This window comes from Alosa sapidissima, chromosome 1 (genome assembly GCF_018492685.1).
Source record: "Alosa sapidissima isolate fAloSap1 chromosome 1, fAloSap1.pri, whole genome shotgun sequence".
NCBI lineage: Eukaryota > Metazoa > Chordata > Actinopteri > Clupeiformes > Clupeidae > Alosa > Alosa sapidissima.
Window position 1 is genome coordinate 13739113 of NC_055957.1, and position 144179 is coordinate 13883291.

Genomic DNA, 144179 nt, shown 5'->3' on the forward strand with positions numbered 1-144179 from the left:
CATCTGAAAATCTGATAAGAGTTGGAGTTTGTGGATGGCTCATGGGTTGGGCAGCTTGTGTCTGATATCTGACTGGGGACATCAGTGCAATTTGCAGCTGTGGATTGACCTCGCATAGATCTTTCTGTCCAACTTCCTTGCCAGCTGGTGCTGTCTGTGTTGTTAAATTGACATATAGAAATATGTGCCCTTGGATGGTCTGTACTGGATTGTTTGGATTTGTCTAATGTTAAAGTGCTGCTGTACTGGTGACTTTCATGAACAGTTTCACATATTGGTAATTAACTAGACCCTACTTGTTAGAAAAGAGAAAAAGACCGCTTCAACCAGGGTTTTCTGCTCCCACTTGTTTTTATTTTTATTTTTCCGTGACGTTTCGGGTAATCACCCGAGCAGAAAACCCTGGTTGAAGTGGTCTTTTTCTCTTTTCTATCTGGTCGTTTGTTTGTCCTGCTCCCAGGTCAGACATTTGGATGTGCAGACTTTACAACTTACTCCTAGACCCTACTTGTGGCATTGGAAACATATTTTTTGTTGTTATTTAAAGGGATATTCCACCATTTGGGGAATTACACCCATTTTCCACCTCTCCTTGAGTTAAACAATTGATTTTTACCTTTCTCCAGTTCATCCAGCCATGCTCTGAGTCTGACGATACCACTTTTAGCTCCAGCCTAGCATAGATCATTGAATCAGATTAGACCATTAGTATCTCGCCTGCTAGCATCACGCTTAAAAGGGACAAAGATTTCCCCTAATTTTCCCATTTCTAACTTTTCTCAAGTTAGAAAGTATAATAAGACTAACGGAAAATGAAACGTGGTGATTTTCTAGGCTGATTTGACATGGAACTATAGTCAAATTACGGCGTAATAATCTGCTGCAGCTCAACCTTGTTGCTGGATGGCCTACGGGGACTATTTTCAGGTCCTGTGTGATATCATTGTGCTGCTGTGCCCATGGTATTTTCGCAACGTTCCTTGATTATTATGCCGGAATCGCCAGAATTAGAGAACGGCTGGATGAACTGGCGAAAGGTAAAAATCAATTGGTTAAGTCAAGGGGAGGTGTAAAATGAGTGTAATTCCCCAGGTGCTCTAAGCGATCTTGGGTAACGTCACTTCTGTTGATGTTCAAAAAAAAAACAGAGAGCTACTCCCTCCCTCTCCCTGCCATGCAATGGAAACTCTCCTAAACGTGCATCTCGTCGGTGATTGGCTGGAACAGTTTGTTATGTTTTTATGGCCCAGGCTGGACCAAGTTGTGTTTGGGGCCTGAACTGTCCACAGAGACTGCATTTTTTTTTACAATGTCAGGGCACAGGCAGCTAGCGGATGTTGAGGTGATGTTTGCTGTATGTGACAAAAAATGTTTTAGCTTAGAGACCATGTAACATCGCTTAGAGCACCTTTAAGCAGTAAAACATTGATAATATTTCTCTCTAATGATGTCATTGCAATCCACTGTCGTGGACTCTTGTGTCTTTTTGATGTGAAATGTCAGCTCAAAGCCACAAGCTTCTTTATCACTGAAAAAGGCCTTTTCTGGTTTTGATGATGGGTACAGTAAGTTGTATATGAGTTTAATCACAACAGGTGCAATACACGTTACCAGGGTGCGATTTGTGTAAAAACCAGAGGGGGGGGATGATTTTGAATAAGTTTGTAACCCGCCCCCCCCCCCAAAAAAAAAACCCTATATTATTTTTGCCACCTTTGTAACATTTTAGTTTTAGTTTACCGTGGTGTATGACTTTAAACAGCGAGTGTGCTTGGTATGATGATCAGCTCCTCTAATGCAGGGTAGGACTACGTTTTGGTAAGCATACAAATTCACCTTGTTCTTGCCCCATCTGAAATGACTTCTCTACTTTTGCTGCCTCCATCCTTTCTGTATTTGTTGTGTAAAAAAACGTTATACAATTGGCCAACTGTTGCAGGAAAATCCGCGTATTGTGTGACCATGACAATTAAAGGCCAATCGGATTAGGAGTATCAGTTACACCCATGACAACACCAGACTCAGTCCCCATTGTAAACATCTTGGACTAACAGACATCATGTGCAACTCATTGGCAAGTTTTTTTTCTTCAAGCCAGATTGCTTGTCAGACATAACACTGGCATCAGAGTGCCGACCAACATTTTGTTTTTGCAATCACTAGATTGCATCACTGATGCAAGGGTCTAGAGTACAGATACTGATGGTACGATAAGGCTAGACTCTGCCATGGACACTAGAGGGTGTGAGACTGGGTCAATCAGTCATCAATCTGAAATCAGTCTGATCTCACAGTGAAATAGATTAGGAGCATTGGAATTCAATTTAGCTCTGCAAGAATTCAGCACTTTCTATGAAAGTACTTGTAAAGTGTCATGATGATTGACATACTGTAAGTCTGCATAACCATTATAGTCATGACCGCACTCATAAAGTGTTATGTTTTAGCATGAACTCTCCAAGCCTTAAGTAGGACCATGCATTGTAAAGGTTCTTTTACATCTTGATAATGGCAATTAATACTGATATCAATAATGACATTAGTGATATAAGCTTTATAATGCATTATGATGCTTCAACATCATAGTGCTTTATGAGTGCAATCATACAGTAGGCCTAGATAGATAAAGTATACAGACTTATTATGACCGCCGACCAGCGAAGCAGCGGTCATATAGGTTTAGTCAGATTTTTTTTTTTGTCCAAATTTCCGTCAAGGATTCCTGGGACACTGTAAGACCGGGGTACACAAAACTTGGTGGGCATGTAACCCCACATGGATAGCATGGAACCATCATTTTTCGTTTTGATCTGTAGCCCCCCCGCTGGACTGGAACCCCCGAAAGGAGGGTAGGGCAGACACAGTTTTCTGTGAATATCTCGAGAACCGTAGGGTTTAGGAGGACCATTTTTTTTGTATGTTGATCTCAAGGGGCCATGTCAACCCATTCCATAACCACTCATTTCATGTATAGTGGCACCTAGCTAAACACAAAAAAGTAAAAATGAGGTGTTGTAATCACAGGTATCTGTGACCTAACATAGTCAAAACTGCACGAAATTGGAAGTGTAGGATCATTATGACACTCTCTGAATGCACGCCAAGTTTCGTGGAATTCCGTTCATGGGGGGCCACACAATAAATTAATTTATGTTACTATACACCAACTGGCCTGTAGGTGGCCGGAGACAGTTTTCTGTGAATATCTCGAGAACCGTAGGGCCTATGGGGGCCACCTTTTTTTTTGTATGTTGGTCTTAAGGGGGCATGTCAACCCATCCCATTACCACTTATTTCATGTATAGCGCCACCTAGTTAAAAATTAAAAAGCAAAAAATTAGGTGTTTTCATCACAATATATCTGGCTGACATGGTCAAAACTGCACGAAATTGAAAGTGTAGGATCATTATGACACCCTCCGAATGCATGCCAAGGTTTGTGAACTTTCGTTCATGGGGGGCCTTACAATAAAATCATTTATGTGTACATTTAGTGACCGTACACCAGTGGTTCTCAACCTTTTTTGAGCAAACGCCCCCCTGACCTTACTTTGATCCTCTGGTGCCCCCCCCCCCCCCCCCCCCCACACACACACACAATAAAAAAAAAAAAAAAAAAAACAATCACCCCTGGGTGGGCTATTAGGCCACTCACACTCGTGCTATATTGCTTAAATAAAAAAACGAGCCCATTTCTGTGCTGTTTTGGTTTCTTCTGGAATTATAAGAAAATGTCCCTAAGCAATAGGAGACTGGTTGGGTAAAAAAAAAACACTACCACATCAGCATTGGTTGTAATGATTTTCTTTTTCACATTAAATGTAGGCAACAAGACGTGTCATTTTATCATGGACAAAAATCAAGTGCACATCACGTGAACAACATATGCACCGTAACAATCCAACGGATTAGCAACGGTCTTTTCGTGGAGACTACGCTCAGAGCAGCTGCAGAACAACAGCGAGCGGAAAACGGGCTATAGAGATGACGATAGCTGGGGCTGGGGAACGTGAGTCCGGGCGTGTGCAGGCCTGAACTGCACTGTATGACCACTGAGCATAGATAAACAGTAAAATGTAGCTGGGACGGTAGAGGGGTTAGAAACCCATGAATGAAAATAGCCTATTTATTTCAGGTAGCCTATTTTTGCACCAAAAATATGTGAAAACCATGAAAGTTTAAAATGTAAAAGAAAAAAAAAACGCCCCCGTTGAGAAACCAACATATGTATACCAACAAGGATTCCCGGGACACTGAAAGACCGGGGTACAGCAAACTTGGTGGGCATGTAACCCCACATGGATAGCATGGAACCATAATTTTTCGTTTTGATCTGTAGCCCTCCCGCTGGACTGTACCCCCGAAAGGAGGGTAGGGCAGACACAGTTTTCTGTGAATATCTTGAGAACCGTAGGGCCTAGGATGACCAATTTTTTCTGTATGTTTGCCTCCAGGGGTCATCTTAACCCATTCCATGTGTACACATGTGCATAAACAGATACACACGCACACACATACATTCACAATAATCATTCGTATGACACATACTCACACAGTAGACATATGTACGCATGCATGCACATGCACAAACACAGGCACATACGCAGGCACACACACACACACACCCACACACATAAACATAAACATGTACACGCACAGATGCACACAAGAATTTCTCAGAATTATTAACTAGCAAGATGGGGGTGGGGTTGTATAAAATGAATTTTACATGTGAAATCTATGAACTAATCATGTTTTGGTACTTGTTGTCTAGCAGATACCAGTGAGAATTGAGTGTAGATAATGCAATTTAGTGAGACAGTTAGAATCATATAGGCCTTTCCGTGTGATTTATTTTTGTGGAAAAAATGTGCTGGACTGGGCGGCGGTCATATTTTGTACCGCTCTGCGGTACATCTAGTTTGAATCATTATTCAGTCGTTTAATTCACCATCATCATTCATCATTCAATTATTTTAGAAAATGCAATGCGCTTTCATTAACTGCAGCAGGAGAGTAAGCGTTTTAACCATTCATGCTATCAAGATAGACCACAGAGACCAGAAACGTTCTTCCTCATCAGATTGAGAGTGCAGTCTGTAGAATTATGTCGTAGGAATTATTCAAGGAACAATCCACTGTATTTGGCTTTATTAGAGAACTGTCCAGTTAGACATCAGGAACAATACTAATCAACCTGTCGGTTACTCACGCATTGATACTCTGGCCTAGGACTCATCCCCAAACACTTAACACACCCACGATGTAACAATCCACCAACAAACTAGTAGTACCATTACAATACATCTCCCTTTCTTTGAGTCTGTTAAGACGTGCAGCGCATTTCTAACAATTCTAGTAAAAGTTAAAACCATTGAACTTTTAACAACAAACTTTTATCAACGAACTTTTACGTTAAAAATAAACATATTTGTCCATTTCAGTAACACATTGTGAATTTCAAAACATTTTCCCCTTGATACATTTCACAAATTAACACTCTTGTTTTTTTTTTTCTTCTTCTCATTGGAACGCAACATGTCAACATAACAGGATTTCTCTTTTTTTTTCACACACAAACCAATTTACACATATTCTCCATATCGGTCTGGCGGTTTTACCGTTCTACCACTGTATCTTTAAGTCTCTGGAGACACGGGTGCGGTGGCAGTGTTAGCGACTGAAGCTTGATCATCTTTGGAATGTAAGTCAGGTAAGTCAGTCGGTGTGTTGTGACCCACTGGTACCTGTTCTTGTGGAGAGGCCATTGGAGGATGGGTCTAAGGTGGTGCCTGTTCCTTCGAAGCTTTCATTTCTCCGTCTGTACGATGTACGACCGTGGTGTGCCGCACTTCTGCACCACTGAAGCTGATTTAGTCCAGCCCTTCTCATTGTCAAGCTTTACTGCAACACTTGTCCCAGGCTGTAACTCGGGTAGAGGTCTGACCTTGTGCCTGGCGTTGTAGACTCTATTGTAGCGTAGCTTGGCACAGTCGTCGGTTTGTTGCACCTTTTGAAGATCTGGCCATGCAGGCTGTAGGTTAACCTCCAGGGTAGGAAGTGTAGAGCGAATTTGTCTGCCCAACGTCAGCTGTGCGGGGCTTGCTCCTGTTGCCTGTAAGGGTGTTGCTCTATAGGACAACAATGCTAAAGCAGGGTCAGATTGTCTGAGGATCTGTTTAGCTGTTTGCACCACTCTCTCTGCTTCCCCATTGGCTTGTGCATAATAAGGACTTGTAGTTGTATGTCTGAAATCAAACGCTTCCGCGAACTTCGCAAACATTGTCCCTGAGAATTGGGGTCCATTGTCAGTAATCAGTTCATTAATTTGGACAACCCCATCTGGCAAAGAAGCTTTTCAGACAACCTACGGTTGTATCAGCAGACATGTTAGTGAGGTGAGTGATTTCAATATATCTTGAAAAATAATCTACCACTACTAAAAAGCTGTCCTTTAACTGGCAAATGTCTGCTGCGACCTTCTCCCATGGGCGGCTCGGGAGTGGTGTACAGATCAGAGGTTCTCTCCTTTGAGTTGGCTTGATCCCTTGGCATACGCTGCAGGTGCTGACTATCTCTTGAATGTTTTTGCTTATTCCTGGCCACCACACACTGCATTTAGCTCGCTCACGGCACTTCACAATGCCTTGGTGGCCATCGTGTATGCGTTCTAGTATCTCAGTTCTCATGCTCTGGGGAATGACCATCCTGTTGTTGTACAACACAAGCCCTTGTGATACGGTGAGGTGGTCACGGTGTGTGTAGAAGGCTTTTACCTTTAGTGGCACATTGGCTGTGTGCTTGGGCCACCCACCAGTCACATAGTGTTTGAGCAGCTGCAGTTCTTCATCCTGGAGTGTCTGCTGTTTAACCATGTCGAGCTTGCTGGATGAGATGGGCCACGCCTCAGAAATGGCCTCCACATACGCCTCTAGCTCACTGGTCAGCTCAGCAACATCCTGTGTTGTCTCCGGTTGAGGGTGTCTGACCAACTGCTTCCCTGGAACATACTTAGCTGTAGGGTTATAGCGCATCATGCGCAGCAACAGTCTCTGACATCTAATCGGCACTGTATCTATGTCTTTACTGTTGATAAGTGGAATGAGTTGTTTGTGATCACTCTGTAACATGAATGTGTCAAGACCATACAAGTATCGTGTACATTTTTCACATGCCCAGACTGCAGCGAGGCATTCTTTTTCTATCTGCGCATAGCGCTTTTCCGCATCAGTCATAGTCCAGGAGCAGTAAGCTACTGGTCTTGATTGTCCATCATGTGACTGCAATAGGACCCCACCCAGCCCATACAGTAGCTGCTTGCATCAGCACTAACTACAGTATCTCTTTTAATATCAAAGAAGGCTAACACAGGGGCCTCTGTAACAAGCTGTTTCACCCTCTTAAAGGCCTCCTCTTGGGCCGGACCCCAAACCCACATTACCTCAGTCTTGAGCAGGTCAGTCATTGGCTTGGTGACATGTGACAGGTGTGGGAGATAGCTGCCAAGGTAGTGAATCATACCCAGGATTCTTCTGAACTCGTGCACATTGTTGGGTGGTTGCAGCTGTGTGATGGCTTGGATTTTGGTCTCATCTGGGTGGATTCCATGCTCATCGATGCAGTGGCCCAAGTAGTTGAGTCGCCGCTGACGTAGCAGGCACTTTTCGTGGTTCGTGCCAGCCCCACGAATCACATGCACTTTGAATTTGAACTGCTTCTGATTTCTTTGTGTTTTAGCTACGAAATAGCCTAAGCAGCTCAGCCTACCCCCTGGGCTATCGAGGGCTGTGTCGACTTTCTTCAGTCTTGGCTTATTTTCCATTAAGCTATAAGTCTTTTCTGCTATTACACTCGTGTCTGCCCCAGTATCAATTTTAAAGTTCACAAAAATGCCCTGTATTGGTAACTTTACCGTCCATGCATCAATGCTGTCCTTCACCTGTGTGATTTCCCCGAGGAATGGAGCCTGGATCTGCTCATCACCGTCTTGTGCACTGACCTCATTGGCAATGTACGAACGGCATACTTTAGCAAAGTGTCCCATCTTTTTGCATGTGTGGCATTCAGCATTCCTCGCTGGACATCTGTCTTCTTTTGCATGTAGGTTTCCGCACCTGTAGCAGTTCTTTCTCCGCTCCGCCGGCTTCACGTTGCTCCCCTTTTGCTGAAAATGGCGGCGCTCTGGCTTTGCTAGCACACGTTGCCCTCTCTTAGCAACTTCACTGAGGTGTGCACTACTGTTAGCACTAGCGCCCTGCTCACTAATGTGTCCTTTAACTTGCTCCGACTGTCGCACTAACTCGACCGCTTTGTCAAGAGTTAAGTCGGGAGTAAGCTGTAGCTTCTCAGAGAGTTCTTTATCAATTATGCCGACCACTAACCGTTCGTGAATATTTTCATTCTTTGCTTCAGCAAATGAGCACGTATCTGCCATATCACGCAAGCTTCTAATGTACTCCTCCGCGCTCTCACCCTGCTTCTGAACTCGCTGATAGAAGCGAGCTCTTTCGTGGATAACGTTGACTTTAGGCACAAAGTAATTGTCCAATTTGTCTAACACAGTCTCAAATTTATTCTCATCTCCTCTTTCGTCAAAACGAAAGGTCTTGAAAACTTGTTCCGACTCTTTCCCCAGCGAATAGAGCAGCGTACAGACCTGTACCTTGGCTTCTTTATGCAGCTTCGTTGCTATCCTGAAGCGGTGAAATCGCTGGCGCCATTCCGGCCACAATTGTGGACGAGTGAAGTCAAAGTTTTCAGGAGGTGGAAATTTCGCCATCTTCGCTTAACTTCTGACACCATGTAGAATTATGTCGTAGGAATAATTCAAGGAACAATCCACTGTATTTGGCTTTATTAGAGAACTGTCCAGTTAGACATCAGGAACACTACTAATCAACCTGTCGGTTACTCGCGCATTGATACTCTGCCCTAGGACTCATCCCCAGACACTTAACACACCCACGATGTAACAATCCACCAACAAACTAGTACCATTACAATACACAGTCATTGGTCATTTTCTCCTGCATTCTGTAGAAACAGGGAGCCGCATATCACTGAAAATAAAAAATAATGCTTGAATTTATTCAGTTGTAATGTGGACATCAGTTGTACATTATTGAATTGTGTTTAATCACTATAACATTTCTCTTTCCACTTACAAAATTCATGTAAAACCGACACAATTTGACCGGCTATTTCCAATAAAACAGTTTAAATTATGTTTGCCTGAATCATGTAAGAAGTGAAGCACCTAAGTAACTTTTGAACCAGGAGGGGAAATGACCACATTGTGTTCCTATAAGCCTTTGCAAGACCACTGATAGCCTGGGTGTTCCCATGCTGCCTTGCGCGCGATTTGATTCACGCTGCTAAGGCAGCCTGGAGACCATGGAGCAAATTTTCGCCTGAGATAGGGGACCAATCACAGAACAAGGGGGAAAGCAAGACAATGATGAGCTATGCACAGACGCATTTGATAGACATCCGTGGCACCCAATAAACGGATCTGGGCATTTTTTTCAAATACGAGAAAATTAACGTTTGGTTCCCAGACCACGTCTCATTGAGAAGTGGTGGCGCTAGCCAGGCTAGACCACTGAGATAACCAAGCAGTGATCAGCTTTGACAAAAGTTGTTCTAAACTAAACCCAAACAACACAACATTCCAAGAGCACAACAGCAATTATACTGCAGAAGAGTGGGAATCAAGTAAACACTTCATATGAAAAGTGTCATAAATAATTACAGCAGAAGCGCAGATAGAAAAAGAACCAAAATCACCATTAAAGTTGATTTATTGTGCAGTACTCAGCTGGGTAAAGTGAATCATTCTGACTAGTGTTTTGGCTAGTTTGCATCTGTATGACGTTTGTTAATAATCGGCTTGGAGCGTGGCCTCAGTCTGTTTTTGACTGCATCCATCTTTTATCTGGAGCTACCAGGCTGCCTTGGCAGGTCTGCTACCGCTAGATAGCTTCTGTTGGTCACCATTCACCACCAGGCCCGCATCGAATGACATAAATCTTTTCCCCGTAAGCAGCACACATCACGGTCACGAGCGTTACGCATGGAAGAAAAAAATACATCCGAACTCACTATGAGGACGTATTCAGTCCTTCTAAATATCCCCCAACTGTGATAGTGGCCATATGGGCACCATCCAGAGAGTGCCTCCTCCTCAGAGAGATCCCACACTCACAACTGACCTTTCACAAGTTGTAGATGGCAGCCAAATGACACAGCAAACCCCATTTGGTTTTGACTTACTTATTTATTTGTTTGAACATGAATAACAGCTAACAGTCACAGACTTCATTTTTGAGTCAGTGAAAGCATTCAAAGACAGATACATATTGCATCTATTGTGATACTGACTCAGGTATTATCAAGAAATAGAAATTATAGGGGAAAAAGTTTAAAGGGCAGTGATTTTCAATAATTTGATGTGGAAGGAACATTGCATTTGCAGAATGAATTATTACAGAGTAATATGCTCCATATACTGTAGTGGAGTCATGCAAAATGTGCAAAATGCAGCTCATAATGAAAACTAGACTTAGAACAAAATATGACCAACGCTCAGTCCTGCACATTCTCTCAGCAAAGTTAAATCACGCTTGTAAATTTGTCTCCATCTACTACTCCATCCCCTAGTCTTGCAACTTTTGTGTATGTAAATGGTGTATGTAAATGGTGTGTGTGTGTGTGTTCGCTTGTGAGTGTGTGTGTGTGGGCGTAATGATGTGTGTGTGTGTGTGTGTGTGGGGGGGGGGGGGGGGGGGGGTTAATGATGTGTGTGTGTGTGTGTGTGTGCATCCGTGTGTGTGTGCGTCTGCATGTTCATGCTTGTGTGTGTGTATGCAGGCTCGGACTGGTAATCTGTACAACCATGGGCCGGTCCACATGTGGGCCGGTGAAAGTGAAACTTGGAAAGTAGAAGTCTCTCCACCGAGTGTTACCGAGAGTATCTTCACCGAGAGTATCAACTGGTAGGTTAGTAACGAAGGTAGCCTAATTTTGCAAAATGTGATGACGGCACATAACCAAAGTAAAGGAGAAGATTTGCACCAAATAGGCCTGTGGTTGTGTTTCTACAACATGTTGGCACAAATCGTAATTTCTGTCAACTATGACGATCTCCGTGCACGTTTAGTAGCCTATATTTTTCATTTAGAGCAGTGACATATGGTTTAATGCATGGGGTAACATGACGTGAGCATACCTGTCAACATTTAGCTTTCCAAAAACGGGAGATTTTTTTTGCGGGGGGTGGGTTGTTCAGTGTTTATACCGGTGTTATACGGTAACTGGCTTTCATGTTAACTGGCTGGACTGTTTACTTTGCCTCTGGAGGTAACCGCCCCCTTCTCTTGCAGGTGTGTTCAGCTGATGATTTAGCCTAAGCACCTAGCTTAAGCACCTAAGAACCTTAGCGCAAGCAGGTTGGTGTCAGGTTATCATGCAAGCAATTTAATTTAGTAGTGGTTCGAGACCCACGTGGAGTTTATTTGGTTTTATTTATTTGGTGGCATATTCATGGTCCAGCGCATGAAGCCTAGCCTACTACAGACAACCTGACACTTCCAACGCCGACACATCGTGTTGTAAAGCTTTATTAAACAACAAAGTGGAGCATCACAAACATGTCTATTTGAACTTCAGTTAAACAGACGAATCTGCGGCCAGGTATCGGAGGCTAAATCATCAGCTGAACACATCTGCAAAAGAAGGGGGCGGTTACGTTAACTCCAGAGGCAAAGTGAACAGTCCAGCCAGTTAACATGAAAGCCAGTTACCGTATAACACCGGATCTGTGTTTGCATAATAATACTTTTCATACACGTATTTCAACACGGCATTTCGGTCATTGCTTTTACCATTACCTTACGCATGAGCTGCCTGCTGCAGCCTACTTACAAAACTCCAAAGCTGCTTGCTGTCAGATTTGGTTCCAAGGGCACAAGTTCAGTGTATCAACAACACTCAATAATAGTTTATGTTATGTGCAAGCAGCTTTACTAAAAACAAAAATACTCAAAAACGTTGTATTATACTGTAGTGTGCTGATATCCCTTGTGATTTTTTTACAGTCACTAAATGTACACATAAATTAATTTATTATATGGCCCCCAAGAAGGGAATTCCACGAAACTTGGCATGCATTCAGAGGGTGCTATAATGATCATTCACAAAACTGCAGTTTTGAACATGTCAGCCAAACATACATGCGATTACAACAAATTTTTACACCTAATTTTTTTTTCTTGGCAAACACCGCGCTCTCCGATTATTCTCTTGTTTCTTTGTGGGTGCGTACTCCAGGGAACTCATAGAAAATAACAAATGGTCGCACTGCAAAAATATTTTCTTGCTTTTAATCCATTTAAGCACAGGGGTTAATTGACAAACGTTTCGGCCTGATGGCCTTCGTCAGTGTGTTTCGTCCCTATGGCTACTTCCTAGTTTTAAATAGACAAGTTTATTCAATTAGTGACACCTGTCCTCATTAGCTCCGTATGAATTCAACAGGCGCTCCGACACATCAGGCCTCACCAGCCGTTCATCAGTCGGAGCGCTTGGTGTGTCTTGGTGTGTCTTCACTCATAAAAGGTCGAGTAACTTAAATAATCTATTGGTAAGGTCGGACGTCATTCGCACAGGGAAGCCCTCCTTCATCAAGGGGTGCTTCTCTTGCAGAAATTGTGCTGCTTGTCCACACATGCTAAAAACCAATACGTTCAGCTGCTTTCACACGGGAGAATTGTACAAAATAGATTCATTAATAAATTGTTCTACGAAAAACGTAATTTATCTTTTGCAATGCCCTTGCCAGTTATTATATGTTGGGAAAACATCGCGACAATTAAGAACAAGACTGAGTGAACATAAATCAGCCATTCGAATGATATAACTTCACCTATAGCAAGACACTTCATAGAAAAAAATTAGAACTTTAGAAGATCTGAAATGCACTGGTATAGAACATGTACAAAGACCTCGCAGAGGAGGAGATACAGACAAAAAGCTCCTTCAGAGGGAGTCCCAGTTCTATGTCACCAGAGGGAATGAATGAAGACTTTGACCTGTCGTCATTTCTGTGATTGTGTCATTCTGAGTGTAACTTACATGTTATTGTCTTATGTATTTATCATTGTCTGACTATACGATATGTGGTGGTGCGTTGTTTAAATGTAAATGATTGTGTTGCATTTTGGAGACACCAAGGGCTCCGACTGATGAACGGCCGGTGAGGCCTGATGTGTCGGAGCGCCTGTTGAATTCATACGGAGCTAATGAGGACAGGCGTCACTAATTGAATAAACTTGTCTATTTAAAACTAGGAAGTAGCCATAGGGACGAAACACACTGACGAAGGCCATCAGGCCGAAACGTTTGTCAATTAACCCCTGTGCTTAAATGGATTAAAAGCAAGAAAAGATTTTTGGAGTGCGACCATTTGTTATTTTCTACACCTATTTTTTTTCCTTTTTCATTTTTAACTAGGTGGTGCTATACCACAAATGAGTGGTTATTGAATGAGTTGAGATGGTCCCTTGAGACTAAAAAACAAAAAAAATAATCTTCGTAGTCCCTCTGGTTCCCGAGATATTCAGAGAAAACTGTGCCCGCCCTACCATCCTTTTGGGGGGTCCGGTGCAGTGGGTGGGTGACAGATCAAAACGAAAATCAATGGTTCTGTGTCATCCTTGTGGGGCTACATGCCCACCAAGTTTCATGAAGCCCGGTCTTTCAGTGCCACGGGCATCGTTGACACAAAATTACTGAAGAAAGAAATAAATTAAAACAATAGAAACAAATCCAGATGAAAAAACTCTAACTAAACCACTTCGCTAGAGCAGCAGTCATAATAAGTGGCACAGACACATAATTAACCTTTTCCAACTTTAATTAGGTCCACAGTAGCTCTTATACTCGTTAGAGTCTCTACCCTTCTAAACATTGACAAGACAATATTCAGATACTGACGATACTCACAACAACTTGTGCTGCATGTTGAGCGGGTTCTATCAAACGTTCATGGTAGAGTTTTCCCAGCCTGACACTCACTTATTTAGACTTAATTTAAAATTCAGCCTTGCTGGAGTCTTTTTCTTCACACACTTGACACGCAAAAAGTGTGAACACCTCCAATTAGCAAAAAGATGAGATGGAGCAGACCTTGGATTTTGCTGAGCATGCAGACCAAAAGAGAGTCTTGGACATGACTGGATAGCTATCGCAAAATGTGATTTTATAATGAAGTAAAAACTACATTTTAATGAATTAGTGTTTGCCATGAGTAAACCACCTGGTATAGATGCAGCAGATTCATACTGTGGCTAGACACTCCCTGTTTCCATTGTTACATACAATTCAGAAATTGATTTATGTAAGAGCTTTCTCATTGGTCCTTGTAATGTGGTAATTGTTTTGTTTAAGTCACAGTTGGTATCAAATGAAGATGCTGTTGATAGGTTAAATAGCTCATTATCTAATAAATTATCTTGATGTATTTGTAATTATGTTGATGTATTTATCCTGATGTACTCAATATGAACATTTGTTATCCTCAATACTGTTTAATTTACTCAAGCAATTAAGGTGTAGAGGGAGCTGTCTCTCCTGTAAAATGATAGCAGAAGGAGAGTGTGTGCTTCAAACGATGCCAGCACCCAAAAGCAGCCCAACTCCTTTGTCAGCTTCCTACCTACCACTAAAGAAGAAACCTGTTAGGGAGACTCATATCCACACTGACCATGGAAGTATGCCAATTTTCCCTCGTGAGATTGCATCCTTGGAGTATTTTTTATGCGTCAACTCCACAAGACAGATAGCAGCGGGATACATCTGTCACATGCCTTCCCGAGATGAATCGCCAGGTCGCCCGGCTGCCCACAACCACAGTGTCCAGGGTGTTATGATCTCACTCGGAAAAAAAAAAAAGCTTAACCTTCTACTTAGGGTATGATCACCCCCTTGAGCCGAGAGCATCTGGCTGGGTAATGTATTGTTGGCACACAAAAAAGTGTAGCCAGGAGTAGTGTGAGGGAAAGAGGAGCCTTGTGTACCCTGGAGTTTGGCCATCTGCACCTTATTGGTTGTCATTAAGGTTTCTAATTCAGGGGCAACCTGGGGATTAGCCAAACGGCGGCCGAAAATGTCATTACCCACCTCCTGGTGAGATGTCCTCTGCTTATTTACATATTTATACACCTTAATTGTCTTTGCTTTTTAGTATTGACATTGAGATGGGCAGAAACCAAGGAGAGTGGCACTTAAGGAGAGAGAGAGAGAGAGTGAGTGTGTGTGTGTGTGCATGTCAATAAGCACATTATTACTGTATATTGAGCCTGCAGGTGAAACGGTTCATTGTCTTCTCTGTCAGAGTTGTGTCACGCTGCTAGTATACGTAAATTGCATTATGACTGCAGTACCATGGTCATTGACTTTACTGAGCTGTTAGCCACCATCTTTATTATAGTGAAATTAGTTCTCTTCAGGGATTGCAAAAATGTTTTACAAATATTTCTGAAAAAGTCTTTAGTTTTAAAATATGACTGTATTATGCAGTTGTGGTATAACAAAAACACACAAGTTTAGTGATGGTTTTAACATTTTGAATTGCTTGGTGACTGCCAATACATTCAGTGTAATTGTCATTTTTGTATACCAAAGACTATTGGGTAGATGAATAATTGAAACAACCAGTGTGGAAAAGCAATTCAATTTCTTGTTTGTACACATTTGCTTGTTTTTTTTTTAATTTATTAAAAGCCTAAGTAAGCAGAAGACATTCTAAGAATGTGCTATAGCTTGAATACAAATGAGGTTCACAGACCTGCATCAGACTAAATATGAAATGTGAATGCTATGCTAAAGACTGTAGCTAAATTTCAGCTCTCGTATGGCAACTGCTGCCAGAAATGATAAAGGACATGCTTAAAATGTTCCAGAGTGAGCCTCTGAAGATGACACAGGAATGATGATGATGGGTTCTTTTCAGACAGCCACAGACCCAGAAATACAAAGACGGAGGACTCACATGTTAGAGGCACAAAGCCTAACTCCACTACTGAAATTATAAGGTGAGAGACACATGATGGCATATGCTCCATACCGCCATTATTCAGTGTGGTGTAATAGTGTTGTGTCACCATATTTGCTGTGACAGATCTTATGTGTGACACTACCTGACACTCCCCAACCCAACAAAACACAGCACAATTCAGCATAACGCAGGTTTTGTTTTTCGACACAATACCATAGAGAGAGCTAGGTTGAAATAGCACAAGCTGAAAAAACACTCTCCATTTGTCACAGAAAACAAATGATAACAGGCATAGAATAGGCTAAAAGACTAATGAAAGGTCAGCTTGTGCAAGTGTAACTTGATGGTTAAATTGGAATGGAAAAATGACTGACCGTGATTTTAATGTGGTTTACTGTTCATGCACTGTGTGTGTGCCCTTAAGTGAAGAGACTTTTATTTTGCTGCTTAGAAGATCTTCTAGAAAACTCTATGGCAAATCCACCCCTGCCTCTTCCCCTGATTCACCTTTTGCAGTGGTTGAAAATGTTCCATTTCAAAGGGAGTATGAATGTCTAATGAGTATATTGGGCAGATAACACTGTATGAGCTCGCTGGCCTGGACCTGCAATTAGGAACTTTTACTTTAAAGTAGCTAATGCAATGCTAAGTTAAATGTGGGGAAATATATGTGCTATCAGCATTACATCGAGACCATTAATGCAGCTTTGATATCACTTAACACCAAAACACCAAAACATATGCCTACACAGAGAGAGTGCTTAATGTTCCCCCACTTTCACAGAGTGCTTTGCAATTAGAACCAAATCAAAATACAAATATGGCAAGTGCAACTATTTTCATGAAACAACACAGGCTTTTAGTGAAGATATGATTAATGCATAGGTTTTTAGTAACATGACATGTTCTCCTCACACTACTTCAGGGAGCTGGTTAGCAAGATTACTATGAGGTACCGTGCAATCATACCATTAATATGCATAGTTAAGCTAACAGAGTTGTTGGCGCAAGTCTGTTATTTTCATTCAGTTAAGTAGAGGATTCTTCATACATTTATATTCATTCATTAAGCTGATGCTTTTATCCAAAGCAACTTACAGTGAGGAACAACATTTAAGCTACAGGGCAATAGTAGACCTTAATACCACATGTACGTAGAAATAGAGGGGAACCAGAGGATGAGAGTGCAGAAGTTTAAGTAAAGCCAGAAGATGTATTCAAGAGAGATAGTAAATAGAAAAAAATGAGTGCATAGTAGGTGCAAATTAGATACATTAGGAGTTATTAAGAGATTAGGTACTCTTGGTACCTGTGTGATTGGTGAGACTGAACCTTCTTCTCTTGAAGATATAATGTTACCGCACTTCACCTTCATTTGTTTGCTGGTTTATTTCAGTAGTGAATTTACGAAAGTGAATATTGGAATCTGACATTTCACATTGTTGTATTTCTAATATTTAGACAGTGAAGAGCAAATCACACTTGTCCTTATAGGTTACAGTGTTGTGGTATTATCATCAGTTATCATAAATACCTGAAAAGTCATAAACTGTTCTTTATAACCTAAGGTAAATTAGCCTGGATAAATCCAGACAAACTTATTTGCCAATTTAAATTTGCTTTGCTGGTCCGCCTGAAAGGAGCCCATTGATGCCTGTTTCCAAATCACCAAAAACCTATGATCCAATCACAATCACTTATCCAGCATGGGGTAGACTTTATATGTTGAAGGATAGAGCAGTGCATTCAACACAACCAATGGCTGTGCTGATGGCGACAGGGTTAAACAGATATGGACGTGTAAACCTTCTGCACTAGACCTCTGAAGTTTGAGGTCCGGTATCTGGTGATTTTTCCTATGGGAAAATAACATGGGGATTTTGAATTATCGCACCTGTTAAACTCCACATCTTTAATTTCATTGCTAATTACACCCCTGGAAGTCTTAAGTTAATAGATATATTCGGCAACTCATAATCGTGGGTACCATCCACAAATTGGTGGATAAAACCCAATGTTTGATTTGATTAAGGTAACCTAATGGAGGTGCTCCTGCGTGAATACAGGAAACACTAGCCTAGAAATCTAGACGCACCCTGTCGGCAGCAAATTTAATTTGCTGCCCGGGCTAGCCTAGCAACTCTCCGTTGGCTTGCGAGCTGGAAAAATTCAACTTCGATAGGGCCAATCACATTGTGCCATTGTGATTTTCACATTGTGAAAAGTGTCATTATACAGACAGTATCTTCACGAAGTTTAGCGTTTGCAGCCATCTTGAATTTAGTCACGATAAGTCGAGCGACGAGTAAGAATGAACAGGTATGATAAGGGATCAGATTCCAAAAATAATTCAGTGGAAATGCATGGATTCCTATACTTATGTCTGTATAAATCGTCTTGTAAGTAAACTACCAGTGCTTTTTCAAAGTTCTCAATGTCTCGTTTTAAATGTCAGGGCCCTTGGAAGTCTACCAATGAAGTGTGGAGATACATTGAGCCTCGTAAATGGGTGTAAAACAGTGATTTATTTGCATGGCTAGCCCGATGCCGAAGCACCACTATTGAAAAAGCTGTTGGTAGCATCGGCTAACTAGCGCCAGATTTTGGAGTGCAGGGGACAAGCCGAGATGGGCTATGAGACATACGTTCACACTCGGTATCATGTTTCAATACACTTTAGGTCAATATCACACCGGAATTCTCCTTTAATCCAAGTAGTTAGTCGTTTATTTGTCGTCTTCCAGAAATGCAAACCAACGTGGACGTGCGAGGACGCTCGTGCCCAACACTAAACTCGTGTATGAGCTGTCATCTACCAATCAGCATGTAAAAACTGGTGCCGGAAGTTGCAACCATGTAACGCCATATTTTCAAAAATGTCGGCGGCCAAATGCCATGCTAAGTGGCTGAAGCTAACCCTTCAAATCCTGACCCCTTGCATGGGACTCATGAGTTGTAGCGCTATCCTATTGCATGCAGAGGGAATTTGAAAGACAACCGATTATCCCGCCCCTCGGACTGAGCACTGCGAATGGTGAGTCCCCAGACCCTACATTTTAATGTGGGTCTGGCTCGTCAGGCTAAGGAAAGAGCAGAGCTAAATTAAATATTTTAGCAAAAATCAATACAAGACTGAGAGTCATCTGTGTGTCAACAAGACTAAGGGTAATTTCCCAAGTTTTGGTAATTTCAGTTAAACAGCTAGAACTATCTCGAGTGGACTCAATCTAGAACTGTTTTCAATGGCCAAACTGTTTAGCTCGGTTTAGTAAGCTAAGCCTTTTGCCATAACATCACATACTCATAGGCTGCACCTTAATTTATTCTCACATGAATGTACATTCCCTAGAATGTCCATAAGAATAGTTTTAAGAAGTAATGTGTTCTAGCTGGCTATGTTGCACTGACAAGATAAAGTTAACTAGTTGGCAAGGTAATGATGCTAACATTGAATGTTAGCTACCAGACACATTTGTCGTGAAAATCAGGAAATTGAGGGTGAATTGGGTCAATAGTTAAGTAAGTGTAATTCCTTGAAACCATTGTGTTCAGAAACAAGCTGAATCCCATCTGAATTGAAATGAATGTATAAAATATAACTGCTAGCGATTTCCCCTATTGATTGTGTGCTGTTAGCATGCCTTTCCCCTCGTGAGGGCCGTAACATACTGTAAGGATCCTGTCTTGTATTGTTTTCTCGGTCTAGTGTTTTTCCCATCATGTCTGCTCCTCTTGTGTTTCTGTTTGCTTTGTTTACTTCCTGTTTCTTGTTCCATGTGCTCCTTTGTTTGTTTGCCATGTGTCTCTGTTCCATGCATAGACAGTAAAAGATATGGACAGAGTAATCACGTAGACGTCAATCGAGGCGGGTGAAGCAAATTTCAACCGTTTCCTGTTGGTCGACGAGGCTTTCTGCGCAGTAAATGTAACGTAGGCACGTAGTCTGACTAGTGTAACTCCTGTGATAGCTGCACCGAGAGATTGGGTATGTAGCCACTTACTTCTTTACCACCATGTCTACATTACTGTTCTAAATGTCTTAGTTGTTCGTAGATAAATGTGATTTCATATAAACTTGCCACATTCATAGCCTAGGCTACTGTCAATCCATCAAAACTTCGCAGAAATGTGCTCCGATGCTTTCGTTCTTATCCAGAGAATACGGTTATTTTGCTCCTGTGCGACGCTTTCACCTGCTCTGGTTGTATGCTCATTACGTCACTTTAGCATTGATTTCGGAAAAAAGTTTATTACTCAGCCGTTAAGTCAGTTACGAGGTTATGACGCCAATTACACAATGTTGTATTACTCCGAAAATAGAAAAAGTTAATATAAAGGCTTAAAACGCTTCAGCTGTAACGTTATTTGATGTCAAAGTGGCGCCAAAATTGAATGGGCTTCAATGGGATGGCTAGGTGAACTGGTCTACTATTTAGCCTCTAGTGTCATATCAGCCATAGTGTCTACGAACGTTCGCCTGCCCCTTGGTTCCATGTGCCTGTGTCTCCGCCCCTCACCTGATCCTTGTTAGTTTAATTATGGTTTCCACCTGTGTCTTGTTCCTTGTTCACCTGTGCCCTGTTAACCCCTGTGTATTTAAACCCTCTGTCTCCCTTCAGTCCCCTGTTGGTCATTGATGTTGTTTCGTGGTTTGCTGTTCCTTCGTGGTCTATTAAAGATTCCTGTTTGCCTCAACTTGTCCTGCGCCTTGGTCCAGCTCTCTACAGCCAACCGTTACACCTACATGCCGAACGAATATATGAAGCATTTCCAGACCCAAGCGGTCTGATGTTAACCAGGCCAAAGGAAAATACCACACCTGTTAAAATGTGCCTCATTGTATTGAGCAGGAAATATGAAATTTGAATTATTAAAAAAAAAACACAAGGGTAAGTACAAAGTCCGAATGTAATTGTAATTGTATTTTGTATTGTAATGTTGTGATGTACCTGTGTTGAGGAGCTAAGGAACTTTCAATTACCTTAATAGTGCTTTAGCTTAAAGTCTTGTGATATATTGCACAAAAACACACTTCCTGCACATCTTGAAAAAAATACCACACACTGTGAAGTATGTAAACGAAACCCACAGACCTAAAAATATGAATGCTGTGTGGGTGTACAAACAGTTCCTTTGAAATCTGTGCACTGTCAAACCACTCACTGCTTCCTCACAGATCTGCGCTTTAATCCCTCATTTGTTCGAGGGAAAACCTCTCCTCTCAAAGACACCGCTCATCCCCACATCGTCTTTTGGCAGAGCAAGAGGCTGTGAGGGAGAGAATCCATCAGCTGTCTGTGTGTACACGAGCTGTATTATGATCTAAACACACAATCACACACACACTCTGACCCACACACACACACACTCTCACACACACAAACAAAAGAATGCAAATACAATTTCCCCCCCCCATTCATTTGTGGGAAAACAAGAGGCGTAGTAATGTGCCTGGCGCATCCCCCATTAGTGAACTTCACAGTGTGGAGTGTGTGGGTTAGAGAGTGGGGGCTTGACTGCTGCCTTCAATCAGACGGGTAAAGGGGGGCTCCAGGCTGATGAGAATCGACTGCTGAATTCATTGCATAAAGAGGAGAGAGATGCATCTCCCTCAAGAAATGAGAGACTTTGTCAGTACGAATCCAGTTTGCCAGGAGTCACAACAAATTTGAGGGAAACAAATTTGGCTAAAGCACTGGGAGAGAAGAACTTTCGCTTTCATTAGCCAGCTTGTCCCTGTAGGGCTCACACAGCCTTGTCTATCCTCCTCTTCCTCCTCCTCCTCCTCTCTCTTTCTGTCTTTCTCTCTCGCTCGCTCTCCCTCTCCCCCTGAATGCCCCTCCCTTCCTGCTCCTCCTCCCACCCATTCTCGGCCACATGCTCGTCCAATCGTTGCAGAGGAGGCGTGTCCGTGGGTCTCAGTCGGACGGAGCTTGTTGAAAAGAAAGAGATGCATTCCTGAAAGACTTGGAGTAGCTCTCCTCTGAAGGCGGCTCGCCGTGCTGGGACTTTGACAGTGAGTGATGGCTGGAGCACAGGCAGTTCCAGCCTAGTGCCTCAGTGCTCCAACATACATAGTGAGAAAGAGAGAGAGAGAAAGAAAGAGAAAGGGAGAGAGAGAGAAGAAAGAGTGGATGTCATCGCGTCACTGTGGCAGGTGCACGCTCTGCGTGGAGAGAGCAGTGGATTTTGAGGACGGGCTGCTGCTCTTTGGTGGATGTTAACGGCACCTCTTGCCTCTCAGCCTTCATGTGGAGCGCCTTCTCCCATCCACAGCACCTGCACAGGCACAGAGGACACCGGAGCACCTCCTTCTGAATGCTTCCTGACATTTTTTGTGTGTGTGTCTCTTCACCACGGTACTTTGAATCCTCACAATGAAAAACCCCCACTGGCTTTTGAAAGTTTAAGTCATCTCAGGTGCCTTGAGCAGTTGTTAGGCAGCTGGGTTCTCTAATCCCTCTTTTCTGTGTTTTTTTTTTTTTTTTTTTCTATTTTTCTTGTATCTGGAGCAAGGAGAAGGGAGTGCAGGTTGGCTCATTAGAAGACTCCCTTTCCTATACTGTTGTGTGCGACGTGTCACGACTCGGGTTACAGGCAGCAGCAGGACAATGTATGGATTACCCCTCTCGCGGCCGACCAGCTCGCCCCGGGGAAGTGGCCAGTGAGCTGGCAGGACGAGGAGGAGTCATCAGCGCTGGCGGCGTTCCATCACTCCGGGGAAGGACTCTGTAACAAGCTCCCTGACAACACTTACAAGCTGGTCGGATACGAGCACGACAGGAGCAGGAGTGGAAGCACCCTTCGCAGGCTGGGTAAGGTTGCACGGCATGCCTCCTCCCTTCATTGAACCCTGGAGCGGGAAGGATCCTTGGTTAGTGCTTAAGTGTGTGTGTGTGGGGGCGGGGGGGGGGGGTCCTCTGTGAGTGAGGGGACTGGTGATGTGGTTCGGCAGAGAGTGATCTGGTTGCCATCAGAGCATGCCAATGCTGCAATCTTATCTTGCTCACTCTAGGTGAAAGCATCCTGCTTAGATAAGGCATTCATATTCTTGCCTGACTTTACAGTCTCCTGAAGGAGACAGAAATGGGAAGTGATAAAAGCTTTTTATAGCTGGTGGCATTTTATACATTTTAATCATCTGTAATTTGAGATTGGCTCTGCATGCAAACACATTCAGGCATACAGGCACACACATGCCGAGCTGATGTCTGTGCTATCGTGGGTGAACCAATCAATGATAGCCCATATTGATTCCAGAGCACCATGCTGTTGCAAGCTCATTAAGCAATATTAAATGTGCACGTAGTGAAAGAGTCATCATTAACTATGTGCAGCCTGTAGCCTGGAGAGGTCCAAATCTCAAAAGAGGCTTTAGATCATTAAATAATTCTCACACAAAATCTGGGGCTCGCCTCTGGAGTTTTAGTTTAGTCAAAAAGAAGTACAGTTTCATACAGTATATGACGGCAAACAGCAAATCACTGCAAAGTGCTGAAAAAAATGAGAGGGGGAATAGTGGTGGCAATCATTTGATTCTGACCAAACTTTACCTGTGGTGCAGGCCAAATGCGAGTGATTCAAGCCTCCTACTAAAAGAAAAAAACAAAAAAGCACCATGACAGAAAAGCAGCCTCCAGCTTCTGCTGTTCACTGGATAGCCTCCTGACTGTGAGGCTTGGATGTCTGCCTGGACAAATCCAAAGAAAAAGAAGAAAAAGAGAAAAGAGGGAACAAGCAGTGTGTAGGATGCTCTCTGTTTCCCCCCGTCCCGGCTCTCTTGTACGGGGGCTGCACATGCCTAAGTGTCTGGGATAGTCAAAGGCCACCGAAAGCTCAGCACAGTTAGAGTGGGCAAACTGGGCAGCGTGAATACGCTCTTGTTCATACATGTATATTAATCCTCTTTGCTCTCTCTCTCTCCCGCGGGCCGACCAAAAGACAGCATGACATTTCAATCTCACAAGGAGGCAGTTAATGCCATTTTTCAGCAAATTTAAAGCAGCTTTGTTTCAAATTGAATTTGTTGTCAGAATGTGTAAGCTGTGTACAAGAAGTTCTTTTTACTGTTGTTTTTATTGTGGATAAAATGATGGCTCTCCTTTTTATCATTTCTGCCAGGTAGATTTTTACAATTGTGTCCGTACATTACACAGAATATTACAGTACATGCCTACATCAAGTACATTATCGAGTCAGACCTTCCTAGCATCTCAATCTAGATTAGATTACCGTAGATTATATTCAACTTTATTGTCATTGTGCAGAGTACAAGTACAAAGACAACAAAATGCAGTATCTAGACAATCACAAATATAGACAAACACAAACGAAATAAATCACATTTTGCTATTGTAATTAAATACAGCATTCCATGCAGCCAAAAAAATATGATTTGGTCTGACTGGCAGACAGCAGAGGGAAATCAAAAAAACAAATGTTCCTTTCTTCTTCCATTACCAATCAGAGCAAAGACTTCACTTACATCCTCTGGCTCCAGCAAACCCTGAAAAGAGACGGCTTGCTCACAAGCTCTTCACTGCTCATTTTCACCTACAGAGGGTGCAGGATGCCACGCGCCGATCGCCTGCCGCTCCCACACACTCGCACATACACACACACATCACACAGCTTAGCAGTGTGTTGTTTACCAGTGCCTGATGAACATGCTGAGTTGTTTGGTCCAGGCCATCTTGTGAGAAAATGATAAGAATAGCTTCCAGGGAGTAGACAGTGTCACAGTTATCAGTTTAGGCATCGATCTGGTCATTGAACAGTTTCACCGAGGTTCATCCATTTGACCCGGCATCCAAACAGTTGATAGATTTTTCACAGTTACTGTCAGGGGAGATTTAATTCCTGTAGAAAAAGATACTGGTGGGCATAATCTTTTTTTTATTTATCTATTTATTTGTTTTTCATTTATTTATTTGCTCTCCTCTGGTGCCATGCCAACGTGACCCAGCTAGTTGAGAGGCAGGGTGGTCATGCGTTCATGAGCCCAGAGGCCCTCACCTGCAGCCGGTGCTTGCTACCAGCCCAGAGCTATTTTGAAGTATCTGAGTGGAAAGAGATACAGCAAATTCCATTTCTCCTGCAGGAGAGGAGAAGAGAGGAAAGAGGAGAGGAGTGGTGGTAGGCTGATGGGAGGGGAGGAGGTTTCAGTGGAAATGGAGGAGAAACGTGAATGTGCTCACCCGTGTGCTGTGTGTGTGTGTGTATGTGTGTTTGTTATATGTGTGTGTGTGTGTGTGTGTGTTTCTGTGATTATGAGACACACACATTTATAAGTCCCAGGTCAGAATGAGTTATTGAGTGGCATCTTCAGCACAAAAGTATGAATGAAATATTGATCAAGTGGCGCTCTGGCATAGAAAATAGGGTGTGTGCATCAGATACTTAAAAAAAAAAAAAAAACAGTCTGTGCTAACAGGAGAAGAAGCACGGCGGCACAGCAAGCTGAGGCTGCAAAGATCTGATATGCCCGACTCAAGCTGCTCCTGAGAACGAGGGAACGGAACCAGAAAAAACACTCAAAAATGATATCAGCGACGCACATCAGCAAAACCACAGAGCAAGGCCATCTGGGCCGACATGATAATGCTCTCCCCATCTTCTACACATATCATTTGCGCTCAGTGAAAGCAGAGGTCATTGATCATCTTTGTATGCAGTGAATGAATGATCGAGGTGGAGTGTGAAGCAGCACTGAATGAAATGGCCAGGGGTTTGTGCTCCAAGGTGAATCGGGAACAATGGAGGGGTGACTAAAGGGGGCCCTCGATACGAAAAGAGAAATCTATGTAATCTATGTAAGTCAAGATGGCGTCGTCTACAGTGACTAATACTGTATGTGACATAAATACATGTGAGAGCAGGGCTGGAAGCACTCTAATATAAGATGTTAATTTATGCAGGGCTGAGGCATTGGTTGTTTTTTTTTTTGTTCCTGTCTCCATTTTTTTTCTGTCCAAATTCAGCATCAGTCTGCACTCATCAAGTTAAAAAGCATGATTTGTTTCCCTCATTTGAATGGTTAATTAGATGTAAAATTCATGAAGGAAATTACCGGGGAAATAGCCTAATAACCTCTCTCCTACCACTGTCTGGCCTGTCAACGTGTGCTCCTTTGAACTTACTCGAGCGTGTCATGTAGTGAGCACACAGGTGTCAGATGTGGTTCAACGAAGAGTATGCTGAGGTGGAATATCTTTGCATTTCTTTAACGTTTCTTTCCAAGTGGAAAAAAAGTGCATCAATAAGCATTGATGTTCGTTGCGGTTCTCTCCTATACTTTTACATTTGTGAGGAACATAAATGTTTTTTTGTTTTGTCATGTGTTTTTTTTTTTATTTTGTTTTGTTTTGTTATGTTTTGTTTTGTTTCATTAGAATGAAAAGGGGTGTTTAATTTATTGGAACAGGAGAACATAGATGTTTTTGCATGCAAGAAATACATCCACACTGTGACTAATATAAAAACGGGGGGTTCACAACTAGACTTCGTGTGACAGTCAAAATAATCGTGAGAGTAATCAACTGAAATGATTTAACAGGAGCAATTTCTCATCCAGCCATAATACCGAGCAAAGTGACACAATTAAGGCTTTATGTTGGTTATCATTTAGTATATTAAGTTGTACATTAGATAAGCTCTACTAGTCCACAATCTAATTTAAAATGTGCGTCAGGGTGGGTGGGGGTGGTAGTCCTGTACCTGTAACAGAGGGGAAATCTATTACAAATGAACAGCATAAATCCCTTTCCCAGCAAAGATGAATGCCCTGCAATGAAGTGGCAGATCATTAAGGAGATATCTCACTGCATGGGATTGCTTTAATAAAGTGGCTGGGTGTTTACGATCAAGCAGAACAACGTGACCCTTTTAGTGGAGGACTTACAGAAGATGAATGACAAGTTAAACTAAATGTATAGCTCAAAGTGTGCTGTATGTATGTGAACTTCTCAATCATGCAAAATAAAAACAAATAGTCTTTATTTAAAAAAAGAAGAATTTACCGTCAGGCAAAACAAAACTAGTCCACCTGAGTCTCACCTTGTGCATAATGCATACTGTAGCAGATGACCACATGTCATGTCGAATAAAGTCATGATGTTGTACAACTGGAGAGTAAACATCCTCCCCAAAAACACTTCTGTCTCCGAGGGCCCTGCAAAGGAAAGGAGAAACAAATGATTTATTTGACAGAAAGTCAGAGATCAAAGAAGCCGTGCCACTGGGGCACTCCGAGCTCCACCGGCAGCCGGGCACACAGGAGGCCTCCACCAATCAACCCAAACAGCAGGGCCCTCACTCCCGCTCTTTAATTGGGCTCTCTGTGCACCGGACAGACAGACAGACAGACAGAGGGCCTGTACCGTTGGCTGACCGCTAGTGGAGGAGTGCCGTGGCAAATGGGCTTGGTGTCCGGAGACACTCGTACAAACAGCAGAGTGTGTCCAGTGGCAGGCTGTACCTTTCATGCCTGCAGGCATGACAGCAGGATCTCTGGACAGGGCATGGTCGCTGACATTCCTACAGACAAACTGACATGCAGCCACTATCACACACACACACACACACACACTCTCTCTCTCTCTCTCTCATACACACACATACAGGGTGATAGGTCTTTATTTGAATGATGCATGATGAGGCCGATAACAGATGAAAATTCACTGCTGTCGGAGTGAAACATGGACGTGATTCTACGTTGTCATCTACCTGTGTGGTGATGGATGAATAGATATGGCTCAGGATGTGGCTATCTATTACTCAGTGACTTGGTGAAACGACAGGGGATCTGGTTAGAGCAGAGCTCCAACCTCCAGAGACATGGGGCCATTATTGTATTCCCCTTCTCATGAGCCACCCCTAACCCCTTTCCCTCCCTTCTCCTACCCAGGCCTATAGGGCACCAAGATGGAGAAGACTGGTTATCCCACTCCATGGCATTTCACTTTGGGCACAATGACCTTTTCATCTGGTACAGTGACGCAGATAACCTATTGATCATCATACTCCATCTACCAATCGCTCTGAGGGAGAGAGAGAGAGAGAGATTGAGTGATCACTGATAGAGATAAGAGTTCTGAATTGAGTTCCATGTCAGGGAGGATTACAGTGACATAGTGGAAGAAGGCACTGTGCAGACTTGCCCCTGGTGAACATGTGCTGTGTCCCAATCTTAAGGTGTAGGCACCTGTGATATTGTGTGAGACTTGGAGACCGAAATTTGGAAAAATAATGAAAGAAAAGGGCTCTTTTGGGATGTTATCCTAAAATGACTGCAAGTTCCAGCATGAAAGATATAATACACTCAGATTCCCTAATGCTGGGTGTTTTATAAAACAGTATAAAACTTCCAGTTGAAAAATGTCTTCTCACAATCTGTCTCAATAATCAGTGAATATAGGGGGTGATGATATGCATGCGCTAGCATTGTGCATTTCTTCAAACCTGAATGTGAAGAAATGCAGGAGAGGCAGGAGAAAACATTTCGCCCACATCAGTGCACCATTGTTTGTGTGTGTGTGAGGGGAGTGAAGCTCTTCTTACACCAAAATGAGTCTCTAATGAAAGATATCCACACCATAACAAACACTATTGAATATGTGACCTATATCAGGATAATAATCCCCTATTTCATTGGAAATTGCATGTTTTGAAACAAAACAGCCAAACAAATAGACTCCCTCCCTTCTGCCCCCCCCCCCCCCCCCCACCCCCACAAATAAATCTGTGTGCATGAATAAATAGATGGATCTGCACTTCCTTGGCCAGAACAAATAAGGGATGCTGCTAGACAGGTGGTGGAATATAATTGACAGCCAAGTGCAGATCTCTCCCCGTCCTAATTGGTTGCATGTTGTTGGTCAGCAATGTTTTCCTTTCCTGAATGGCAAGCCCAGAGTGGTCACAGAGACTGGATAATGCCTCGCTTTTGCTTATTGATAGATTAGTTGTGAGGGGGGAATTTCTCCAAATATATTTTTTGTTAGAAGACGTTCCTCACCCAAATGGTCCACTCAGTGTCATTATGTCATCAGCCAACGAATGGTATTACTCATCAATTATGCTACTGGAGGTAAACAGAATTCAAATAGGCTACTTGAATGAATTCATTTTTTTTGAAAAAATGTCAAAAACAAAATAAAATATTTTCATTATCTGGCACCTGTCAGCAAGCATTGATATTGAAGAAACATATAACATTTCTACTGATGAAAATCCTCCTCTTGTAGCCAAAGTCTCTCGTTGTGGCCATGCTTTAGAATTCTACTTGACTAACAGAACACAGTCTGTGACTGCCGTCAGGCTTTCTTCTCAGGTACTTTGCCTATAATTGCAATAGAGCTTTGTAAATGGAGACTAATTGAAAAGTTTTCATTACGTGTGTATATGGGCACAAATCTCTGACAAACAGATGAAGCCCCTTTTTAATGGTAATGCAATTCACCAAAGCATTGCATGTATTTTTCCATTTCTGTTCAGAAAACGGCCATTCTCTCTTTATGTTGCGCTAAATAAAACATTGCCTGTCCTGTTTGGTCTGCCTATATTGTGCGAGACCAAGAGATACAGTAGAGGCAGGTTTTTCATCATTGCTCTCCTCTCTCCTCTGTCCTCCCTGGCAGAAATGTTGCATTCACCTCGGCCCTCATTATATCCCTGTGTGCTCTGGCTTGCTTGCTCGGGAGTTCACATTTGGATTAGGGAGATGGTCATCTCCATTTCTGTCTTATCTACCGCACCCCCCCCTCCCACCCCACCCCTCCTGAAACAAGGCTGGCTGCCAGACCATGTGATGCTTGTGAGATTACTGACAGCCAGGTATGGAAATCCTTGGCTGATTAGATGCCCTTCAGTTCAAAGATCTGCCTTGGCCTGGAGGATTAAACGAATTCTCATACAGTTGTTACCCGCCAGCAGTACAGTCGCAGAGGAGCCCCTTCAGTGTCCTGCCTTCTCGGCCTCTGCTCAGACTGCTGCACTCCTATATGTAATTGTGGACATTAAGGCGTTTTTTAAGGCCTCCCTCATCTCTATGGCTAATGGAAAATGACTCACAGCATCCTGTGCTTAAATACTGCAAACGGGATGTGAAAGACTGCAGATAATCTCTGTTGGTCTTGCTCATTCATGCTTGGCCTACCTATGGTAATGGCCACCAATATTGATATGTGGCAGTCGGTGGTATTCATTCATCCACTGAAAAGGCCCATACATGGATTTATTCCCATCTCTGAAGGAGACTCTAATAGTCAATGATACCTGGTGACACAAGACAAGAAAACTAGACCCTTGAGAAAGCACGAGGATGGCAGAGAAGTGACAGAGTGCTTTAAACGTCTAAATATAGGACCCCTGTCCTCTCACATATTTCATGCGAACAGCAAGAGAGTAGCAGCCGAAGAGGGAACTGAGTCATCCGGCAGGAGTCTGGCTCAATGCTTCTTTTTTTTTAAACCCCCCCCCCCTCCTTTTTTTCATTCTATCAAAGGGGTTCATAAGCGATGTGCGCTGTCTCCACATCTTCCCCATTTCCCCCCCGTGAGGTGCTTGGCTAAATGACTCATGGCTGCCGCGCCTTGCCGTATCTACACGCGTAAATCAGCCTCGGCAGGATTAAGCGGAATGTGAGCAAGATTAAATGGCTTTGGCAACTCACTTCCCATACATCTTCATAGAATTCACATGGCACTGCTGTTTAGCTCTGTCTAGTGTCCACTACACACACACACACACACACACACACACACACACACACACACACACACACACACGCCACAACACACACCACAACACACACACACACATACACCATTAAGTACCACAGCCTGGGGGTCGATATCTAGCCTGCTGGCTCTTAAGTTGGCCATAATCCTCCCTATCATACATATCATTATTTTTCAAAACGTTCTGTGTGCACCTTTATCATTACCCTACTAAAGGTTTTGTAATGACCATGCACCAAGTAATTGCAAATAGCCACATTCGCTGAATCCAGCACAATCAACTTCCAAAGGACAAAGTCCACAATAGATGAATAGTGAAAGATTCACAAACAAAAGAAGACACACAATATATGGAAATGCTGACAATTCATCTGTGTCTCTTTGTTGGGATTTGAATCATAAATTAATCTTTGGGGTTGCTCTTTCAAAATCTCCTTGAAAAAAAAACCGAGCACACAGAATAGAATAAAACAGAAGCCCTTTCAAATAAGTAACGCTCCTGTTGCTCGATAACTCCACGCTGGGAAGATGAACGACAACATTGTGAATTTTTAAACACTGGATTTTGAAAGGTCACACCATTGTGTGAAATTAGCCAAGAGGAAAAGGTCAGAGAGATCATACTTTTTCTCCGGGCAAGCGCATGCATAATAGCGCCTGTTTCTCTTATTAATGTAGGTAATAACAGGAAATGCCGCCGCTTTGTTCTCTACGTTGTACAGGAGCAGATGGAGGAGGTAGGCTTTTGTCCAGGAAGACTGACGCGAGTCAACTCGGATTTTCAGATGCAGTGTGCTAACAATGACAAAAGCTGATTTGAACTGTTCTAGCATTTTCTAACCTGGCTCCCTAGCAAACGAAAGAGATGTTTGTTCACCACCGTAGACTACAAACAAACTGTTGAGAGGAAATTTGAGTACACTTGTGTCAAAATGCTTATGCACTCAAAATGTTTTTGTATGGGTTTGTGAGGCATTGTTCTAAATCCAATGTAAAACTTCTGGTCTGACATAAAGAGTAAATGAGGATATGTAGATTGAGGAGCATCACTGAGTTTGGCTATTGTGCATAATGATAGCCTTGGAGAGGACGATAAAAGCCTTGTAACAACATCTTTGATGTTTAGCATAGATGGCCTGTGCATCATCAACTCCCTGTGTTTTTAATGCCTGACCAAACAAAGGCACTCTATCAAAGCAGTCTGTTTCACCATTCACCAACACTGTGCACCAATCATGATAATGATAGCACACAGTATTATAGCACAATCTTCTTGAGCACAGAAAACAATGAGATGACATTTCAAATCCTGCACCAAAAACAGAGCTAATGGATTCTCAACAGATACGGAACAGTACTTTCCCTCTGACTGAAACAAAGGGAAGACGACTGTTGCTCTCCAGCATCTAACACACACACACACACACACACACACACACACACACACACACACACACACACAATGTCAGAGAGCAGAAGAGAGAATGCTGGAGGTCTATGTTGCACCTGTCTGTCTATAGGGCTGGAGGGGCAAGAGGGAGAGAATGGTGGAGGTCTATGTTGAACCTGGCTATAGGGCTGGAGGGGCAAGAGGGAGATGGATGCAGTGGCCCAGCAGTGTGAGGTATAGACTTTTCAATCACTCTGCAGCAACACTGTCAACAGCATCGCCTCCTCTTCTCCTCTTCAGTCCCCCCCTCCCCACACACACACACACACCAATATTATTGAAGGTCCTTACTTTAGTTAGCATTTAATGGCTGTAAATTCACTGGCCTACTTCAAGGACACTGGGGAGGTGGTTGCCAAACAATGATTTATGTTTGGGTTGTCTTCCTCATTGAACTTAGCACCCCGATCAAAATCATCAAGAATTTGATAGTGAATCCAAAACGAACTTTTTGAAATCACTTTGGAACGTTTTTCTAATGTAGAGTACTTAGCAGCTGCCAGACTTGGCCTCATATTTACTCTGGCATACTAAATGCCATAAAGTTGTCCTACCATCCTTATGGCTGTGTGGGCATGAGCATTGACGTGTGTGTTTTGGAGGCAATCCACCAAGTGTGAACTCAGACACACAGACACACAGCTCAGACACACTGAACACGTGCCAGGGAATGGAAATAGTCTTCCATAAAAAAAAACATAACAATGCTTTGACATTACAGCATGGTTTAATGTGTTTTCCCCTCATAATTACATAACTGGAGGTAACTGAGTTCATCTAAGATTTAATAAATATCACAAAACATTACATTAACAAAAAAAAGCAGCTTTTTAATCCTTGGCAGAGTCATACCATGAGCCCACACACCAGACACACACACACTTTTCTGAAATGAAAATTCTAAAAATCATAATTTTAGAAAATTCATGCCTGATTAGCCTGATGCTAGTGTAAAATGGCATGCTCCAAAGATAACACTATGTACTTTTCATGAAATTGTTTAGTCACGTTCAGTGGAAGAGAAATTATGCAATAACTGAGTCATCTCTCAGCTTCTTCATGGGTGGAAGTGTACGTCCAGGTGCTATATTCATCTATAAAGGTCTGCCATTAAAGCTTCTCTAAAAGCACTATGAATAATTCATCAGTATGATTGAAATCCTTTTATGGTTGTAATTGTAGCTTTGCTTTATTTTCGATTGTTTTTTTATTATTATTATTATTTTATCTAAACATTTTTGAACCATCAGCAATGTGGAGACATTACTAAATTACTCTGGCATGATAGCCCCAATATATCAAGATAACATCAAAAAGTAAGAATAATGCGCAGAACAGAATAAAAATGTTACACTATTATCTTTGATGTCACAGGAGAACAGTATTGACTTTCACAAAGTTGCAAATCAGGGGCTATTTCAGCCTACTGGGCTGTGTCAGCAAATCACCCTTGAAAATATCCTATAATGACTGCGGTGGGCAATTGCCCACCTTTATGCCGAGCCAAAATCAACTATCATTGGTGTCTTGACACTTTAGTCCTTAGTGCTACTCAGCAGCGATTGAATAATTACTCTGACTTCCCATCCTGTGCGGAAGTCAGCTCATCAAATACACATACAACTTAGCATGCAGTAATTGGAAGAGGTCATTATTGCTGTAAATGAGAATGAATGAGAGAAGACCTTTCACTTCGAAAAATAGTGTCCATCGTTCACCTACTTTTGTAACAAGAATCTCTCTCTCTCTCTCTTTCTCTGAGTCTCACATCAACATTTTCTGGGCCCCTTTTTTGTAAAACATTTTATTTTTGGTTGCCTGTGAGGAGTAGAGGGGTTTCGTTGTCAAGTGAACTAGGTCACTGCATTACACCACAGATGCGTGCTTCAGTTCCATGGCCATTGAAATGGATGGGCTGTCATTAGGCACATTATGTACACATGGGAGGGCACTCGCTGCCAGATCTCACTTTGCTTCCTTGACAGGAAGTTTGTAAATGAAGGCCTCGGCTGAACTTGCAAAAGGCAAAAGAAGGTCAAAACCGCCTGTGGACAGACCCTCTTTTTGCATACAGAGAGTCTGCTGCATTTCTTTTATCGCTAATGCTTCTCATATATCTTTTTTGTCAGTATAGAATTTCTGTGTAGAATGTAATATAAAAAATACTTTTAATCTCATTCCATAGCCTGTGGGCTTAATATACTGAGGGAGGGATGAAGACTGTCAATATGCAAAATGAACTGGCCATCGTTATCTGACACATGATGCAGGAAGTGTCACGACAGAGCAGAAAATATTCCATCCGTCTTTTCACCAGACAGCCACCCTTTAGAGCAGCCATTGTGGTCACCTCATAAGCAGTGCCCACAAAAGGGTGCCTTCTGTGATAGAAGGTGCGCCTGAGCTGGAAAGAACAAAAAGAGATCTGTTGATTCTGCTGGCTGTCAGAAAAGCTGGGTTGGTGTATGCAGGAGTAGGACAGAGTAGGAGAGAGAGAGAGAAGAGGAGGAGGAGAAGAAGAAGTCAGAGGGTCCTATTTTGATGGCAAAAAAAGTCAGCAAAAAAACAACCTATTCTGCCCAGGAACGTTGTCTAAACTCAGTAGCACTCCCACGAAAAAATAAACGAGGCCTTGGTTCTTATACTGATGAATTTATTTTTTCTCTTTAATGCACTTTCAATGCACCGTCTAACTGTTTAACAACAGCAGGACAACAAAAACATACATTCTTCAGACACAAACTCCATGCAAATTAGATACATAACACAACAATGTTCAAGCAAACCTGTCTGGCTACACACAACCGAGATGTGAAAAGACCATATGGAAAGCCTAGAATCTTCTTAAACATGAGCATGTAACTTAACATAGAAACGTTAAATACACTGAACATCGTGGGTATGCCAATATGACTGCGAGTCACCATCTTAAATGTCTCTTTGGCAAGCGAGTTGCACTACACTTACAAATGTCAATATGAAACATGATGTCACTTGATTCACATTGATACAGTCAAAAATCAATATTCATGAAAATTAAGCAAATAATGTAAACTATTACAGTATTACAAAACATATCAACAATGACAAATTAATTGTGGATGTGGATTTTAATTTTATTAAGGCATGGTGACATATTCTCCTTCAGCAGGGGATACTCGAATACTCAAATCTCAAATCACCACTGCCATTTCTAGACTGCCTAAAAATTGTATCTTTCCTTTATTGCAAGAGTGCACCTTAACAGGCTTACAGTCTGGGGCTCTGTAAGCACTGACTGCCCCAGATATCCTGCTGTTTGTTTCCAGAATAATTCCAAGTAACAAGCCATGTAAAGGATAAGATTTCAGTTTAATTAGCATGGAACCAGAATTCCCTGAGACTAACCTTAATATGCTGTTGTAGTAAAAGCTTAACATCATTATTTGTTATTACGACACCGTATGTAGTTTATCTTATTGAGGAAAGGAGCGAACGTAACCAAATAAGAAAACCTGGTTTCCATCCAAATACTTTTATGTCCATACAAAATACAGAGCTGCTATGACCCCCTCCACATGTTTGTCTTAGTATATAGCTCTGAAGCTGCAAACTCCATTAAGTGCATTTAAATCATTAAATTGAATATAACTGTTTGGACATTTTAGATTCCAGGCCTAAATGAATTCTCTTGAAATAGGCTATATTGATCTCGACAAAAATAATGTAAGCTGGTCATGGAATCTAAGTGAGCAAAACACTCTTTTTTATGGGCTCCAAATCCCATACTCTTATTACAGTTACAACAACCGTTGGAAGGGATGTGGCAGGAACATTTACAACAGGTCTAGCTGTCTAGATATAATGAATTTAATTGTTTAGAACAACAGAGGAGGCACTGCAGTCCCTGTAAAATCACTACTGGTCAGCACTGTCCACACCCCCTGATTACACTGTCATTACACACTATAATCTGAGATTTCACAAATGTAATGGTCTGATATTTGTCATTCAATTTTGTGACATTGCTATTGGTCAGCTTAAACTGAACCTTTCACCAATTAACTATAGACTGGTACTGCCCACTTAATGCCTTTCTGGCTCACTGTGCAGGATGTCAGTCTTTCTGCAACAGTGCGCATGTGCTGCTGTTTCCCCTGGCTGTCAACCGTCAAAATAGAATCAGCACTGTGCAGTGTAGTAAATTGGAGGCTGTGTTTGGGCTTTGGCTGATCACTGAACTATAAGCAGAAAAAGATAGACAAAAAAACACTCATACAGTCTCTCTCTGCAGCCCCCACCCCCACCCTCAACACACATAAACACTCAAACACACACACACACACACACACACACATACACGAACGTGCACAAACACACAAATGAGTGCATTCGCACAACCACACAGAAGACATTTTTTGGAAGCTTGTTTTTTTTTTATATACAGCCACAGCCTCTGGGGGAAATACATGGCTTAAGGAGAGCGATGGAAATGGAGTTGGCATAGCAGCATTGGCCACGCGCTCCCTAGGTTAGCGGTGTGTCGGCTGAGCTCCCCATGGAGAGGAGTAGGGTCTGCCTGTGCACTCGACTTCGTACTCATGTATTCCACAGCTTTAAAAAGGGGACATGGCCTTTTAATGATGGAGAAAGGGTTTTGCACATCACATGGAAAATCACAGATATTTTGTTTTTCAGTTTCAAAAAATAAAAAAATAAAGAAGCACTCATATAAATGCATTCGCACTCATCGCACGCATGCCCACACACACACGCACACACACACACACACACACACACACACACACACGCACACACACACACACACACACACACACGGCAACAACAGCCCAAAGCAAGCAAAGAAAACCGAATGAGGATGACACGTCTGCTGTAGTCTCAAACTAGGAAACAAACAAAGAAACAAAGGCCGAAGATGGCAGTCCTTGCGCTCTTTTTTTTTTTTTGCTGCCCGTCTGTGGCGCACTGCGTGGTGATGTATGTTTGCCGACGTGTTCCTCGTGCCACCTCTAAAGTCACAAGCGGTCGTGGCACAGTGGCGGTGGTGACAGTAACCGGTGCGGTGCTCCGTGAAGCACACTGCAGAGCTTTTCCTCCATTAGTGTTCATTGACCCTGATGGAATGATCCCAGCACAACAGCGGAGGCATTTATCTGTAAACTCACGGCCGGCCCGCGTGCTGCTCCCTGTTCCGCTCATTACGCCGGGCGGCTGAGAATCACCACAACCACTTCACACTGCAGCCCGGGATAATGATTTCCTGCACCGCTACAGCCATTCGTATGTGTTGGGGGGCCACAAAGTCAAATGTGCCCAGTCTTCTGGAAAAACAAATGAACACAATCTCTTCTCTCCCCCTCTCTCGCTCACACATTCTATTTCTCTTCTCACTCTCTCTCCCTGACATTCTCTCTCTTTCTCTCTCTCTCTTTCTCCAGCTCTCTCCCTCCATCACTATTTGTCTTTTCAAAGATCTCTGTTCCTCGGATGCCTGCTAACAAGTAACTGCCATTTGTCAGAGCCCATTTAGAGCAGCGTGATGATTCTGACAGACAAGCTCTCAAGCCAGGAGTCCAGGACAGCAGCCTGGCCCTCCATTTCCATACAGTGCCGCGGTCGTGGAGCACTTCAGGAGTGATGGGGTTAAGATGCCCTCCTTTTTCCCCACCAATGGCTTGAGATGCCCAGGAGGAATTGGTTATAGAAGCATCACCTACCCATCACAGAGCCGAGGCAGCAGCCTTCCAGAGGATTCAGACTGCAGTTGCCAGGTTCTGCCCTCCAGGAGGGCTCAGCTTGCGCTCTACAGTACAGAGAGTGTGCCAGGGCGTGTTGTACCAGCGAGTCCTGCTCCAGCCAAAAAATATCAGATTTCCACCATGATCAAAGCTGGTCAAACCTCAGAACCCCACCTCCACACCGCATACATACATACATCCAATCCTTCTCCACAGCACAACACCACGACCAGTATCATACCCAGCTCTTGTCCTTTTCATCACTCTATTATCCATCTGTCCTGTGTTGACTCTGGCAAGTGATTACTCATCTGCCATACATTAAGAATAGCCTACTATACAGAAACACAGGCTAACTGAAGTGGTTTGAGGCATCCTTTAGTGAGACATTGTGTCATTTAATTGCCCCACCTTCTCACTTGCATTATAAACATAAAATATGTAACCCATAACATATTCATTTAAATGACCGGCAAAGTGCAAGTCTAACTAAAGCTAATTTAATAACTGAGCAAAATCTATTTGTTGCTTTAATACCATGAAGAAGATCCTAGGCACATACACTGGTGGGTCAGCACATTACCCCGACACACCACACAATATCTACAGGTCATGCATAAAACACTTTTCTCACTGACTACTAACTTTGCACTTGGCTCATGATTTAAATTAGTGGCCATCATGTTTTGATGCTTTCAAAACTCAGATTTTAGCAAAACCGTAATTGGAAGCGTGCTGAGCCAACACATTCCCCACCAATCTGTGCAGAACGCTTAATAATTGCAGATAACGATCTGTGGGTTGACTGTCAAAGCCCAGGCAGCATGGACAAGATCTGTCCAGTCATCGGGGCTGGAGTGGACGATATGGCGTATGGGCTTATAGGGCTCGCACAACATCCACTCTGCCGCCTCTCCCTCCCTCTCAGTAAGCTGCCCCGATGTGATGTGAGCTCTCTCGCTGCCGCAGCATGATGAGCAAGCGAGAAGACAGTGAAATGTCGGAGTCAAAACTCTTCGGGAAGTGAACTTCCCAAATGCCAGGCCCCACAAAGCACATTAGCGCAGGTGAAACAGCAGCAGCAGCTGATCCAAGTAGACGACAAAGCCGGGAAATGTCTTGTGCATCTCCTCAAGGATGACTACGTGTATGTAGGATGGCGGCGCGAACAGGCCAGGGCTAATGTGTTTTGATTATCACTTGAAATTACTCTTCCTTATTTTGTTTTTGTCCAGTGACGTACCCTGCAAGGCTTGGTTCATTTATTTGTGTATCAGTATAATCTCTCTGTTTAAAATACAATGTGGACATTAGCATTGTATCAAATGTGTGCTGCACGGTCATTTCCAGCACAGATCTGAACACTCCACCCAGGATGGCAGGTATGATATGTGAGGAAAGTAAAGAGCAGAGTACGTCTGCCTTGACAGCCTCTTCACGCATCACTGCCGTTATCGACACCCCTTCATAGGGGTCAGGCGTCAAGCTATGACCTTCATCATAGTTAATTAACTATCTCACCAAACACTTTAGTCTCTATTGTCCTGCCGCTTTTTAACGTCATGGTGCCATTGTGAGTTATTGTTTACCTGACGCACTACTGCAGCACACTTCCTCCTACCATTTTAAGACACCATTTGAAGTGCACTTGTTATGTAAATGAGAAAGTAGATGTAATTGGATGTACAATAACATTGGCAGGACCAACAAACAAAAACTGTCAGTCAGATGCAACAATCCCAGTGGATTTCCTTTTCTTGTGAATGTCATGCAGCTTTTCTAAAATGAATCGCTGGGTGATTAATTTTTTCGCAGTATTATCATCTCAGCTTTCCATAATTATTGTGTCTTCACAGACACTCTTTTTCTCTGAAAATCACATTTCATGTACAGACTTGTGTGGGGGATAAAATCAAAACAACTGAGAAAATGCTCAAGTGCTAGGACAAAAAGACAGCTCATTCTGGGCCCCTTGTGAAATATGACTGACTCGTCCTGTGAAATGAGTTGGATGGCAGGCAATGGTGACCTTCATGCTAACCTCAGTGTTAGTAAGAAGAGAGCCTAATCAATGCATTTAGTTGTGGGAACATTCACTTGTATCTATGTAGTCTATGTCTTCTGTGACCCTCTGTAGATATGACAAGTAGGGGCACAAGTCATCTTTTAATGTTCTTATTTAGTTGCAGGTTTGCTGGCTTGGTTACTTGTTATTTCACATTTTTCTTATGTGTATTTGCATGTTCACTAAAGAGGCCGAGCACCACAGAGTTACAGTCTAAGTGGTTATGTAACACACACAGTGTAGTTTTGGGCAATAATAGTAACGTGCAGCGTACGTCGCCGGAGTTCTAAGCCTACACCTTGCCATTATTTCCATCGAACAGGTCACCTCGTCGGCCGTTATCCCTTACATGCTGTAAGGCTGACTGCAGCACTATGCTCCGCGTTGGATCACTCTGCTTATACAGAGCGCTCACACAGTTTGTGTGTTGCTTGGCAACAGTTAGTGCTGTTAAATGACAACTTTTATACAGTAGCCGGGAGCTTCCAAATCTTAAGGTACCGTTATACATTAGGATTGGGTTGATACATACAGAAAGAGTTTTAAGTCATTTTAAGTCAGTTTTGGAAATTGAGCTAGTGTTATTATTCCCTACCATGTTGCTCACTGCAGTGATGGTGCTCTCCTGATCTCCTGGACCCAGAATGTGGAGCAAAGATTTTATCTTTGGCTGTAGAATCTAGGTTACCCTAGAAGGAGATAGAATTTATACACACATTGTGCATTTCTGATCAACCACTGCAAAGCATTTACATGTTGTGAGAGGAATAATTCTCTGAGCGTGTATTGACATAAATGCATCATCTCTGAACCAGAAGAAAAAATAACATCTGCATGGGTAATGGGTTCCCTCGATAAGAACACTAAATAAATAAGGTGGATTACAGTAGATGTTGGTACCCTCATACAATGAGATAGAACTGACAGAGTTAGGAATATTTAAAAGGGAAAATAAGTACAGGTAAAAATATAGCTGCTAGTGGCGATGAAGGGCCCAAACACCTTCGGTTCCATAACCTGTGACATTTCATCAACCAACAGTACACTTACATGTATTGTGTGTGTCAAATTTCATAGGTTTTAGAAATTGGAAGCTTTCTAGGTTACTGATGGTTCCGCTGTAAGACTTTTGACTAATGACATTGAAGGTGCTCTAAGCTCTGAGGGCCAGATGTACGTACATTTGTGAACGTAGCGTTATCAGCACCATGGACAAAACACAGATAGCGAACGCTGTCAGACCCAAGTTTACTTCGTATTTATCAAACTTTCAATTCATAGTATAATCTGCGCCTTTCTCTGCCTTTCTCCGCCCCCTACCGCAATTTACGAACGTCCACAACTGAACGGCAGAGCCTACAGTACATACAAGCGCAGTTGAATGAAGTTAACTGATGACATCATTAAAAAGAATAAAACGTTTAGCGATCATGAAATAATACCATATATGATAAGATGTCAACAAGCAGGGAGTTAATAAAGATCAGTAGTTCTACTCAAACTACTTGTGCATGTAGGCTATAGAAGATTGGTCAAATCTAGCAAGTAGGAAAGTTGTGCTCTAAATAGCGATTCTGTTGTCTTTGAAAGGTTCCCTTATTGAAGCATTGAACTGCAATTTGGATTAACACCTGCTTTTACAAGGCGGAAGTTTTTAGGCGCAGAATAGACGTGCGCTTTCACAAGCAGTTTTTGTACAGCACGGAATACATAATTAGGTGCTCTTTACGCTTCCCCTCCCATCTCTTTACGCTAAACTCCCACTTTCCCCTGGATCCTCCCATGAACGCATATGCATGACACAGAAAAGCGCAATTTGCCATTTTCAGCTCCCGCGAGAGGCAGTCTGCGCTTTGACCTCAATGTGACCTGTTTGTACATACCTCGCAATGTTTTTACACGCACATTGCGAAACAAATACGCCTAAAGTGGGCGCAAAAGCATTAGTACATCTGGCCTGAGTGCTCCAAGCGATGTTGGGTAACGTCACTTCTGTTGACGTTCAAACCAAACAGAAAGCTAGCTCGTCCCTCCCTCTTATACAACTGATTGCACATCTCGTCGGTGATTAGCTGGAACAGTTTATTTTGTTTCATGGTCCAGGCTGGACCAGGCTGTTTTTGTTGCCATTTTTGGAGCCTGGGCTGTCCACAGAGACACTTTTTACAGTGTACAGCCAGTGGATGGTGAGGAGATGTTGTATGTGCCAAGAATTTTTTTAGCTTAGAAACCGTGTAACATCGCTTTGAGTACCTTCAAGATAAATGCATACATAATTCTGTGTAGTTTAAACATCATGCATAACTACCACACCTCTGCTGTGTGTTCACATTACTACATTTGACATGTTTAGAATTTAGATATGTTATTGTACATCATATACAACATAACATACAACATACAGCCCTGTTTCTGTGTATAGTTACTGTGCATGTTTGTAGTAAGAAAAAGGCCTCTTCTGATATGTCACAAAGCTCTGTCAATCAAATATTAAATACTATCAGGTCTACTTAACTCTCTTATGTTCAGCTGTCATTTTTTTGCAAGTCATCATGTCATTGTAACGGTTTACGCCCAGAAGCTGGTGGATGCATGTGTACGACATACGCGGAGTTAGTGGGGGGGCCTGTTGGAAATGGGTAATTGCATTGTTTCAAAGATTAGTGAAATACATCTGGCATGACCAGAAATTTTTTTAAATAATTTTAAGTAACACAAAACAACAATATAAGGAACGGGCTGCGGTTGATGATGGGAGCAGCCAGGTTTTCTTCTTTTGTGATCCTTCACACCGAAAGCAACATTACGGCTAACCTGACGAGGCATGCAGGACGCAAAAAACGAAAATTACTGTTACACTAGTATGGACATCTTGCCGTGCCAACGTTGCAATAAAGGTTGCCTAAATGCCATGTATATAAATGTCCTGTCAGCTTTACTAATTGATTTTGCGTTGTGTGTAGATTTGGACTTTTTATTCCACTTTGTTTAAACAGCGAAGTGGCGAAGCCTTGTTCACCTGTTTGGAACTGGCTGGTGAATGTGACGCGCATAGGCCTGGTTAGATACACCATGACCCTTTTTGTGCATCTAGGCCTACTGATCGCTGTAGATTACTTTTTTTCGTGTCATTGGATTACAGCAAAATATGAATATTTTTTTCTTCACATGTCTTAACGTAATGGCGTGATTGCGCTTCGTTTCTGTGTTTGGAGAGGCATCAGACTGTAGGTGAACACTTCCTTTGATTCTTGGAGTTATGATTTAGGTCTGCCCTGCACTCAATAGCCTACAGTTTGGAGTTTACTTACTTTGCCTTTGTAGAATCGAATTTGAGTTTTCAATGACTCATTCTCCTTAAGCTAAGCATACATGAACCGATGCATCTTGTTATTTAAAACTCCACTCTGCTAGGTGGCTCGCATGCCAGCAGCACTCTTGAGGCGTCGGAGGTTTACCAACTTTCCACAATCACAGCTAAGCTAGGTGGCATCCAGACATTCTTTAATTGACAAAATATAATTGTACAAAATATTCAAGCAATGTGGCACAAATGAGGCTAGAGGCGGTGGATTAATTTATCAAAAGTGAGCAGCAACCAGACTCTATGGGTTAAGCCCCGAATGTTTTCAACTGCTAGGCGACACCCCTGTCTACTGCTTTTCAAGACAACCGTGCTGCATTGGATTTCATAAGGACGAATTGTTAAATTGTTACAATGTAATTATATATATATCTTTATTTAGCATGTTTGTTTTCTCCATATGTGCTCATGCTGTGTTCCCCAAGTGGTAGGCCAGGTCTCATTTTGCGTTGTGTGTAGATTTGGACTTGTTGGACTTTTGATAAATGTATCAAAAGGTATTTTACATAAAATGGTACTTTGCCTAGTGCTGATTAATAAAGTGCTGTTGTGCTGTTTTTTTTGTCTGCCCCCCCTGGCTCAAATATGTCAAACTCCGCCTATGGTGTACGAGTGTGTGTGTGCAAGTGTGAGTGTGTGTGTGTGTGTACCATGTTGTTCCTGCTTCAGTCAGTAAGACTGAATGGGGTTCAAAGTTCAAGCTGTTTTTTGCTTCGGGAGTAATCTTTACTACCCGTTTTCCTGAGTGCTACGGGCTAATGGACCTCTAACTGTTCCTTCTTAGATGCATCGACTACCTCAGCACCCTGAAGCCCTTTCCCTGTGTGTCTTACGCACATCTGTCTCTGCTCATTAGGACATGTGCATATTGGGCTGAGCAATCACCCAGTGCCTTGCCAGCTCCTATTAAAAAAGATCCATACTCCCACCAAGTCATCCGATCAACCCGCGTTAACTGCTACATCCCCGCACCTCTCTGTATAAACATGCTGGGATTCGTGTGCTGAAGCAATTATATACAGATATGATCATCTCAAACAGGGAGGGTACATATATTAACGCTCAAATTAGCAAGCACAAACACAGGAGGAGCATAAAGTCAAATACAAACTGTTGTGCAGTGTCACATTAAAAAATGATTATATGTCACATTATAATCGATTATAAACAGGGTTCTAAATTAGCACCCGCCTAACCCGCCAAATGCGGGTTAAAATTCATTTTGGCGGGTGTTAATAAAAACTTACTAGCCAGTTTGGCCATGATGCATGAGACATTACTTGCATGATACATACATAGATATGCTCTGTTCTCGGTCATATAAAGTATTATTCCATCTTGTGAAACCACTAGCAGGCATAAGTTGTTCAAATGCATCGTCAGAGTAACCAGGGGATGTAGTTATGAGTAGGCACATGTTGGAAAATGACCTGATTTTGGGCCCATAATGTTATCCAGTATGACAAGCAACAGGTGAACATTGCTATAAAGTCTCCCATGTTTGTTTGTAAATTATTCTAAAAATTATTACAAATACGTTATATTGTGTTATGCATAAATAATTTTAGCAGTGACCTTCATAGAAAGCATTTTTGCATATTTTATTTATCTAAGTAAGGTTACAGCATTTTGCAGCATTCTTTGTGTCGAATAAATATACAGGATCAACAACCAGAACTATATGGGGATGGTACTGAAAAAAATCTATTAATACACCACATACAGCATTTTATATATTATACTGACAACATTAAGCTTGAGACCTAGCTTACACCACTTTTTAAAATGTAGTCAGAAAAGCCTAGGCCCCCAGATACAGCAGGGCATCTGTCACACAGATACGATTTAATGAGCTGAATTGTCAGAGCTCATGCCACAAAGCTGGTTATGAGAATGGAGAGGTGCGTTAGCACAGGCTCAGGCTGACCTTCAGGGAGTTAAAGGTTAATGTGTGCCTTATTCGTCAGGTCCGGGAGCAATCTTTTGATGAACTCTTCAGACCAGAGGCTCTTACTGTTAATTATTGATATATGTTTTTGGGATTCAGTGGGTGTAATGCAGGCAGAGCAGCTGCTCTTGACTTCATTTACAACAAATGGGTGATGTAATCATAAAACTGTGTGATCTGTCACTGCTGGTGTAAGCTTATTGACAAAAGTTTTTGTAATTAACAGCACCTCCGTTACACTGAACTAGAAAGTTTCTGGTTTCAGCTGCCGTTTGGTCTCGGTTCTCGTTACCCTGCTGAGGGCCTAACTCAGGCCTGGGCTCCTGGACCACAGGAAAATACATGAGCTCTAACTATATTTTGTCAAAGGAGAAATTATAATCTGCTCATGTCTGGTATCATTTTAAAAGTCTCCAAGCGAGATATATAGTATTGTCAGTTGTAGATGTTATTGTCAGTTGTAGATGTTAATGTACGTTAATGCATATGATGTTTCTGTAACCTGGGATATTTGAGGCCCTCTCTGATGAGATGCGCCCACACCCCCTGCTTTCAGATAAGAGAGATGCCCTTGTGATTCCAGATCCATGTCATCTATATAATGAGTTATATGTTATATGTTAAAGGTGCTCTAAGCGATGCTGGGTAACAACACTTCTGTTGACTTTCAACAAAACAGAGAGCTAGCTCGTTACTTCCTCCCCCTCCCTCCCGTGCTGCTCCCGTGCAATTGAAACTCTCCTAAACGCGCATCTCATCTGTGATTTGCTGGAACTGTTTATGTTTTCATGAGCTAGGTTTGCCCAGGTTGTTTTTGTTGCCATTTTTGGAGCCTGGGCTGTCCGCAGAGATTACGTTTTTTTTTACAGTGTATTCAGGACACAGACAGCTAGCGGTTGGTTAGGTGATGTTGGCAGTAAGTGACATAAAATGTTTTAGCCTAAAAAACGTGTGGCATCACTTAGAGCACCTTTAATATGTTAAGTTGTTTTAGATATAAGGGGAAGAACACAGATTCTTCTCACTGTTTTCTCTCCTTGCCTTCTCTTCTATTCTCTCTCTTGATTCTTCTGGTCTACCACTGGCTGGAGGTCACTGTCCTTTCTCTGACCTCTCTCTCTCTCCCCCCTTTTTAAGGGTTTGTTTTATTTTCTTTATACTTGATGAATTGTTTTATCTGATGTATTTGACATCCTAACGTTAAGTTTACATTTAAGTTTACTATTTGGTTAAGCTTACTTTGATCTTTTGTTACTTTGTTACAGTATATTGATCTATCTGAGTTACTACTCTGCTATAGTTGATAAACTACTTGGTAATGATTCGAGTTCAAGTTCTTAATTGTATGGAGTCAAATTAATCATAATTTCTTGTAATATTTACTACTGCTTCATCGTTCTGTTTTAATGTTCAATACACGTTTAAACCTTTGATGGCCAACGCAATTCTCACGCCGAGATGTGTCTGTGCCATCCTTTACTGTACACTGGTGATTTATAAAGATAATGATGGTCAGTTATTGTACAACCTGTAAACTGTAATCTTAAGGCTTTTAAAAGAGTTCTCTTATACCATGCACAGGACATGTGCAAACTGAACAAAGGAGCCTTTTCAGTATGGAATGAATAAATACACTTACCTATGCAATAACTAAGATGTACTGGTGTATGGAGTTGGTGACACAGCTGGATCCCAAACAGTGGAATAATCTACTTTTGTCATTATACTATATAATTTACTCTTAATCATTGATTTACTTATTTTTAACCAAAGATCTCCTGACAAAATTGCATAAACTAGAACACAATAGTGTTAAAGGGAGGATAAAATAATCTACTGAAGTTGTCCTTTTTAACAAGGGCAAAATTGCTTTTGAAACGTTTTTTTCCAATTAGTATGGAATTCTGAATAGTCTTTTTTATTGTTATCATACAGCATCTGTTTAAACATACAGCATCTATAATAGTTAATGGTCAGTGTGTCCTTGCCCTTCTGCAAAAGATTTTCCATATTTTTTCCATATTTTTAAGGTCAATGCAAACATTAACATTGAGAATATTTAATATTTGTGCACGTAGGATGGATATTTGCACAGGTACCATGCACTTTTCTCCAAATTATCAGTTGAGTTTGCATAGACCCTGGCAGCAACCTCCTTGAACTCTGTGAAGGCTTCCAAAAAGTCCTCCAGGACATTGCTGGAGATGAGATGCCCAGCTCATAAAGAGCCACTGCAATATGCAGATGGGCTTTTACGGTGTAGCATTAATCTAATAAGCAGCCTGAGTAATTATCTGGGATGTGAGTTTTTCAAAGTGATGTACAAGTGATTGCACCCTGTGGAAACCAGCAATGTGTGTTTTTAGAGATAGAACAGCTGGACAGCCAAGCAATAACAGATTATTGATCCTTGGATGATGTAGTTTTCTGGTTGATGTTGTTTTTCTATGTGTGATGAAACAGCGTTACACTCTGTTCCCTCTAGCCTATAATGTTGCAACCGTATTATCAAGCACATGGCAAAGAGACAATGTATATAGTGATGAGGGGTAATTGTCTGTACTTGTATGGTTTATGGCGCTGTGTTATCTAGTTTAATCCCTACTGCAGAGTACATTTTTACTTGAGCACATCTTCTGGCCATTTCTCGGCTAATGTCTCTGGAGATCAGCTTGACTACATATTGCTGATTTAAGCTGCCATGCTTATTAAGCTGGGGAGATAGGCAAGGTCCTCTCACTTTTTCATACACATAACACAACCATCATCTACACACAATTCTTTTGCATGTCCAAAGACAAGAATCAAATGTCTGTGCTCAAAGCAAACTGTAATCTTTTCCATTACTAATCATCTTAGTCAATTCCCTTGTCATGCATTTAACCAGAGACTCTGGACTTTGTCTTAATTCAGATTTAATCCTTGTAATATCCTTGCTTTATATGGTTACTTGCCAAATACTTTGCAAATGACAGGCAAATAAGTATGTGTGTCTGAAATCACTAATCACCATATTCCACATCACCGTTCAGGGTTAGGCTGAGGCAGGATGACTAACCTTATTAATAGTTTATTTTAAACCCCCCTCCTGTGCTCCATTTTGCTCGATTCAATAGACAAAAACCTTGACATTTTTAATCCTGCACACATGTGCTTCATCAAAATGGCAATGATGCAAGAGTTGTGTGATTCAGTATATTCATTTTCATCCCATGACCTCATTCCCTTACAGTATGTCTCCATTAAATAAGATTTACACCCTCAAGCTATCCTCTCTCTCTCTCTCTCTCTCTCTCTCTCTCTCTCTCTCTCTCTCGGTGGTTATTGTCAGTGAATGGGATTATGGAAGGAGTGGAGGGTAGGGGTGAGGATGAGACACAAGGTAGGCCATACATTCAGAGGATGCATGCATTAGAGATCTCTCTGTCTGCTATCATCAGCGATAGCACAGGACAAGACCAGATAGGGTTCTGAGTCAGCTAGGCCTGATGAAGGCTCCTATCCTTTAATTAAGTCCCCTTCAAACAAACTGCTGACTGAAAAAAATAACGATGAAGACTTTTGCTTTTTCTTGACAACAAAACTCTTTCTGCCATTGTTATATATTAACGAAATCTAGTCCTTACACAGCAGCAATCCAGAGCTTGTAGCAAAGACAGCTGGTGAGGTGCTGAGTTGCAGGAACCCAGTGTGGAAAAGCCGGAGTTTAGAGAGACATGCAGCCTTGGGGTGGTGCAGAGAGCACACCTGCTCACCCACACACACAATCAGGCACTGTGAGAGCCCACAGCTGTAGGCTAGGTGCAGCATCTCCCCACAACGCCTCCTATTTAATGGACATCTTCATGTGATAGTGGAAAGCGCAGCTGATACTTGTCCTCATCTTGAGAATAAGATGGGTTATGTACTGTAGATGTTGTCGCAAAAGAGGGGAGCTAGTCCAATGACCAGGTAATCCCTAAATATTTAGTTGTGAGACTGCTATGGCTACGACAGACATTGGCAGTCTACAAAATTTCTGATGACAAGAAGACACACTTTAAACTACAGATAAGACTAAATCAATGTTTACTGTACTAATATGGCAGTATGAAACGAGAATGAGAATGGCAATATTGTTGTGCTGAGACCTCAGAGCTATAAGCTACTGCTTGTCTGACATGGGCTTTTGTGAACTTATGTAAGCCTACTGAACTTCAGTAGGTAGTCTGGTCACTTCTTGCAATGGAACTTCATTCAAAAATGAAAGCAGACGGTTGATCAGCTGTGTTTTAAAGAATGTTTGATTCAAGTTCAGCGTGTGTTGTTAACTATTTGTTTCTCAGCAAAAGCCACAATGAAACAGTAACAAATAAATGTAAAGAGTCATTCATATCATGTTGAGTTTAGTTTTTCTTTTTGGCAAGATGTTGTGTAATAATCGTTCTATACATTATCTCTTACTTAACATTGTAGTATAGGCTACTGTCTCTCCGGGCCATGGCACGAATGTAATATGCGTTGAGTTGACTGGACTCGACTGGACTTGAACCCGCAAACAACAACACCTCGGATCGGAAGTCGAGCATGCTAGCAATTGTACTAAAAGCCCAGGATGCTAGCTCTCTCAATAGCACGACCGAGGGTAGCCTACCCTGATGTGCTTGAGAGGTGAGGGCATTTGGACCGCAGTGTTGAGTGTGACTTCCACCAGTAGATTTAAACTTATAGGCAAAGAGGTCTGATTGCTATTTGTGTCATGCGAGTGATAGATAAAGCCTCTTGAGGGAAAATGTGTGGGCATGTAGCAGCTGATGTAGAGGTGCTTGTGTGGGTGTGTTCCGGGTGGCTGCTTTAGTCAAAGGTTCTCTTCACTGCTTCGCACTCGATGATGTCCAATCGAATGTGACCGCAACGTGCGTTAAGGGGAGAGGGGGCTGGGGTGTGATTGCTTGCATTGGAGGGCAAGAGTGCACTGAAGGGGAACGATGGTGTAGTTGTGTCTGAGGGGGAACGATGCCGTAGTTGTGTCTTAGGGGGCGGTGGAATTTGTGATATGCTGGCACGAAACTGGTTAGCTTGGCGATGATGCAAAAGATTTTGTAAGGCTGTGCCTTCATTTTGAGCCGCTTTGTGCCCATCATTTTGATCCGCTTTGAGCCTCTTTCCCATTGCTCCCTCCACAGCTCCAAACAAACCTGTGGCAGTCGGAGGGGCGTCTAAGGAGACTTTGTCTCGATCAGGGAGTTGAGTGAGGTTGACACTGCCCACACTGCTGACATTGCCCAAGATGGCGCTCCAGCATCATTAAAAACCCCAGGGCTTTACCTTGTGCTTGAGCAATGTATTTTGTCAGACACACGGACCAATCAGTTGCTTTTCTTAGCTCTGTGATGTTATCTTCTTTGACCTTAGAGCCCAATCATTGTGGCAGGTCTGCCTGGTAAACTTTGAGCAGGGCTACAGTCTTCAACTTTCCCACTCAGGTGTAGGCTTTATCTCCCAAATTAGAGGGGAGATACAACTTGGAGGGGAGCGTAGGTTTACCTCACCATGGGGCTGTCGGAGGGGATAGAAAAGCAGCCACTGGGGGCATACACAACAGGCCAGGGTGGGTCTACTTTACCACGCAAGGAGGTGAACAGTGAGGCACCTTTACCACTGGTTGTGCACAGGGCATAAGGCTGGATTGTCATCCGCCGACTAAACCGACATGAAAACTTGTGTTGAGTGTAATTGATCTCATGACTGTGCAGCGAGGGCACTTGCCAGGCAAGTGGGTTGCTTGTGCATGAGCAAATCCCAAGTACATGACACAGAGATCATGGTGGTCTGCCAGTGGGATGAAATTCCTGCATAGACATTGTTTTGTCACGGCTTCCATGATAGCCACAGCACAGGCTTCCATAGTGTCTGAAAAAATGCAGAGACAATTACTGATTACTGTGAGTACTGAGTCCAGATAATTAAAAAATATATAAATGTTGGTAGCTTTTAAAAAACACAGTACCCAAGAACCTGCATGCACATGAGCTCTTAAAATCTCAAGCGGTGGTAGAGTTGAGTATAGGTTCAACATAGTCGGTAGATGCTAAAAGAGAACGAAGTACACACATGCAGGGAATTTATACCCCGGAGGTGCATGCTGTGCTCAAGCAAACACCACCTGGTCTTCGTTGAAAAGGGTTCCGTATATGTACGGTCAAAGGGTGATACCAAAGATCCTTGATTACTCCGCTCCGCTTTAACCCTCTCTGGTGATACCCATAAGGCAGCCCAGCACAGTGGATTAAATTCATTTCACTGTATTGTGTATTGTGGATGAGTGTGGATGAGTGTGCATCGTGAACACAACTCTGCTTCCTTTCGTCCTAAGCACCTACCTTGAAATAGGAACTAGAATAAATGTTCAGTGCTGAGGGTACTTTCTCCAACAAAAGAAAAGGGTTGTCTAGTTAAATAGCCTCTAAACCACTGATAAAGGTGACTGCTTAATGTGAATGAATTGCCTACGTAATTCAGCCTGCTATGAGGTGCTGCAAGTCCTGCTGAAGTTTACCACATCTCTTTGTTGTTCTTTGTTGTTCTTTGTTGTTTGTTCACGATAAAAAAAAGCTTCAAATGAATGCTTTGATTGGTTGTCATGTTTAGTTGGTTGCCATGACGAGGGTAGTTGTAACTAGTTCTTGTATTAATAGAACATCAGAAATCTTTTTTCATACTCCCTCTATCTTGTTGCTTGACTTCTAAAGACTAGGGGTGTGGCTTACTGTAAATATGCTTATGTCCATACTTTTGTGGAACATGAAGAATAAAATATTGTCCCTCACATGAGAGACAAATGTCTTGTATACAGCCAGTCAGCTCCAGACTCCACATGGTGTATTAGGAGGCACTAATGCTTCCCTTTGCCTGCCAAATTGATGCCGTGCCAGATGGCACACCTGCTTCAACCCACAGAGGACAAACAGCAATACAAACCACCAACTTTAGGAGCAGCGCACCTGTTTAAAGATCAGTTACTCTCTCCTAATTCTGAGGGGACTTCACAGCGTCCATCTTTGTGCTCCAGTCTGCGGCAGACCAGCTGACGAGGACGTGATCATTTAGACATATTTGCCAACCTACGTAGCATTACCAGTTGCCAGTGGCTGAGATTTAGCAGCTGTGACATGACATCCCATCTGGAGATAATCAAGTGACTCTTCAAAACTTTTCCCCTCTCTGTTTGTTTTGCTTAGAACGCACAAGCAGCGTAAGGAATGAGTACATACAACTTTCTCTTTTGTCATTCAGTTATTCCAGACTGCATTCCGGAAGAACCTCCTTTTTCTCCCAGCTTCTCTCCCATGTGAGGAGAGTAAATATAAAGGCATCTGAATAATGCAAGATGAACATTAAATGTCAAGGCTAAAATTCAGCATTTCTGCCATTGTCTCGCTGGCATTTTCCAGTGCATTTTATAATTAGGTCTAACCTCAGGAGAGATGGAGATGCAATAAGGAAGAGTGGGGTTGTCTCAACGCAGGGTGTCACACTTGAGAACTTAGGTTCATTTGAAAGGCAAATTTTGTGCAAGGTGGGTAAAGGGGGGGGGGGGTTATAAGCTGAGCTATTTCATTTTTCTTCTCTGCTCCTCGCTCATTTAGCAGTGGGCAATGTCAAATATGGTAAGCAGCCTTGAATTGGTACTTGCTATGTAACTCTTGAAGGTCACCCGATATTCATTTGTTCCAGCATTGACGTGGTAGTATTAGCATTAATATCTTTCATCTCCTGCTTAGCATGGTGGACTTGCTATTGTTGCCGGGAGCTGAGATGGATGAGTGCGGCTTTGTGGAGGAGAGTTCCACAGAGGGGTCATGTGGAGGGGTCATGATCTCAACTGAAGTCGTAACTCCAACGGCTCCAACGAGTGGGTGTATGCATGAATTCCTCCTCAAGAGAAAAAGGCAGGTGAAGCTGAGTATGTCAACGTTGGGGAGAAGAGAAGGTTAGGGCCAGGCCCAGTGGACTTGTGACCTAGAGGCTGAAATCGTATAACAGAGCGGAGTAGCCAATATGTTATTGCATATTATTCGTTGCCCTCTGCTATAGACCGCACGTCCCATTTGTCACAGTGGTAGTGGAGACTTTCATTTGCACTTGTTGTCCTGTAATAGCTAGAGGCTGTTTCTTAGGAAAACACCCCGTTGCCCTTTACTCCGCTGTGGTGTGACAAATAGCATGATGTTTCATCCTCCCTGGGAACGCGTTTCAGGACTCCACCAGTGGCGCGAGTGGTGATGAATGTTGTCAGCACATTAATGTGGTTCATTACTCTGCAGTTCACAAGACATTGCAACCTTCAACTTACCATTAGCCACTAGTTCTGGATGGTGACATTAAAAATTTGAAAAAGTTGGCTGGGCCTTCTGCATTGTAATTTTACATTCTGATCCTTTACTCTCTCACTCTTTCTGTTTTGAAAACAAATGTAGATGTAGATTTTTGTTTTTAGGGGAAAGAGACAGCAGACTGAGAGGGAGCATGACTGATCTATAGGATCATCACAGACACAGGGTTGGAGTGGCACCCAGTATTAGCAAGATGAGGTGATGAATAATGTATCAGAAGTGAGAGAGTGGACCAGAGAGTCTTAAAAATCTGTTTTCTAAGAGACAATGTCTGAACCTGCAGTTCCTCACATTCTAAGCAGCATTAGGCTTCCATTGAAACAACAGATCATCAGCAGGGTAAAACTACAGCCTACACATGTTATTTTTAGGGGCATATGTCTTGCACTGTGTCAGTCTGAAAAAGATGCTGGAAGACCTCAGTCTAAACCTCACTCATTATATTTAATTACTTTCTCATTTCACTATGGTTTAAGGCTTTGCAAATAGTCTTAATATTTTAGTCTATTGCTATGCAAAACGTGAACAACAGCTAGATGGCTGCATGCATCATTTAGTACTCCAACATGCATCTGCCCCCTGTGAAATCAATTCTTATTGTGAATTTGGAGAAGATTAGAAACAATGTCTGGGAATATTGATGGTCCCAGCTATTTTGTATAAAATGTCTCTTGTACATGCATCAGTATTCTGGGTTTGATTGTGCATTGCTGATACTCTCATACAACTCATTAATATGAGGTCCCCCAAGAACCCGGTTTTTTGATGATTTATTCTTTGTCTTATCCCCCCGACTGTGGATTAAATAATTTTATATGTGTCTTGCTTCACAAACTGTTTAGAGGAATCAGAATGGTAGCCCTCACCACAGATCAGACCTCCTGGGTGTAGGCTCAGATTGTCTAAACCAAATGGACAAGCATTGCATGATTAAATCACTTATAATTCCCATTTCAAGCAAGATAACTCATCATGCACCTCTAGTCCTCTGGAATAGGAGTAAAAAATGTGATCTGGTGTCTGCTCTCATCAACATTTGTTGTTTGTCGTCACTTTGTTGTTTAACTTTGGTGTGTACAAGTGTATGTATGCTTCCGTAATAACTTGAAATGTGCAGTAGCTTACCAGCCTCCTTCAGTGGGATTCCAGCCTGTCCCTCACGACCCTGTGTCTCTCTGCTTCTCTTCCTGCTTCCTGTCCTAGGTCAGAGGGGAGTGGCAGAAGAATGCTGGTCCCGGGTGCCCAGGGGCAGGATGTCGTTGCGTTGGCAGAGAGCTGCGGTCGTTAGATGGTTCTTCTTGATGCTCTTATGGCAGTGGGCATCCCTGGGCCCCCTCAGCTGGGTGCTGGCCCTGGCTGAGCCCAACCCCTCACCCTTCTCCTCCGTGTCCGGCCGCTCCAGCGGCCAGCTGGACTGGCTGCTCTCCGACAAAGGGCCCTTTCACCGCTGCCCCGAGTACACTGAGTTCAAGGAGCGCTTCCAGCAAGGCTTCACCACCCGCTACAAAATCTATAGGTAGGATCTCTTGCTCTTTCTCTCTCTCTCCATCTCTCTCTCTCTCTCTCTCTCTCTCTCTCTCTCTCTCTCTCTCTCTGTCTCTCACTCTTTCTTTCTGTCTCTATCTCTCTCTGTGTTGTGTTAAGTACCTGGCAAACAGACTAACAACAGCAGGATAAGAGTAGGCCTGATGGATTGTCATCATTTGCACACATTTGAGGAATAGTAAATACTGGGGAAATTACAGGATCGAGCTGAGCTCTGTTCCCTGCCATCTTAGGAGATGTCTCCCAGTCTCCCAGCAATGATTAACAGCCAATATGGAGGGGGAAGGCACAACAGGATTAAACTCTGTTCCCAAGATGACGTGATTTAATGTCAGTTCTCTAACAGTCTTGCCAGATTGCTGTAACAACATTGTGCACATTGACGCAGCGATGCTAAGGAAGGCCGGATGCCGCTTTTATGATGTAAGTGGGGCAGAAATCAGCAGTGCATCCCACTCATGTTTGGTGACAGAGTGTGAGATGACTAAGACAGTGAGTGACACACACACACACACACACACACACACACACATACTGCACACACACAGTTATGGATGCTTTTCACTTAGAAGCACTGAGTCACACTGCCCGGATGGTATCATTTTGAATAACATTTGCCTCACTCAAATTAAGTCTAATTGTTTGCTATTTTTTAACAAAGACAACTCCATATTATTCTGTTCCCACTAAGGAATCAGGAAAATTAACATAGCTAATTGCTGCAAAGAACATGTCAGCCCTATCAGGCAGCTATCAGGGACATCGTGTGTTGTTTTGCAGTGGACTGAATTATCCGTGTGGGTCTAGCTTGGCCTTTCTGCCCGCTTCCTCTACCCCCTGCCCGCACAGGGCTGCCATTGGCCAACTCCCAGCACACGCCAATTCCAAAGCCCAGCATGAGCAGAGCAGCTGGACAGAGAAAAGGCCTGCAGCACTGTGGTGGACTGTGAGTGCGAGTGAGAGCACCGCCAGCACTGTCTCTGAGGCTGCCTTCCAGGGTCAATTGTGTGTGTCTGTGTGTGAGTGCATGCGGGTGATTTGGTGGTGGCATGTGTGTGTGTGTGTGTGTGTCTGTGTGGGAGAGGCTGGATTTGATTGTGTGTGTGTGTGTGTGTGTGTGTGTGTGTGTGTGTGTGTGTGTGAGTGTGTGTGTGTGAGTGAGTGTGTGTTTGTGTGTGTGTGCATGAGTGAAGATTTGAAAGACAGGGGGAAATAAGCAGTGGGAAGTAGGTGTCTTTGTGGCTGTTATGTTATGTTTTGTGGTGATACCTTAACTCCGCTTTAGAATGAAATCAGGGGGAACCCTTTCCTCCTGCTAGCAGTGTTTTCTGTGGAAGGACCTAATATGTTAACTGTCCTCCCCTGCACCCACCCCAATGGGTATTCTGAAAGGAAGCTGTTTCCGTGCACTGGGCCCGGTGGGGTGTCCGAGTTGCCACACATGGGGTGGAGGGACACCAGCTGGGCGCATTCTGAGGGAGTCTTGTCACCGTTTCCTTGGTCACAGTTCCTCCCTGGAGGAGGTTATGCTGAAGCAAACGACTCCTGCCAGATAACATTCAATGGTCCTTACTTATACAAGGACTGGTGGTGGGGGATTTTAATATGGGAATCGTACGATGTTTAGACAATTTGGTCTGTTTACCCAGCCAAAGTGGCAAGTAAACAGAGTTTGATTGGTAAGTTGAAATAAGGCTTAGTCGATCCTGTCTAATCCATCTGGAAGGTGCATGAAATGACTGAATGCCAGCATATTTGTTCATCAAGAGATGGTTACTGAGAAATATTGAGGACACTGCGACTGTTCGACTGTTTGCTTGTGTGTCTGTTTGTTCTTTTCTGTTGTCCTGTGAAGCACACATGGCTCGTCTGAAGATTAATTAAAATTTAGTTTTTTCCTTTAATGGGTAAACAATAAAAGCTAGAGGCAAAAATAGTCCCCTCCAAAAAAAATGAAGAAAAGTAAGTACCCTGTATTAATAATTTACATCCTGCAACACTTTACAAGCTGGGCTGCCAAAGAGAAAAGGGATGTTTACAGTCAGCTGAGAGGAAAACACGTATGACGTAAGGTCTCTCTGGAGAGGTTTTGGGAAGACGGATGGTCCCCCCTGTGTGGCATTACCTGCGGCTCAGCGTGCCCTTGGTATCCGGCGAAATGGAGACGATGACGAGCAACCGAGACCCAGCGGATTATGGCCCCCTTCCCCTCTCATCCTCCGGGGTCCTGTAGCCTAGTAACGGCTGTGTACCACAAGCAATCAGTAGTGTGGCCAAGAAAATAAGTCAGCAAAACGGTCATGTATGCAGACATCGCCATCTGTGATTGAATGCCTGTAAATGTAAATGGGCTCTTTAGAAATGGAGGGACTCAGAAGAGATGAGAGTGTTGAGATGAATGGGTTTTTTGTGTTATGTAGGAAAATGCTGGGCCATATTTGCAGAGTAATGAGGAAAATTTCTGGCAACTTCAGGGTCCAGGGGCCTTGAAATTTGATTTGTGAGGGGCGTGTTGTTGTTGGATTGAAGTGAGGGATGCCTTGAAGAGCAGTGCTTTTGTGTTCAGTTGACTTAATGTAATTTAGCACTTCAATCACTCACTGTAGAATGTCTCAGAAACCTCACTTGAGCCTGTTCTGACGGAAATCAAATTTCACATCCTGTATTGATATCCTTGAGTTGGGCCTGGGTTTTGCTGAGTGGTTCTTTTTCCTGTGTTTTGTGAATCAAGTCTTTTTTTTTTTTTTTGCTGAAAACATGATTTTGTCATTTCTTATTTACTTACCTTACCTGATTTGTGCCCTTTTATATTTTATTTGTATACTATGACTTCATAAAGTACAATAGAGGCCACGGAATAGGTATGTAAGCTTATTTTCAAAATTATGTTATCAACAAAAAAAGGCTAAGACAGGCTTTCAGCCTGCAAGCTGAAAACTCATATCTGAAAGTTTCCAGCTAAATTGATCATGTAAACATTTTTTTGGTAGATTTTGCCATATCATGCTATATAGTTTGAATCTTTTCAACCTAGCAGCATACAAGGTATAATTCTGTCGACACAACACATGCTCCTTGGTGTTTCCCAAGTATACTCATATTGTTTTTGCGGACACGTCAAACAACGTACCAGCTCAATCACCAATCACAGCGTTTGAAATGATACTGTGTGCCGTGTGCATCTACAGCAAAGTTTGTTGTTTTAAGTAGTTGCTTGCCTGAAGTCCAGCTATTCCTTGTGTCCATTATCATGGCAAGCCCACTGCATCCCACGGATACAGTTCATTTCCTATGGAGTGCGGCAAGGCATGATAATGGACACACACAGTAAGAATAGATGGACTTCAGATGGGCAACGGAAAAGCACTTCCAAAAAACGGTTGTTGCTTGGCCTTTATTGCAAAACGATTACATCCACAGAGGCGTCTGTCCTCCCCACTCATCGCCACCAAATGTACACTACCGTTCAAAAGTTTGGGGTCACTTAGAAATGTCCTTGTTTTCATCATTAATGTTGTAAATGACTGTTGTGGCTGATCTTTAATGCAATATCTACATTGCCCATTATCAGCAACCATTCATCCAATGTTCCAAAGGCACATTCTGTTTACCAATCTGATATCATTTTAAAAGGCTAACTGAGAAAACATTGGAGAACCCAATTATATAAGCACATAATGTAATCTGAAAACTGATGCCCTGATAAAAAAAAACAAAAAACAATGCAAGTAATTTCAGCTGATATTCTGTCTATAATGGAGTGGAATGGAAATGTCTAAGTGGCCCCAAACTTACGGTAGTGTATATAAACAATGATGCATGCATTTTGTCATTAATTGTCAGAAATATTTCAGAATATTCCTTTATTGTAGAAGAAGTGTAGGAGTCCTTTCTTGTGGGTTACAGATCATAAGAAAAAAGTACAAAAATAAATAAATACAATATACACAATAACAAAAGACCAAATAAATATGGAAACTAATGTTTGGACCCTAGTGTTTAAACCACAGGTCTCTGTTGGACTGGTGGCTTTTCTTGTTTGTCTGAGATCAGATTCAGAGAAGCACAACCAATTTACTCAGAGATGTTAGATAGCTGATGCATGAAAAAGCTGCATATTATTTTTCTGGTATGCTTTAAGGTGACTTCAGACATGCATGATTCCCATACGGTGGCCGGCAGCTGATTGTTTGTATAATGTATCCAGGATTTATGTTTTTTCCATCAGTTCTTTTCTTTTTTCACATTCAGTTGTTTATTTGACTACTATGTCAAATACATATATTTATCCCCCTGATTTCTCCATTGGTCGTGAGCCCCAAGATGCCAAAAGTGGAAAATCTAATTATAGCTTTCAGCACTGTGACTTTGTGTGCAATTAACAAGATTCAGTCTAATTCCAGAGAAGGATCAGAGTCTTTGCTATTCAACTCTGACAGGGAAAAAAATGCCCAGAGCCATTGGTGCACTGCACAATACATTATCCCATTTAGAAGAAATGTTCCAATTACGAGGAGGGAGGAAATGCTTATAAAAATCTCTTGCAGTGTTTCTTGACGTTTTCTTTAAAGATTCATGGAGGCAGTCTACCCTCTATCTGCCACCTTGTGATGAAATGTTTTAAATGTCTCAAATTAGGCAGAGGAGAATATGGCCAGGCACCCACATTCTGCTGAGCATAGTCTGGTAGAATGCACCGCCAGCACCACAGCAACTGGGGAAAGGGGGATGGCCACTAATTGGCTTTATTTTTCGACTTTTTTTTTCTCCCCCATGAACCAAACTGCATGAAATGAGTCTTCCTTTGTGTGGGATAACACTGTATAAATAATGACTTAACACCTTCGACATTTATAGAGCCACATTAATACAGTTTGTGACATTCCTGCCTATGACGAGCATTATTTATGGCTCCGGAAAGAAAATAAATAATTAAAGAAAAATATATATTTTAAGCTGCCTGTGTTACTGTTCAGAAATATGGCATCCATATTGCATTGATACATTGTACTGTATGAAGCAGGAATTGAGCTGAAGCTGGGCATGAGTGGAACCCACTTTGGGCTAACTAGGTTCCATGAAGTGACTCAGAATCCGCTGTTACATCCTGTTTCCTTCACTCCACTGTGCCGTGAAGAACAAACAGGGTTTCAGGGCGGCCGCTGCTCATGTTATATCCAGAAGGTCATGGTTATTTCACAACTCAAGAAATTAAATGACCATGCATGGATGTTTAGGAGTGACTGCGTGTGGGTCAAAATGTAATACCATTAAGTAAGTAAAGGCACTAAAGCAAACCTCTGCTAGGTCCATTGGACATCCAATGAGTCATTTGTCAACTACAAACAAAAATATACAAAATGTTGTACTAAATAAACAAAAATGTCCCACTTTGGGTAAGTAACAATAATTCAGCTTTGACTGTAGGTCAGTGAGCAGTGAAACTGCAGAGGCATCCATGTTAGCCAGATGTGGGGAGTGGGGAGGCTTGGGGGGTTCATCCCCGTGCTGGTGCAGCAGACTGGTGGAGGAGCATTGGAGGAAAAGACCTCACAACCCCACAGAGCTGCAGGTGTGATCAGCTTGTGTTTAAAGGCCTGTAATTAAGTCCATCTATCATCATTAGCAAATGCATGGACAGCAGGGCCTTTCGCTAATGAACTCTTGGAAAACACTGCAGAAGGTTATAGGCCCGGTGGAAAATCTTTCCCACACGGACACGACGAGAATGCACTTCCGTGTTTACTCAGAATGCCTAACGAAGAGCTTGCCGTGTTGGTGGTTTAGCGTTTAGCGTGTGTCCTAATTGCCCTACATTTAGCATGACTCACACACACACAAACACACACACACACACACACACACAAAGTGCAAAAGTTCAAAGTATGTGCTTCATTATCCAATTGAGCTCGTCATTGTCAATAATTTTTAAAAAATCTTCAATCATCAAAGTATTGCACACAGCTGTCATGAAGCCCTGGAGCAAGTCCCAGATTGACTGGCATATATATTTTCACTTTCCACATGAAGGTGACACTGCTTTATCATTTAGGATTTTACCATTCATATCTTGGGAGATGAGATTGTGGTGTCCCAATTTCATGTGTCATTTGATTTCCTGCTTTAATCATGGTAAATAAATGTGTGCATACAAATCAGCGAAGGTCCTTGTAATGAGACTTTCATCAGCATTTCAAATACTAATGGCAGGTATCATTAAACAAAGTAAACAACATTTAGTATAAAAAAACAAAACCACAGTATAAGCACTTTCCACTTTACTGGTGCAAAGGGGAAACTAATTTATGAAATTGGGGCTGGCTAACTTAACTGTCAGCAGTGATCATTCTGAGAGTATTTCATGGGAGTATCATATTTATGATAGAGGAGTATAACCAATCTCATCAATATTCAGAAGCATATTCTAATGCATATTAATACATGCTGAACTACTTAATGTGCTGATGTGTGCACTTCCTGACTTGTACACACGACTCATGCACGTACACAGACAGAAACATACACACACACACACTCATTCTCTCTCTCTCTCACTCACTCACTCACTCACTCACACACAGAAACTGTACACATGCTCACTCTTGTGAACACACCAACACATTCATCAAACTACCCGCTCTAAATCAAAGAGTGGGCTCGAAAAATTCCCCACACAGCCAGCATCCAGATGAGTTTGGCCTTCTCTCACCTCTCTTGTAGGGAATTCAGTCACTGGAAAGTGAACAGCTTGGCCACGGAGAAAAGAGACTTCTTCAAGGCCCCGCTGCCCTTGGCACCCGAGTTCCTGCGCAACCTCCGGCTGCTGGGACGAAGGCCGACTCTCCAGCAGATCAACGAGAATCTGATCAAGAAATATGGCACCCACTTCTTAGTGTCCGCTACTCTTGGTGGTAAGTTCTGTTGGTTCTAATTCTGCTGGTGGAAATAAAGAAATAGAGTGGAGTGTGGTGAAAATGTGAAGTGTTGATGTTTGTTTTCAATACATACTAGTTCTAGGTAGAAATATCAATCACACATAGGATTCAACCTGGCAATAACCTGGCTGTTGGCATAAGTGTTAAGAATACCATCTCAACTGTCTATGATATTAAATGATGATGAGCTGCCAATGAGGTGCTATGTGGTTGCTACTGTATGCAATGTCTCTTGTTGTCTCCGTTGGTCTCTCCCCCTCCCTTTCTTGCCTGTCTCTTTCTCATTTAAATAATCAATTGGGCAAACTGTCCCACTTTCATTGTCTAAACATTCACAAAGACACTAACTCAGGGCTCTGGCACCGAGATATACATGCTAATTATGATGTCACTAATTGGTGAATATTCACACTGAGGCTGCAGAGTCTAAGTGACAAGAGAGATGAATGTAGTCGCAAACCTATAGTGAGCGCTGGTAATTAACGACTCAAACACGGCCAGGACTGCTGGGGAGACGAGGATGAGGATAATGACTGCATACTAATCAGATGGAGTCCAGTAACAATGCTCATCTGTGTCTGGGAAATGCAGGCGAGCCTGTGTTAGGCAGCCCGGAGGACCAGTGTCTCCCTAGGCCTGCACACACCGGGTCTTGTCTGGTCAGACTGGACTGTGCCGTTTGTTTTTTTTTACTTTGAACACACAGAGGAAACAGCTTTCTCTCCCGGGAAAGGTCACAACGCATTGATCGTTAAAGATCCGTGCAGAGGAGATTCGGGTTCCCGTTTAAGACACTGGCAAGGTCACAGAGCTTCTCTGGTCAAGCATGGTAGCAGCAGTGGCGAGTCGTGGTAGCAGCAGTGGCAAAGTTGTGGGTTCAGATCAGTCTCTGAGTAAGTTTAGAAGTATTGTAGTGACATAAATATATGAGGACATTTATACTGACTTTAAACTGACAGAAGTGAGTTCTCTCTCTCTCTGTCTCTCTCACTCTCTCTCTCTCTCATTGTTTTGTATCTAAGTTAAGAGACTGAGTCAATGTGAACTGAGGTTGCAGTCAAGTCAAGGAGGCCTAACGCAGCTAAGTTACACCCTGTTTCTTTTCAAAGGGGAGGAATCGCTCACAATTTTCCTGGATAAGCAGAAGCTCAGCAAAAAGTCCGAGGGGAATGGCAACAGCTCAGTGGTCTCCCTGGAAATCCTGCACCAGTTGGCCGCCTCCTACTTCACCGACAGGGAGAGCACCCTGAGGCGTCTCCACCACCTGCAGATCGCAACCTCTGCCATCAAGGTAACGCAAGATGGAGCAATATTGTTATAAACCTTACCCAAGTTGAGAAATGAAGTAGCTTGGTTTTTCGTTGGGGGCCTGTTCTCCCTGTCGGGACTTATTGTCCGATAATGACCAGTGGACAATGCATTATCCCTTACTTGTCTTGCAAGGGTCTTGAACAGCTGTTCATTTGTGTGACTGGGGAAGGGGGCCATTTTGTGTTGTAGTGTGTATATAGTAACTTCCCTTCAGGGCAGGTTTTCTCTAACGGATTACACATATGGAATGCGGCACTGTTCCCACATTTATTGTACGGATACAAAAGCACAGACTTTCAACATGTTAGTACAATATTTCTGAATTTCCTAGTCTCTAAGCCATGTGCAGTATGATGATATTATTTTAAGGCCTGTGACTGTCCTTACAAGGACATATTGTCAAGTGGCGCTCTGCTGTAATAGTAGGCGGTGAGAGGGTCTGTCTGGATTGCTTTTTGTGTCTGATTTTGATGGCAGACTGTCGCTTTAAAATCTATTGAAAATATGCTTATTATTCTTGTCAGTTTAATAGAAAACACTCAAAACCTCCACACTGTATTTTACGCATTCATGCAGTAGTTATCGCTACAGGCAGTTTTTTGGTGGCCAACTATTGATTCTTTGTTGTTTTTCTTGTCTGTCTCTTACCACCCCAAGCCAGTAGTATGAATGCCATTTTTGGGGTGGAAATCTGTAGGGGCCCGCTTAAAATTGCAAGTTGAGGAAAAAGTCCAAAAGTTTGCTTGTCTGGAACAAGAGCATGAAGCAGAAGCTCTGCTGGGAGATAATCATTCTGCCTGCAGGCGGGGGAGCCCACCATGCATATCATCCGCCTACTCTCACCCCATCTCTCTATCTTCCCTCTACCCCACACACAGCAGCCACAAAGTGCGACTTTTCAAAAAGAGACATTTTCAAAGGTCTGTCAAAACTGAGGAAAAGTGAAAATGACTGTGGACAAAGCATGTGGCAGATTTGTTCAATTTCAAGTGTCGCTGTCAGAGTAAAAAAAAAAAAAAAAAAACTGTTGTGATTGTCTTGAGTCTGAAACACAGCATGATAATGGAAGTGGGGAGAGTTAGTCGATGTGCTCCAGTGGTGTGGAGTCAGACCTTCACACATGGCTGTTTTAGTTGGGTTGGATTGAGGTGGGGTTAGGTGTTCACTGGCTGCAAAGTGGACCGATTTGCCAGGTGTGTCTGCCCACAGGGAGCCCATGGCATCCAATGGTGGACTCATCTGGGTACGTGTGTCAGTGTGAGCGCTGCTGATTAATTAGCTGCCAGGGTGATGCCGCTTTTATAAGAAGTCCATCACTAATGCCATTTAAATAGTCGATTGCTTCCTTTTAAATGGAAATGGAAGAGCTCTCAGACTAGCTGCTTCTGTGGACATGCTAACAGAACCTAAGCAATCCTCGCCAGTTTTGCACATTTGTCTTGTTTATTGTTTATTGTTTATTGTTCTTAAGTCATGTGTGACAGAATAAGTCTTTATGCTAGTTTTCATGTAAATTTGTCATACATTTTTACAGTTGTCATAGAGTGAACATATGTGATCATTTACAATGTTCGTATGAACAGAGATGTCATCTGGCATGTCAGTTTTATCTTCGATTTTGACAGTGCAATTACAAGGTGGTTGCAGCAGTACATCTGATAAATGTGTTGATCACAGTTATCATCAAATCATTCCATGGCACAGTCTCACAGAAATGAAATATTAATAAATGGATGATCTTTTCTGTCAAAGAAGATTTTCACACATAAATCAAAGCTGAATATAAACCTGTATAGCCGAATATGCATCTATCCCCTGTCCAGTGTTTGTCAACGTTAACTTTGGGAATAGCCTCTTTGTGCCGTTTAATGGGGTTGAATGATCCTGGTTAAAGACATCCTATGTAATTATATTACTTTGTCATAATGACAAGTTATTAACAGTAACCCTGAGCCTGACAAGGGCAAGGGATATTTATTAGATGGCCAGTACTTTAGCCTTACAACATGAAATGGCTCAGTGGTATTGAAGGAATTAGCATACAGCATACATATTATTCATATGCCTGGCAGATGTTAATAATTAGTGGTGCAGAAATGGAGTGGATGCTACTAGTCTGCATTTATGGCATTTATGCTCCTTTATGCCAGTGTGACCTGAATTGACACCAATAACAGAGCAGAGATCAGACATGAAGTAGCTATTAGCGACTAGCAAAGAGGGGCCAAGGAATCTCTCACCTTGCGAGTTTCACAGGCTTCACTAAAGCTGAAACAGGCAGAGATTACCACCAATGCCGCTGACTGACGGCCTGATTGACGTTAGGTGTCAAGACCAATGAGGCGTCCGCGGCCATCCTCCCCTGTCCTTCCCTGAACCGGCGAAAAGCAGCGCAAAATAAGCGAGGGAAGGGGGAGGGGGTCCCTGAGTTGATGCTTGTGAGTCTTTAGCCCAGAAGTGCATCTGGTTGAGTCAAGTGCTATGCCGCTGATAAATGAGGCTCCTTGATATGCATTCCACCTGCAACTCAATTCCCTGCCAGCCGAGCTAATCACCCGTGAGAGGGGAAGAATGGAGCTGCAGAGTCCGCCTGGGTGGATACCTCAAGGCTCTCTCTGGCCTCGCTGAGGCATTCAAAGAAATGTTCAGCCTCTGTTTCTCACGAGAATGTTTGTATGGAAATTGCAGTAAAATGAGCTCTTGGAACCAGCAAAAAAAGGCACTTGAACTGCTTAAACAAAAGCCTTCTCATGAAATGGCAATGGTGTATTTTTTGGATGGAAGAGCACCCTTTTAAACTGTGGCTGTGGCTGTGTACACCCAACCTTTAATGTTACCACTCAGCCAATATTATTGATTTTGCATCAAAAAGACAGAATCCTGTACACGTCTCTGACTTTCATGTCATCAAGTTTACTAGAGAACCCAAAATCAGTTAAACAGGACACACAATAAGCATTTGGAGAACATATGAAAGCACATAGAAGACACAAGCATTTGGAGAACATATGAAAGCACATAGAAGACACACAATAAGCATTTGGAGAACATATGAAAGCACATAGAAGACACACAATAAGCATTTGGAGAACATATGAAAGCACATAGAAGGATGCATGCTATGTATTTCAGTGCAATGTTTTCTGCATCTAATGACTTTGATAAACAAATGCTGTATAAATGGTAAATTAACCAATTGCCATTTTAGAAGAATGTTTAACATTTCTATCAACCCTATATATACCCTTATATAAAACGATATAGTAAATACATAATTAGTTTTAGAGGGTTCATGGGAATGTTGTTATTTATGAACATGTATATTTCAGTTTCACAGTGCCTGCACAAACTGCTATTGGTTTCTTCTTGTTAAGAGGCTTCATGATGACATCAATGGCACAGCATGATTCCAGCCTAATATTGAGTTTTTATGACTTCCATTAGTACTTTTCCATAGACAATGCAGAGATAGGTCTGATAGATGATGAGCTGATGAGATGAGATGAGTGTGCTTGTGTGAGTGGTGACATTTATGTATTTGCTTAAACGGTTTGCTGTGGGTGTGTTTTCCGTTTTTTTTTTATTATTGGTTTGTTTAAGACATCAACACACACCCAATCTCCAGCGTTTATCAGTGGAGAGGCGGGGGTGGGGGCAAACAGGTGCATGATGACGCCACTAATAAGACATTAAAATATCTCCCTGTTTCCTAGGTAACCGAGACCAGAACGGGGCCCCTCGGATGCAGCAACTACGACAGTCTGGATTCTGTGAGCTCCGTCTTAGTGCACAGCCCTGAAAATAAGATCCATCTGAAAGGCAAGCACAATTTCCCCCATCGACCACCACCTCTTTCAATTTCATCCATCTTTCCTTTCTCCCATTGTGCCCAATCACAGAACCCTCTAAAAGCCTGGCATTTCTGTGTGGCACTCTACTATCATTTCTGAAGTCTTTAAGAGTGTGCCACAGCCATAGCGAAGGGTACCTTATAGCAAAGCCATAGAGTGTGGCTCAGTGTGCAATATGGCTTTATAAGCGGAAAAAAAACCCATGCCACGTACTGTATCAAGAAGAACTGAAAGCCTGTGTTAGCGCTTTTTGCTGTACTGCTTTATTGTTTCATTTGTATACAGAGGAGAATTCTTCCAGGGCTGGGCAGGAGAGACAAGAGAGAGCCAGAGACCAAAAACATCAGCGCTTAAAAGCAGCATCTCTCAGTGCTACTGACACTGGGGCAGCCTTCATTTTGATGAGGAGAACTTCATGGATGTATTTGTCAGACACGGGTGCCTTGCTCTGCTCGTCTGCCCCAGCGGCAGTCACAGTTCACAGGCTCTCTGATCCTGGCCTTTGTGCTGGCATGAGATCAGTGCTGTGGAGCTCACCCGTTAAGTCCATATCATCCATACTTTAGGACTATTGATTCTTCCCATCCCATCACATCCATCTCTACTAAAGCAAAAACAAAAATACAGAGAAAGGGTTTTAGTTACATAGTCATTTTTCCTAGATGATGGCATGCAAAATAAGGTAGCGATATGTTTACATTTACATGTTTTATTTTACATTTGGTTTGACACTTGTGACCAGGGTAGGAATTTCACTGCGGCCACCTTGAGTTGGCCGTGAAGCCCCTTTGAAAATCATAGGTTTACAGGCCACGGTGGCCTTGGTGCCCCCTTCTTTCAATATTCTGCTTTGCGTCCTACTAATAGCGATTTTTATTTAGCCTGTGGCCTGTCAAAATAATATTAGCATTCACAGCGCAAATTAATTTAGTCGTTTACGCAGTGGAGAAAGTGACAGCGCAAGAAAGTGCGTCCAAATTCACCCATTCTTCTCAGTTGAACTACTCGCAAAGTAGCCTATTCATCACACAGACATCACAAGTATCACATGAAAGAGCTTTTTCTCAGCTTTTAAAGATGTTAGCCGATAATTGCTGTGTTGAACGGTTCGCGAGAAAAGTAAATAATATAATTAAATTTAATCATACTCTACTGAAGGTTTTGCGTCCATGATCTCCCTACCCATTCATCTCGGTGGAATACTTCACGAACCCTTCTTTTAACACATGACAACCCATTAAATCAGAATAAACAGCAGACCTTACCGAACACAAAGGTGTAAAGCAGTCCCCTGTACAGTTAGCCGTTCCAGAGTAATCCAGTTTTGAATTTGCAGTAAATTTCGACATGCATGGATGTCTCCAAATTTGCGCTTTAAGTTTTACAATGTGTTTAAATTGTTCCACATGATTTCATAACGGGCCAAATACAAAATAAATGTTACAAATATCGCCTAGAGTAGCAAAGTAGCAAAATGCTAAGCATGCATCTAGGCTATTTGAGTTTCTTAAAGCTGAGCTGTGCTTAAATTTAAATTGTTCAATACATGATTTCATAGCAGGCCAAATATAAAATAAATGTTATATATAGCCTAGATATCTGTAATTATTAGATGATTTACAGGTCTATGTAATATGTCATGTTTCATGTTTTTGTAATGTTTCATAGTGATGCAGGTCTACTGCAGTGAATAGGCTAAATACAACTTTGACCATTTTTATATGCTACTACTGTATAGTTAACTTTGGCCTTGGTGCCCTGACATGTGGCCTTTGTGCCCCCCACCAAATATGCCCAACTGAAGGCCAAGTGGCCTTGCCCCCAGAATGGTGAAATTCCAAGCCTGCTTGTGACAGTGCATTGCATTCTGATCTATTGTGTTCCGAGAAGTATGACAATGAAGCACCACTATAGAGTCTACAGGTCATTACTACCCACTGCTAAGGTTCATTACACCCATAACCCTCTACAATCTTGAGTCATCCGTCACTCTTGTCTTGTTTCTCCAACAAAATCAAATCCACTTACTTTAGATGTAGTGTCTTCCATTATGCTTAATTCATACAGCAGTAAAGTCATAACACAGCAGAGGCATGATGAGCACACACACAGGGAAAGAAAAGGGGCAGCAAAATAAAAGACTTTAGTCCCTCTGTCCAAGCTCCTACTAATTGTACATTTCTGCAATGCCACTTTCCAGCTGTTTCTTCACATCTGACATTTAAATCGCCTGGCCCACTTAACACAACCACCTCCTGAAGGGAGTGCCCCACAGCAGCCTGAGACGGTCCCTCAGACTACTGTGTCTACTTTAATGAGCTCACTGAATGACTAGTTGTGCATGATTGTGTGTGTGTGTGGTGACTGTGTGTGTGTGTGTGTGTGTGTGAGAAAGTGCTTATGCCAAGAAACAGAGAGGAAGAGAGAGAGGAAGCAAGAGTGCCGCTTTGGCTACTCCCCATTGTCTGTTTATTTACTGATGTTCAGAGGGCTTTCTGTGATTAACATATTCACGGCTCTTTCTGAGGCCACAATCTAGCCATTAACACACAAACACACACACAGGCACAATCATGCACACAACACACATACACACACACACACAGGGGGGGGGGGGGGGGGTGGTGTTAAAACGTTTGCTCACAGTATATACCAGTGAAGGCGGAAGAAGCTTGGAGGAAAAGTAGTTCTCATTCTGTCCCTGTAGATGCAGTGACGGAGGAGCGCAGGCTAGAATGACTGTTATTTAGCTGTCTCCGGAATGAAAGCCATCCAAGTCAGTCTCTTTTGTGAGCCTCCCCTCACTTTTGGCAACGTCTCTGACAGAAGCCATGGCTTGCAGAGGAAAGACTAGGTCTAATTATGTCTCTTGTTTTTCAATGATTCAAAGTATAAATACCAAGGAACACATCATAAATATTCATATCAGGGAGAGAGAAAAAATAAAAGGCTCACATTACTGAAAATAAGGCGAGGAGATTCATTCCCTCTTGAGATGTGTCAAATCCGCGTGAATTGAGGGTAGCAGCTTTGGAGATAAAATAATTATAAGGTGCCCAACACCCCCAAATGAAATCTGATACAAAAATCCTTGAGGAGGAAAAAACTGCCAAAATCGCTTGAAAGGATGGACGGAGGTGTGATTTTTGAATATTTAGCCATTCCAAAGACACGGATGGATTACTTGTTTCCTCCTCCCATTGGCAGCTCTATTCAAATGTTACATAATTGTGTCACATAGCACCTAATAACGAGTGCATGCATCGCTGATCTGATTCCTGCTATCTTAGCAGATCAACGTGTAAATGTTAGAATCCACCCACCCTCGCCACCTCCCCCACCACTCCAGTGTCGCCCAGATGTCCGGGCGAGCGGGCAGTCGAGCGCATGCCTCAGCTGTGGCCATGACTCACCAGCGTCCAGATCAGTGTCATTCCACGACAGTAGTTTATAGACAAAACAACCTCGCTAGTGAGATTGTTGCTCGTTACACATCCCATTACCCAATTACGCCAGTCGCATGCCAGTCCACCGTCCCAAATATAACTCTCCGAGTGGATGCGGCCATCTCTTTTGGCGTGACCTATTTTGGTTTCCATTTGCTGTCTGGCTCCCGCTCTTCTTGCTAAAGCACACTCAGGGGCGTAATTGAGTTAGAGAGGGATCCCTGATTCTTTGTTATCTTGTCTGTGTGTGTGTGTGTGTGTGTGTGTGTGTGTGTGTGTGTGTGTGTGTGTGTGTGTGTCAAATATCTATCTTGTGTGTATATAGGCTGAATTCTCCAGTACACAGCGTGTGGAGAACAATTTACTGTAAGGCAGCGTTATCATGATGGAAACATTTAAATCAGACTAATTATGCTGAAATCCATGAAACTTGTCTCATTTTGTACTAACCTTAATTTCATACCATAGGTCAATGGTATGAAATTAATCATATCAATCATGTACAGTCTAATGCATTAGCACACTAATACCTCACTTATAAATTGATTTAAGTGCATACATAATTAATTATTTTTAGATTACATATATACATATATACTCTGACACTCATGTGTGTGTGTGTGTGTGTGTGTATGTGCGCCTGTGCATGTCAGTATGCATGTACTGTATGTCAGAATAATCATTTTAAAATGAGTAGCACATAAAATATTCTAATAGCTATGGCAAGTGTCCTCACAGAAAGGTTTACTGTAGGTCTGAGCTCTGGAAACCGAGACCAGAAATCACTTACCAGGCCCTTCAGGAGAGCCTCGCATTCACTCCACCTCCCACCTCCTCATTTGCACTCAGAAAAGGGGGACAAGAACAAAGTAACAAAAAGCTCCTTTAGGGAAGTGAGCTGCAGACTACCTTTCAGCATGGGACAAATGTGCTAATGAGGGGTCTATCTGTGTCTCTGCACTGCTTGATTATATAACGCGTAATAATGAGCTTCCCTCCCGTTTCCCCCCTGTGTGTGTGTGTGTGTGTGTGTGTGTGTGTGTGTGTGTGTGTGTGTGTCGGCACGCGTGCAGGCCTGCAGGATGTGCTGCCCGAGTTCTTGCGGAGCCGCTTCGTGGAGGCGGCCCTCAGCTACGTGGCGTGCAACTCGGAGGGCGAGCTGCTCTGCCGCAACAACGACTGCTGGTGCCACTGCTCGCCCAAGTACCCCGAGTGCAACTGCCCATTCGCCGACATCAAAGCCATGGAGGAGAGCCTCCGCAAGAGCAAGGATGCCTGGGCCAATTCCAACAATGAGTTCATGGGGTCAGGTAAGCCACAGGTTTTTTCACCTTTCACCTCTCCCACGGAGTCACGTCTGTTCTGCTCTGTCTTTGGCTTTTGTTGGAGATTCAAAGTGGTTTGTAGGCCAGGTCTCTAAGGTGTTGACAAACCTGGTGCCTGTATGATGCCTCCCCTTGCCCTTCTCAGCGATAGAACTGTTGGTTCAGTTTATCTGCTTCCTTAGATAATGCGTTATTGGCTTATTTTTTTTGAGTGGGCGAATATCTTCTTGCTGAATTAAAATAGGTAATGCATCACCATGCAGAGATGTGTCTTTTGTAGCCAGGGCAATTCACAAGGATAAGAAGACTAAATCTCCCAGGGGAGCCTTTGGAGTGGTTGTTATATTTACCTATTTGTTGTTTACCTTCTTCACATTCTCCAAGGAATACTCATGTGACAGCACAGGTAGTAGTAGCACAAGTAATAGAAAGTATGAACATAATTTCCTCAAGTACAGAGAATTCACTACTATTTTTAGTTGTTGGTTTGGTGTACGCTTTTGTTGGACAGCACAGACTCTGGACTGTACTTGAACACAACTCACCGAAGGTCCAAAGGAACTATTTTAGTCATGCAGGGATCGGTTGAATTTCACTGAGATAAATTTGGGTTGACATCAATTGGTGTGTGTGTGTGTGTGTGTGTGTGTGTGTGTGTGTGTGTGTGTGTGTGTGTGTGTGTGTGTGTGTGTGTGTGTGTGTGTGTGTGCGCGCGCACGCGGGCATTTCGGAGAAAGACAGACAGCGAGATTTATAGAGCGAGAGACAGGCAGGAAGGAGAGAGAGAGAGAGAGAGAGAGAGAGAGAGAGAGAGAGAGAGAGAGAGAGAGAGAAATGATTGAGATTGCTGGCACATCATGTTTTCCCCTCGCCCCGGTGCTTCCCCCATCCAAAGAGCGATTCAATCGGCGAGATAAACCCTCACTCTGTCTCAAAAGAATCCCCTGGCCTGTGATGGGGCATTAATGAAAGCAGCTCAAATCCTGTTAACTGTGCCGCGGCTCTCATCGCAGCGCCTATCTCTCCCGAGCAGGTGAAGAGCTGGGCCCAGCACACTGCTCGTCCAACCACAGCACAGCAACAGCAACAGCAACAGCACCGAGCAGAGCAGTTTTATTTACCTAAAATACACCGCAATCCCCTTACTGCGGCATCAAAAGGCATGAATGCGCCGAGGAGACATCCATACCTAAACTCAGTCACAAACTGAAGGGAGATTAGAAATTTCATGTGCAATCAGTAATATTTATACCACAGTTGGTTCTGTTTATGTAATTACATTAGACAAGAGGTATACCATGAATACTGATAAGCAATATAGAAATGGAACAGGAATACAAATAGCAATATATTACTAATGAAAGAATATAATGATATACGGTACGGAGCTGAATTCTTGCTTCCTCGTTTCATTCACCCTTAGGATCTGCATACTATGCATACATTACAGAGGTTGTGCCTAGTTTTGATTACAGAATTAGACCTTCTTTCATTCACATTCTGCATAGTATGGATACATTAGAGAATTAGACCAAGCTAGGTCACTTCATTCATAACATTTGTATTCTTTCTGAAGTATGTTTTGCTCTCTCTAATATCCGGAATTTACTAAGAGGCATAGGGACTGTATGAAAGCCTATTTGAACGTGGGGTATTTACTGTGGATGTGTGGTGAAACCCAGTCATTATTTGTTGATCTTGTGTGTGGTAAATTATCTATTAGTGGCATACCATTTGTGGATTATCTTTTGCGCCATCTGAGCCGAGTACAACATTCTAGTTTTAAATCAATTATATCAACAGGTCATCTCATTATGCTCTGGTAGTAGGTTTTCTCTGAAGATACCAGTATGAATAAAACATTCAAACACAAATATACATCTTGAAAAAGTCCATGGTATCTATAGGAGCATTCAGTGAAGCTGTGAATTCATGATGCTCATTACAGTATTTATCATTACATTACATTACATTACATTACATTTGGCTGACGCTTTTTTAACCAAAGCGACTAACAACATGGTAAACAGTAAGTGTTAGAACAATTCTCACAATTTTAGGACAGTTTAAAAAAAACATTAGAGTACAGTAAGAATAAGTGCGTCGGTGAGTGCTGTTTTTAACAGTTACTTGTTAGTTTAAAACGGCTGGTGAGTGCTAAGACTTGTTGTAAGTGTTGCTATGAGAGTAGATGTTCTCTAAAGAGCTGGGTCTTCAGGAGTTTTTTGAAAGTGGAAAAGGATGTCCCTGCCCTTGTAGGAACTGGCAGTGTGTTCCACCAACGAGGAACAACAGATGAGAAAAGTTTGGATTGGCTTGAGCGTACCGGTGGTAGAGCTAGACGTCGTTCGTCAGAGGAGCGCAGCGGTCTGGAGGTAGTGTAAGTCTGTATGAGGGCATTCAAGTAGGTGGGAGCAGAACCGGAGACTACTTTGTAGGCAAGCGTTAGAGACTTGAATTTGATGCGGGCCGCCATCAACCGCTATCACACATTTTCAAAGATAGATAGATAGATAGATAGATAGATAGATACACACACACACACACACACACACACACACATACACATACACACATACATACATACATACATACATACTTTATTGATCCCCAAGGGGAAATTCAAGGGTCTCAGTAGCATACAGACATCACACACAACATGCACTTACAGCAGCAATGGTAAACATAAGTATAAACATATAACTAAACTCCACTGTACAATAAAGACAGTAGAAGATAAGAAAACTAACAATACTAAATACACTATATAAATTAAATTAAGAAAGTCCAATGTGCTTGAGGGTGATCAAGCATAAGACGCTTGTAGTGACAGGGCCGGGACTGGTAAGGTGCTAAAGGGAGTGAGTGTCATGGTGAAGGTGCAAACAGTAGTCCAACCATAGTCCTTAGTTATGTGTGCATGGCAAGGTGCTCAAGAGAGTGAGTGTCATGGTGAAGGTGCAAAAAGTAGTCCAACATTAGTCCAACAGTGCAAGAGTAAGGTCTAGAGACCAGCATAAATAATATGGACAAATAGGAGAGTAAAGTATAATGTAGACAAGGTAAAATAAAAAAACTATTTCAGTGCAAGAACAGGTTGAGGTAATAGGGTTATAGCCATTCATTCATTCAGTATTGTAGCAGAAGCCTGACCGCAGCCATTGATCATATGTGCTAATATAGCATGAAAAACAGTGTAGCAGTAAAACAGTAGTGAAAACATTAGGCTGTGTACATTAGTAAAACAGTAGTAAAACAGTAGTAAAGCAGTGGTGGGCAGTCAGTACTCAAACATGGAGAGGGTGGAGAGGCAGACAGACTAAGCAGAGAAGTCTATCTCTCCTCTTCCCTTTAGTGAGGCATTGAACAGTTCAATGGCCCTAGGAACAAATGACTTCCTCAGCCTTTCAGTTGTGCATGGCAGTGAGCGAAGTCTCCAGCTGATCAAGCTCTTTTGGTTTTTAATAGTGCTGTAGAGCGGATGACATTCATTGTCCAAGATGTTGATCAGTTTGTTTAGGGTCCTTTTGTCAGATATTGTAGTGATGCACTCCAATTCAGCTCCCACTACAGAGCCAGCCTTCCTTACCAGCCTGTCAAGTCGCCCAGCATCCTTCTTCTTTGTGCTTCCTCCCCAGCATACCACTGCATAGAAGAGGGCGCTGGCCACAACAGACTGATAGAACATCCTGAGGAGCTTGCTGCACACATTGAAGGACCGCAGCCTCCTCAGGAAGTACAGCCTGCTCTGTCCTTTCTTGTAGAGTGCATCAGTGTTGGCTGACCAGTCCAGTTTATTGTCCAGGTGGAGACCCAGATACTTGTAGGTGCTTACCACCTCCACATTGACCCCATCAATGGAGACTGGTAGCAGAGCGGGCTTAGACCTGCAGAAATCCACCACCATCTCCTTGGTCTTTGAAGTGTTTAGTTGAAGGTGATTGAGTTTGCACCACTGCACAAAGTCCTCCACCAGGCTCCTGTACTCCTCCTCTTGCTCCTGTTCTCTGTTCCTTTTTTCAAAACTCATAAATTCACATAAATTATCTGAAAAGTAAGCATTTGTACGACGGAGTATTAGGGCCACACATAAAGAAAAAAATATTTTTGCCATGGCGAGATTAAACTCAACATGTTGAATTTAAAGTCGACATGTCGACATTAAACTCGACATTTCGAGAATAACGTTGAAATATCATATTTACTGTAATCTCGACGTGTCGACTTTAAACTCAAAAATACAGTTTTTACATAGCCTACAGTTTAAGCTATGTAGCCTACACTAACACACAATAATGTGACATGAATAGGCCTACTTCAAATAGGTGTTATTTCAGATAGCCTAGATTGCTAGATTGTCTTGTTTGTTAACAACTCATTGCCATCATCATGAAGCGCATAGGCCTATCTCACGGTTATGGAAATAGCCTAGCCTACCATGCACTATGCCATTTATATAGCTAGAATAATACATGTTTCCAATAATATCATTTTTCTATAAAAACAAAATGTTTTATGTGGGAAAGGCCACCGCACATCCAAATAACTGCCCTTCATGACCCACAGGCCGTCACTCTCCATAGGTTAAAATTCATTTTTCTAAAGCTGCTTTTCCATGTCTCACCTGCATAAAATATAGTAGCCTAAACATAGATGTGTGTGCATTTACTTAGAATACATGGGGTTGCCTGGTCGAGAGGACAGCTTAATCCGTCCCTCCATAGACATTCAGCAATAGCCTAGGCTGTTTTGCAGGCATTACAACATGTAATGTGAAAAGCTGGGATTGGGGAGAGCACTTAATCTGCCTAGTCTAGGCTACTGAATAAGCATGAAGTTGAACCTTTAGATAAAAAACACTCTTTAATAATAGGCCTACAATAAATAAATAAACTGCTAATGAAGTTTACTTTTGACAATCGCATTTATCGCCTGTAACTACGTGATAAAAGGATGTAACAGGAAAGTATTTGGCTGAGCAACGGAGGTTAATATGTACTATATTTTGTCTAAATGATGTATGTCTATCGTTGTTGCACTCAAAGTTGTTGCACTCGAAGTTGTTTTCAAGCCTGGTTGTACCCTACTTTGGAGCGGTTGTTCTCTCTCCAAACTTTATTCTCAAAATGTTGAGTTTAATGTTGACACGTCGAGATTAAAGTCGACATGACATTTCAACTTTATTCTCGACATGTCGAGTTTAATCTCGTCATGGCAAATATTTTTTTCTTCAAGTGTGGCCCTAATACTCCGTCATACATTTGCCTCACGTTGTACACACTTTTGTCTGTAATATTAATATTTTGGATGCATCATGTACACACTGTTGCTCTAAACCAGTGGTCCCCAAACTTTTTCTTTCGAGGGCCAGCTCACTATGCCTGGCTCTAAGAGAGGGCCAGAGACTCGGAGTATATCAGTAACCATAAATAGCTTAGTGCTGTGAACATCAGTCTACCTTAGTTGAATATTCCATTACATTTAATCATAGGCTACTGCAATTTAATACCATTGTTAGCTGTGTTTATATTGCCATCATGCCATGTAAAATGTAGCTCAAATGAAATAATACTAATAAAAAGACTTTAGCATTCCCAAAAGTATTAGCAGGGAGTCCCAAAAGTATATTTTGTGTCTTTGCATACACAGCTCAAGCTGTGAACAAGCAATATCCTACAAATAATTTAAAGTTCTCAAACTAGTTTAACTGAGAGTTTTATGAAGTGCTGGTAAAAACATCTGGAATGACCACCATTCTAACTTTCACTCACCTGATGAGAACTTTGTGAATTGTGAATTTGGATGAACATTTGAACAAGTTAGTTAGAAGTTAGTTAGTTATTAACGATTAATTGATAAACTTTTAGAATACTTTGAGCACTGATGCAGTCAGCATAGGCCTCTTACATTGTTCAGGTAGGCCTACATTTCATTCCGTTTTCGATGGTAAACGCAAAACAGCACCAAAAACAACCACCAGTGGACAAAAAGAGTATTACACGTGTACTGTTAAGACTCGCCATAGACAATGAATGGGGGAAATTACGGAGGTTATAGTTTGACGATGTCGTATTCCCGTGCGGGCCAGATGCTATATACCACAGACATGTTTTGGGGGGCCACCCAAAATGAGGTGGCGGGCCGTAGTTTGGGGACCACTGCTCTAAACCTATAGCTCTTATGTCTTTAATGAGCCTCTATATTTCAGTATGTACACAGTAAACATGTAAGCAATATTGACACCAAATATATTTATTTTCCAATTAATTTGCTGTTACTGTGAATACAGTATTGTAAAAAAAAAAACAACAGCAAAATGCAATAACCACCATGTGTAGTTGGACAGACAGCAAACACTTTTTTGAGATTCAAAGACATCATTTGTGTGTGTGTGTGGGGGGGGGGGGGGGGGGGGCTCCCAGCCAGAATACAAAGCTGAGGGAACGTCATCCTGTTCCCCAACAGGTTCACAGCAACGAACTGGAGAAAAGCCAAGCAAGCAGACAATATTAGGTAATCAACATTTTATTAAAAACAAAGAGAAAAAGAGATAAAAAAGAGAGACTACAGCTGAGTTGGTGGCAGTCTGCCAATATCCTGAAACAGGGTGTGAGACATAATGTAAGGCAAAGGCAGGAGGCAGCAGGACCCAGGGAATACACACATTTGTGAAGGGAACATCTGATCTCCAAAGCACAGTAGCTATTGAACTGCTCATAGATCAGTCAAACCCGGTGTCAGGGCACACAGACCCAGGACCGGGAGGTGAAGTTCACAACAAATCTGGCTTTATTCCAAACAAGCAAACTGAGGAGTGAGTAGCAGGTACTACACTGGCGTAGTCCGAGTGCCCTGTGGCTGACCCACAGGAGGAGACCAGGAAGACGTCCAGGAGTCTGGCTGAGGAGAGAACACTCATGGGAGTTCTTGGTGTCACCCGAAACAAGGCCAGACAAAGAATGAGAGGAGACAGGGGTTTAAATGGGGAGTGAGTCTGACTGAACACAGGTGCAGCTCATCAGTAGGCTGGGGAATGTGAACAGGAGGCGGGAGCTTCAGGAGAGTGAGGAGGTAGGCGCGGCTAGTGGAAAACCTAGTGTGACTGTGACGCTTGGTCTGTAAAATATTATCTATCTATCTATCTATCTATCTATAACCTTATTTGTAACTTCTAGGGAAACACAGGTGATAATGGGTGGTCTTTTAGGTAATGTGCAAGAAAATCTTAGGTCACGTGAACCTCCTTTATTTGTCCAATAACTCTTTATGATAGTGGTAAGAGTTGTACCAGCAAGTTTAATGGAATCATGTGTCGGTTTTATTGCCTTCAACAGTGTACATTACAAGGATGGCTTTTGGAATCATGCTACAGAATTATGTCAGCACTTCCATTGATTGATTGTACACACACCATAAATTCAGGCTGTAAAAGTCCAACATTTCCTTACTGTCAGAGAGGTATTGTGCCTCAACCCTCTCTACACATACTCAAGCCCTAATAGTCTCAAACGCTCCATTATGTTAATTAAAAATAGCATGCCTTCAAGACACAGTTCTTTCAGAGGAGGCACAACAAATAATCTTGGCACCAGCTCCCATAAAGTCCGGCCAATGGTGAATTTCACTGATTCTATGCCCATTTATGGTTTTATTACTTGATAAAGCATTTTGTATGGCAGAAATATATTTAGGGAAACATAATGGAAGAATATAACACAGCGAATATAACACAGCTAATCAACAACAGCTTATTCTTCATTTATCCACTATAGAAATGCTGTACATACCATCAGTGTTAAACAGTTTCACTTGAGCATAAACTTTAGAACTACCGGTAGTAACGGAAGTTTATTATGTAAGTTGAGAAATTAGTTGATCTTATGTGGTGGAAAGAAGTAGCTCTACAAACAAGACCATTTTAGCGATCAAAACGTGGGATTTACATCAGCAAATTAACACAACACACGTGTTGCAACAGTGGTATAAGGATAATGGACTTTACAGCGTTCAGGTAACAGAAGCACTACACTACATGTTGTTGCCACATTACCACCATTACCAAAACACCTTGTCACCCATTAGTCATTACTTAATTGTTTTTATTATACGGCTCTTCACAATGCAAGTAGAATGCTCCATTGACTTGAATGGGATTTCCGAAAGTTCTAGCGGTCATTATTTCTTGGGAAAGGACCTCTGAAAACAAGAATGACCGTTGTCAATGGCAACGGAGTTTGCGCTTGGAATTTCATTCAAAAGTGAAAGCAGACGGTTGATCAGCTGTGTTCTAAAGAATATTTGATTCAAGTTCAGCGTGTGTTGCGAACTATTTGTTTCTCAGCAAAAGCCACGACGAAACGGTAAAAAATAAGTGTAAAGAGACATATCATGGAGTTTATTTTTTCGTTTTGGCAAGTACCCATATAATAAGCGGGATAATGTATAACGCCGGTCATTATGGGAAAATAAGTCCCTTCAGGGCGAAACAAGACCCCTCCGCTGGCGCGTCGGGGTCCGGTTCGCCCTTTTGGGACTTATTTTCCCCATAATGACCGGCGTTCTATACATTATCCCTTACTTACACCATACCACCATAAAATGGAGATACACAGGGCTCATTCATTTCATTCTCCCCTCTGTTTTCTCTGCCCCTCCCCTCAGTCCTCTGTCCCTGCTGATGTCCATGTGTCTCTAATGTCTTGTCCATGCCTTTTAACTAATGTGTCATTTTGCTGATGTGCACATCGTTGGTGATATAGCTAATGTGAGTTTTTCATGGACATGGACAACCAAAACCCAACATACATTCACTTTTGTCTGACACCCTGCATACCAATACTTGTCTCATGATAGCATGTATCCTGTCCTATCGATGCTTCGTTGTAGGATATGTTGGCTTCCACAGTATTTCTTTTTTATCTCTAGTGCATAATGCACTGCATATTTTATTCATGTTAGGCCAACAGGCTGTGATGAAATCCCTTTTGCCTTTTTTTCACTCTGGGTTTTAAAACCCAGTGTGTGGCAGGCGATAGGGAAAGGTTTTTATTATTATGAAGGCATCATGAAAAGTGCGGGCTGAGCCTGGGGGGGAGAAGTGCTGCTCTGGGATTCTTCGATCCCTCTGATTCCGCATTCAGTGCAGACAGCTCACGTCAGCGCTGAGGGCTAGAGAGCTCACAAACACACCATCAGAGGCCTCACACCAGCACTCCCCCTCAAACACAATACACACACACACACACACACACACACACACACACACACACACACACACACACACACACCAAATACATTCACACAGACACACACCCATGCCCTTACACAATCTCATACCACACAGACACAAACAAACAGAAATATATGCAGGATACACACACACACACACACACACACACACACACACACACACACACACACACACAAAGACAAAAAGTTTGTGTGATGCATTTCAAACAAGAGCGCCGAACTTTGTAAAAGGACAGAGAATCAGAATACATCCCACACACACTACAATTTGCTCTTCTAGAGCTTCAGGGTTCACTGGCCGTAGACAGCCAAGGCCATGGATCAGGACAGCACAGTGGTGACAGACACAACTCTGTAGGACACACAGTGTTTGAAGTCCTGTCACCCAGTCAGCCAACACTCCCAACCCCCCAACTCAACTCCACCCCATGCCCCTACACTCTCCACCCAGCCAGCCAACAACCCCCCAGCCCACACACCACACTTGAGGAACTAGACTGGTGTCCTTGCAAGCAGTGACCCCTGAAGCTCACTGCCGTCCCCCTGGGAGACCCCAGACTGTCAGTGTGTCCCCAGCCGAGGACGACTCACTCCGTCAAGGTCCACGGCGAGGACTCCTCAGATCCCTCCGTCCCGTATCGCACGAGAGAGCACAGAAGGTGCCCCTGATGTCTGAGCAGAAAACACCTGCTCTGCGTCTCGCTGATACTTATTTCACTTCAGGCCACAGCAGCAGATACATATAGCACCCATGGGGAGGTGGGGGGGGGGACAGAGAGAGAGAGAGAGAGACATGGGGAGAGGTGGAAAGATACTCTGCCACATACTACCACTCTTTTTTTAATCCAAGTTGTGATTCTGTATAAGAAGATAACTATATCCACAAAATGAGACCAAGGACACAATACAATTTCAGAATGCCAAGGTACATTAAACTTTTGATAAGGTACAAATAAGGTTATTGGGTCTCTTCCGTTTCCGATCACCTTAACCAAGGATTTTGTATATCAATTTCTGTTTATTTTAAAAGTCCGATTGTTCCAATTTACTATAGAGGCCAAGGAGAAAAGGAATACAAATGGAGGTGGGTTTGGTTAGATTATGTGCACGACTCTGAAACTTTTCTGTGTTAGAAAGAGAGGCAGAAAAAGGGAAGAAAGGAACATCATATTTATCAGCAACTGTATCAGACGTGAAAATGTGACTGCCTGCCAAACGGCCCTATAAATAGGCTAGTCTTCCCTCCCGCTGCTGACAAATGTGAAAGACAATGGCAGTTCGTCTTGTACAGGGTGGGCACGGCGTGCCTGTCGAGGTGGGGTGCGTCAAATCCACAAGGGGTAATCGGAGACAGGTGAGGGATGTCTCAATTCAGGTCACACTCCTCATAGCTATTACCTACGGTGTGCTATTAAGTACACATGTCTGTCTGGGGAGACATGACACACATGCATATTCTCCCCTTTTTCACTCACACACACACACACACACACACACACACACACACACACACACACACACACACATCTCTGTGTGCATGTATAGCATTGTGGACACACATATTGCATACTTTGTGTAATGTGTAAATAATTATGTACAGTACTAGATGAGTACAATAACAGTAGGGCGGAAGTTTCAGTACATGGAAAAGCAAGAGAAAGACTATTAACTGTTACACAGTCAACTCTTGAATGACTTGATGATGAGATATCTATGATTGAAATATCTTTCAAAATAATCTCATAATCCAGTGTCCCTATCCTCTGTTTGCATTTCTTACATCTCAGAGTGATTGAAGTGTAAATAATTGAAATAGGTGTCATTCTTCAAAGAGTTATGTGAAAGTTACTTAGTATAAAGGCATATCAGGAATAGTCAGAACACTATTGTTGCTGTTGGCTCTATACCACTGAAGCGGCATTATGTGCAGGTTGGAGTGCACATAAATTGTTTTATTTTCTATAATATTAAAAATGTGAGTATTAAAGTACAGATTTTTAGATTTACAATAAATGAGACTTCTTGTTTGACATGTGTTTCTTTCAAATATTAAAACTGCTCAAAGCGTGATCATTTTAGGTAAAGTGAACATGTCTATGTTTCTACGAAATTGTAACATGAAGCAGAACATTGATTGATCTTACTAATTAGGATCTTTTCAAATCTGAACATACCTTTTTCACCTGCTGATCTCATGCACCTTTATCAGGTAATACAAAACGAAACAAAAACCCAACACAAAATAGTTATTTTCTGCACATTATGGCAACAACTGCAGGACTACTGCCTATAGGGGCTTGTGAGATGTGCTGTGACCATGACAACAACAGACATTCTTGTTTGTGAATAATACGTGAAGAACATCCCAGCATGGTGGCTGTGGTGTCTGTGGCAGTGTTTAAGAGATGAAAAAGATCTCTCCCCCAATATGAAATATATTCCACAGCCCATCCTGAATGTGCTTTTACATCAGAGCCTGGAGTCAAAAACGAGCAGAAATGGCTTTGGACGTGGAGTATTACTACTACCAAACTGGACACTGTGATGTTCTCTGTAAGTGCTGTCAATATGAGTGCTCACTGTGCCCTGCCAAAATGTAAACTTCACTCTGACAAATGCACAGAAAAATCCCTCCAACGGCTTTGACTTTAGGGGGCTATTTCAAAATACATCATAATGGTTCAGTTCATTTTCTTATAGCAAAATACCCAGTGGTACTGGGGGGGCAGTCTGACTGGACAGATTCTCGGTTAGCCATAGCAAAGTGAGACAGAGGAGGTAGTTGGTCACTCACTCTGAACTCGATACTTCAAAAGTTTCCATTCAATTACAGATAAATGACTTGTGAAGCAGTGCAGCATTGGTAAAAGATGGATCTGTCAGCAGAAGACTATAACAGACCTAAACCCTGAATTGAAATTTGAAAAAACACACACTGGCCTACTTAAACACACAAAAGCCCTTGACGGAAAACTTTTAACCACTTTGTAAAACACCCAACATATCTTTAAAAAAATATCTATGCACATCTATTTGAATGAAATCCCGAAACTATACATTTATTGGTCTCACCCTCTGGAAATCCCTAAATTGCTTCAATGGAGGGTTACTGAAAAATCTGGCACGCAAACCAGCACATCTATAGCCCAGGGCTATAGGAGTGCTCCACGGCAGCTGTGAGTGAGCTCTGTTTCCCGACTTGCTGTGAGAGTAAAGATTTATGGTTTGGTACAAGCCCCTTATTGTTTCTGAAGAATTACATATAATTGCTGATATGTTGTCACAGGACATTGCACTGGAGGTATCCTCTACTTCCTTAGAACCAACTCTGGTGAATAATATATGCTCTGTGATCGATAAATAAAAAAGATTTAGCATTCACACACACACACTCATGCGCACACACAGAGAGAAAATCAAGGTCAGTTGACAGTGCTTGCAGAGTGCACATAAAGAAAGAGTATGTGAGGTGAGACATCTCTCCTGAATGAGTTATCACCCTCCACTGGAAGTAATCTGTGCAGCGACAGCCTGATGCCTTTCAGAGGACCCTTTTCATTCTCCCCCTGGACCCTGGCCACTCAATAAAGTGTTATCATCGACAGGTCTGAGCAGGAGCGTCCTGATTTAGACGTTGGGACGGTGAGAAGGCCTCAGTGGAGTCTCTCAGGTGTGGCAGCTCTTGTTCTTGCGTAGTATAAGCTTCTGCAGATTGTGCTTCTTCCAAAACCCAGGATCAGCCACAACCGTTTAGGTTCCTCTTTCTGAGTTTGATCTCTGGAAACAGAATTTATTTCGTTTTAAATGGATAAAATATAAAAAAAATACCTTTCATGCCAGTCACCTGTTTGTCAAGTTAATCCGCTGGGAGAGTTTTAGGGCACAGGCCTAGTTCTCTATTAAATGTCTCTCATTAATGCAATCAGAACAAAAGAAGTGAAAGCTATGTTTAGCACTAGCTTGACAAAGTGTTGCCTGAAGCGTCCTAGCCCATGGCCATGTGAAGTGATTCAGTGCGGAGATGCCATCAGGGTAGTGTGAGAATTCATGTACACTTGACGGCAATTAACCCTCCGTTTGTTCTTGGAGTCATAGTGACTCGAAACTGGTGACACCAAAAATGCGCTTTATTAAGAAACAAAGTCTTCCTCACTTCTGATATACCTACTTAAAGTAACACTAAGTAGGAATTGCCCGTTTCATCCATTTCCAATGTACTGGATTCCCATGTAGTGCTGCGGAACTGAGGGTATCCAGTTCTCCAATAAACAACAAAAAGGGTTGTGCTCCTACCCGTGACAACAACGTTAGATAGTGCAGGTGTACTGCATATTGCCAATGTCAGAGACTCCATATTGTTAGTAAGTGTACGAGCAATGTGTTTCTTGGTGTTTTATGCACCCAACGTTGTCTTCAAGGCAGCGCTGCCTGGAAGGCACTAGGGTTAGGCATGGGTTAAGGTTAGGGTTAGGGTTGGGGTTAGGTTTAGGATTAGGTGCCTTTAAGTCAGCGGTGGCAGCGCTGCCTGGAAGACGACATTGGGGGCATAAAACACCATCGAGCATCAAAATGTGTTATTTTAAGGTAGAAGAACTGCATTGTGTTGCTTTAAACTTTTGATATAGAACAAGCTAAATGAAGTCATACTTATAATTACAACAAAACATTGCATTTATATAGCACTTTTCAAGGCACCCAAAGTGCTTCATATTGTAGGGGATACCTCACCACCAATGTGTAGGACCCACCAGAGTGATGAACGGCAGCCTCCCTGGTAACTGCACATAATTATTAGCTTCTCAAATATAGACTTTCGTATGAGGATGAGTGTTAGTAATATTTGTGAGGCACTGAATCATAGTTTTACCTATATTCATATAATTTCCCATACATTTGCAAGGCATGTGGCATTCTAGGAGTCAAAAGCACCTGACATGAGGGGGACGCTGTGGCGCAACAGGCTACAGCCCCCATACCATGCACGGGTCCAAGTGTCCACAGAGACCCAGGTTCAAATCCAACCTGCTGTCATATCCCATCTCTCTCTCTCCCACTCACTTCCTGTCAATCTTCACTGTCCTATCCAAATAAAGGCAAAAACCGCAAATATATATATATATATATATATATATATATATATATATATAATTTTAAAAAAGCAGCTGACATGGCAAACACCTATTTGTTTGTCTATACAGGAAATTGTAATACTGTGCCAAGCTGCATAGCTGTAGTAGCATACTGAAATATTTATGTGAGTTAAGAAAATTGAATACTGCGTCATAATGTTTTGTTAGGACAGTAGGTGGGTGAACATTGGAGCCCAGGAAGGAAATAACAGGAGATTTCCTTGTAAAATCATTTTTAAAAGTAGCTCACATTACAAGCAAGCGCAACGACTGTGTGTCTGTTGTGTTCGCTCTGTGACATTGCAATCATCTCGAAATGGCTTATCGCTCGCCTTGTCTGATACAAGCCAGGCAGTCTGCAGTCTAATTAAGAGACTGGAGGAAAGTCCCAGGCAATGCATTCGATATGATCCAGTCATGTCTGTGGCTTGCGACCCTACCCATGACACCCAGGCTTTCTGCTGGTACCATGGGCTCTGTGACACAGACTTATGATACCTCTTAAGTACTGCTAGATGAGGGCAAGGCAGCTACCCAGGCTCACTGCAACCCCCTCCGGGGTTAACTCAAGAGGCCAAAGGCACCTCTTCCTAGAGAGACTGGCTGCTTCTTCTAGATGATATCAAAAGTCGGCTTAAGGCTCAGAGAGGGAATTATTTTCTCCATGGGTCTATATGGCCACTGGGCTTCAACAGATGGAGTTCTGGTTGGTACATTTATTATCTATTTTTTTTTATCTTGCGGCCTGTCAGTAAAGTAAAGACATCAGACATTTGAAACAAATACCCCTCAACCAACTATTACTTGCATTGTTTTGTTTACTTTTGTTTACTTATTAAGGTTTTGTTGCAGCAATTACTAAATTGTGCTATTGCAGTTGTTCAGAGAAAAAAATATCTAATATTATAAACTCCACAGATCCCCCAGTGTGCATCAAAGAACCGAACAGAACATCAAATGCCACATTTCTGAATGTACAATCATGTTCTCAGCTTGTCTAAAGTGAAGTGAAATTCCCTAAACTCCCTCTCACAAAGTGAGCGTGCCCCTGTATGTAATTCTGTCATGATTGTGTATTAGCTACATTGTGTTTTAATGCCTTTTGAGACGACACTGCATTCCTCTGGTTTGAATAGAAAGGCAGGGTTCCTCTGGATTGTGTCAAATGGTTTGTATAATGTGCCCCCAGTATTGGCACTGTAGCTCAGTGATCTTAAAGAGAAACAGTATTGGCAATTATGCAGTATTGGCAATTTCCTTACTGTTTTCTCGGTTTTTGCTTCTTTTTCGCTGGCTCTGTCATGACGAATGTCTGAGAAACTCCATCGCTACCTTTTTCTAGCTGGTGCCTGGCGTGCATGTGTATTTAAATGCAGTAAAGCAATTCGTTACACTCGTTATACTTCCTGATACTGAGGCCGCCGGCCCAAAGTTGCAAGGGTGGTTTTTCCGCTCACAGGCGCTAGGGGGAAGTGGGACAGCCACCATTCAACCCGAAAAAAGTCATATAACCATTCCAATGACTCTGAAGCTGTTAAGTGAAGGTAAATTAAGCTAAAAAAAAACCCTGCATATTAAGTTTTTCACCACTAGTTAATCTCTGCGCATTTTAAAGATGAAAGTCAAGTCATCTAGTTGTTTCATGAAGCATTATCTGAACATCTTCTGTCAAAGTGTTGTTGTAATTGTAATTGTTATGTAATTGTTGTTCAATATGGCTTTGTTATGTAATTGTTGTTCAATATGGCTAAGGCGATAACAACATGAGTAATAGCACACTCAGTAAACAATAATTAAGTTAATACAGGTGAAATTGCGCTAGCTTGAGAAAAATTCTGTGATATAAAAGACATATCTGTTATTTGTCTGTAACAGTTACAGTGTGTCCTTTTAAATAGAGTCCCATTATTTAGCATTATATGAAGAGATCATCTTTCGATAATGTATGCCACTTAGGAGGAAATTCACAACTCTTGTTTGAATGTGGTCAGCTTTTAAATGCAATAATAGGCCATCAACACAACACCAAAGACTAATAACCTTTCATGTTGTAACCATGCCGCAATATCTAACGGTGCTTTATTTCACCCATTATTGGATTACTATTTAATATTGAGTATTACACAGCTGGACCATTTTCACAGCATGCAACATAAACCCTTTAATGACAACAGCAGAGAGTCATGTTGCAGGATTTAATGGAATGTGAAGTGCTCAGTGCCATTGTGCTGTGCACACACACACACTTACTGACACATGTGGGTGCACGCACACACACACACACACACACACACACAAGAGAAAAAGAGAGTGAAAGAGAAATAGAGAGACTCAAAACCACACATCTTGCCATACCACTGTAGGGGATTTCCTTAAAAGCTATTGATCAAGGTGAAGATGAGAAGTTTTATGTTCCATTTGCAACCTTGAAATGAGGGAATCATTGGGTTTAGTTAAGATTGATCTCCTTACGAGTTTTCTAAGAGCCAAAGGGTTGGATTGGAAAGCATTGCTTTCAAAGAAGCACCCACTTGGGTGCAATAATCTGATGGCAATCCTACTGTAGAGACCAGAAAGAGGGTATATTTATGGACCTAGGGTTACTATCACCAACTGAGGGAGAAGTTCAGTTGTACTGAAGAAACTTCTAGAGGAAGAGATTAGCATTTGGTTTGTTTTCTGAAAGGGCTTCCTAAGCGGCAAGGGCAGTGGTGACGTGAGACAGTGCAAATGTGTATTCTATGGTCCTCTGATGAGTTCTTTTGGAACCGAGCAATTCAGTTCCAGGTGCCATTTCCCTGGCAAATCCAATGCACCGTCAGCAGACAGAACAACGCTACAGCAAATCAATAGCACCCATCGTCAGCAAGCTCTTTATGATACACCAACTTTGGTGCAGCATCTTTTCACAAATCACTACTCAGGTGTCCATAAACCAAGCAATATATGCAGTGATCACTAAGGAAGCCATTCTGGGCCAAAGTGAAGTGGTCCCACTTCTTAATACATATCCTACAGTACTTAAGTTATTAGTAATAAATAATACTAAGTAGCACAATGTATGTTACTAACTTTAATTGCAATACACAGCCTGTACCTTTAGGTACAGGGTGTGCATTGCAATTAAAGATTGTATTTACAAAGAAAGAATAGTATTTACACTTTGGAACAACATGTATTCTAAGTACATAGAATGCAGACACTTAGTGTAGCCATGTGATACCGTGTGTTGAAGATTAATGCCAAAAAAACTGTGGATGGTGCGTTACAAAAACAGACAGCGAGGGCGGTCCGAGCGATTTGTGATGACTTGAAAAGCCGAGCTGATCCATTTCACTGATTAACTGAGAGGAGATCCTTCACCTTGTGCTGCAGCTGGAGGGGCTGTCTAATCAGCGCTCCATCAGCCGTCAGCTCCTCTAGACTGCTCATAATTCAGCACCCTTCAGCGCAAAACCCTCTGATCAATCCATGATTAATGTCCGCATCTCCGGAGGCAAGGAGTAGTGGAGGAAGGGGGGAAAAAAAAACTAAAAAGGGACCCCTGTCGAAGGATGAAGAGGCTAGCAGTTGAACTCATTGTTTTCTACTTTGACATCAAACTAGACTTTGCCCCACAAAGCGTTCTACCCTTGTAGAGATTTCACAAGTACATGCTCTGCTTTCTTTCTTGTAAATATATACAGGAGCTAAGGCGAAGGACAACAGACTCTACTTCCACAGCCTTGATGCCATTTATGATCCCGCTAGTGCTTAAGTTTACTGAATATATAAATACTGAATAATGTGTTTTCTTACAAGATCAGGTAGTAGGGAAGTAGAAGTGTCAACCTTCTAGAGCTCCACTGTAACTTGGCCACATTAAGTCCAGCCTGACTGGAAGATTATAATTGCATTTTTAGTGCTATTTAGATGCAAAGTAGTTCATTACAAGTATAATGAATTTGAAGAGCCTATTTGCATCAGATGAAAAAGCATAAGGCCAAACTATAATAGGCAATTTAAATAGGATTGCTTTTGCCCTGTGTTTTGATATGTGTGTTGAGATCTTGATATGAGGTGGTAGAACTGATGAGCACTATACTGAGCCTAAATAGTCTGTGCTCAGTGGCAGCACTACTGCTACATCAGTTTGCAGGATCCCCCGGGATGTGGAGAATGAGATACAGTACTGTATGTGTAGATCTGTAATAAACTGGACCACTAAACATAAGCAAATTACAAAGAAATGATACACAATGAAAATGGTTTGCTGTCAACAATTTTTTTTTTTCAGTCATGGGAATACTTTGGTCACATTTTATGCAGGAAGCTTCTTACGTCCCGGTCATTTAAATGGGTTATATGTTGCTAAAGTCCTTTTAGCGTAATGTCAAACAATGCTTAATAGGTGTTTACCGCTAAATGGATATGATTCGACATCTGCCATTTTGCTGTCTCACTCTCATTTAAATGATCAGTTTGACTCAGAGATTGAGAGTGTGTGGGGCTCATTACGAAAACTAACCCCATCTTTCTCGCTGACACATTTTGAACCGGGCTAAATTGTCCATAAATTTGGACATGAAGTCATAAATGCCAGAAAAGAGGAGAATAGGCAGACAAGAGGAGTGCTCCGAATGCCAATGCAATACTCTCTCACAGTGAGGAGGGAGGGAGAGAGAGAGAGGGGGAGAGAAGAGAAGAGGGAGGGAGAGAGGGAGGGAAGAGAGGGAGAGAGGGAGGGAGGGAAGAGAAGAAGACGAAGGAGAGTAGAACTTCACACCAAACAGAGAGAGAGAGAGAGAGAGAGAGAGAGAGAGAAAGGATGGGAAATGAGCGGGGGGCTTCAGAGGGGACGGGGATGAAAAGATGGGTGATAAAAGACAGATAAGAATACGAAGAGAGGTGGAAGAAATAAGTTGGTGATGAGAGAGAGAGAGAGAGAGAGAGAGAGAGTAAAGGGTGGGCAAGAGATCCATCAAACCAATTAATGGCCAAGCTGTGACTCACAGTGTTCCACTTAGCACTGCAGAGACACCTGACATGCAGGTCAATGCTTTCTGATTTGCACAGATAAGGTACAAGGTGAGAGATTGTGGTTTTATGAGGTTGCATTACCATATGTCGGCCCTGGGTTTATGCCTGGCGATTGATGTAGGGAATACATAACGTGCTTGCCTTGGAAATAAACAATTTTGTTCCGCATATTTCCACACGTGCCAATTGGGTGCAGGTCTCTTGTTTTTTTTTTGTCTCTTTTTTTATTTATTTATTTTTGTAATTAACCGTAGATCTAATGAGAACGAAAGTACCTTGTCTTCTCCTAATCTGAAACACAAAAAAAACTTTCATGGGAAGCGTGCCCTCCTTTGAACTGGATGTACTGTAATGGTGTTCCCCCCCCATTCAAGCCCGCGTCCTGCCAAGCTCAGGGGGTCCTCTGAGCAGAGTGCAACAGCTGCAGTTGTAAAAGAGGGGTGGCACTGGGCGAAACGAGCTTCACTCACTCTTGGAGCCAACGTTAACATTATTCCAGTCATTTACTGGTAGTGGCCAGAACCCGTGGGCATCCCACACTTGCAGGACCATTGAATACTGTAATGGCTCGGGAGAGGAGGGCAATGAAAGGGGATGTGTGTGTGTCTGCTGGCTACAGGAAACACGCAGGGGGTGGGCAGAAAAAAAAAGCCCAGACTTGAGAGTGCTGTACACTTGGTCAGCCTTAGAGCACTTACGCCTAGGTTCTCACTGGACCTGCTATCTGGAGGAGCAACCCATGGCTGTGGGCGATATTTTTTTCAAATGAGCTTGAAAATAATTCAGGGTCTTACTTATACTGAGCACTGTGGTAGGGAAGTGTAGCTCTAAGAGAGAGATTGAGATAGTTACCATGCATTGTTTGGTGGTAGCATGCGGTCAGTATAAGGAATAATTACACAAAATGAACATATTCATATATTTCCATGTATTGTGTTCACAAGGCGGCTACCTTTGTTGTGGTTCTGGTTAGAATTAATTGCTTAGACCTAAATGTTAATAATCAGTAGCAAATAATAGATAACTGTAGTAGCCTAATTATCTTCTTCACATTTTGTAGCAAATATGTATAATTTCTTGTTTCCAAGTCTCTCTTTAATAGTGCTGCATCACCGTATTTTAAAAAAGGGAAATTCACAAAATAGTTTAACATACATACATATTACATAGTGTATATAGAAATTAGCAACACATAGGAAAGCAACATTTGAAATGATATCTCACATTTTTGTCCTAAAGGACCATTAGGAGAAATAAGGCACGATAAAAAAGATTTATGAGATCTGAAGTTGAACTCAAAACAGACTTGGACTGAGACGGTCCAATTTAAATTCAACTGAAGATCTCAAAATACTCTCACCTGAGATCTCAAGAAGAACTGATTTATTTCACATGAGACAAAGAAAGATATTTTTTTAGACAATAAATGTTCCTTTGGGAACGCATAATCAAATTTACATTAAATATAAAATCTATAATTTTACATTTTACAACATAATATCAATATCAAAACATTTCTGTGTGCTCACTTATAACATAACTTTACCTTACAAATTCTCTCTCTCTCTCTCTCTCCTCAGATGAATTCAAGTCCTTTTTGAATAAGCTGCCCACAGACCAGTTCCTCAACACCTCGGCCATCCTGAGGTTCTGGACGTCGGACGGCGCTCTCCAGCGGCGTTACGGGCAGCTGGAGGCCAACACCAAGCTGGTGATGGGCAAGGCCCAGAAGATCGTGCGCAAGCTCTTCACCCTGAGCAAGCGCTGCCCCAAGCAGCCCAGAATCAGCCTGCCCAGAGAGAGGTAGGCTACTGTCTGTCAATCTGTCTGTCAATCTGTGAGTCAGTCGCTCCCGCCGCGCCCCAACAGCGCAATTCTGTGTGAGCCGTGGTCAGCTGTAATCATTGCCCTGGAGGTCTCTGTTGGTAGCCCACTTGTCAGTTTTGTTATTATGCCCTTGCATATTTTATATGCAGGGGGTGAGTGTATAACTATGAATAGTCTTGAAATGGTTCAGATCGGGGATTAAGGGGAGCAAGTTAATGTGGTTAGCAGTTAGCACAAAGGATTAGAATGCATTTTTAAATATGCCAACATGTCTTTAACAGATAAGTCATTAACATTCGCAAAACGGGAGCGTCTGTAACTACCACAATCATTGTCATTCAGCATTAGCAGCGCGACATAGCCTTTAAACCTATTCAAAAACGTATTTACCCGTTCCCTATCAAGCCCCATGCCTTGCCGTTAATGACTGTGTTTGCCGCAAGGTAATTATGTGACATGATCTAGAGTTTATTTAAGCTGAGAAAAGGCCAGGCTGCCAGGCCCCTTCATGCTTGGGCTGTTTGTCATTTCAAGACAATTATTTCATAGTCAACACCATCAACCAAAAAGAGAGAGAGAGAGAGAGAAAGAGAGAAAGAACACTGGTCTTACACAGCCTGAAGAAGGTAAGACAGAAAGAGGGAACATGAGAGAGAGAGAGAGAGAGAGACAAAGAGAGAGAGGAGATTGAGAGGTCCTTTTGTAGTGTGTGGTCAGTGTTGGCACACTGTAATCAAGTGCTCCAGGAGAGTGACAGGTTGTAGTTAACGTCCTTTACTTTGAAGCCTTCCACTCTCCCCTGACAGGCCCCTCCTGGGTCTGGCTCCTTTAACAAAGGCTAGCCTGCTGTGCCCTTGTGCTCGCCGCTGTAAATAATATCCCTATAAGATCCCTATCGGCCCCAGATGAGAATTAGATTTTACTCATGAACAATATTTTTAACAGTGATATGTGATGGTTGACTTCTAAGCAAAACCATATAATTTCTGAATTCAATATTGTTAAAACTGCATTGCCTACACAGCAAGGAGTCTATTAAGATCCTCAGCAGAATCTTGCACCCTCAGAAACAGGTGTGAGATCTCATTCTGCTAAAAAGATTATGTAATTATCGACAGTACTATGGACATTATGGGCCAGTTTCCCACATGTGGATTAATCTTAGTCCTAGATTAAAAGAAAACTTCAATGAAAATCTCCACTGAAAATAGTGTATATTAATAAACTACTTCATTATCTTTCCTATAGTCACACTATATGGAAATAATGTAATGTTGCTTGTGCGAATTAGCATAACACACTTTTCAAACATGGCATTTAATTTAATGAAGCCTCTTAGTGGTTGCAAACATACATAAATGGCCCAGAGGAAATATGAAACCTCTGGGGGAAATTGCATTAGACTGTATCTGAGATGTGCAAAGGCTTTGTGCTGTTGACTTTCTCTGTACTAAGTAGCTCGATAATGAATTTGCTAAACCCCTTCATTATTAGTAACTCTTTGAACTGGCTGATGGCGAACATCAGTAAAATGCTGCGTTCTCTCACCTCCTGCGTGTGAGTTCCTAACCTCTTTACCTTGCCGCAGAGAACATGGCTGCCTTCTGTCAGCGGAGAGCTCAGCCGTGCACAATTAAAATCCTTCTTCATCAGTGGTCAGACTAGGATGCCTCATTGCGTGACAATAAAAACCAGGGTCAGGTCCTGAGTGACTGTTCGTGTTGTTGTGGAAAAGATTTTTCATGTCATTTTTTGCCCCAATTCCTCCCTCTCATCCACCCCCCCCTCCACCTCCCCCTGATTCACATCACCATTTAGCAAATGCCAGCAGCCAGGTGTCTTGCTGTGATTAATTGTGTCTGTGGTAATTATTGTCTGTCGCTCAGGGCACTGCGATTCTGGCTGAACCGCGCACAGTCGCTCCTGTACTGCAGCGAGCACGGACTCCTGGGCACCTTCTCCGAGGAGACTCGGAGCTGCACCTGCCCGTCCGAGCAGGCAACCTCATGCCAGGGCAGCGTGCCATGCCAGGTGGGTGAGGGCACCTCGTGCGCCACCTGCGCGGCCGACAACGTCACCCGCTGCGGCGCTTGCCACCCGGGCAGCGTGCTGCACGCGGGCGCCTGCCGGCCCAGCATCGCCAACTCGCTGGACCACTACGTCAACTTTGACTTTGACATGCCGGACGCGGAGACGCGCTACCTGCTGGGCCGGCTGGACAGCCGCATGGAGGTGCACGCCATCTACATCAGCAACGACGTGCGCCTGGGCAGCTGGTTCAATCCGGGCTGGCGCAAGCGCATGCTTCTCACGCTCAAGAGCAACAAGAACAAGTCCAACCTCATCCACATGCTCATGGGCCTCAGCTTCCAGATCTGCGCCACCAAGAACAGCACCCTGGAGCCCGTACCCGCCATCTACGTCAACCCGTTCGGGGGCAGCCACTCCGAGAGCTGGTTCATGCCAGTCAACCAGCAGGACTTCCCCGACTGGGAAAGAACTAAGCTGGATGGCTCGCTCCAGTGCCAGAACTGGACGCTGGTGATGGGCAGCAAGTGGAAGTCCTTCTTCGAGACGGTGCACATCTACCTGCGCAGCCGTATCGTCACGGACGACCCGGCCGCCAACGAGACGCTCTTCTACGAGCCGCTGGACCTGGACGACCACACCTCCAACCTGGGCTACATGAAGATCAACAGCCTCAAAGTGTTCGGCTACAGCATGCACTTTGACCCCGAGGGCATCAAGGACCTGATCCTGCAGCTAGACTACCCGTACACACAGGGTTCGCAGGACGCCGCCTTCCTCATGCTGCTGGAGATGCGCGACCGCATCAACAGGCTGTCTCCGCCAGGACCGGGCGGCCAGCCCCTGGACCTCTTCTCCTGCCTGCTCCGGCACCGGCTCAAGCTGTCGGCCAGCGAGGTGGCACGCCTCCGGGACTCCCTGCAGAGCTTCAGCGCCAGGCTGCCCAACTCCCCGGAGCCTGAGCTGGGGCAGTTATGCAGCTAGCCTGGACAAATCCCTCTGGCACGCATGTGTGTGTTGTTTGTGTTTCAGTGTGAGTGTGTGTGTGTGTGTGTGTGTGTGTGTGTCTGTGTTTGTGTGCAAAAAAACAAATTCACAAGTGTGTCTCTGGCCACGCTAACCGCGAGCAGGCAAACATGAAGCGTTTGGGGACAATTCTGGAGGACTGTGTGGGTATCTGTGTGGGGGCGGCCTGAACTGATTGTCCACACACTGGCTGTTCGGCATCACAAAACAGTGGAGATTTGTCATCCTCGAGTCATAGCACACTGCATATAAATGGATCTCTGGACTTGAGACTCAATCTGAGGACAAAAAAAGGCCTTCAAAAAAGAGATTTTGCAATGGATTGCTTGTTGATTATTATGTTACAGAGGTGGAAAAGGGAAGAAAATGAATCGCTATGGGAAGCACTTGTTTTCTCTGTCACAATACACTGCAGGTTATTTTTTCATTTTATCATTATTATGTTTGGAATGGAATAACCACATAGAGCATCAGCCCAGGAGGAAAGAAAAATAGCTAAACGGTCAAACAGTGATAACAATCGATATGAAATTTGCATTCTTCATTTTCTGTGTCATCTTGATAAATCCTGTACAGCGAAATGTATAATTGATCTTGAATTTGGATTGAGATGCCCTGATGTATTCAGAGACATGGCTACACCAAATGTTCTGCTTTATGCTGAACATAATGGCAAATGTCTGTTTTTTAACGTTCCAAGGAAATCACTTTTGAGATTGTAATGCTACTGAGGATATTGTTTTGAAGAGGCCTGTTGACAGCTTTGTAAATATTGCTTTATCTTATTTCAATTGTTATAGTTGCATTGCATTGCTTTTTTGGGATAAATTATAAATGTGAAATTCGTACTTTTTGAAAGTACAAAGACCAAAAGCATCTACTGAAAAAAGGAGCAGCGTCCAATGCCTTATGAAGTGGAGTCTTTGTTCAGATATTGAAGCACACTCGTTTTTCTATCTGCATCCAAGCATCTTTTGTTTTTCTCGCAAACAATGTTTTGCTGTATAATTGCAATATTTTTATGTTAACGGTGAATTTCATAACAGCACCATTATGACACGTATGGAATTATAAAGCTCAAATTGTTGTTGCGATCATATTGGTGGTTCTATCATAACTTCTGTACAGATTCATTGTGGTCATGTCATGCTGTCTCTTTCTCTGGGTGTGTGTATGTAAAACTGAAGACAGCATTTTAACATAATGCCAGTCATTTTAATGAATTTGGTGAGAAGTTGCTGACAACCAAGCTCTCAATGAAGAGAGTTCACTTTTGGGTGCTACTCACTTTTGCCACCAGATACTTACTGTAGAGCTCTCAGTATTATTCAGCTGTCGTGCCATCAGTCTTTTATTTATTACAGAAACTCACCTTATATGACTACAGCCTCTGACCTGGTATGCCTCTGGAAGCCTCTGGAAGCCTTCATCTCATTCTGAATTTCCCAGTTTCTTCTTATTTCCTCTGTCTGTATGCACACAGATTTGCATTTGAGGTCCTTTCTATAAAAATATATAAATAAAACTTAGAGTTGTATGATGACAAGGTTACAAGCCCGCTGAAAGCTGCACATTTAGCTAATGGTGGTCTGGAGCAGGCTTATTTGATTTCGAATTTTTCAGGACGGCAGATTAACTTCTCTGGATGTCCTCTGATGGCCACCTCAGTTGCTTGGCATGCTGAGACAGGATATGTGCCAAAAAAGAGATTTTCTCTCTTTTAAAGCCTTTTTTTATACCTGAGGTCATTTATCACTCCACTAATCACAATTGAAACTGCATTCACACCATTTTTGTGAGTTTTATAAACGTCATAATACGTTAACCAATTTGATACTTCATAAAATGTTGAACATTATATGGCAAAATTTGACACACAATATGTTTTAACCCTCTTGCGGCAAATTTGAATTGGAAAATATATGCCGTTTCAAGCAGGATAGTGGTCCTATTATGCAGCACAAGGCAAGGCCTCTGCCAAAAGTTGACACCAAGATAGATAGATAGATAGATAGATACTTTATTGATCCCAGGGGAAATGTAAGCCTCTTTGTCACATTATGCCACATTTCCCATTCTTTCTGAATAGCTTCAATGTCAGACTAAATTCTTCAGATGGGAAGCATACAGAGTTACTGAACACATTGTTTATCCGAGGATCACTCAGCTGAACCCCCACACTTCAGCTAATCACAGAGGTGTTGAAGGATGAACAATCAATCATCAAGACCCTGAGAAACATTCATTGCCTCCCTCGAGATATATAACATCATAAAGTATTTGAATATTTTACCGTTCATAGATTTATGATGTTTGGAGTGTCAGGGGCATGATTACTTTGATATACTGGCACTGCACAATGTAAAATTAGAATCATGCTCAGCTGCAACTGGGACTATTTGTAATTCTAACACTGTTTACTTACCGTCAATTTGACTCTCACAAAAGACTGAACAAGCTTTGACAAGGACGAGGATAAAATGCTGGATGAAGGCATTACATTACATTACAAAATTCCTAAGCATTTGTTGAACTTAGTGTGTGTATCCTATGAGTAGCGGCTATCTACATGCAAATTGGAGAATTAACCTCTATTCGCGTCAAGCCAAGCTCCTTATGTACACAACAGGAGGGTATTCTCAGAAAAAGGGGGATCAAATCCAAGTCTTTAATTCAATTTCTCAAAAAAAAAACAGCTTTTCCATCATGCATAGCCTGCCAGGAAAAGTATTATATCACATCATCCAGATGCTCAATAAAACTTTAAATTCCTTCAAGTCAGCAGGGGGTGGACCAAACAAGTGTGTATTTGGCCCCTCGCGCTGTTTTCAAATTTGCTGCATTGCGCTGTCATTCGCTCAGCCTTGATGCTCTCAGAGGCGGTCATTACCATGGCTGGGCAGCTCCTATCCTCACAAGCGAGTCCAATTGGACAGGCTGATGTGGCACGGTGACCTGGGAAGAGGGAGGGAGAGAGACAACATGAGCATGGACACACGCTGAGCACTAGGATCACCGGCCAGTGCTGACGAATGTTGCTAAGCATGGTATCCAGGATGGTGGGCAGCAGTGGATGACCACCCCTCCACACATACACACTCACCCCTGGATATTTTCCCCTCCATTTGACTGGAAATGACATGTCTGCCATTACATCTTTGGTCAGATTTGTCTAGTTCTTCAAACATTAAGAGTTAGAAGTGAATTTGTCATGGATTTGTTGAGATTTTGAGAGCTAATGGGGCAGGAAAAAATGATTTGGACGCCGGGTCTTGCTTTCTTTTGTTAATTCAACCATTTTCTGTTAAAAAAAACACAAAACTGTCCAGCTATGCCACTACTGAAGTTGTTGTTTAAAACTGGTGTTTGATCATAGTATCTCTACTGTACGGTGCCATTAAACACATTTGTGACGAGACTCTTTTTCCCCTGTCAAACTTCAGCTAAATGCTTGTACATGCAAGAACTCAATAAGCTCTGTTTAATCCAACAAAACTGTCACTATTGATGTTTTTTTTTTAATGAAACTGAGGTTATTCCTCCCAAATGCCTTCGACTACAGTGCATTGTCAGAGTGGGACATAGGTTTGCCTTTCCAAAGGCCTGATTGTCCAGAACCAAAGTGCTGAATGTAAATACCCTTTGGGAGACTCCCCTCATTTCTATCAGAGATAGAACGGCTCGGAGACCAGCATGAGCTATCGGCATGCTATCCGGCCAGTGGGTTTCTATTTGCTGGTATGACACCAATCCACCTATTTGTAATTGTGTACATAATGCTACTCACACAGACATGCCAACCTGCCAAATGTTTGGCCAAGTAATGAGACATTGAACTTTATACTCCTCTTGTTTGATCAAATCTATTTGTTGGTCTAAATGTTTTATCAGGATGTACATGTTCTTATAATAAATAATAAAAAAGTGGCCCTGACTATATTTCCCCCTGTACTGTGTGTAAATAAATTAACTATTGCATTTATCGAACAGTCCAGCTTATTCTCAAATGGGTGTTTTTGTCTGCCTTTTTTGTCATTTTATATTGCCAGTGATCATGTGCATCATTTTCTGACTGAAAGCATGAATTGACTTCAGGGGCTATCAAAGAGTTGTCAGGCAGTTGCATCCCTCATATGTGCTGAGACATCGCTTTTTGCTGTTCTCGTTTATTGCTTGAACTTGCTTGAACTGCCCGTCCAATATAACCATGTCATAAAGTATATTGAGTTTCAGTTTCACTTCAGATTTCAAAAGAAGGCAGCACACGCCGGTCTGGTGGTGTTTGGCAGCACCGCACTGCTAAAGCACATCCTGCTGCCCTCTCTGATCTCCTGCCAGAGCTTGTGCATTTAAAAACACTCAAAAAACAGACTTTTCGAAAGAGGTTCAAAAAAAGTGTGGTTGCATTGGAAAAAAAGATTTTTGAGGAGTTTATTTGTTCCATTAGGTGTGAGGGGGACTAAGGGGCAGGAGACGGGGAGGGGGGGGGGTGTGCTGTTTAAAAGCAATGAAGCAGTCAACATAAGGAGGCAGAAAGGAGGAAATTGGCATGCAGACTTCCCGTGCTCCAGCAGAGAAGTGTGAATCGATAGGCTGACGGAGGGCTGACAGAATGACAGCAGCCGTGCACTGAAGGACATCGAGGAAAAGGGGCCGAGCTGAGCAAAGGGGGGTTAGACAGAAGCTGACAGCTCACTTTAATGAATAGTAATTATTTTCTCAAAAAGGGAGAGTGCTGCAGTCAGAGAGACAGAAAAACTCACCTACTTCTCGCCAAATCAGTTGCTCTAAAAAATAAAACAAATCCACTGTAAAAGTAGAACGAAATGACAGGTTCCTCCATCCGCTGTGTGAAGGGATGTGAAATTTCCTCCCTCAGAATCGAGACTTCCCAAGAAAAGGAATATAAATGTGTGTATAGAAACTAGCACAACAGAACATCCTGCCTGTGTGTGTGTGTGTGTGTGTGTGTGTGTGTGTGTGTGTGTGTGTGTGTGTTATGTAAAGACTGTCCCAAGAGCGCAACCACCAGAAATAGGGAGAATAGAGCATTCGCGTGGTGATCAATAATGAAGCTAATGGCAAATATAGAGGTTCTCCTCTGAGACCACGTGAGCCGAACCTCAAAGACCAAGGAGTCTCTGGTTTAGCGTCTCATATCTTACGTTTGAAATGAAAGTGTGAATCCTCTGTGGTATCATGAGAAAAGTTTTGACCCTCTTCTTTCTCTTTTTGTTGTGTATGGAAAACAAGATCTACAAGTGAGCGAGTGAGGGAGCTGTGATGAAGGACTTTGCACTGTCCTGAGGGCTACGGAATATGCAGAGCTCATGGAGGCCATCAAAAATAGTTAAATATAAAAGTAAAGCCTTGCTTGATCTCTACTTTTAACGCCCAAGGCCAGAAGACTGTGTGTGTGTGTCTGTATGTGTGTGTGTGTGTGTGCGTGTACAGTGTATGTGAGTGAGCGAGAGAGAGAGAGAAAGAGAGAGAGAGAGAGAGTCAAAAAAGAGGCAAAAAGAGTTCCTTAATGGCTGTGGATCATTTGAAGATGCCCTGATTGCCAACAAACGAGCCGTTGAGCAGAATTCTATACGCTTTTGATTTTTTTCTCTCTTCAGGATTCTCACTGATGATTGTCAGAAGCTTGAGTTCAATCAAATCACTGGTCTAACTGTACAATAAACTTAATAAAGATGAGTATGGCGAAAAACAATGTGGTCAATGAATTGCACAGTCTATGAAATACGTCCACAGAAAGGGTTACTTTGAAACATAGGTTGTGCTAACCTGCTAATGATCTTGGCTGTAAAGTATGACATATAAGTATAGTATATAAGTATATATACTCTTTTGATGCCGTGAGGGAAATTTGGTCTCTGCATTTATCCCAATCTGTGAATTAGTGAAACACACTCAGCACACAGTGAAGACACACAGTGAGGTGAAGCACACACTAATCCCGACGCAGTGAGCTGCCTGCAACAACAGCGGCGCTCGGGGAGCAGTGAGGGGTTAGGTGCCTTGCTCAAGGGCACTTCAGCCGATCGGGGTTCGAACCGGCAACCCTCCGGTTACAAGTCCGAAGCGCCACGGCTACATGCATACATGCATAGTTATGTGTCTTCCATGGGTAATAATGGGTAATAATTTCACATATTAACACAGTTTTGAAGATAAATATACCGCAGTGCAAGTTAGATACATTTTAAGTTATTTATATTTTCAAATGTATCAGTACAAATCTGAACATCTAGGTTGACAGTGTATTCAATATAGGAAACAGCAGAAAATGCAGGACAACACTTTCTGTGTTGTCATGCTGGTTTCAGGACCAAATTAATCATTCATCGTACACTAAATTAAGATATGTTTATTTCCTTGTTATTTTCACAAATATATGGGGAGCTTAATGTTAATCTTGTTAAGAGGGAGAAGGTTGAAGAACCACTCTGCATTTCATCTGGTTTAGTGTGTATTGCTCAGTGAAATATGATGTAGGTGTCAATTGAACCCCCTGTGGAGTCTGATTGGATTAAGATAGCAACATAAGCTTGGAGGGGAACATCAGATATGTTGGAGAAAATAGTTTTTAAAAAGGGAAGCGGGGGAGGATGAAAACATGAAAGAAAGAAAGAAAGAAAGAAAATGTTCAAAAACTAACTACAGTTGTGTACCAGAAAATGTATTGAGATGTGCACCTTGATCATTTTCCTCTCCCCACCAGTCCTCCCCCTTTATTTCTGCATGCTGTCAATCATTCCCTGCTCTGACTGAATGTGTCCATGCCATTCCTGATTGCATGAGCACATCTGATTTGGCTAATCACGACTAGTATAATTACACAGACTTTTCTCAGGTGCGCTCGGAGCAGGGACCGTGGTTTGAACATCTGCTCAGTGGAGGGGATCAGCTGTATGAGGAAAATAATGAAAAATGGGGGTGGAGTGGAGTTCATCATGTGCCAGACGAGACTTAAACAGTAATCTACCGTCTTCATGTATGACCATCATCCAGAGTTGTCATGTCCCAGACGAGGCTTGAATGGAGACATCCACAAACTCAGAGGACTGGAATTGGCAGGGGAGAACTGCCAAGGCCAGTACGGTCATTAAGACACAAACAGTGGACTGAGTGGACTGTCACCACCAGGCTTGGAATTTCACCATTTTAGGGGCAAGACCACTTGGCCTTCAGTTGGGAATATTTGGTGGGGGGCACAAACGCCACATGTCAGGGCACTAAGGCCAAAGTTAACTATACAGTAGTGGGCTATACAAATGATCAAAGTTGTATTTAGCCTATTCACAGCAGTAGACCTGCAAACACGAACTGGTGGTGTGAGTGTGGAGTGTGTGTGCCAACCCATGCCGACTGAAATGGAGTGTTTATGCTGTGCAGAGTGGGATAAAATACTGCTATCGATGGTGGGCAACGCTCCCGAAGAGGAGCGTGACCGCACTTGTGTCACTGCTACCGACGACTTCTCAGCAATGATCCATCCTGCAGTCCTCAGTTTTTTTTTTCCACACTCCACACTCACACCACCAGTTCGTGTTTGCTCTCGTTCTCTCATCCGACTCGCCTTGACTAGTCGCAACGTCCTCTCTTCCAAGATCCAAAGCTCGCAACTCCTCTTCAGTGAACTCCGGTTCAAAAAGGTAGGGTCTTGGATCTTGGTAGTCAAAGTCATCATCTTCGTCTATCGTGTAATCTTCCATATTCATCGCCATTAGAGAATTCATCGCATTAGAGAAAGCCCACCTGTCAGTGTCAGCCTAGTAGCAGAGAACTTGGTAGTCACGCTGGTGTATTGCCGGAAGTTGAGGGTTTACAGATGCTGCGTGATGTCTTTGCGCCTGGCAGCGGTGCTTTGCCGGTGCTATCCCCGAAAATAGTTCCAAATCTAAATTGGTCTAGTAAATCCCTTTGTGTTAATTTGCATTGATATGTACAGGTTACGAGAAATAATTATAAAAAATCTTGAGTTATTTGATTCACTTTTGCAACAACATGCTAGCTGATATCGCCAGATTACAGCGACTACGCTAAGCTAAAGCTAACCGGGCCATTTCTAGATTAGGACAATGGCTGGGTCGGCTATAAAACGCTTTGGCTCACTCATCCAACTCTAGGGACTGCGGGGAGTGACCCAATTTCACCTAGGGGTGGCGTATTCCTTTAAGTAGAATTTATGATTAAATTGAATTATATTATTTAGGCTACTTTTCTCGCGAACCGTTCACCACAGCAATTAGCAGAGAAAAAGCTCTTTCATGTGATACTTGTGATGTCTGTGTGATGAGTAGGCTAGGCTATTTCGGGAGTAGTTCAACTGAGAAGAATGGGTGAATTTGGACGCACTTTCTTTCTTGTCGTGCACTGTCACTTTCTTACGGAGCCCTAGAGGGGTCATCACAAAATGTTTTGCATGTTGAGAGAATGTGTGCTCGCTTTACTACATTGTGCGCTCGTTTTACTATATTGTGAGCTCGGTTTACTAAATCGTGTGCACAATTTACTATATTGTGCTCTCGTTTTACAATAGTGTGCGCTCATTTTACTAAATTGAGCTCTCATTTTAAGCATAGTAAAACGAGGGCACAATTTATTAAACGAGTGCACTATTTACTAAAACGAGGGGACGATTTATTAAAACGAGAGCACAATTTAGTGAACATGGTTATAGAACATTGTGTGCACGATCTACTTAAACGTGGCCACAATTTGTAAAACGTGCACTCAATATTGTCTTGACACATGTAAACATGAGCACGTTATAGTATATTCGAGATCTCGACCTACTAAAACGCACCCACTAATAATTAAAACGTGTGCTCGAAGAAATTAAATTGTGTGCTCAAAAATGTAGGCTTTAGTCAACATTTCAGGAGGTAGTGGAAACCGGTCATTACAACAGAGCCCGAGCAGCCTACAGTATGTAGCCTAGTAGTTACATTTCCCCATTATGGGTCTCCATAGCTGGCGGTTGACACCGCAGGTGACGCTGCTACAAAGAGTAGAAGTCCGCTAACCATCCTGACCACCTAATGGTGAAAACTAAAAAGGCTTTAATTAACTGCCTACGGTTATCATCACATTACCAATATGAACTGTAATGTTACAGACAGCCTGATAGTAGGCCTAGTCCATGCCAGTAGCTTGATAGGTAACACGAAGTTGCCACCACAGCACAACGAGCGGTGAGAAAATGTCAGAAATTACTAAATGTGAGCACAAAATACATATTTCGAGAGCTCAATTTAGGCCCACAACGGGGTCACGTTTTATTAATTCGAGGGCTCAATTAAAGGAAAACGTGCTCACAAATGATCACAACCAGAAAAAATATCACTTAAAGTCACCTCTCCACTGCGTAAAAGACTAAATCAATTTGCGTTGTGAATGCTAAGATTATTTTGACAGGCCATAGGGTAAATAAAAATCGCTATTAGTCGGACGCAAAGCAGAATATTGAAATAAGGGGGCACCAAGGCCACCGTGGCTTGTAAACCTCTGATTTTCAAAGGGGCATCACGGCCAACGCAAGGAGCAACGACGGCCATGGCTGCCGTGAAATTCCTACTCACCACTGACTCCACGTGGTCGTCTTCCCTCGCTTGCGATGCAGGACAAAGAGGAGTCCAGCCGATTCAGCAGACCAAGGCCACCCAGGAGAAAGAGAAAGAGAGAAAAAAGATAGAGGGATAGAGAGAGAGACTCCATACACCATCATCATCCTCCCCTGGGAGAAGAGGAAGAGAAGGGAGAAGAGAAGAGCAGGGGAAGGATGAGGACACAGACGACAGGCTGGGAGTGGCTCTCCAATCACCCAGAGACGGACTAAGATACAGTATGAAAGCCATGTTCCTTGGGGAGGGCTGCCCGGTCAGAGCAGGACTGTTATTATTATCTGTCACGTCAAACCACCTCTGCTTATGAGATCAGACTCATAGAAGGAGCCTGTGCAGAGGCTGGGTTATGGGGATGGGCCGAGAGATTGAGGCGAAGAGAAATAGACGTAATCATGCATTCTATGTCAGATGTGGAGTGAGGTCAATTAAAAACATTGGGATTGGGCTTCATATTCAATCATTCCATGACTATTACATAAACGTAATGGCACAAGCAGCCTTTTGTAATGATTTGTTTACATATGGAGCAGTAAACATCATTGAGGACCCCTGCAAACCAGGCAGTTGTGAGCATGGCAGAAAGAAGCTTTGAACCATATTTTCCCAATTCTGCAGCCTTGTATCCTAGGATGCAGACTCTACTGGTTAAAAGGTTTACAATGAACAGTTTTGTCAGCTTGTTTGCCAACAGGAAATCAATTGAATATCTCCCTTTTGAAAGGGGGGCACAGAGGGGTCAGTAATAGACACACGGCATGCAATATAGCCTTCGTCCACTAATCTGCAGAACCTCGATGCACTAACACTGGCAGTGACCCTATTTAGACTGATTTTGCTGACTTAATGGGAAAGGGCTTAGTGGGTAAAATAAAAGGGCATCACTGAGCTTCACTTCTATACAGGGTCTAATCTCTCATTGATCAGCTGAGGCCTCCAATCATGTTTATTTCCATGCCATTAGCGTCTCCCTGCTAACTCCATGTGGACATGTACAAATGGAATGAAGCAAAGCATTCATTCGCCCCAGAATAGTGTCTTTTTGTACTGTTCAGAGTACACATTTGGAGGAAGTATTTTAGTCAGAAAAGTGTACCAAAAAGTGTAACTTTTTCAATATATTGCCTCGAGTCACTGGATTCAGAGTCTCTATGCTGATACGAAATATACCATACAAAAAAGTTTGTTGACGCTTAAAGTGTTGGATATGTCCGACTCCAAGTTCTTCACCAAATGTCTATAAGGAGGCAATGATAGCTTCAGCGAAAGTTCTACTAGGAAGACTCGTAGTGTAGCTTACTCCTCCCATGCTTACACGGAGCCAATCTTAGCTTTGCCTACTTTTGAGAAAGCCCTGCAATCTGATCATTCACTCATTCAATCAGCGCTAGCCTATAGGAATTCAGTGGCCCTTTAAATATGTACCACCTAACACTGCTTCTGCTTCTCAGTACGCTGACTTTGACGTCCCCTCCACCTCCCCTCCAGCCACCTCTGCCAGCAGTCCACGTCCATCGGGCACGGTCTGCCTACCACATCATCTTCCTTCAGCCACCGCCACCAGTTGGTCCCCGTCTCGTCGTGGGGGGTAGGCTCCCCGCCCCTGCCTTCATCCATCGGCAGGAGACGAGATCCGCTCATCGCTGGACGGATCCGAGACGGGGCCTACGCCAAAGACTGTTACCTATTCAGGACTCCATCATGCTTGCATCCAAGCCGTTCCTTTACTAATTAAATTGTTAACTGATTCTATTCTGTCTACTGAGTCTTTCTGGTAGAACTAACGTTATACCTCCCTAGAGCAAGCAGAATTTCCAGGCCACTTCACCTTACAGGCTATTGCCCTTTAATCAAATTCTTACTCAACGCTTGAGGCACAGTTGCCGCCTTCGCAATCATTAGACAATTAACACAGGTGTGCTGCAATTAGAGTGCTATGCTCAGCAAAGCTCTAACAAAGGCCAGAGCAATGCCTGAGTTAAATAGAAGGTGTATGATCAATCCAAATGTTTTATGGGCCTAATTTGTAGTCACTGATGGGTAAATTAGTTCAGGTAGATTTGACCAGGGTTAGGCTTCAATATTGACCTTTAAAAGAATGAAAGAGATTTTGCAAATAAACAAGTAAATTAAGGTTCATAGTATTCTTTATATTACTTCCATTTTGTGCAACATCCAGTATTTCTGTGCCAATCTAACTGGGTGAGCAATTACTCTGAAAATAAGACAGTGGAGAGGAAAATCAAAACAGATGTCAGATCAAGTGCAGCTACAGAAAAGATTTAAGAAGAACACTGTTCTGAAGAGATAAAAGTTGAGAGGGAAGATATTGAAGCTTATACATGCAGGACTCTGGACTGTTTTATCAGCAGCAAACAAGCAAGGAATTGAGTCTCACCCAGTAACACACGTACACACACACACTCTCTCTCTCTCTCTTTCTCTCTCTCACACACACACACACACACACACACACACACACATGCTAACAAAAAGTTGTAAAGCCTCATGGGCATCCCAAGGCCAAACTCATTGGTGTAGGCTGAAATAAGGGAGTCCAACAAAAGGAAGCAGACAAAGCAACTTTTGTTTGAGGGAATTACTTCCCTACCTGGTGTATATGATTTTTCCTGAGTTCTTCTGTCAGTTCTGCTCTCTGACTAACATCAATATTTTGTTAGTAAGTGGGCGAGAACACCAAGGCATGTGCAGAAAGTGCCTCTATGTCTTGCACATGTAGGAGGGCTAAGTCGCAGGAGAGCAAATAAAACGTTGGCCAAACCTTGTCTACAGAGACTTGGCCCATGCTGTTTTTAAGACATAAGAAAGAGGGGCCCGTTTCTTGCTGCTCCGTTTCAAGATGTTTCTTCTTTAGTTATCCTGTTTTGTTGCCTTGTTGGTTTTTCCCTTCTTTTTTTTTAGAATCTTCCCTGTTAAAATTCTCTGCACACTCACTATATACGTGTATACATCAGTCTTCTGAGATAAAAGGCTTCAGCTTTGGCCCCCTTAAACACACAGGCTGCTTTTTCTTCTACCTTACAAGTTTGTTTATGGATCTGCAATGGATTGAAGTTCATTTTCCAGGTGCAATATATTCACAAGGCTGTATTCACATTTTAGAGGTTTATCGGTTGATTGAGCAGTAGCGCTGTCTGGCTGAGCTTTGTGAGCTGCCTCTGGCATGTGCAGTGTATAAGATCAATCATTAGCAAACATCTCAAAGCACGTATTTCAAAGCCTTTGACTACTGGGTCAAATAGGTTGAATTAGGTCAAGATGGATTCTTGAATATCTTTAATAGTTTTTTTCCCCCACAGTACTTCACTGCAGAAAATGTTGTAAACATCATGACAGGCTGTGGTTTATAGTGTCATCATCCAGCCAGTGTTTTTTGTACTTTCTCACCATCAATGATGTAGCGATTTAAAAGTAAAACCTTCTCATTTGGTTGTAGAGCATACTATAATGCACAAGGCTATTTCCTGCCAGACACTAATGCTTCAGTGATCTATGTGTGCCCGATATTCTGATAATTAATAATTAATGGACTAGCACTCAGACAGAGGGAGTATTATGCAGAATACTCATGCAAATGAAAATAAAAAATAAGCTCCCAGTTTCTCTCTCCCTGGTCCCTCTCAGCGTAGCGGTTTTACCTCACTTGCCATTCATTGTCCTATTTCCCTGGTTCCTTTCCCCACACATATGCATATACCACACACACACACACACACACACACAAACAGTGCACACATGTACATACACCCAAAGACACACAGACACTCTCTCTCACACAGACTCTCTCTCTTTCTCTCTCTCACACACACACACACAAGAATATTAACATGCACACACAGGCACATTAACATACAAGCGTACGCACACATTTACACACATACCAGTACATACACACACACACACACACACACACACACACACACACAATATGTCCCTCTTTTCTTTTCCTCTCTCTTCCTCTCAGAGCCACACAGTTAAAATCCTGGCATCAGTGTGAAACCCTCTCCCTCTCTGGGGATCAGGTGAAATGGAGGAAGAGAAACTTCCAGAGCATGCAGAGGCTGCATGGCGTCTCCGTGGGGGGGCCTCCGAAAGGGGATGGCACAGAACAGGGAACGGGGGAGGGTGGGTGTGTTGCTCGCACAGCCCAAGACATTAGTTAGGGGGAGCCGCACCGCTGACGACGTTCGGCTTCATTACATTCGCTTCAGACAGTTGCTTCATTTAAAGAGCCAACGCGGCCAAACGCAGCACACCCCATTCAAACACGTGACCACACCACAAGATTGTTAATCTATGTGCTCCGCAGTTGCTTCTCCGCACCTGTTTCGGGGAAGCGTGCAATGCATTGATGCTAAACAGAATAGACCTGTGCGGCCCACACAGTGTTTTGCTTCATTTAGATATGTTGATGCTGTTTTGTTTTTTGATTTTGTTGCTGACACGGTGACCTTCTGAGGGTTGGTGTTGCAATACTAATTTTCTTCCCCACTTCCATCCTCTGGCTTAGCCTCAATTGCTGAATGCAGATACCCGTAATGAGAGGATACCGAGGGGGGAGGTGCACTGGAGGTGCAACACTCAGAGATAACTACTACTACTCTTCAAAACTATACCATAGGGCCTCACACAGTATAGTTGTTGCAAAATATCCAGTATCCGCCAGGTTGGTTGGTTATATGTTATTACATGGGTATGTGAGTGGGCAAAACAAACACTTGGATGTTGACAAGCTGAAACTATGAGTTTAAGGAATTTGTTTACACAGTGCCCCTCCATACATATAAACACCGGTGCTATCAAAACTGTTTCCACATCTCAGATAAGTGCATTTTGCAAGCTATTTGAGAATAACTCTTATGGTACACACTGAACAGAATTTATTTTCGCTGTGTGTAATCGATGCAAGCTATTCTAACCCCCTGATTCCTCCAGAGGCATTTCAGTAATGAGTTGCACTGCTTCTTGGTCCTTGGGGCTTCTTGGCAGCGTACCCAACTCAGATGTCCAAGATTACTGATTTGACTCCAATGATGGACACGGCTAACCTGACTCTCGCCAGATGAATTTCGTTCCGCCTAGCTCCACTCATCCATCTGGGATCAATCCATTGAAGTGTTGCTTCAGAAGGCTGGGCCTAATCAAAAAATGCTTGCATATGATTGGATAAACCACTTGTCCGTCATCTATTGACGTGCTACTTCAAACACTCACATCGAAGCCAACCCGTGACGCTGATAACAGTCTCACAGTCGCTTCTACGCTTCTTCACATCTATGAAACTCCCGCCCTGCGTTCTGATTGGCTCTACCATAAAATCTGGTGCAGAAATCACTCTCAACGGAAGAGGTCCCAGATAGATGTGAGTGAAGCTAGGCGGAGCTAAGCGGAATGAAATTCATCTGGCGAGAGTCAGGTTAGGACACGGCGGCATAAGGCACATGTTGCCATGTGTATCTGTAATTGCATAGGTCAATCCCTGACCCCATCTCATACAACTGCATAGGTCATCCCCCGACTCTAGCTCAGATGTAAGATGCTGCAATATAAACAATGTCCCATTTCAGTGAGTCTTAAGAATCTAATCTGTGTTTGCCCTGTTTGAGGCTGACTCTGGAACAGCGTTGGGTCTGATCCAGATCTACTGGGCGATGGCCAGACACACAGCCCAGAGCCAGCTGATGTCTGGAATCATCTCAGGCAGAGCTCTCCTTCCCAGCTCACACTCAAACGGTGCTTTCAGCCATGATACTTGTAAGGATTAGGTAGGATCTCATATGGTGGCCACTCCACCACTACACAAAACTGTCACTGTGTGTTATGAAGTACCTACAATCATTGTTTAGCAGTGCAGCCAACACCATGTGAGTCTGACAGACAGAGAGAGAGAGCCTCTTGTGGGCACTATAAATATGTACACCATACCTGTCAACATTTAGCTTTCCAAAAACGGGAGATTTTTTTTCGGGGGGGGGGCATGCCAGTTATGTATCCACTCTGCCTGCAGCATAGGCTACTTCCAAAACTTCAAAGCTGCTTGCTGTCAGATTTGGTTCCGAGGGCACAAGTTCAGTGTATCAACAACACTCAATAACAGTTTATGTGATGTGTTAATCAATTAAATTCCCAACAATTTCACAACAGCTAGTTCTGGAGTAGGCCATTCAACTAGCCCGCTTGCTTACGACGAGACTCAGGCTGCGCAGTCGGCACCCGCTTTCTTATTTGGGTTTTGGGTTGCCAGGTTTTAGCCTATGACAAAACGGTTGAAATTGAAACTAAGTGATCGTGTATGTGTAGGGTGTCAGAAAGACTGGCTGGGCCACTTCAGAGAGACTACACCCAGGGATGACCGGAGCACTCAGAGAACTTTTTTAAACTTTTTGCGTCTTAGTGCGTCGAAACGTCAGTCGTTTGTGCACCTGAATAAAAAAAGTTTAAAAAAGTTCTCTGAGTGCTCCGGTCATCCCTGGGTGTAGTCTCTGTGAAGTGGCCCAGCCAGTCTTTCTGACTCTAGTCCTGGACTGTGAGCACCGATAAGGCTTGAGCGCAAGTGACACCTGTCTTATGTGTAGGGTGTATTTCATACACAATCTTTCAAGGAGATGACCTTGAAATACGGGAGAAACCCGGGAAAAACGGGAGTGTTGACAGGTATGATGTACACCTTAGTGTGATTCAACAGTAATTACAGGAAGGGGCTGAGGAACTCACAGCCCCTCTGTTTTCTGAGATGTGCTTGTATAAAGCACATCAGATTGAGTCCTAGCCTAGCGTAACAGCAGCCTAACACATGCACATCGTGACATAACATGGAACACAATGGAGTTACAAGGCTACATTTTTTAACATCCGGTTGTTTACCTAATTGCTATTTAGCAGATCACTGTAGACGTAGCTTTGATGTCTTTTAAATTTACAAAGGCATATATGTTTTAAAGCAGCAAAAGTAAAGGTAAATTGTTAATATTCATATTAACAATTCATTTTGGTCCATTGTTAAGAGTATGTATGATAAACCGATGCATAACAAGAAAAAAAAAAGATATTTGTTTGGTTATGGCTAAGCTAGATGTAGTAAGAAGTAAACGTAAAAGTTTCATCTCAACTTTGAAAAGAAAATATTTAGGCCTTGCAGCTGATGGTCTATGGTATTTATCATGCTTTTGCTCACCGACATCCTCAATTTATCTTCTCATTGGGCAGGTCCTGTAGCCTGGGACCCAGACAAATCTGCAAGCTCATTGCATTTGCTCTGGCAGATCTGTCTGGACACTCTCCCATTGAAACTGATTTCAGCCAGACTAATCACAATTGCTTGTCCAAAATTGTGCTGCCAGATCCCAAATAGACAGGGTCTTTTCGTTTTCAAACAGAACAGGCCTTTTATTTTGAAAGAGGAAATTGAAGCTTCACTGTTTTCAAATAAGTCACAGGGAGGCAGGCACAGCAACTGTAAAGTTATCTACAAGCACATGTTGTGAGAGAGTGCCAAGGCTGGAAGTTCTACTAAGTTTGGGGTGGTGGGTTAAGGTTTTCTGGTAAGGTTATTATGGGTTAGCATTTTGTTGGTTAGGAATGTTAATAATGCTAAGCTAATCTAGTTTATCATTTTAGTTATGCTCTGCATATTAATGTGGCTCATGTAAAGTTTAGCTCATGCAATAGCATGAATTACAGTAAAAAAAGTATCTCTAATATGTGATTTGATGCAGTACTTCTGGTAATATATCATTCAAGACAATGTAATTACAAACATGGTAAGAGCTATAGTCACTTCAGTTTAATAGGCTACATAGTCCCATGACATTACAGGGAAATTGAGATGAACCCTAATGTGGGTCAGTTGTCTCAAGTGTTAAACAAATGAGTAAAGGTTTTGGTTTAAAAGTAGATGTAAACGGGCAGTGTAAGATAAACAGCAAATGGTCAAAAAACAGAACTGCATCAAGCCCTGCCAGTATAATTGCAGCCAAAGAGCCAGACTCACTTACACTTTCACTTACAAATGTGTAGAACATTGTTCAGGTGCCAGTAATCAACAGAGATGGGACAGAGGCGCTAATCAACCCATTCGCAGTGCAAAAGCAGTCGTTCCTGCTACATCTCAAGGTGCTTTACTGAGCTCATCTTTAAAGTGAACCCAGGGTTGCCAACTCTCACGCATCAGGCGTGACACTCACGCTTTCAGCACCAATCTCACGCTCTCACGCACACGCAAGAAATGTCACGCCAAAAATCCATTCTTTTTTTTCTAGACTACAGCATTGTTTCTAAATGACAGCATACGAGTTTAAGGCATATGTCTTTAGACCAACAGCAGGTAGGTCTAATATCTGCCTACAACACTCTCAGCGCAGTTTTCTCTGATTGTTGATTCGCTGACTAGGCTATTTTAATCTGGTCCGCGACACCTTCACAAACACGCTGCTATTTAGACATGAGACAGACGGACACAAAGTGTGGCCGCCCATTGTTCTCTGTTGAACTACTCACAAAGTAGCCTAGTCATCACAGACATCACATGAAATAACTTTTTCTCATCTTTTATACGGTGCTACAGCCGCTATTTGCTGTGATAAACGGTTCGCGAGAAAATTAACTTTCAAGAAATAATCATATTACTCTATAGCTCTGCGCTCATCTCAATTCATATAGGTGGAATATCTCACAAACTATTCGTTCAACACATGACAAACCGTGAACCGGAATAAAAAACAGCAGACCTTACTGAACACAAAGGTACATCCCACTGTACAATAAGCCGTTCCAGAGTAATCCGGGTTTGAAATGGTAGCAAATTTCAGTATGGTCTCCAACTTTGGGCTTTAAGTGTCTTAAAACTGAGCTGTGCTTAAATACCAATAACCGTGATCATTTTGGTCATGATTTTTCATCAAATGTTCATACTGTATCTCTAGTGGCTGGTAAAAAAGTTGAGTGGCTGGTAGACTTTGGAATCCACCAGCCACAATGGTAGGTGGAACAAAAATATGTTATTTCCATCCCTGATACATACGTACACTCATACACACATTCATATTTGTAAGTCTCAATCTGTCCATTTATTTCCACAAAACTCGCCAGAAGTCATCATTTAAGGTTTTTTTTTTTTTTTTAAAACTACCGGGGGGGCATGCCCCCAGACCCCCCTACAATTGCTGAGCTACTACCTTTTTCAGGGGGGCCCTTTTCATTTTTAAAACTACCGGGGGGGCATGCCCCCGGACCCCCCTACAATTGCTGAGCTACTACTGTACCTTTTTCAGGTGGGCAGGGCGGCCCTTTTCATGTCTGCGCCCAGGGGCCCTTTTCATGTCTGCGCCCAGGGGCCCTTTTCATGTCTGCGCCCAGGGGCCCTTTTCATGTCTGCGCCCAGGGGCCCTTTTCATGTCTGCGCCCAGGGGCCCAATGGCTTCCATGCCACGGGGTAAAAACACTGGTCTTGTTTTCAGGTGCAATCAGTAGATGAATTGTACATTTTGAAGAAGCTTTTCCATTCTAATAGTTTTTTTTACATAAATCAGGGATTATACATAGCAAAAGAGTCAGGGGACAGACATTTTTAAAATTAGGTTTAGGCCTAGGGAAAAATTTAACGCACACGCACTATGACTTAACAAAATCTCACTCCAGCCAAACACCCAAAGTTGGCAACCCTGTGAACCTTAGCTAAACACTTGTATAATAGATCAGTATCAGAATCCTTGAGTGATGGGTGTCAGTACTCTCCCTAGGACTCTGTTTATTTGTAGCCCTCTGCTGGGGCCTGTACTACGAAGCGGGGTTACTGGCTTATCTGGGTAACTTCGAGAGTAACTTGATCACGTGTGGCGTAACTTCCCGATTAACCCGTACTACGAAAGGTGGATATGTTTTAACCTAGGTATGCTGCCATGGCAATTTACCCTGCATCACAAACCTGCTCCGACCAGGTTATGTTCTTGGTTAACCCGAGGTTTCCGTTAACCACACCCTTTATAATACCACCCCTCCACTAACAATTCGAGACAGTCGGCGTACCTGGATGATCCATACGACATTGGAGCGCAAATCGTGAGGGGCTCTCTTCGCAGGGCGAGGGGTTTTAGAGACTGCCATGTATAGACTATAGCCTATATATATAGGCCTATATACTGTATATATACCCGGACGATATTCTCTATGAAGATATAGATTGTCAGCCGAAGGAATTCGTTATCTTTGTCAGATGATCTAGGCAGAAGTCTCTAATGTCACCCGTCATAGCAATACCCTTACGTGGACATTCATGTATTCCATCTAATCGGTGATGCTGAACATCTAAGCAAGAATACTGTATGTTCAAAAATAAATCAGACATAGGCCTAGCCTACAGTATGCTGAACATCTGAGCAAGAATAGCCTACAGTAGGCCTAATAAATTAATCACAATTTTAACAAACTTGTTGAATTGAATGTCATATTACTGTACCCTGCACATAAAGGCTACACATTTCCACAGCACCAGAATCCGACCGAATGCCTCCCTCAACCCCTTCCACAATCGGCCTTCCACTATTATTTGCGATGGCCAACTCCTCTGCTACTGTAAAACACTCCTTACAGTAGTGTTCAAAGACACATTTTTCTTGTTAGCTGTAAAACAGAGGCCAAGTGAAGGCTATAAGCATACTAGGCCTACATGTTTTCATAATTAAGAAATATTAATGCAAGCTATAACTATATAAACCTACTATTCTGAATAATGTGTTTGTGTTTCATTTTCACCTGCTGCCATGTGCGTTTGGCAATGGTGTTGCATCTGAAACGTTCACAAGATTAGGCATACACTAAATCAGTCAATGGGGGCTACTTAAACATTCAATTATCCTATTACTGTAATCTATAGGCCCACTTCTAAATTGTGTTGCATCTGTAAGCATTTCTATGAACTCAAAATAGGCAATAAAATGTTTTAACCCATTTCAGACATTCCGCAAGCTATTAATCCTCCGTAACACATATTTGAAGAACATGTGGAAATAAAACTTTCCAGGCATTTAGGCTACCCGATCTGCAATACGTTGCCAACAGCCTTGCTTTGCTTTGTTCACTGCCGACGTATTTGATTGTTGTCGTAGAGTGGGTTTTAATTCCTCATAACTTGGCATAATAATTGTGCATTCCTCATTCGTAAAATAAGGTGATCGCGTCATCATTGAAAGTGGTGACTTGCGCTGCAACCCACCCCTTTTATGTGAACATGCACAAACTCCAATTAGGTTAACCCCGGCTCAACAAATCAACTTCGTAATCAGCGTTGTAGTACCGATTAACACCACTTAACATAACCAGGTTTTGTCAACCCTGGTTTAACAAAGTAACCCTGGGTTACATCTGGGTAGGTTAAGCTCCCTTCGTAGTACAGGCCCCTGGTCTGCTTCTGTTGTCGCTGCATGTTTTTGTTTTGGTCCACCATGTGCCTTTTTGCCACACCCCTACTTCCTGTCTTTGTTCTCTTTCCCGCCATTTTTTGTACTCACCTGTTTCTTATTTGCTTGTATTACCTGCCCTATTTATACCCTGCCCTACTGGTGCCTCATTGTCAGATTGTCTTTCTCCGTGTGGTGATGTGCCCGAGTGCTTTGGCCTGTCTCTGGTTTGGAACTTCTGAGTTTGTACATTTTCCATTTTTGTTTGGTAGTTTTTCTTGAACCCGTTTTTGAATCTGCCTGTTTTGGACTCTGACTACGATCCAGCCTCTTGAACTTTGCTTTGTTGGACTTTGCCTGGATGTTGGATTAACAGACAATTGGATTTTCCTTATTTCTGTTTTCTGCTGTTTGAATTGTTTTTTGGTTAAATTGTTTGAACTGCCTTATTGCCTGGTGACTGTCCACAAACTGATTCCCCTGTCTGAAAATAAATCCGTGAACAGCATCTGCGCTTGGGTCCAGTCTCTGAGTCTGACAATGGGAATAAAACGTAATGTTAATGTGCAATAAAGCAGTGCACAATTCCCAGCCACAAAAACAGCAAGTTTTAGCAGGCATTTCCAAAGATGCTTTGCAGCATCTCACAGACTCCTTCTTCCAGCCTCCTGCAGCAATCTTTACTCCACCCTGAAAAATAAGGGCTTTTGCCTGCCGTGTCAACTGCATCTTTTCAAGTTGCATCATGCATTCAGTGTGAAAATACTGTCAGCATCAGGCACTTATGTCACCCGCTCCATGGATACTGCACACTACCCTCAAAACTTTACATTTAGAGAAGTTCATGTTCACCCATAATGCCAGATTCAGTAAATTGCTTCTCACATTGCTCTGCATGCTTATAAATCCTGTGTTCACACACTGTAAGCTTGAATCAAACATAATATCTTGGAATAATCCCGTCCAATTAGCACATTGCTTCGGCCCAACTCTTCGCTAACCCCCATAGAAGTCCATTCATTTAGGAATTTTTGAAATCCCATAACTTCATATAACATGTCCTGTGCCAACATTGTAGCTTCTGTATTATCTGCATAAACAATACAAGGCAAAATAGGCTCAACTACCTCGTACGTAACGTTGGGTTCCCGTAAGAAGAATATTTAGCATGTCCGTTAGGAAAGCTAACTCTTCCTGTCGCACCGTAGGGAGATAACCATATTGTTTGCTCGTATTGAAGCTCAGTCCAGCACAGAAACTCATGACCAGAACCAATGGTAAAGCTATGTAGCCTACAAGACCATTGTATGTTAAGGTAAAACATTACATAGAGGCAAAGCAATTAATCCTAATAAAAAAAATGGCACTAATTATTTCAGAGGTTTTCGATGGATTGACAGTAGGCTAGGTTGGAAAAGTGTGAAGAAGATTTATTTTTTTTTACCATTGACTGTGCTTGATGATCATGTTTGGTAGTTTCAACATGAACAAAAATTGATATTACTTGTGATGATGATATTAATAATAATAACTAAATAAATTTCCCTCACGGGATCAAAAAAAGTATATATACTTATACTTATATATACTTAGACTTTGAAGGCGAAGGAAGTGTGAGAAGAATTTCTGTGTGAACCATCAGGCGAGTTAGGCTACAAGATTCAGTTTGATGGCTAACGTCACAAAGTTAGTTCAAGTCTGCGCAGTACGATGGGAGGCCAACTGAAAAACCGTATGAATTTGTGTCAGTGTTGTTGTGGTGGTGGTGGAATTTGTGTCAGTGCCCTCCCATTGAAAACAACAGAGTCTGTTCATCCATGACAGACCTTATGGCAGGGATTCCCAAACTGTGGTACGCGAGCTGCCACTAGGGGGTACGCGAGATAAAAAGAGCAATGTCGGAAAGGTGTTAAAAAATGATTAATTCATTAATAATCTAATTAATTAATAAATAATACATCATTTCAAATCGGGTTATAATGATATGGAAACGTGAAATCATTTGTAAACTCTATAGTAGGCTATGTTTTCATTAAAAAAATAAGCTATCCACAATGCACGTGATTTCCAGTTGCACATTTTGATTTTGATTTGTTATCATGTAGGGTGGGTAATTAAACATGATGCTTGGAATGCGTCAATAGAATGTGTTACGTTATTATGTGTCGGATGGTGGGGGTACGCGAGCCGAGTCAGGATGTAAAAGGTGGTCCGCGTGAAAAAAAAAAAATTGGGAACCGCTGCCTTATGGAATAGTCATTCCACTAAACCATGCTTTAGTAAAACCTAGCATAGCCTTCACGCATTTGCACTCGCATTTGCACTCCAGACAACAGCGACCTGGACCTCATCCAGCTCCTCCACTCCCCTCTGGAGGCAACAGTGTCCTCTGAACAGGACCCAGTAGCTCCAACAGGCCTCTGAACAGGACCCAGTGCTCTCACAGCTCCGCACTTTCAGCCACTGCAGTGGCCAGCTGGGCCTTGGGAGCACATCCAAATGGACATTTGTGGTCAGCTCCGTGGTGTCCCACTTCACCAACGGTTCCTCATCGTAGCCTATGACCTGTACTCCAAGTGGCCGGAGGCAGTTTCAAACAGGCGGTCATTGACTTTCTGTAGGTGCTTTTCGCTCGTTGGGGCATGCCCAAGACAATCACCACAGACAATGGGCCGCAATTCATCTCTGCGGAGTTCACAACTTTTCTGGGTGAGCGGGGAATCAGACACTTACGAACAGCTTTCTATAACCCTCAGCTGAATGGGGGTGTGAAACGCATGAATCAGACGCTGAAGAATGGTATTAGAGCTCACTCACATTAGAGCAGAGGGATTTCAGTTCTCAGCAGCACTTCTGCGGACCCTGCTGCACTACCGAGCAACTCAACATACCACAGACATATATAACGAACAGCTCACCAGCACTCCTGATGTTAGGGCGTGAGCTACCACTGCCCCTGGATCGCCTGTGTGTTCCTGCTCACCTGACATCACAGGGGGCCCAGCGGGTAACAGCTGGCCAGCACGACAGTAGGCAACTAAACAACGCTTTGACCGGTCCCACAGGGTCAAACACCCAGATTTCACCATTCTGAACTGGGTCAGGGTCCGAAAGCCCACACGGGGCCATAAGCTCCTGTCATTTTGGTCAGCAACCTCACCAGGTGACTGAGCAACTGGGCCCTGCCACCTTTCGCCTTTCAGACGGAACGTGGTAGCATCCACAAAGTGGCCCCACCTACCGCAACAGACCTGGAGGTCAGCCTAGATCCTGATCCGGACTCAGCCCAGTTAACCCCGCAGCACGACCAGTCCGTGTCCACACCAAACCTTGAGGACTATGTTGCAGATTTTTAATATTACTGCTGTTGACTATGCGTTGCGAGTACCAGCTCATCTAGACTGTTCCAGTTACTGAGTCTGGTGTTTTAAGGCACTTTAGGCCAAGTTCGAAATAGCCTTGTAATGATTAGTTCAAGTTGGACTGTCACAGTAGTCATGCACAAGGTATCCGACTGATGCCTACCACAGGTTTATATTTAGGATTGATTAATTGTGTTGTATTTCACTCAGGGATATAAGTTGTGTCTCCCCTGGGGAGGGGGGAAGATGTTATGTCTCCATGACATGGTTTTATGAGATGTCAGTGTTTCATATTGTGCCTTTATTTTGATATGACCGCTGCTGGTTTCCATTCTCTGTGTGTTCGTTCAAACTAGTGAAAGTAAACAGCTGAACATGCTGTGGCTCTCCCAATTATTTTAGTGTTTTGCACACAAACAACATTACCATCGAAAACATAGGCTGTAAAAAGCAACACTTACCCTAATATTGCTCAAATGACTGAATAAAACAACATTTATCCTCTCCCCTAATCACTTTTAACTGTCATTACCAATTTGCAAATGATGGTGAATAACTAGTCATCATGAGATGTATTTCGTAATATCTTTATTCTAATTATGTTTCCCTTTGTAATCGTGCAATTTGTAATGTTTTGCGTGGACGTGCGCTGGTGTACTTTCATGGATGATAGAAGGATGGTGCGCACCCACCAATATGACTGTTGACAATGCGCTCTTAAAATAGCATAAACAACTCGCCATAGACTTCTGACCAGGTGTACAATAGCGATTTTTAGACAATGCGCTAGGCCACTCCCTAGGTTGTTAATTGCCACACCCCTGGGCGCATTGTTTAAAAAATAAACATGCAAAATAAGAAAATAAACTTTGCGCCGGGTGTAAAATGAGTTTTACGTCATGCGCCAGCATGCAAAGTATGGCCCTTTGAGTTCCTTTTCTGGTTTGTTTTGGATGAACTAGAGTGGTGGACACACAGTGGTGGAAATTTTGACGATGGGTCCTGTCTCGACTTTCTGACTCGTTTTAAATCGCCTTTGACTGTTTCAGAGTGGCTGGCTATGGGCATGCACAAACATGTCCTTAAAACAACTGTGCAACTAACTGTGGTTAGTGATGTTCGTTGATATTCCAAAACAAGTAGCGTAGCGAAATACAGTTTCTGTCTTGTTTTATTTGGCATTTTGTAACATCCCATTGATTTCTGTTGGAAGACTCATTGCTCCTTGATATCACTGCGCTACTGGAAACGGAAAGGGGGTCTGTTTACGGTTGTAGTCTTTCCCCCGCGAGACCTTCTTTTACTGTCCATGCTTCAGACTCAAATATTGAGCGGAAGTTTATACACGGTTGTGAGGTATCTGAAAAAATCCATAATTGAATTGATTGAATTGATTGATTGAAATCATACATTGCTCCGATATATTTGTTTTTAATAATCAACGAACACCACTAACCACTCGGTGAGTTGCACAGTTTTTGAAAACAAACGTTAAGGGTTGTTTTAAGGACGTTTGTGCACGCCCACAGCCCCTCTGAAACAGTCAAAGGCTACCACTCCAGTTCATCCAAACAAACCAGAAGAGATTCAGACTTAAGTGCTAAATACCGGAATTATCCTTTAATAACATTTCATGTATTTTCTTGATATTCATGACAAGTTGAATGTAAAGAGATTATTATTAATTATTTTATATCTTATTAATTTGTGGTAAATAAATGTTACACTACTGTGCACAGCCCCATGCTTTTCTGATGTGACAATGCTAGCATTTTAGCGGCAGTTAGCTAACTATGCTAACGTTGGTTATCTACAAGTCTCCTCCAAGTAACAGTCATATTATACACAATGCTGGCTTAGAACAATAACCCTGCTGGGTTGCAGGCTTGTGCAAAATTCCAGAATTGAATTTAAACTGGCTCTTAAATTCCAATTCAATTCTTGAATTTTACTTGCATTTCAATTAAGGTAGCAAACAGGAAGCAGAATTGCAATTCGAATTGCGCACAACCCTGCTGGGTTGCCCTGTGCACAACTCAACAAACTGGAGTCACCCAGGCGAGTCTACAAATATCAATAAGCTTTTTGAGAACACACTGACACACGTGACTTTCGCCCCTGCACACACAAATTGACAGGAAGGTGCTGAGGGAAGCTGGGGTCTGCTGAATGTGACTGAGAGGAATTATTGGAATAGCAGAGCCCCTTGGGTAATTATTATTGGTCTGTGGAATGGTTTGCTGTGCACCAGGCAAAGATACACACCTTAATTGGATCCTGTCCATATCTCCCAAAGCGCTGTAAGAGTCTTGATTGTCAAAAAATCAAAGCCAGAGAAACAAAAACTAAAATTCTGGGTATAAATGACAAGCAGTTTGAACATGTGTTGAAGACTTGATAGATGAAGAAACAAATTAATTGTTTAAATGAAAAGATTGATAGCAGCTTATTCAGTAATTAAATGTACTGTTGCTGTTGTACACATCATGAAGAAAATTCAAAAGCAAGTAAATCTCTCCTTTCATTGTGGTTATGAACAATCAAAAAACTATATAAAATAATAAGGAAAACAAATAGATCTGGGGTTAGTTCTGGGTACCAATTATTGTACAGATTAATTGAGATCTTTAACAGGTGGTTGAGAGTCAATCACAGAATTATGTTTAAATGCTTATTGATTATTTGTTAATTATCTGCTGATTGCTTGTTGACTGCCAGTTAATAGACCATTAAATTATATTGTTACACATGTTTACCCTGGAGGGTTTAGTTTTGGCTTATTCTTTTGTGAAGGTCCATCTCACAAAGGTTTCACATGATTGTGTCGACATTTCAACACATTTTCCAGTGAGCTTGCGTTACTTGCTCCTAAGACATATTCCTAGGTAGAAATATACTGCTTGTAGTCTGCTAACAGCCAGTCAGACTGGCAGGGTAGAGGGAAAAAGTAAAAGATACAGAAATCAATAAAGTAATCTCACTCATCGTTACAGCATCAGGCATGGATAACACACCATGAGCCAATAGTACTACATTGAGGGAAGCAATTATGAGTCTGCAAAGAAATTGACAGGCCCTGCAGAGAGAAGTGATGGTCACTAAAAGGATAAAAAGGGCAAAAGTGAGTGCCAACCAATGGCAAACTCCCCCTCTCACGCCTGCCACTCTCTGTAAGCACTCAGCCCTTCTGATGTAAGCCTATTACTGGATCACTACCATTGTCCAGGCCTAAGTCCCATTATTTGGCACTGTTCTCGCTCGTATTAAAGCTCAAGCTATGACAAGCCTAGTAATATCTCCTAGTCTCAGTTACCAGGATCTATACTGAAGCAATTGGTCTGTTTTAATACCCTTCGCTGTAGAGCCATTTTCCTCTCCCCACAGTGCATCGATTGGGAACCCATTGCTCAGAATTTTGTCATTAGATATTTCTCTGGCTGCAAAACCTCCCAAGTCATCACAGGGTTTTTTTTTTTCTCTGCCATAGAACATATTGTTCTACTCTGCCTACCAGGTGACTGGTGGTACTCTCTGTTTAATGGCATAATTACTCTTGGCACAAATGGAGTGAGATATTGTGTGCTCACCTGATGGAAATTAGATGGTAAAACATCACACATTCCCATTCTGCCTTTGACATCGCTGTTTTGACAGTACTAGTATGGGTGAGAAAACTCATATTGGAATTCCACATGGCCAATGAACATACAAAATACATTTTCTAGATGCTGTATCAAAATATTACACTTTACTGGGCTTTTCCGTCATACATTTTCAGAACTTTGTTATAAAAACATTTTAGAAAAGTGCTGTGTTTTGTACCTAGCCCTTCCGTCAGATTCTGCTGTTTGCAAATTTGTATTTTCCAGTGAAGTTATGTTAAATAAGCATGAACAAATGAGTCAGTATGTAACTTTACATCGGAGTACACAAAAGCGGTGAGTAAAGGTGATTTCATGATGAATTCATCATGTGTTCACACACAGGCCTCTGCATTGCAACATCAGGGAAAGAGCCTTCCCGGGGTCTCTAAGGTGCCTGAGGAGATTTAATCATTGCACACTACTGTCTACCAGTTGGCAAACAGTATAGGCCTTTACTGTATGTATGGATTCTGAATAATATTGAATTGCCAATGAAATAAGTAAGATATTCACCTAAAGTAACATTTAAATAATCTTATTAATTTATCATGTGTTCAGTATGTAAACATTAGGAATTCATCAATAATAACAAAGGAAAACACACTGATAACACCTACTAAATAAGATATTAATGAGGAAAATCACATTTGTGAACATACTAACAATGAGTTAAGTGTTTGTTAATGCTTAACTAATACTTAATTAATGCTAAATAGTGTGCCATTATTTTAAAATGTTACCGGTTTATTTAACATTACATTTTTGATGTGGGGACTTTATTGTGTAGATATTCCCATAGTTCATTTAAAAAGTTCTCATTGTTTGAGAAGCCTTTTTGAAGAAACATGTTGTCTGTGGCCATCCGTGATTACTGGATGACACAATTCTGGGTATAGGCAACTAGTACTCCTACTCCTAAGCAGTTATTTTTGTCTGTCTAGTAAATAGGGTAATGTCATCTTAATTTTAAATGAACTCTGCCGCTCAACCCTCCAGATGCTCTGAAACATAAATGGCTAAGGCAGCATAAACTGTGAAAATGGGGTAAGAAATTAAAAAGAAAAAAATCCCAAAAAGGACTGGGAACACCTTTCATATAATTTAGCCTACTTGAACCTCCTCCAGCTTTTAACTTCCCTCTGTTGATCTCGGAGACACTTAGCTCGCAGCTAAGAATGAACATAATCTCAGTCTGTACGACTCCCACATGGAAATGAAGAGTCTTCTCCAGCGAGGTTCCAGTAGCAGCAGCCGAGACCATCTCTTCCCAGCCTCTATGAAATTTTAAACACAGCACATGGAAATCGCCCCATCTCTAGGCTCACTCTCTCATTCCTGCCTCTCTCTGCTCTCTTCTCCCAGCACTGTTCCTTTTTCGTTTTTTCTTTCTTCAAAAGAAGGATCCCTTTTGCTGGCACCGTTAGCCACACTGGACTGGCAGTTTGTCTTTCCTATGCTGCTATGTTTTTTTCCCCCCACTTCCTGAGGAAAATGTGGTTTCAGCTCCAGGACACTGTCCCCAGTGGGATGGAAACCCAACTTAGTATGCCGATCAATTACACTGCAATATCATCACAGAGAGGGAGAGAGAGAGACAGATGGAGAGAAAGAGAGAGAGAGGCCAATTGGAGAACAGCTCATTACTTCAAAACTCAACTTTCCTCTTTATTGCACCGCTGCTTAGACCCAGGGATATGGGACAGTTTGATAAATATAGAATAATAATAAAAAAAAAATAAACGAAACCTCAAGTGCTCTTAAAAAGAACGACAGTCTCATTAAAGTTTATGTGTGGTGCTTGCAGTTCAGCTCGCTTCAAGGAGAAACTGGAATTGGAGTCCTCGCTGATGGTTCGTTGTTAGAGGCCTCTCTGCTCTCATGGTGGAGCATGCGATGTGACCTGGATCGCCTCCTATTTGCTCCCTCTGCAGTCTGAATGGAGGAGTGAGGGCTACCGGGCCACCGCTGATAACGATAGTTCATGAACTCGTTCATATTTTGGGCGAACGTGAACTGAACGTACTGTATTACTGCCTGATGAACATTACTGTGAACTCGTTCATTCTGGTGTCTGTGAACGGCACGCTCTCTCAGTTTCACTTCGTTCAATAGGGTGCCAGATTTCTATAGAGCCTTCCAGGCGAAAACCCAGCTAAAACACACCGTAAACAGGCCTTAATATGTAGCGGAAAAAAACACCCAATCTGGCAACTCCAGCCACCAGTGTAGCACCGCCGCATGGTTCAGTGATTTACGCCTATCTGATCTGCCATTTACCATTCACAAAAGCTGGTATTGTGTTTCCTGAATCCTTACATTCAGGCATTCAAATAAAATGTAATTAAATAGCATGTAAATATTCTTTTTGCCTACCAGTGTAGGATGCTTGCATGAGGGAAACATCCCAAAACAATGGCACCCATAAATTGCTGTTGTTTTGAGAAGTATTTGTCATGCAAGCATCATGCAACCATGCAAAAACAATTAAACTATTGTAATTATATTTTACATTAGTAAAGCAGTCCTCTGATGTGCATGTTTTCACAAACGTTTGTGAACAGTCTTAGCACTTTAAACATTGACTGCTTTGAAGTGCATAACAATATAGCATAACAATAATAGTTGTGATATCATAATGATAATTTGATTGGGGGGGGGGGGGGGTCATGTAGTTGGGCCCTATGACCCCAAAGTATGCCTTGACTGGGCCTCAGGTCAAAGAAGTTTTGGGAAAGGCTGATGTAGGCAACAAAGTAGCAAGGAGGCACAGTATGATCATTTATGACAAGGTCGGTGAGGATGGGAAAAATCTTACATTTCTGTAGGCCTACAAACTTTGCCCACCGGCTTTCAGAAAGAAAATCCGCACTTCAGTCACATCCACAGCAAACCTGAAACAGCACATTGAACTGAAGCACCCGGCTAGCATTTCAAGGTATGTGCAAGCAAATAAAAAATCAAAAGACAGTCAATACGGATCCTCGACCCAAATCCTATTAACTGCGTTCTATATGGGCTGTAATAGCTTGCAGCAACATATGAAAAAAAAAAAAAAAACTATGAACTAGTTCATTTTTTGGAACTGTGAACTTAGTTCAAAATTTTGAATTATAAACTATGAACTGAACTAGTTCATTTTAAAATTTGTGAACTCAACTTTGAACTAGTTCACGTAGAAAGAGAACTTTCCCAACACTGACCGCTGACACCCACACCATCAGCTGATGGAAGGAGATGAGGAGCGTGTGTGGGTAGATCAGGACTTGCCTTCGGGTACATGTGTGTGTGTGGGCATGTCTGACTCTAAAGTAACAACACAACAGGCATCACTGCATCAGTGATCCAACGAATGATGTATCATTAGATCTAACGGAGAACAAAAATCAGTGCAGCTACAACTTATTCTGCTAATTGCATGTCAACAACATGTGAACATTTGAAACCGCAACGTGCACTACGGCTACCGTGCTGTGGAAACCACGCTATGAGAACACGCGGTGATCCCAATATTTGCTAATTTAATGCGCGATGTAGAAATCAGAGTTTGCATCATTTTATTCAACATATTGAGATACATGAAGGAGTTTTACTTTAAATGACGTCTATGATTTTCGTCTATGATTTTCAGACATTTCATGGAAACTTCCTCACATATGTGCTGATCTGTGCTTGCGTGTAGCATGGAGTTTCATGGTAATAAATTAGCAAAATCTATTGTTCAGTTCTCTACATTAGTTATAGTAAGGTATTGCATTGTGCATTGTGCATGCAAATTCATAGCCTGAATGGACTGCACCTCTTTGGCATAGAAAAAGAAGGACAAGATGACAGGAGAGGTACATACATTTTGGCATGGCAAATATCCGGGACTGGGCACCTGAGAATGAGATAACCATATGATTAATCCAAGCACAAGATTCTTAGTTGAGCTGTAACTATAGCCTACTTCTGTAAGTACAAGGCACACTGAAACCTCAAATGGCAATGCGGATAAAAACACTGTTTGACAGCTAATGCCATACTTTCAGTATTTTTCAAAAGAAAAACTCAACTCAAGTCACATAAGTGCTAGAGTCAACAAACCTGTGACACGCTATTTGACGAAGTGTGCATGATACTGTCATAACTATAACATGACACCTGTCAAGAAGATAAGGAGCCTTTATGTATGTGTGTGACTGTTGTCATTAAGTGTCATTTGTTTTTGTCATTCAAGTTGACATTGCTTTGGATGTCTTTATTGTAACAACTTCATATTAACCTGACCTAAACCTAAGAAGACAACATAACCTGCCACAATCATACCATGGTTTGTCTAATTATTTATCATATCAAAACTATATAAACTGGTTGGATATTTTGTCAGTTATAAATGTTGTGCTTTTCTAGCCGCAGGTCATCCTTTCAAATAAAGTGTTGCCAACAATCCTAACTTCTTCTGTTGTAAATTGTTAAATTCACTTCATCACATGCCTCAGTATTGTTGATAATGAATATTTCTGTGAAAATATTTTAGACACAGAGTAACTGATTTACATTTGACCTTTGATTCTCCACCCAAGTGCTGAATTATTGTAGTCTACTTGTAATTAAAAGATCATATCATGTGTAGGGTGCAGGTCCCTCTTTTAAGCTTGTGTGACACTTGACAACCTTGGAGCCATTCAACAGAATACATTTGTATTGCCCATATTCAGCACATTGTTTGGCTAAAAAGAACATAAGCTCTTTTTCATGAATGTTCTGACTTCATTTATTCTTGCTCCAAGACACACACACACACACACACACACACACACACTTTTTGTGTGATATAGGAATCAGGGTGATCTCAGAGGCAGTAAGCTGACCTCACTAAAGCATTGGATGGGAAACCTAATGCCACATGGTCGTGTGGTTGGAGTATTTTTTTAAAATTATTTCCTTTCACAAGCAAAAGCACAGCGACGCATAAGAAATGAGGAAGAGGACAAAGAAGCTTGAGGTCAGAACTGGAACTCCCACTCGCTCTCTCGTGCACTTGACAAGCGGAGGCCCCAAGTGATTGCATATACAGTACCTAAGCCCAGAGAAGGCTAGGCGACTCTCATTGTGCACTATAGGGCTTCGGAGACGGGCAGATCAAAGCACTTTAATTTTTAACTACCTCGTCTCGGATTAAATATTCATAGAAATACCATCTGACCGGGATGGACTCATGGCCACTTTTCAAACCCTAGCGTTCTAATTTTCATACATAGCTCTGGAACATTACTTACATACTTACTTACATACTTACTTATACTTATACTTACTATACTTAGAGCATTGCTTCCATACAATGATTAAGTACTTCTGTACTTCTGATAGTGTAGTCATCAACCAGCCAACCAGTCTTTCATGATCATATGAATATTTTGTTTTCTCTACTTTGGCAGAGGACACTGGAATTATTTTTTATTTCTTTTTTTTTTTTTTGGGGGGGGGGGGGGGGTCAAATGAGACCAATCTTCGGTAAATTAGCCAATGTGTCCCTCTTTCAGAGACAAGGACTCCAGAGGAAACAAAAAAAGAGATGGTATTTATGGTAATTTTTGTTTTCAGTATGAAAGCATACTGTGGCCATAGAAAAGAAGCCATTCCATGAAGAAATGTGTAGCACATCAGCAAACACAGTGCAATTATGCAGTTTGATTGCTACCACAGGGGGTATGTAGGCCAGTGCAGACCCTAAGGCACAGCAGGAGACACATAAATACATTTCAAATGCAGTCCAGGTTAGAATCACAATGGCCTTGTAGTATGGGAATAAAACCATTAAATTTGCCATTTTTAAAAACGAAACAGTTTTGTACTGTAGCAGAACTAGCAGAAATCAAAATTGCCCCTCTCTTGCACTGTATATATGTAGTTAGGGTTAGTGTGTTAGTGTGATCAAGACAACATAAGTCCTAAGTCCTCTCTTAGTAATGTGACACGAGTATAAATAAGCTATACTGAGTGAAGAACACAGTTCAGAAATTTCACAGTTGAATATATGTAACTTGTAAATCTAAAACAGGTCTTTCAAACTGATAGTGAACAAACAGATTATTCAACAAATGACTGTTATTATTATTATTATTATTAGTAGTAGTAGTAGTAGTAGTATTAGTATTAGTATTATTATTATTATTAGTAGTAGTAGTAGTAGTAGTAGTAGTAGTAGTAGTAGTAGTAGTATTATTAGTAGTAGTAGTATTAGTATTAGTATTATTATTATTATTATTAGTAGTAGTAGTAGTAGTAGTATTAGTATTATTATTATTAGTAGTAGTAGTAGTAGTAGTAGTATTAGTATTAGTATTATACTGGCTATTAACACATCTATCCAGTCCCATCCTCAAGGTCATTTGAATAGATGAACTGTAAGGCGGAGATGCTGTATGAGAGACAAATGATCCCTCATTAGGGAAATCAGTGATATGGAGGCCAACTATGAGAATGTGCCAGCTCAAACGCATCCTTTCTTTAGTGAGTGCATATGGCCTGGATAAATCATGATGCTGTGGGTGTCCATTAGCTGAGGGGTCTCCCTTCAGCAATGAATTAAGCTCTAAATGACTCCAGCCAGGAAGCCAATTCAATTCTCCCACACTCTGATGTGCACAATCAGATGTGTTTAAATATTGTTCAATATCAATTACCTCACACGCCTCAAAACACCACAGCGCAGCAGCGCTGTTTTTAAGAGTACAGCCCAGTGTCGGGATTAGCCTCTGCTGATGATATTTAATTCAATTTCTAGACGTAATTTAATATGCAGCCGAAACCAGCAGTGCAAGTGATAAAACATGTCAAAACAGTTCATCCAATTTCTCTCATCATACCATGGAACAAATTGACCCAATCAGTCCTAATCCAGGTGATTGATGTTAGAGATTAAAGGAGATATACTGGATGGATGTAAACTGATTTACGACGTCAGCAGCGGTGATGCTTTCGTGCTCGTGGTGTGTGCTACATGCTTCTGCTGTTTACCTCAGCGTGTGAAACTCTTGGCCGCAGACTGTGGTGTGGGGGCCGTTGGGTGGTTGGGGTGGTGATGGGGGGCCGAATGGAAAACTCCTGCAGGTGGGGCGATCCCTGCGGCCAGGCCAGAGAGTGTTCAAGGGCTGGCGAGTGGACAGGGTGCGATAGGCAGCTCCCGGGGACCAGGTGGCGGCCGGCAGGAGGGGGACTGAGCCGAGTGACGCGTTTTTTTCCAGAGTAACGTCGCAGCATAAATAGAAAACACAAACATTTACCCGCAATACGCTTGTGCCAAACCTGTCCTCGAAAAAGAATCTGACAAGCTGTCATTGCTGAGGATGATTGCAAAAATGTCAACTGTAGTACAACTGTTTGTTTGCTTCCTCTCAGAAGCAGATATTCACAGGCTTTTTTTTTTTTAAAGGATCCGTTCTGCCAAATAGATGAACATTCCAAGTGTATGTGAAGCACAACAAACATGAATTACCTGAGATGAATGAGAATATGTAAAATCACTTTCACACCCCTCTGCCTCTCTTTCTCACGTTCTCTTTCCCTCTCAGCCTCTCATGCTTGAAGAAAGCTCATTTTCAAGGTTGAAGCTAGTCGCACCATGCAGTAAATATCACAATCCCAATGTATTCGGATTTCAGCATAATTTCCTATCTGAAATCCATTAGCCACTCTCTCTCCCCTCTTAAATTAATCTGTCCCTCAAGCATATAATAATAAAAAGTATGGTAGGCAGTAAAGTCTTATTCGTCAGAGAACTCCAGAAGATAAAGAGAGCTAGAAAAATACGAAGGCCTCTCCCTTAGGATGTTTTGTAGAGTGTCAAAGATCTATTTCATTTAAAGAGTGAGGCTTTGGAATTCCGGGCCCCAGTGATTCCAATGTCCACTACATACTGTACACTGACAAGCAAATAAACCCAGGAGCAGGGACGTCGTTAGGCCTGTTTTGGGGGGGCTGAAGCCACCCTAAGATGATCAAAAGCAAATATATATACAAATATATAATAATAATATGCATCCAAATTCAAATGCATTATTCTCTGTTGAATTGCTCTTGGAGTACTTATCACACATAAATCAACAGTTGGAACCAGAGCTTTACAATGATATTAGCGGCTAGATGATGAACAGTAACTGTAACATCACAACAGTTCATGACATGGGGGATGATGACAATCAGAACTCTTAACTGACATAGTGAGGATCTGTTTGTCATAGAATATTGATTATTGAATATTGATATTAAGGATTTTATATGGAGAAGGCAAGTATTTAACCTGTTTGAAGTACAATTTTCTATTGATTTGGTGATGTTTCTGTTCAGCCTTAGCGATTACAACCTTATCTTTAAGTTAGTCATATATTTTATCATGCATTGATTATGTGTAGACCTATGGAAAATCAATAGCTCTTCTGAAAAAGTAATTTCCTAAAAGATAAAGGTAGATTATAAGGTAGATTATAAGAAAACATTTTTTTATTTTTTTTAAATCCTTATAAATGTAAATTAAGTCTTCGAGATATTATCTTCTTGTTACACCTATAACTTCCATAGTGTTCCAATCTGTGAGAGGTATGCAGGAGTATTTAGAGAGAAGTTCATCTCTCCTCACACAAATGCCACAATACATGGTTTCAACACCTTCTGAAAAGTCTGACTGTAAACACCTTAATAGGCTTTAGCCAACAACCTATAAAAGCAAGCAATCACTCATGCAGATAGCACCATAACCATTCCTGTAATTATGTGGTACCAGATGGCTTAATGAAATAGTGATTACTTACTCCCAAAAGGATCATTGCCTCCTGAGTTAGACAGTAACCTTCTCCAGCCCTCACCCACTTGGACAATAAAGACTCATATGTGAGAATGCTGTTCATAGACTTCAGTTCAACATTCAATACCATAATACCACAACAACTCATCAGCAAACTGGACAAGCTAGGATTCAGCACCTCCCTCTGCAACTGGCTGCTGGACTTCCTGTTGCAGAGACCACAAGCAGTACGTGTCGGGAACAACACCTCAAGCACTCTGACCCTGAGCACGGGGGCCCCGCAAGGGTGTGTGCTCAGCCCCCTGCTCTTCACACTGCTAACACATGACTGTACAACCACTCACAGCTCCAACCATCTGGTGAAGTTTGCGGACGACACAACACTGGTGGGCCTCATCACTAAGGGCGATGAGGCTCACTACAGAGAAGAAGTAGACCTGCTGTATATCCACAAATTCAGCTGTGGTTTTGAGTGACATAACAATCCATACCAATCAAATGATATGCACTGTTGTACTCTACAGATATTTGCTTACATCTGTAGCATTTTTAAGTATCAGAAGATGAAACATCTGTGAAGAGGTTACCTAAATTCATAATTCACCCATGCATAATAAGCATTGATGTAAACATTGTCTAATTTCAGATCATTCTAGGTTACAAAAGTCTGGATTGAATGCAATCATTAGTTGACATCAGCTTGTTTCTGTTTTTAAATGAGTAGTAATTACTTGTGGTTTCCCACTGGCAGTGAGATGGGGGTGCTATATCGGCAGTGTGATTGAACCGTTGACTGGCATCGGTTGTTTGGATTTGTGTGGGAGGGGCTGATTTCCCTTTCTCGCTTGCTCCCTACCCCTCACTGAGCCACTGATCTCAGAGCTGCACGCGTGCAGAACTTGAGACCTTCCCCCTTTCAACTGTATTACTGAAACCCCCACAGAGGAAGTCGCCATGGAAAGATTTATTTTTTGCCTTCTCTGAGAAGTAGAAGGGAAAAAATGTGTACAAGTAGGAAGGTGAATCTTGATCCCTCCTTGTCGATTCGCTCCAGATTCCAGAAGTGTTTATCTGGCCACGGTGGTATAGGCACATCTTGCTGTGTCGGCAATCTAACATGCACACACACACACACACACACACACTGGACAGGGAGGGGGTTTAATAAACATTGACGTTTACCGTGTGATCCAAACGCACCGCTGATTCACCACCACCCTCTCCTCAGGACTATCAGAGCAGACCCATCACAAGGCGAAAAAAGAGAAGAAAGGCACTGCACCACATCCGTCCATGTTGCTGATGGATCTCTCAAGGCAGAGTCAGTAAATACCAGGAGCAGTACATATAAATGACAATGTACAAACAAATACCAAACTTGTGATAGGTTGTCACATTATGGAAGAGAACATGATTTGAATGATTCATGGCGCATATACTGGTACTGAAAACAGGCAAGGTCCAAACTTCTCAGCAGGGCACCATATCAATGGCAGGTCTCAACTGCATGGGAAAAGATGCTGTATATAATGTAACTCATTCAAGATATTGACATTTCAGTATGTATGAGAGTTCAGATAATGTTCAGAGAGTTCAGAGAGTGCTATTATTATGCTCATCACATTATTATGCTCATCACATTCAGTGGTGACTGAACTCATTACTGCCCAGTAAGGAGCCACGGATAATGTAGATGGGTCTGTCTGTATGTAACTTACCATAGACTTCAGATTTCCATACAAGGTAGGGGATCACAATATCTCGGTCCTCCTGCATGATCATCTGGATCTGAATTTAGTTCGAGTTCTTTAACATTGCGAGATTAATGCAGAGATGGCAGGTGTCTGCAGTCGCCTGTCTGCTCCTGTTTCATGATCATATGAGAAGACATGGCAAATGTACATTGTTATTTGTTGTACTAACTCTCATCGTTATGCAAGGCACTTAACCCCAAGTTGCTCCCGGGACAATGTGATCCCTTGTAATATAGCTGACATATGTAAGTCACTTAATGTAATGTAATGTAAAGAAAAATGTAAATGTAATGTAAAGAAAAGATACCAAAGAAAGCCTTCTTGAAGAAAGTTTCTCAGTTTTCACCATCTAACCATTCTGTCTGCACTATATCTCACAGATTTATGAGGGCTGTAAAGCACATGACAACATTCCATATTTGTTGTTGCCAACTTGCAGCTATTCTATTTTGATCCACTGAAAGGTGTGTTGATGGGATGGGGGTTGCAGTATATTGATTCACCAGTGGACACAGAGAGGATGGAAACCATGTTGGTGCAGACTGTCCATTGGCTTTGATGGTATTCAATTCTAATGGAGAGCAAAGAAATAGTCTGCTAGTGGGGCCCATTCATCATTGAAGCTCATGAAGTCGTCATCCCAGCTTCGAGACTCACACCTTTGAGTTTCGTCATTCGCAATGTGCCAGCGAAAAAGGTAAAAAATCATGTTAGATTGAAAACATCAATTTGTATGAGACCCAATTTCACCTCTCAAATTTTCCCAAAATGTCGACTTCTTTTTCTTTCTTTCTCTCAATGCCTCTGACTGCTCCATCCTCTCTATGCTTTCATCAAAAGTGAAATCGGTGCCAGTGTCGTCCCGATCGCCATTCCTCCAGCCAGAGCAATGGTGGCATGTGACACGCCTTGTTCCAAACCACTGGCTAGTTGTTTTTTCAGATCAGCTGTCGGCCTTGAGAGGAGATCATGTTCACACACCCAGTGGTAACTCCATTTGTCCTTTGATCCCAGAGATCCTGCCAGAGCTACCTCGCCCCATTTCCCCTGCTGTTCCTCAGTCCCTCACTCCATCCAGCCGGCATCAAAGACACCTTTCGGTGATCAACAACTCATCAAAGCACAGCTTGAAGCTTCCGGCGCGTCTTTTTCCAGGAGCTGTCAAAACTCTGTGAGTTTTATGTGGAGCCCACCTGAAACGTTGTCTGTTCAAGTCTGAAATTACCTCAGCCACATGATTTATCACACGTTTTCCAATTTGCAAATTGGGGGATTATGACCACTTGACAGAAATTGATTTGCAAATTAGCCTTGCAATCCAATTAGCCAAGTTGCAAAGTTTCTAACACTTCTCTCAGTCGTTTAGAAAAAGATGCCTGCTGCTTTACAGCTCAATCAGATAGCTCTGTTGCATTAATGCTTGCCAGTGGGTTTGGCCAACGTTTGGGGGTGTTATAGAGGTGTAATAGTGAGATTGGCAGGTCGGCAATGAGTCATCGCTGTTTGTCGGCAAACGAATACTGCAGTTAGCTTGCTAACATGCTAATGTTAGATAGTTGACTTACTAATTAGCCTACCTCAAAGCTCAGATGTGTTTCTTTTTTTTTTCGATTGAAGAGCTATTTTTTGCTTAAAAACCTAACCATAAAAAAAGACAAGCAGATTACATTTATCTGCAAAAACGACCATTTCGGACCATCTACTAAACTCAGTCGACCTCCCTATTTGAGCTGACTTGAGAAGTGTCTCCATCAGTGGATACAACAGAGCTGGCTGTGTGGGCCAGTACAGAAAAAGTTAGGGCCATCCTAAAAGTCAATCCAATCCCAGAGGATAAGGATAAAGCACTGTTTGTTTTTTCTACCATGGTATTCATCTGAAAGGAAAGGTCAAATTCAAATCAGGGAAACTAAGAAAGGCATGCTTGGTGGGTTTGGAGGATGTGGGGGGTGGGGTGCTTTCAAAAGTTGCTGGAATATAACTTACAAAACTGAATTACAGATCACATGTGCCTAGAGCCGTGAAACTCCTCTGAGAGCAGAACCAAAGTGTGAAAAACTGACAAGGCGAATCAGTTTGAGTCAGACCCAACAGCTATCATGCAGGGGACTGACCTATTGCTCTTCTCTGGAGATCCTCCCAGTGCATCTTTTGCATATTCCCTCAACTCTGACGTGTTATCACATGAATATATTTGGGTATGTCAACACAGTTAACTCATTTTTTAGTCTCCACACACACAGCGATTCCCAGGTGGGACGCAATGTATTCTAAATTTCAATGAAGGCCGTGCTCCCGATGGTCCACTGAACTGTGCAGGTCTTTCCCTGTTCTCTTCAACATGCTGCTGGACTTCTCTGTATAATGCAAAGTTTACAGCATGCCAACACTGAGAATTTATCAGGAGCAGAGGGACAAGGATGGGAGAAAAGCAATGTGTCTTTATTGGGGAGAATGTATCCTTATGCCATGAGTTACTGTATCAGATCAGGAACAGTTACAGTACGTTTTTGTCTCCACTTTATTTGGAATGTGAGCAAAGTAAGTACAATGTGATGTTATTAAATGTAATCGCAATGAATATTGCATGTAAATGTACCCATTCAGTTGTAGCTGTTACTGCTAATAGCATGCAAAAAGGAAATAATTAATTTGGAAATCATTGCTTTGAAGACCGCTCCTTGAAGAACATTTATGAAGTTGTTTAAGATTTAAACTTGTGTAATGGGTATCTTAATCAAGGAGACCACTGCATGTGGAGGCCTGTAAGTGTTCAATTTAGTTATGCTTTGCTTCATCTATCTCTTAGAACCCAAGGATTTGGATGCCTGCAGGGGTTTCATTTCAGCTTAGCTGAGTACAAAATTACATCAGCCAGCAACTAATCGATACTGCTTCTTCAATCCAGGAACCAATGGGATCCCACTATCTATAGATCTGCATGGACATATCAAAATACACCTTGAAAGTTTTGTTTCATATGGTTGCTCATGTGGTCTCAAAATGATTACTCAATATGTGTATATCTGAGTTCTCTGATATCCTCACTAGTGATAAATGATGAGTGCACTGAGTGGAACAGTACTAAAAGAACAGGCAGTTAAATGCAAGCTTAAGATTTCCACGGAGACATTCAGTCCAAATTGAAGAATAGATTGGTATTTGCACATCAGGAGCATGGGCTTGTTTTGTGTTGTTGGCATAGAGGAATCAATCCGCCGACACTCTAAAAGTAATGCAAGGGCAATGAAGACAAAATGGAAAGGACATTGAATGTCGCAGGTTAACAAGTTCCAGCCATGTCTGTCAGAGTCTCAGATGCCAGTGTGCGTAAATAACCAAGGCAATCTAAACCCGGAGACCAAGCAAACACAGAATGGACTGGACATTTGTCGAGAGACAGAGAAAGGCTATACTGCCATTATCTCACGTTTACAAAGCAGGTTTGAAGAACATATGACATATAGAATGTTTTCATTTATGTGAGTGTGAGGATCAGTCTCGACCAGCTGAACAGATGGCTGCACCTTATACAGGGTGACTGTTGAAGCGGATCCTGGCAAAACAACAAAATGGGTGTCTGACTGTGCTGGCCTCTGGGGCAGGATTGTGGGATTTCAGGGTTCTGGCTGGATAGTGAATGCTAACGGCTGTCTTGTCTTTTTCAAAGTATAATGTTGTACTTTTAGGCAGTATAGGTGAGATAAAAAATAAATAAATAAATAAAAGGGGTTTAAAATATAGAGAACACTTCAGCCACTTCTAGGATTAGAAAAGTATGAGTTTACTGTTAGAAATTGCATGACCTCTGAAGCCAACAGCTGCTAGCCCAAGACTAACGACAAAGGTTCAGTCTGTGATTTGTCTTATGTAATGCTCTGATGAGGCTACTTAGATGGCTGAATATCTAAACACATATGACCCCAGTTATCTCACCCCAGTTATCTCACTACCATTGATACTCTTGAGGCAAGTGGTGGAAGTGATATCTCTTTGAGAGCATAACTCTTAAAGGAAAATTCCAGTGTGATATTGACCTAAAGTGTGTTGAAACATGATACCGAGTGTGAATGTACGTTGCTCATCTCGGCTTCTCCCCTGCACTCCGAAATCTGGCGCTATTTAGGCGATGCTACCAACAGCTTTTTCAATGGGGGTGCCTCGGCATCGGCCTAGACATGCAAAAAAATTGCTGTTACCTTAAGGAAGTTTACCGTTTGCAGCCATCTTGAATTTAGTCACAATAACTAAACTAGGGCAGCCGTGGCCCACTGGTTAGCACTCTGGACTTGTAACCGGAGGGTTGGGCCGCGGCTGAAGTGCCCTTGAGCAAGGCACCTAACCCCTCACTGCTCCCCGAGCGCCGCCGATGTAGCAGGCAGCTCACTGCGCCAGGATTAGTGTGTGCTTCACCTCACTGTGTGCTGTTTGTGTTTCACTAATTCACCGATTGCGTTAAAATGCAGAGACCAAATTTCCCTCACGGGATCAAAAAAGTATATATACTTATACTTATAAGTCGAGCGACGAGTGCGAATGAACAGGTATGATAAGGGATCAGATTCCAAAAATAATTCTGTGGAAATGAATGGATTCCAGTTGCTGGAATCCATTCATTTCCACAGAATTATTTTTGGACATACGTTCACACTCGGTATCATGTTTCAACACACTTTAGGTCAATATCACACCGGAATTCTCCTTTAATAGCCATGGATAGGGACTGTCATAGTATAGCTATTACAGTTGACTAATCTGATGCGGTCTGTAACTTGTCAAAACCATCACAACTCTGCTGACCTAGAATGAATCCTGGCCAGTTATTGGTTGGGACAACATGTTCCAGAGGCCCCAGGAGGTGGGTGTGACCCCAGGATGGCCCTGTGTGCCCCTGGAGAAGGTGAGATGTGCTGTGGGCAGGGGAGCGTAAGGAGGACAGGAGACAAATGGCAGAAACCCGCAGCATTGAGGGGGATGTGAAAACAATGCTTTATCACCTCAGACAAAAATCAGAAGACAAAGGGACATGATCAGAATATAAAAGTGACTATACACAGGCAACACCACCAGATGTTTCACCCAAGGAAAAGGTCCTGTGAACAAAGAGCCTTTCATGAAAGCCTGATCTATCAAACTCTTTTAGACTTACAATTTCAACTACATTAAAGAAGTACTATGCAACAATTTTAGCAAAAATGACCTTAATTATGCAGGTTGAGAGTCATTCTGATGGTTCTACAACACTTTCTGGGTCGTTTGGTGGGTGCTTCGTCTCCCCCTAGTGCTTCTCCGCTAAAAAAACGAATATGCAACTTTCTGTTCCGGTCCGAACAAATCCGGATGTGACTCAGCGGAAGTATCCAGTCACGCCTCGAAAATGTAGTCAGAGTTTCGAAGAAGACTGCAAAAAACAAAGAAGACTTGTTGCTGTTGAAATTGTAAGTAGCCTACCCTTGGGTGAACTTCGTTTTTGTAAAGTGGTTTGATAGTCTTTTGAACAATGTGTTTGCTTGATCCTTTTATTGTGAGCCCTGTATGTGTTTAGCTTGGTTTCTTGATGGCTAGCTCGCTAGCTAGTGGGGGTTTAGCGTAGCAGTCACTTGCTACCGAAGCTGCAGGGGGACCTGTGTCGTGAAAAATGTGAGCCAAATCCACCGAAAACCCAGAAACCGCGAAGGAATAACCAGACCTGCAAATGGCTTCTTTAACATGTAAAGCCAATTTAACATGTAAAGCCAAAGTGTCTATCCTGGGCTTAGCAAGAGGTATTTACATTTCTGTGCCCAGACGTCACAAGCTATGGTGACAGGCTTAGATCTCAAAAAGAGGCTCTTGCATTTGTATACCTGGTCAACACATAGTCTGTGCAGTCTTGAGTCAAATAAAAGTCCACTTTAAAATGACAATGTACCGTACTACTTGCACTGTTGGCTTGCTGTCTATCATTGCAGTGAGTGGGTGGGAAGACATGTGAATGTCTTAAATGTAATAATGTGATGGATGGAGTATGTATGTTACACAGTTATGACACTACCCTGAGACTGCTCCACTGTGCTATTGCATTACGGAGCCTCTCCAGTGTACTTAGTGGGCCTAACCTGCCTGCTTCATGTCAACACATCGCCATAGTAACCATGGTGACCACTGTCTTTGGCCAGTATAGTGTTCATGAACACTAAAAGCATCACAATTTCGTTTTCATACAATAGAATCTGCACAAAGGAGGTTATACATTCCCCAAGCATTGGCGGCCACAGGTCACAACGCAGGCAGAATGCAACCTCCGCCTTGACTGGAGGCAGAGTAAGTTAACATGAACAAATGGCTGATATTTTCTGGCTCTGCAAAGAAAGTGTTCAGCTCCATCCGACGGTGCCAGGCATAAAGAATAGCAGGTGTGCATCCTATTCGCCATAATCTAGTAGTTAGGTTTCTTTTCCTGGCGAGCCATCTGGTGCCTCTCGGCTCCCGAGACCTTCGGTTCCTTGGCAGACATGTTGTGACTTGTATTTAGATGGCTTGTTGCTGAGTTCATTTGCATCTGCTATCGTCTGTCTGCCTGCCAGCATGCAGAAACTTCCACGCCACACATGTGCTTATACTGTAAGGCATTTTGACAAATGATGTCTTCGGTAAGGGGGGAGGGCATCAACATTTTCATTGTGGCTTAACATGTTTTATCAGTTAAATCTACATAGAGCGTGTGTTCACATCACTGCATGGATTTCAGGTTTCAGGTTATACTCATGCATCTATCTGAAAGAAATGTAGCAAGGAAATTATACAGCATAGTATTCAGTAGACTGGTTGCCAAGCTGTGATTGTGAGTGTTTCTCAATAGTGTGTGAAAACAGTGCTCAGTAAACCTCCTACACATACACTCCACATTCAAGAGCTCTACTGGAGAAAAAAATGTGATTACTGTAGATAAAAAATAATGATAAAACATCAAAATATCCCAGTTATCACAAGTGATAACTCTCAGGATACTCTCAGTAAAAACGTTCCTGGGAGGCTTGAGTTTGGCTGGATGTGTATGTGTGTGTGCGTGTGCATGTGTGTGCGTGTGTGCGTGTGTGTTGAGGGGGGTGGGGGTTAAACACTATTTAATGTTGTGTATCATAAAGTAAGCTATACATCGATCAAAGCATTTGGGTGGCCAATCACAACAGTGACTTGTTTTGGAGTGTCGACAGCGGTGCCTCCGGCTTGGCCAAGTGTTCACACAAGCACCGCCCTGGCCGTGTTTGTATGTTGGGACGCTGCCTGGGGACTGTTGCCACCGTTGCAGCAGTAGCAACTCCTGCTGGCTGGTTGGGGTTTCACAGCAAGTGAAGGATGCTTACGGCATAGTGTGTCTTCCTCAACGCCTGACAGGCCCCAGGAGAAGGTCTTCTTCCCTCTCAGCACGGCTGCATCAGTATCACAGAGAGCACTGGGCAGGAGCTTGATGGTTCCTGTTGTCTTCAGTCAACATATTACAGCTGGAATACTCCAGGTGCGCAACTGAAGCGCTCCGTTCGCGGAGGTTTAGAAGACTGTTCTAATTGTGCACACGGCTATCACGTCAGGTGGAGCCAGCTCCATTGATTATAGTTGCAGCTAGTGTCCTAGTTAAACACAAAAAAGTAAAAATGAGGTGTTGTATTCGCAGGTATCTGTGACCTAACATAGTCAAAACTGCACGGAATTGGAAGTGTAGGATCATTATGACATCCTCTGAATGCACGCCAAGTTTCGCGTAATTCCGTTCATGGGGGGCCACACAATAAATTAATTTATGTTACTATACACCAAATGGCCTGTAGGTGGCCGGAGACAGTTTTCTGTGAATATCTTGAGAACCGTAGGGCCTAGGAGGTCCACCTTTTTTATGTATGTTGGGCATGTCAACCTATCCCATTACCACTTATTTCATGTATAGCGCCACCTAGTTAAAAATTAAAAAGCAAAACATTAGGTGTTTTCATCACAATATCTCTGGCTGACATGGTCAAAACTGCACGAAATTGAAAGTGTAGGATCATTATGACACTCTCCGAATGCATGGCAAGTTTCGTGGACTTTCGTTCATGGGGGGCCTTACAATAAAATAATTGATGTGTATATTTAGTGACCGTACACCAACAAGGATTCCCGGGACACTGAAAGACCGGGATACACGAAACTTGATGGGCATGTAACCCCACATGGATAGCATGGAACCATCACTTTTCGCTTTGATCTGTAGCCCCCCCCCCCCCCCCCCCCCCCCCCCCGCTGGACTGGACCCCCCGAAAGGAGGGTAGGGCAGACAGAGTTTTCTGTGAATATCTTGAGAACCGTAGGGCCTAGGATGACCAATTTTTTGCGTATGTTTGCCTCCAGGGGTCATGTAAACCCATTCCATATGCACACATGTGCATAAACAGATACACACGCACACACATACATTCACAGTAATCCTATGTATGACACATACTTACACAGTAGACATATATACGCATGCATGCACATGCACACACACATACACATAAACAGGCAAACACACAAGCACATGCACATGCACGCACACACACCCACACACACATAAACATAAACATGTACAAACATGTATAAAATGTATATTACATGTAAAATCTATGAACTAATCATGTTTTGGTACTTGTTGTCTAGCAGATACCAGTGAGAATTGAGTGTGCATAATGCAATTCAGTGAGACAGTTAGAATCATATACTGTATGCCTTTCAGCGTGACTTATTTTTGTGGAAAACATGTGCTGGACTGGGCGGCGGTCATATTTTGTACCGGTACATCTAGTTTTGTAAGCATTCATGAATGTGAGAACCAAACAACACCAATAAGCTTCACTGTTTGAGCAGTCTGGGAACCCAGACGAGTCTGAAAGCATATTTGTATTTGCTCTGGCAGATGCTCCCTGGATACCAGACAAAAGGATGAGTATATAGCAAGTAATTTTACACTTTTTATGGTGGTAATTGCTGTGGTGAGGGGGATCCACTTCAAGCTCAAGTTTGGTGAATACCGGCACTCCAACTCGTCTCATCGACTTAGAGTGGCTTTCACAGCATGTATCTGGGACGGAGTGGATCATACTATTTGTTATTGAGATGTAAGTTTAGACAAAGCTCAAAACTAAAGATGCTAGCTTGGAACCATCCTCCCTT

General features: G+C 42.4%; 1 protein-coding gene across 2 annotated transcripts; it reads left to right on the forward strand.

Moving 5' to 3' along the window:
* The first annotated feature begins 22025 nt into the window (after window positions 1–22025).
* On the forward strand, window positions 22026–97612 carry brinp2 (bone morphogenetic protein/retinoic acid inducible neural-specific 2). 2 transcript variants are annotated; one of them, XM_042108612.1, is made up of 8 exons: window positions 22026–22869; window positions 54936–55248; window positions 61998–62188; window positions 63322–63503; window positions 67237–67342; window positions 71894–72130; window positions 93123–93345; window positions 95256–97612. In XM_042108612.1, the coding sequence occupies exons 2-8, from the start codon at window positions 54986–54988 to the stop codon at window positions 96379–96381; spliced, it is 2328 nt and encodes a 775-aa protein (XP_041964546.1). In that variant the 5' UTR covers window positions 22026–22869; window positions 54936–54985; the 3' UTR covers window positions 96382–97612. The 2 variants fall into 2 exon arrangements, with proteins under 2 accessions (XP_041964546.1, XP_041964547.1); XM_042108613.1 differs by having other exon boundaries at window positions 54941–55248.
* The last annotated feature ends 46567 nt before the right edge of the window (window positions 97613–144179 follow it).

Bases quoted from the DNA above. Each gene is read 5' to 3' on its own strand.
- brinp2 (XM_042108612.1), top strand. From the start codon at position 54,986: ATGTCGTTGCGTTGGCAGAGAGCTGCGGTCGTTAGATGGTTCTTCTTG. The intron at 67,343-71,893 runs GCAAGCACAATT...GCACGCGTGCAG, and splicing joins AAATAAGATCCATCTGAAAG to GCCTGCAGGATGTGCTGCCC. The intron at 93,346-95,255 runs GTAGGCTACTGT...TCTGTCGCTCAG, and splicing joins ATCAGCCTGCCCAGAGAGAG to GGCACTGCGATTCTGGCTGA.